The 127,379-nt window shown below is 43.5% G+C and overlaps 2 protein-coding genes across 3 annotated transcripts; both read right to left on the reverse strand.

The window, feature by feature from the left end:
• Positions 1-1,260: 1,260 nt before the first annotated feature.
• LOC126426898 (protein roadkill-like) lies at positions 1,261-55,008 on the reverse strand. 2 transcript variants are annotated; one of them, XM_050088984.1, is made up of 3 exons: positions 54,929-55,008; positions 15,824-16,400; positions 1,261-1,843 (listed from the first exon to the last, which is right to left on the reverse strand). In XM_050088984.1, exon 2 carries the CDS (start codon positions 16,387-16,389, stop codon positions 15,844-15,846), a length of 546 nt encoding a protein of 181 aa, XP_049944941.1. In that variant the 5' UTR covers positions 16,390-16,400; positions 54,929-55,008; the 3' UTR covers positions 1,261-1,843; positions 15,824-15,843. The 2 variants fall into 2 exon arrangements, with proteins under 2 accessions (XP_049944941.1, XP_049944942.1); XM_050088985.1 differs by lacking the exon at positions 54,929-55,008 and adding an exon at positions 32,386-32,779.
• Positions 1,357-5,187, reverse strand: LOC126426426 (ankyrin repeat domain-containing protein 65-like). The gene is made up of 2 exons (XM_050088344.1): positions 5,099-5,187; positions 1,357-1,843 (listed from the first exon to the last, which is right to left on the reverse strand). Exons 1-2 carry the CDS (start codon positions 5,185-5,187, stop codon positions 1,357-1,359), a joined length of 576 nt encoding a protein of 191 aa, XP_049944301.1.
• Positions 55,009-127,379: the final 72,371 nt, after the last annotated feature.

Genomic DNA, 127,379 nt, shown 5'->3' on the forward strand with positions numbered 1-127,379 from the left:
CCATCCATACATATTACAGCTAAGTTCCCCAAGTTTATAGCAGGTTTATATTAAATTGCCGCTATATGAGAGAGTGAGGTACAATGTAGGTGCTGTTTGGTTCTGAGCTGTAATTCAATGTTTAACTATTGGCACTGCTGATGATACTGTTTTCTAATTTATTTTCGAAAACTGCAAAGTTCTCTCTGTGTGCACAGTTGTTTCACAGAATATTAGTAGCATCATTGGTTTTGGTGCTTTGGTAGTGGAACAGGTGTGACATTCCTGTGCCAGTTGCAGAGCTGGTGAGAGCTGTAATTCCGCAGACCGCCACCTGGGGGCAGTGAGGCAGCTGCCGGCAGCGGCGTCTGGCTGAGGGAAGTGTAGTGTAGACTGATGGGTTGGTTGGTTGTTTTGGGGAAGGAGACCAGACAGCGAGGTCATCGGTCTCATCGGATTAGGGAAGGATGGGGAAGGAAGTCGGCCGTGCCCTTTCAGAGGAACCATCCTGGCATTTACCTGGAGTGATTTAGGGAAATCACGGAAAACCTAAATCAGGATGGCCGGACGCGGGATGGAACCGTCGTCCTCCCGAAGAGTCCAGTGTCTAACCACTGCGCCACCTCGCTCGGTAGACTGATGGGAGGGGAATGTGAAAGAGAGCGGGGAAGTTTATTGTTTTATCCTGTAATTTGGGAATAAAGGTGCACGTCGTCCGGTAGGTTGTGGCGCGTTTTGCAAGAGCAGCTGTGTGGGAACTGTGAGGTGGGAGGTTGTACTCTGATCGTGTTTAGTTAAATGTGGACTGACCATATAGTTCCAGATGATAGGAGCATAATATAGTGTGAATATTACTACTAATGTCTCATTGTAATTAGACATGGGGAGTACAGTACTTTACAATGTTTGTTGAATATGCAGAAGTAAATTGAGTGTGATATCAGAAGTGAAAATTCTGGTGATAGAACTCATATAGCAGTGATTTCGATATGTTGCAAATTGCAATAGTCTGATATAGCACCTTGCTGACCGCTGTGAAATAGTATTCAGCGATCAGATATTATAGAGTAACAGTGTTTATTCACATTGAACTGTTGACTTTTGCAAAGTTTAGTGTAGAACTGTACTCGAGGAATTTTCCTTGAGAGAAAGGTTGTCTGTTGTTACCTGAATTACTTTACTGTTACCTAGTGCTGTGTCAGTTTTGCCACAGAGTTGCTTAGACTATTTGTCTGCAGTATGCTACTCGAGGAGGAGTAAAATTAGTGAGAGACCGTAGGATTGAATTTTTGAATTTTTTATTGAAGAAGAATGCTAATTATTACTGGAGAAGTTGTTTCAGTTCTTTTTTGCAGAAAGTCCGTTGGAGTGGCTGCCTCATGACAGCAACTCCATCAGCCTCCTCTCGTTTTCATCACTGGCGAGGTCCAGTGCAGTCCGACCATCACTAGCTGTGGCCCCCTTGTCAGCTCCCGCCTCGAGCAGCACAGCCGCTACTTCTGCATGGCCATTGGCTGCCGCCCAGTGCAGCGGCGTCCACCCTCTGCCATCCCTGGCGTTGGGATCGGCAGTCGCCCTCAGAAGCAGCCTCGCCACAGCAGTGCCGCCCCACATTGCAGCCACGTGCAGAGGCGTCCTCTGCCACCAGCTGTCTCTGGCGTCCACCCCCGCCCCCGCCTCCACCAGCAGCCACGCCACCTCGACGTCTCCCCTGTGTGCTGCACAGTGCAGGGCAGTCCACCCCCACACACCGCCCCTCGCCTCCACGTCGGCCCCCTCGGCGAGCAGCGCCCTCAGCTCCCCCACTGCCCCCTGCTCGGCCACCTGGATCAGCCTGCTGCATCTCTCCTTTGCAGAGAGCCTCCTGCACAGAACACAGAAACTGCCACACTTTGCTACAAACACATACACACAACACAATGAAGAAAACTGCAAAAAAAAAAAGGTTCAAAATGGTTCAAATGGCTCAGAGCACTATGGGACTTAACATCTGTGGTCATCAGTCCCCTAGAACTTAGAACTACTTAAACCTAACTAACCTAACGACATCACACACATCCATGCCCGAGGCAGGATTCGAACCTGCGACCATAGCAGTCACGCAGTTCCAGACTGAAGTGCCTAGAACCGCACGTCCACACCGGCCGGCGAGGTAAACTGCCACACGAGGAAATAACTGTTGTGAATGCAAGTCTGTCCTGAAACAAACCTACAGATTCCCCCTCCCACAATACAAAACAGTGTTCAACTCTGCATATATTAAGCTACAGCAGATTTGTTCAATCCCCCTTATAAAAAATTTTCATTCATTGTCCATTAAAAGTTGAGTTATACAACCTATGAATGAATTAAGTTTTCATGTTTTGTCTCACTCATTCCTGGAAGTCAGTTCCTTTGATCTCACTACGCTGTAGCTAATGAGTGACTCACCTCAACTGCAAAACAGGCTTGTTACAGGTAATACTACTACTCTGTCTGCAGCTTAACTACCACGTATCACACTCCATCTCAAGATTTTCAACGAGCCACTTCCGTCATACAAAGCCAAAAAAATTCAATCCAATTATCGGTCCATTTCTTGACACAGACTCAGAGATACTGAAAGTTTCTGACACACAGACACACCGAATGGTTTAATACATCTCAGATATAAATAGCACCAAACTGGCAACTCTACACGCATAAAAATGTGTGTGTGTGTGTGTGTGTGTGTGTGTGTGTGTGTGTGTGTGTGTGTGTGTGTGTCTGTGTGTGTGTGTGTGTGTGAGAGAGAGAGAGAGAGAGAGAGAGAGAGAGAGAGATTTTGTGCGCCTGATAGCATATGCAAACGTATTTAACATGTACTATCATGCACAAAACTACCTGAATCATTTGTATGCAATCCACATAATACACGTCCTCTGCTCTCTTTTCAGTAAAGTCGTTTCACTATACAAAATGGTTACTCCAAGGGACCACAAGAGACAACTGCTCTGTGTGACTACCAGTTTAGATGCAAATTAGTACTACGATAATGCAAATATCAGAAAACATGGTATTAGAGATTACACAGCCATTACGATTGTACACGCGAATTCATTACATAACCAACGTTTCAAAAAGCAACTTTCACCTTAAAATTGTAGAACAAAAATTTTGTTTCTGAATTACACTCTCTGAATACAATCCAGCAGCTATTACTCCTGTTAACAGTAACATGAAATATGATAAATATGGTTTCAGTCACAAGTGAGGAAGACTGCCCATGTGTAAACTTGAAATGACATGACAAAGTTTTCTGTTGACCGGAGATTCCAACCCCGGACTTAATCTGACACTTAAGTAAGCACAATCAAACATTAGAAATCGTCACTTTTAACCAGTAGCGCGATGATAAACTGAAATGACGAGATGAAAATGTTTTACCTTATCAGGGTTCGAACACTGCACCCCACAACGTTCACTTCTAGTCAAGTGAAGACGTCACATATCGGTTTACTTACACAGCAGCGAAATGTGCATATGACGAAAATATATGTGCCGACTATGAATCTAACATTGCACACATCGTTGTTGGCTACATACAAAGAGACGTTGATTATCGAATTCCTTTTAACCGGGAGCTCCTACCTGAAACACATGATATGACGAAAAGTTCCATGTTTGACTTGCGAGTCGAAACCAGTACCCATAATTATTGTTGACAAAGTCCGGAGAATTGTTAAAAACCATAGTAATTTGTCACATGTTCTTTTGTGTGTGCGTATGAACTTGAAATGACAGGCCAGGATTCGAACCCAGACGCGTGTCTTTTGTGAAGGTCTTGAGGACTTTGCAGTCATGCAGAAACAATGAAAGGGCGGAAATGTATCATCTCAAAGGGATCAAACGTGACGAAAAGGGAGATTTGAGTGCAGCACCAATATTTTCCACATCTCAAGCTCAAATGCAATAAGAGTCAAGTACCGTGACATTGCACGTCGATTGGCTCATTGATTAAAGAAAAGAAAATATCGTTTAAGAAACGCAATTGGTGACAGAGTTTCGACCTGGCATGACTTCCGCCTCTGTACTGACTCTCCTCCAGGTTACCAGAGGTGAGAGATGCTGCTTCTGCTCATTAAAAATGATTGCCTGGTGTCAGAAACGAACCCAGATGTTGGGCCTAGGTAGCCCGAATCATTTCAGCTTCTTTAACTGATACCTTCATGGAAGTGATGGGATTCAAAGCCACTACGTGCATACTAGAAACTGGCCGCCTTAACAACTTTTTTCAATTTTATTTTTTAACCACTACAGCATCCTTTTCTCTACACGGTATCTTCCATTACAAAGCTTTACTTTTTTATTTTTTTAGGGTGTCAGTGCCAGGAAGGTGGCGACAAAGAGGGCAGGGGCCAAGAATCCACAGACTTGTCTGCCGTGCCGCCCTTGTACCTGTCTCAGCTGTCCGCTCTCTCTGTGATGTACCGACATTCTTTTTCCGAGAGTCACTGGTCAGCACCAGGCAGGCGGGGCCAAGGAGGCCAGCAGTTGAGGACTCCGAGGCCTGCCCACGATGCATCCCCCGTCCCTGTCACCGAGGCGATCCAATATTTTCGTGGATGATTTTTTATTTTTTTTTATTTTTAATACTTCATCCAGAACACCATGTCTGCAAAGAAACTATCTCAGCTGTGAGCGACGACTTGGAAGTTACGTGTTCACGGTTGTTTGTTTTCGATTTATTTCGCAGTATCTTGTAAGTCGCCCAGTGCGTCAGTTCCTGAGGTATGTTTGCCAAGTTGGTCTTCTGTTATCTTCCACTCGCTGGAAGCTCCATGCTGCGATTTCTGAATGTAATGCATAATAGTAGAAATCAGGACAGTCCCTTCTTCTGGTTAAAACAAGTTTTGGCGTACAGAATTAGGTAAATAACATTTATTAAAATGTACGAAATCTCTCTTGAGGACAAAATTGTCCTATGAGTTTCCTTCAACATAAAATAAGGTACTCCTGAGCTACGTATTTTAGAGTAGATTTCTGTTTCCTTAAATATAAATAAAAAAAATACCGTTTAAGAAAAAAAGAGCTTTAGGACGATTCGTTATGTAGTTCTCGTATTTACGTCTTTTCCTATTCACTTTTCAGACTGTTTCACGTAACTATATTAACTAAAAAGAACTGCGAAGTTTCTCTTGTAGTTTTTCGCCTCGGCGAAGCACACGCGGGGGAGACGCGCCACGCCATGGTCCCGCGCCACGTCCGCTTGCGGCCGGCGTGCGTGCGGCGCCTCACCCAACGTCTGCTCGATTTGTTTCCTTCTGTTACCAGGTAACACGTTGTTCGTCCTTGTGGCCAGTTTACACCATTTCTTCATTGTAGATGGACATGGCACGTCTATATGATTAAAAAAATTGGCAGGCGTGGTATTGGGGGTAGTGTTCGTGTTATCGTGGCCAACATTTGTCTGATAACTCACTGGATATCCTTCACCTGAGTGCACACAAACCTGTGTTCTTCAATGTCTATCAGGTCGCAATTCTCACGTGTTGGCGAATCACCCAGATGGATTGCCTGAAGTTTCGCTTTGGTTGCTACTTTCCTGTTTACTGCCCTGTAGCTAATAGTTTTCACATTTGTTGGTAGGTGAGGAGTGCTGTTGTTTATCCAAATGATCTTCCAGCTGAAGTGCGACTACTTTTGTGCAGTCACATTTCTGCTTTCGTTTTCCGTTAATTCCACGTATATGTTCCTAACTTTTACCATATTTGACGGGCAAACTCTGGTTTGGGTATAACTGAGTTCGAATTAAAGTTGTTCAAAATTATAAAAACGATTGGGGACGTGCCCTACTTCTATCGGTGGGCGCAAGACAGTGGAAGTAATTTCGTCTGGTAAGTGGGACGTGAGGTTCATGGGTGTCTTCTTCCATAGCTCACATGTTGAACGCATGAAGAGAGTTTGTGACTTTCTCCATACGTATGTGAGATTTAGTCCCCCCCCTCCACATTTTCAGCTGTGGAGTTAACGTGTCAAACTTTACCTTCAAAATGTTACCACGAGTTACAAAATGACTCGAAGCTGAGAGAAATCTTGCTGCTGTTTCACGTGGAATGGGTACAACCTACGCCACGCTGTTGACTTTAGAAACCACATACATACTTGCAAAGCTGGCCTTTTGGATATCGTCAAGTCTTCTCGCGCTATGTTCTTTGACGCTAGCTGGCACACGCTGGCAAGGATTTTCCTAGTTCGCAGATGTAGTACGATTTATATTATGTCTGTAGCCGATACTCAAGATTTGCATTTGGATGACCACACTGAGGTCTCCCGTGTTTTGCAAAGATATTCCACGAGTGATTTAGTGTTGCTCAGCTTCGCACTGATGCAAGTTCGTGTTTGCTGACTACCTGCAATGCCTTCTCCCAGTCACTTTCACCGGTGATCACGGGACCCACAAACGATACTCTGGCCGTGTATGTGCAGCCCTCGTCGCGGTTTCTGCAGAGTGGCTAGCAGGGGTCCAGTGGCAATGGCAAACAAGGCCGTCGACATAGGACAACCTTGTCGCACCCAGCTTGTGAACCCAAGTTGTCTGGTTAGCTGACCATTAATCGTGATTTTTGAGGTGCTGTTTTTCGAGGTGCTGTTCTTCAAAATTCTACCAGCGATGTCGGCAAAACACTTGGGAAAATCCAGTACGGTCATTGTTTCAAGAAGGCACTGATGGCTCACCTATCGAAAGCATTCTCAAAGTCGAGCGATGTACAGCGCACTGAAAAAATGGCTCTGAGCACTATGGGACTTAACTTCTGAGATCATCAGTGCCTTAGAACTTAGAACTACTTAAACCTAACTAACCTAAGGATATCACACACATCCATGTCCGAGGCAGGGTCGAACCTGCGACCGTAGCGGTCACGCGGTTCCTCTAGAGTGTAGCGCCTAGAACCGGGTACAGCGCAATGATGCCTGGGAACATGTGTCGTAGCTAGAACGTGTCTATATTCACAGACAGTTTGAATAACTGATCTGTGTCTACCTGCACTAGATTGATATGGGCCAGTTACCTCATGCATTGACATTTTTACTCTGCAGTCAAGAACGTGCACCACAATTTTGTAATCACTATTCAGGAGACTAACTGGTCTTACGTTTTTTACTGTGCACTGTGTGGGTGTTTCGGAACTAGCACCACGATTCCTTCAAAAAATTCCTTTGAAACTTTTCCGTCAGAATTCATTATTTCATTACACCCTACGAGCAGTTTTTGGCTTCCACAACCTGCTATAAGTCTGCCGGGAGGCCCTCGGGCCCCAGCAGTTTCCTTTTGGGACTCTGCACAGCTGTGGTTCAATAGAAGTCTTGTGAGGATGGACATGGTCTGTTTCGAGAATCTGCTGTCTACAACAGAAGATGGAACTAGCAAGTGCAATACAGTCATGAGGGAGCCTATCTCACCTTCTCGAAAGTAGGAATTAAATCATATATTTGTATGTTTTGTGATCATACCAACCTAGATCACTTATAAAATAGCAGTACATGCCCTGTTATGTTCCAGCCTGGTTGTAACATTACGTTTCCTGGCGACTGGGGAATGATTTAAGTGTCTGGCTTTTAGTCACATAATAGCACAGACCACCATTTTATACGTTGTTGTGGGTGTATGCATTGCAGTTTGCAACACTTTGAAGGATTAACTATTTCTCGCATAATTTCTAGTTCAGATACGAGCATATCTTGCTAGTGGTGAAATAAACCGACATTGTGCTTCTATATATGGCTAGAAAACAGCGTGATATGTGCTGAGTTCGGAACGCAGCAGGTGAATACTTTGTTGTAAAATCATTTAAGTTTCATCATCCCTCTACTGGTGAAAAATTTCGATACATCAAATTTTATTTTGCTTCATTCACAATCTCTGCCCAAAACAAAACTTTATGCCCCATCATATCAAGTTTTCAAGCTGTTACATGTGGTTAAAATGATAGTTAAGATCTCTGGTGCTTTGTTAGCCGAGACAGTAGTGAGTGGATTGGAGTCCTGGGTCCCAGTCCAATACAAAACCATGTAGTCTGAAGTTGAATTTTGACTTTGGAAATGTCATTTATTTTAATGAACTTGAGCTTACAAGCAAGCACTGACGACTGTCACCTCTGGTAACAGATTTTCTGATATTTACGTTATTGTGGAATTGGTTTTCATATGGACTATAACCGTATAGGGCAGTTTTCTCTAGTGGTCTGTTGTAGTAATAATATTGTGTAGTGAAACGACTGTATCAGAAAGAGAGCAGACAAACTGCAAGACCGTTAGGTTATGTGGCTGCATAGAAACCAGGTGGAACACAGTTCAGGTCATTTAGCTTCTTCTGAGCATGATAACACATGCATATAAATTGTACAGGCACGACACTCATCTGGTTGTGAAAAAAATTTTAATGTTATTAATGTGATACTTCGATCATCAGACAGCATTCACAGCGTGTTTTAAAACCTGGCCTTTGAAAGGTACAGATAACGAAATGGTTGACAGTGTGTTTCAAAGGAGGAGAAATTCAGTACAGCAGGCAGTGCAGCAAGGTGGAACTAGTGACTTGACAACAGAAAGAGGCTGTGGCAGTGCAACAGTTACTCGTTATGAAAGTATTACAACATAAATCTAAATAATATGGTTGACAGAAATTTAAGTATTTTTCGAACGAGGGTCCTCCCTTTGTAGGCACACATGAAACCATGAGGCAGTTAAAGTAAGCTATGTCATAGCCCAGTCACGGAAAAACAAACACTGATGTACTGATGTGTGTGTGTATAGAGGGGAGGGGTTATGAGCAATGTTTGTGACTGATGATATATTAAGTTGTGCTGTGGACTTGATACTGAAATAAAATTAAGTTTGTCCTCCATATGCAGTAGATGTGAATGGTAAATTCCATGAGAACTGATGTCTAGAAGGCCTGGCATGGATACAAGGGGAGGAGGATGAACATGGGATCATGAGACATACTCCCTGAAAAATAGGAAAGCACTGTATCACTTCACTGTATGAAGTAAAAAATAATTCTGCTTGCATGCCGTTGTATCCATCTTATTTTAATTATTATTAAAATTCTAAGAATTTTAGTGTGAAACTAAGTATAATTTTTGAGGGGGAGGGGGAGTGAAATCAGTGAAAGACCGCGGCAGCTCCAGAACCAAACATTGTATATGTGTCTGCAACTGACACCCATTAGTGTGAGAAGTATGAGGCAGTGGATTGGGTTAAGATCACTAATTACAGCATGGATCTAATACACATCAACAAGAGAACTTGTAAAATATGCACAAATAGTTCTACTGGTGTAACTGAACTTTGGTAATGTAGATGTATAGTTTTTTTCAGTAACTGTATAATTTTACCATGAGTGAAAGGTCTGTCGTAGGTTTGTGAGTAGTGGATTACGGTGTGGGATTTGTTCAAAGTATTTTCATTGGGGGGAATGCAGTGGGGAAGCCAGTGGTGATTTTAGCGTGATTTTCTCCTGGGAATGTAGAATCTGTAGTAGAAACAAGTTAATAGAGGAGCAGGACCGTAAGATCTGTGCCCTTCAGGTCCAGTTACAATGCGCAAAGGAGGAACTAGATAGGTTGAGGAGGGTGAAGGGGGGTGGGGAATGGGAACTGGCAGTTGGCAAGAAGGTAGCTAGGAAGAGGAGGTATTCAGACAGTTTCACTTTGCATACATGCAATAGATACAACCAACTGTCAGAGTTGAGTGGAGAGGAGCCTCATGTAGCCGTAGATGTAGGTAACTTGCAGCAGTCCTCAGCAATTAGGAGGCCTAGGTTAGTTGCAAAGTCTAGCAGAAAGAAGGTTCTGCTGCTAGGTAGTTCCCACGGTAGAGGTGTGGGCCAGCAGTTGCAGGAAGTGTTGGGGAGTGAGTACCAGGTCACCAGCATTGTGAAGCCTAGTGCAGTAGTGCAGGGTTGGCTCAGGTGACTGAAAGCATAGGGGAGTTATGTAAGAATTTTACGAAAGAGGATCAGGTAGTGATAGTGGGTGGAGCAGGGAACAGTCTCGATAGGGACGGGGAATATGATGTCAGTGGTGACTCGGTTAAGACAGCTACTCAATCTGGTGGCACTAATGTGCATTTCGTGCAACTGTTTCAGCGTCATGCTCGGCCTCACCTTAATGCAGCTGTTAGGTGCGTTAATGTGGGGCTGGGGAGGGCACTGATGGTGGAGGGCATGGATCACATCTCAGTGGTGCCAGTTGGGTCTATCAGTAGATGGGGTTTCACTAGGCATGGCCTGCACCTCAACAGGTGTGGGAAGGGGAGGCTGGCTAAGCTTATAGGTGACAGTGTAGTGGGTGGTGGTGGTGGTAGTGGTATCACTCATGGAAAAATTCCTGTAGTAGTTGGTGTTAGAGCTGCACCTTTTTTAGACTGAAGTCAGCTGATAGGTATACCTGCTTAAAGGAAGTGCCTGTAAATAAGGGCTCACCTCCAGAGGATGTAATGTTTCCAAGTAGAGAAGGAATTAGCATATTTCATCAAAATATAAGAGGTATTAGAGATAAAGTTTGTGAACTGCTAATAGATGTTAACTCTGTAATTATTGGTATATCAGAGCACCACTTAAATAATTTGATAATTCAGAGGCTTCCTTTACCAGGCTACAGATTAGCTGGCTGTTTCTCAAGGAGTTCCTTGCAGGGTGGAGGAGTGGCTCTGTACGTAAAAAACAGTATTTCATTTGAGTCCATAGACGTATCACGAGACTGCACTGAACAGATATTTGAAAGTTGTGCAGCATTAGTTGAATTTAGTGAAACTAAACTTCTAATTGCTGTTGTTTATAGGTCCCCTAACTCCAACTTCAAAGCATTTTTGCTTAAGCTAGAGAGGGTTTTTGATTCACTTTGTCGGAAGTACCAGAAAGTAGTTAAATGTGGTGGCTTCAGTATTAATTTTGTACATGATTGTGCAAGAAAAAGGATGTTGGTAGATCTCCTAAATTCATATGATCTGATGCAGACTGTGTTTTTTCCAACTAGGGTGCAGGGGAACAGTAGCACAGTCATAGACAATATTTTTATTCATTCTTCATTACTAGGTGAGCATTCGTTTAGTAAAAGGGTGAATGGCCTTTCAGACTGTGGTGTCACCGCCAGACACCACACTTGCTAGGTGGTAGCCTTTAAATCGGCCGCGGTCCGTTAGTATACGTCGGACCCGCGTGTCGCCACTATCAGTGATTGCAGACCGAGCGCCGCCACACGGCAGGTCTAGAGAAACTTCCTAGCACTCGCCCCAGTTGTACAACCGACTTTTCTAGCGATGGTTCACTGACAAAATATGCTCTCATTTGCCGAGGCGATAGTTTAGCATAGCCTTCAGCTACATCATTTGCTAAGACCTAGCAAGGCGCCATTATCAGTTACTATTGATATTGAATCATGTACCGTCAAGACCGACGTTCACCATTAACGGATTAAAGTTAAGTATTCCACCAACTACATCCTTTTTTCTAAATTGTAATTTCCTTGTCCTGTTCCAGACCTCACGCCAGCCTGCGTGAGCTAAAACGCGTGCCTTTCAGCCTCCTTCTAGTAACACGGTGTTCGCTCTCCTGCCAACCGAAACACAGACCATGATGCACAAATTTTAACACTAAAAGGTTTTTGTACTCAAACCAATGTCGTATTTAATTACAAACTACGTAGGAAAATTAATCCAACAGCAGTAGAGAGTTTTGCAAAACTTGTCAAGGAACAAGAGTGGTAAGATGTTTATAGTGCCGATAATATAGATGATAAATAGAATGCTTTCCATAACACATTTCTCATGCTCTTTGAGAGTTGCTTTCCATTACAACATTCTAAATGGGGTACTAGCAGTAATGGACAGTCCGGTTGGCTGACTAGAGGGATAAGGATATCGTGTAGAACAAAGCGGGAATTATATCAAAATGTTAGAAGTAGTCACAATCTAGCTACAGTAGCCCACTTCAAACAGTATTGTAAGGTGCTTAAAAATGTTATTAGCAAGGCAAAAAGTATGTGGTATGCAAATAGAATATCTAATTCACAGGATAAAATTAAAGCCATATGGTCAGTTGTGAAGGAAGTGTCTGGTCAGAAGCACAAGGTTGATGATATAAAGTCAGTTCGCAGTAATAATATTTCTGTTACTGGTAAATCAGATATATGTACAGTATTTAACAATCATTTTTGGAGCATTCGCGGTGAATTAAGTAAAAATTTAGTTTGTACAGGAAATCATATAAATTCCTTAGCAAATGCCTTTCCGAGATTGACGTCTGAAATACTCCTCTGTGATACAGACAAGAGGCAGATTGAGTCAATAATTAAATCACTGAAGACTAAGGACTCTCATGGTTATGATGGAGTGTCTAGCAGACTATTAAAGTACTGTGCTGCACATGTTAGCCCTGCATTTAGCCATATTTGTAAGTTTTCCTTTAGGAATGGTTAGTTTCCTGAGTGATTAAAGTACTCAGTAATAAAGCCGCGCCGGCCGAAGTGGCCGTGCGGTTAAAGGCGCTGCAGTCTGGAACCGCAAGACCGCTACGGTCGCAGGTTCGAATCCTGCCTCGGGCATGGATGTTTGTGATGTCCTTAGGTTAGTTAGGTTTAACTAGTTCTAAGTTCTAGGGGACTAATGACCTCAGCAGTTGAGTCCCATAGTGCTCAGAGCCATTTGAACCAATAAAGCCGCTTTATAAAATGGGAGAAAGGGATAATGTAGATAATTTTAGACCTATTTCTATGCCATCAGTGTTTGCAAAAGTTATTGAAAAGGCTGTGTATGTAAGGTTAATTGATCATTTTATATCACACGATTTGCTATTAAATGTACAGTTCGGCTTTAGAAGTCGTTTGACAACTGAAAATGCTATATTCTCTTTTCTCCGTGGGGTGCTGGATGGGCTAAACAAAAAGTTTCGAACACTTGGCGTATTTTTTGATTTAACAAAGGCATTTGACTGCGTTGATCTCACAATATTGCTCCAGAAGTTGGACCATTACGGAATAATGGGAGTAGCTCACAATTGGTTCACCTCTTACTCTAGCAACAGGCAGCAAAAGGTCATTTTTCACGATGTTTATAATGGCCATGATGTGGGATCTGAGTGGGGTACTGTCAAGTGGGGGGTGCCACAGGGATCAGTGTTGGGGCCGCTCCTGTTCCTTATTTAAATAAATGATATGCCCTCTACCATTATGGGTAACTCTAAAATATTTCTGTTTGCTGATGACACTAGCTTGGTAGTAAAGGATGTTGTGTGCAACATTGACTCAGTTTCAAGTAGTGCAGTACATGACCTCAGTTCATGGCTCGTAGAAAATAAACTAACGTTGAATCACAGTAAGACTCAGTTTTTACAGTTTCTAACACACAATTCAACAAAACCTGACGTTTTAATCTCACAGAACGGGCATATGATTAGTGAAACTGAACAGTTCAAATTCCTAGGTGTTCAGATAGATAGTAAGCTGTCGTGGAAAGCCCACGTTCAGGTTCTCGTTCAAAGATTTAATACTGCTATTTTCACTATTCGAACGGTATCGAAAGTGAGTGATACTTCGACACGTAAATTAGTCTACTTTGCTTATTTTCATTCACTTATGTTGTATGGTATCATGTTTTGGAGTAACTCTTCCCATTCTAGATGGATATTTTTGGCTCAGAAACGGGCGGTTCGGGCAATATGTGGTGTGATTTCACGAACCTGTTGTCGACCTCTGTTCACGAGTCTGGGTATTTTGACACTGGCCTCTCAATATGTATATATCTTATTGTCGTGTCTTGTTACCAATATTAGTTTATTTCCAACAATAAGCAGCTTTCAATCGGTTGATACTCGGCAGAAATCAAACCTCCATTTGGATCGGACTTCCTTAACTCTTGTGCAAAAAGGTGTGCAGTATACTAATGCATCCATTTTCAATAAGCTGCCACTCGAATTCAAAAATCTTAGCAGTAATCCACGCGCTTTCAAATATAAACTGAAGAGTTTCCTCATGGGTCACTCCTATTCTGTCGCGGAGTTCCTTGAAAAATTATGATTCTCATTGTATTGCTGATAGCGTTTGCTTAAACTTATGGACTGATTTTCTTTCAGGTTCATGAACATTTATTTTTATCCATTATTACTTTTATGTTGTATGTTCATGTACTGACATGTTCCATGACCTTGGAGATTTGCTCCTCAATTTGGTCCTATGGAACTTGACATGTAAATAAATAAATAAATAAAAATTACTGTTAGTAAAAATATTACCGTTTATAAAAACTTTCTCAAACTTAAGAGCCTGTGTCATTTCCCACAGGGTGCAGAACGAGTTTGGAGTGATGTTTTAAGTTTTTTCAAGAACATAAATAACAATTCTAATATGTTCATTGTTTCAAACATGAATTTTCATGTTAGTCTTTATTGAATAAAAGAAACACACTGAATTATTTACAGTACTGGCTACAAGTTCATTAAAACTGGTTCACGGAATGCACGTAGTGTCATGTCAAACACAAGATTTCCAATATGCAAATTGCACATAAAATACTACATAAGTATTAAAATCTAGCTGAAAAATAAATGATAATTTATCAGTGTTAATAGCTATTAGACTTGTACGGACATATGTTATTGTAAGATAGTGCAAAAAGAAAGGAAACTGGTTGCAGAGCCTCATTAATGCTCACCAACTATCAGAGGTGGAAAGCAACAACAATAGATGGGATATATGTATATAATGTCATAGTGAGTGTCACAGTAGAATGAAAGTCTGTAGTGTTCACTGGGTGGCTATAGTAAAGCCATAGAGCAATCAACAGGCAGACAGGGGAGGGATACTTGTTCATGGAAGACACAGTAAAACATGGTATTCTGTGTGTCACAGAAGGGAATGTATCCTAGTACCGCATGAACTTTATGTAAGGGCTGAATAGAGAGGAGAACAAAATGAGATGGGAAGACTCAATTTTATGAGACCAGCCAGAACCGCCATGAGGATTGGCTCTAGTCTCATGAGGTGGCCTCACGCTGCAAGAGGTGTGAGCAGCCATACACTGGAGCACCGATGCCTACTTCACCTGGTCTTCTGAACATCTTCCATACAAGCTCTGACAGCAGACCATTATTATTTTTATGTAACGTGCCTTTAGATCAATTAGAATCTTCCATGCAGAGTTTGGATTAGGAGAGAAGAAGAATTATGTTGGGTTGGTTACTGATATATGGCTTGAACGTAGAAAAAAGTGACAGACAACTATGCAACAGACAAAGCTGTAGTACTGAGGTGTGAATAGTGATTACTCTGATAGTCTGCTTTACTACATGAAGAAAATTCCACAGGTCAACACCAGCAATCAAATTATAAATATGTTGCCGCCTTCCTATAATCATTCTGCAGTACACTACCTTGCTCTAGGTGTTGGTTGTAAGTGACTTACTCGGTCTCATCTTTATGCAGTGTAGCACTATTCAAATGTGTCTCATTGTCATCTGCCACAGAGGCACTGAAGATGTTTAAACGCTACTTTATGTGAACAGGCTTACAGCAACCTGTACAGGCTGCCGGCTGCAAACTACACACATCACAATGTCTGAGCCCTTGCTGGGCAATACAGCTTTGTGCCCACAGCAGAATGGGCCATGCTCTATTCGCACAGTGAGTGTACCATTTCTACTGGCAGTTGATGCCAAAACCTGAACAAGCCCTTTTTATAAGCTATCATGAAACGACTGTCTACGATGGCGTATTTTATGGCATAGACACATCTAAAGAAACTCAGTGGCAAAAATTATAGAGTTGGAAATACGCACACACACATCCAGAACTGAGAGACACAAGTGAGTGGGCTGTCTCACACTAACCTGATTTTTGGTGGTGGATCCTACAGCAGCGGGCTCACTTCGATCAAGTCTTGCGGCTGCTTCCACATGGCATCCGCCCACCCCTGAGTGGCCATCACCTCACGGGTTCGTGTCTTCATAAATTCGATGGTGGCCCGCCTGAGGTCGCTGCAGGAGTGGCGGACTGCGAGGGCGGCTGCAGCCGCCGCGGTCTCCACAGTCAATTGAGCGGCCACCTGCCGCTCACACTCCGCCTTCAGCCCCGACACGCCGTACTTGTCCGCTGCGGCCAGCAGCTGGGCGGCCATCGCGGGCAGCTGGGGGGCCCGCAGGGTGTACAGGTAGGAGACCAGCTGCCTCAGCACGGGGCCCCCCACGTCGGCGATGCTCACCACGCCAGTGCTCGCCTCGAGGGTGTCGTGGGCGAACATGGCGGCGAACACGGGGCTCCTGTCCACCAGGACGGCCCTGTGCGCCACCAGCCGCGTCTCGCCTGCCACGAGCGTCACCATGGCGTCGTCCCCGGCGTCTAGGAGGGCACCCAGGTCCACGGCCACCGTCTCCGTGACGTCCTTATCTGCTGCCATTGCTGACGATTCTGAAACACGACATCATCGAGCAGCCCTTTCAGCTTACAGGTGACTGTCGATACTTCTACCGGAAACAGACACACCTGTCTCCAGCGACACTTTCTGTCAGACTGATGCCATTGGTGAATAACTGCAATTCTTTAATAATACCGTTTTCAAGAGTTTTTTTCAGCTCATTTTATTAGGAGAACAAGCTCCATAAGCGGCAGGGGAGCGCCACTCGCGGGCGCGGACCGAGAAGGGAACACCAGGAGGCCACCACCGCAGTTCGAGGCGGCCAGAGCGGGCGCGGACGGAATAGGGAACGTCCAGAGTGGCAGGGGAGCGCCACTCACGGGCGCGGACCGAGAAGGGAACACCAGGAGGGCACCACCGCAGTTGGAGGCGGCCGGAGTGGGCGCGGACGGAATAGGGAACACCTAGAGCGGCAGGATAGCGCGACTCGCGGGCGCGGACCGACTAGGGAATGGCAAACAGAACACCAGGCACCGGGCAGACATAAATGTGCGACCCGGTCCAGCAAGCAGCCAGTCTCGGGGAACACCTGATGAAGACGTCAAGTGATGACGTCGAAATATCGCGTTTGCAAGACGCTGATATCCGGCAGAAAACCCGATTTCCACGAGATCTCTTATAGATCATTGTTATACTGACAAACGCCATACGAACTAGCGTGACAAATTTTTAATACACTGTGAATGCAGACGACGGAAAATTTTCTATTGTAACACCCCACCCGTTGCTGGCAGGATTTTGCATGTGTGTTCGACCCTGACAAACAACTTACAGAGAAATTTGGCGTGGAACTGTACGCAAAAATGGATAACGCTAGATTGAAATGTGGCCCTGTCACCCCTAATTAATCTGCGGTGGTAGTATTGGCGACAAATCACACCTATTTTTACTTCCAAATATGAATGATCACGGACACTTAGGGTGTTCAATGACACCAGACACATACACAAAAATAAAATAAAGCGAAAGAGTGAATTCAGGATCAACTACTGAAAGTAAAGGCTATACTGAATCACAATAATTTTATTCTAACCTTCAGATCAATGGTGAATAAAACACAAAGAACAATTTACAAATTACCCTCCTAACTAGCATTGGCAGTGAACTGTGTTAATCGGTCCAAATGCGATCTCTCATAACTTGGCTCACCGACTGACATCGACACAAAACGCAAAATACGAAGAACCTCTACACCCCAAAGTATCGTGAAGCCTCTGTGGGAACAGCAACTGCACGTGATCCAACTATTTAACGTTACTCCTAACACAGGCCGAAGCGGGAGCGATCTCACCGTAATATTCCTGTTGCAGCGGCGGTCTCCGACGCCGACGTCGCGGCCGTCCGATCGGCGTGTGGCGTCTCGGAAAGAACACTCCTACAATACTCGGACAACAGACCGCTGTCCGTAAACTTCTCTAATTACGACAGTCTTCCCCGCATCAAAGAGCTGGCGCGGCTAACGTCGTCTCAGAACGAGAGACCAAAACGGGAGACGACTTGGCTAACGTCCTCTCAGTACGAAAGCCCGGAACGGGAGACCTCGACAGAGGGTCGAGCAATATCGCTCTTCACCTCTATTGTCCAACCTCAACTTTTACCGAGCCAAACACACCGCGAGACAGGCTCAAAATACCCATTTTGCATGTGTCGCCCAATGTATGGCCTGGGAATCTTAAGTTTTTTTCCAATGCTAGAGCCACACGTGCAGGCAAGAATAGTTTTACTGGAATTTTTCTCCTAAGAAACCACTCGAGATTTTCCCGGCAAAATTCCCTGTCGTAGCGAACGCAGACTCCTGTATTGAAAGTTGTTATTCGGAACTCCTGGCCTGCACCATTTGAGTTACTCAGAGGCGTAAAATTAGTGGGACATAGGCGAGGGCACGCGCAGGAAAGCCTGTCCAGCTACCCACTGCTCTGTTTTGGTAAACACCTGAGCATCTGCAGCCTCAGAGGCTGGCGGCAGCTGTGGCCTCTCTAAACTGATTACAGAACTTCCCCAGTTAACCATTTCTGCCGTCAGGCTGCGGCCTTCTGCGGCTAGGCGGGGAGGTAGCCGAGCTCTGTCTCGCATACTGCATTTCTGCAAAGTTTTACGATTAGAAAAACGCGTAGTTCTCACTGTATTACCTATCCTGCGTGCCGATGTGTTTCCACGTACATTTCCTACATCGTATTTCAGATTATTTACCAACTACTCATCTCCAAAGCGACAGCGCCGCCGCTCTCAGTCGTTTTTATTGACGTCAAGTGCTCGCAAGGTGATTATAGTCACGTTAAATGGACTCCTGTAAGGTGCAGGACCGATGCCACCTTACAGTATCAAATAATGTTAAGTAAGTTTATGCTAAAAGGGAAGTTAATTCGAGTGCAAATCAAAACAGTTAATCACGTAAAGTATAAATAAAGTATCATAAAGTTAAATATTTATATCCGAAAAAAGTACAATTCGAAAGTATGTAATTTGGTGATTGGTCAGTCATGAAAAGCCCGGGCTAACGCGGGAGGATAATATATTTCTATTGGCCTTAAAGAAAACTGATCAATCAGAAAGGAGTATTCTTCGTGCGTCTTTTGTCTTGGATACAGAATGCTTACGCCAGTCTAGAGGAGTCGGAGTCCAGCCTTTCAATGGTACGGTTGAGTGTACTATGAGCTCCAAAGGAAGTTATAATTTGCCAGTTTTAGCTGCGGTACATGACTCAAAAGTGCTTTAAAGTGATGGCAAATTTATTCTGTTTTTTTTTTTTTTAGAAAGTACGGATTTTGTAAGTAATTTTGTGCATGAGAAAAGACAAATTCCGCTTGGCATATAGAGCAGATCGGTGACCGAAACCTTGATTGTATTAGATACCGATGAACTTAATAGTGTGGCGAGCATTATCGTATAAGAGCAATTCTTACTTAGTAGCTGTTCAGATTTCGGGACATACGTTGCCATAGACTTGCTAACGTGAATGAAAGGGTTAGTGCATGGCTGTGTTAGGATTAGCACAGGCTTCGCAGCGAACTTGTGATTCTAACTTCAGATTATACCGAAGTTTTGAGTACTTCTACCTTTTACTCAAAATTAAGACCTTTTCCGAATTCTTAGAATAGTTACGTTGTATGCAGCAGCCTAGGGCGGGTCGCAGTACGGTAGGTTTCTGCTCGGCTTTCCTACCGGCGATCTGCTGCAACGAGTTCACAGGCAGGTGCAGGACAGAAGGAACCGCGCTGCCCCACATGGTGCACAGGCCGGGAAAACAGTTAAAAAGCCGTAGTACATTGAATCCGTGGTTAAGAGAAACTTTGTGAGAGACCTAATATTGAATGATAATGAAAAATTTAGTAAATTGTTACATGCAGAAGTTTGAATGGAAACCGTTTCAAGTTGCCAGACATACTTAGAAGAAAGATGTTGAACAGTCACAATAACAACGAGGGCACATCGAAGCAGCAGACGGCGTCACAGCGGTATCAACGACCAGCGGTATGGCAGGGCCGCGATGCCAACTTACACGACGAGCGGGGACCCTGAAACTGGTACGGCAGACGGAGGAGGTCGGACTCTCAGTTTTAGCACGCCGAGGCTGCATCATTCAACGAAAGGTAAGTTTGTTACATTTGTTGTGTGTGTGTGTGTGTGTGTGTGTGTGTGTGTGTGTGTGTGTGTGTGTGTGCGCGTATTGAGAGACTGAATAACATGGAAAGTGAAAGGTTTTGTAAATACGAAAAAAGAGGAAGCACTTTCATTCAGTGTAAGTGCTTCGCAGACTAGCAAGCTTGAACAGACAATAGCGACCGATAAGCTACACACATATTATATGAAACACTAATAATCCTCCTAAAATCAACTGAAATCTACCCAGAGTTAATTTGCTAAGGTTATGACACGATTCATACGACATTGCTGCCATTTCGCTCTACTAGCAGTTATAATGATAACTAAAGTACAAGAGAAGGTTTTTGACGATGTTTGTTATTTACGGACAGTGGAGTAGAATCTACTTTAACTATATCAGTTAATGTAACTAGTGGAGGTAATGTAGATCCTGAAAGTGACATTAAGTATGAATTCGGTAATGTCTCCTACATCTGACATCATTCTCACTGCAAAGACCGACTTCTTTGGGCGCTTCATCAATTCTGTGGTATGCCCTTCCTAATTGAAATCGAGCAGTTTTCCAAATCTCACATTAACCTTGGATTAGCGTACTCACACTTTCCCCAATACACCTATCTTGTACAAGTCAGGAGTAAACGAATCTGTCACATTACGTATATGTTTTTTGTACTATTACAAGGCTTTACACTTATTCTATTAAGTGAGCAGCACAGGAAATTAAGCTTCGAATTTAACCTACAGTATTCAGTTTACATGTTACTTCGTACTTATAAACGCACGTTGTTAACATTTTACTTCAACAGTGCAGGCCGGCTGTTGTGGCCGAGCGGTTCCAGGCTCTTCAGTCTGGAACCGCACGCCCGCTACGGTCGCGGGTTCGAATCCTGCCTCGGGCGCAGATGTGTGTGATGTCCTTAGGTTGGTTAGGTCTAAGTATTTCTAAGTTCTATGGGACTGATGACCTCAGATGTTAAGTCCCATAGTGGTCAGAGCCATTTGAACCATTTTTAAACAGAGCTGTGGCGAAGTTCCGCCTACTTTCTGTTGCAGCTGCGAGGATAATATTTCCAATAGCGACCGATAAGCTACACACATATTATATGAAACACTAATAATCCTTCTAAAATCAACTGAAATCTACCCAGAGTTAATTTGCTAAGGTTATGACACGATTCATACGACATTGCTGCCATTTCGCACTACTAGCAGTTATAGTCATAACTAAAATGATGGATTACAACCATGTCGTTATTTAACTTAACCCCGTCGCAGTATTTGGTAGTGAAAAATAACTTGACAGTTATTGATAACCGTTAAAAATAATGGTTATCAAGAATAACTGGAACCGTGATAACGGTTACTCCAGAATAACCGTTTGGCCCACCACTAGCAAGAAGTGTGTCCGTGGGCGCGTAGGAGGGGGCAGAAGTAGGGGGAGGGGTAGGGAGGGGAGAGCTGCCGGCGGCCGACAGGTGGTGGGGGGCAGGCGCGGTGCGCGGCGAGGTCTGCGGTACACGGCCAGGACAGTAGAGGTGGGCCAAACGGTTATTCTGGAGTAACCGTTATCACAGTTCCAGTTATTCTTTGATAACCGTTATCGTTAACGGTTATTAATAACTGCCAAGTTATTTTTCGCTAGCGAATACCGATAACTCCTACAGTTAAATAACGACATAGTTGGAATCCATCAGTTTAGTTATCAGTATAACTGCGAGTAGTGTGGAATGGCAGGAATGTCGTATGAATCGTGTCATAACCTCAGCTTATTAACTCCGGGTACATTTTAGTTGATGTTAGAACGATTATTAGTGTTTCAGATTATATGTTTGTAGGTTATCGGTCGCTATTAGAAATATTATCTTCGCAGCTGCGACAGAAAGTACGCGGAACTTCGCCAAAGCACTGTTTAAGTAAAATGTTAACAACGTGCGTTTTTAAGTATGAAGTAATATGTAAACTGAGTACTGTAGGTTAAATTCGAAGCTTAATTTCTTGTGCTGCTCACATAATAGAATAAAGTGTACAGCCTTGTAATACAACAAAAAATATACGTAATGTGACAGATTCGTTTACTCCTGTGCTGTAAAAGCTAGTCCTATTGGGGAAAGTGAGTACGCTAATCCAAGTTTTATGTCAGATTTGCAAACTGCTCGATTTCTCCAGCGACAGCATGTTTATAACATATGAAGACATGCAGATCGAAAAGGTTGACAGTGTTACATTTCTGGGATTACAACTCGATAATAAATTCAGTTGGGAAGGGCATACCACATTTTTTCATTCTATTATTTCATAAGGGAACATATACTGTGGTAACTCATCAAACGTAGCAAAAGTTTTTCGCATGTAAAAGCGTGTAATAAAAATCGTTTGTGGTATCAATTCAAGAACATCATGTAGGAACCTGTTCAAGGAACTTTGTATTCTAACCACTGCTTCCTAGTATATTTATTCCTTAATGAAATTTGTTACAAGTATTTCCAACCAATAGCTTAATACATAATATCAGTACTAGAAATGGGAACAGCAATCTACACAAAGACCTAAAATTACTTACCTTGGTCCAAAAGGGGTCCAATATTCAGGAACATGCACTTTCAATAAGCTGCCAGCAAGTCAGCAACCATTAAAAACTTGGTTTCAGATAAGGCAGGTTTACAGTGTGTTTGAATGACTATTTGATACATAAGTGTCTGATTCCACCCATCATCAATATGCCGGAAATGTCTATTTTAAGTGTGTCTATGACGTCACTACATACACATGGCAACAAACACGAAGATACATATAAATAATACAATAACATTTCCCACCAAAAATACAATCAAACCAATGGGACAACTGCGGGAAGTTGGGGGTTTTAGGGTGAGGACAAGCTAGTAAAAAAAACACACCATGATCCCAAAACACAAAATGAAGAACAAAAAGAAAAAAAATACAGCATTCTGCTACACCAACAAAAATCTGCAGGAATCGGACACTTCCCTTGAACAATATAGGTCAACTATAGGTGACCATACCAAAACACCAATACCCACAACTAAAAGTACGAAAATTGGAATCAGACATTTCCCTTGACCTACATAGGTCAACCTCAGATGACGATACTAAAACATCAACACACACAATTATGAAAATGGGAATCGGTCATTATCCGGTGACCTATATAGGTCCACCACAGCTACTGATGCCAAAAAACCAACACCTACAACTGCGAAAAATAAAACCACAATCCCAGAAGTCCACAAATCAATCATCCCTACATAAATTAAATCACATTCAATACTTCATAAATACACAAAACATCACAGCTAGAAAAAAAAAATTAATTACCACCAGCAAATTCCGGCACTGCAACCTAGATCGACAGCCCCCCCCCCCCCCCCCCACACACACACACACAAAAACCAACTCATAAACACCGTGCCGTAATGACATTCACACACCACAACACCTTTACGTCGAAGCAGACGGGTGGAATCAGACGCTTCCAGTGACCCCTCCTTCTACTCTGTAGATGAATATCGTAACAGAGACTGATAGACCAGCTTAGGTAAAAATTCTGCTATATTTCAGTTTTGACAGCACTTGGTTGCAACAGTCAAGATCGGGTATTCTGTGTACGATAAATTTATTAAAAGTACGTAACTGTGTTTTATTCTGTCAGTGTACCAATTCTGTAAATATTAGCAGTTGCTGTGATATATTCACGTATTTTGACAATCTCCTGACAAATGATGAGGATAATTATTATATTCCACTGTATTATGTTATACTTTCTGACATGTTATTTGTCATTCGCGATGGCCAGCGGCTATTTCCGTAGCAGTACGAAAATATTTGTTCGCTCCAGTTACTATCCTCTCTGGAAATATCACCTGGAACTACGACCTTTAACTGGAGTCACCGAGTCAGGAACGTCTAGACACACAGTTATTCCGTTACCAGCTTCCAGGTTATCTGTGGTGGTAGCCCGATAACTACCAGAGAACTAGAACTACGAGCCAATAACGATAACTGCCAGAGGAGAATACCGGCTCTGACAGTTATTTCCATAGTCGCTCGAATTCCTTAGTAACTTTCCTTGTACTACCCGTCCAAGCTAAATTAACACGTAAGGCGGTGGCTTAAGGGAACGACCGTACTTGTTAATGCCTGTACTGCAGCTCCTATCAGCCACGGCTCGGACATTAACTTTATTTAATTGTTTATGCTAAAAGTAACGAAGGCCCACGAAATAGTACACAGTTCTTATCAACAGATGGCGCGCAGTCTCACAGTTATTCCCATGGTCTATAGAACGCCTTCCAAATGCGCAGTACGATCTTCGGTCAACAGATGGCGCGAGGCACTGTTGACACTAAACAGTTATTGAAATAACTGCCAGAATCAGAGGAACGGTTATCGCAGTAACCGTTACTTCTCAGTAACCGGTTATTTCTATCAGTTACGTTATTTTTTGCCACCTCTACAGGACAGTACTGTGTGGTCGTGAGTGGCTACAGTGCGGTGACATCTGGCGGACACGGATATCCCACGACAGTCCTGTGGGCCCAAACTTGTTATGTGGAGCGACATTAGGAACAGACAGCTGCCACAGGCTGCCGACGAGCAATGCCTTTAAGCCGTCGGCACAGGGACCGTGCATCCGAACGTTGAGCATACCCAGTTTCTGACGTCATAGCGTGGAATAGCACGTTCGGGAGTCTTTCCGAACGTGCAGAGCAATATCTGGCATGTCAGATATTCTGAGCGTGCGACTGAGCGTTGACCAATGAGATGGCACAACGCCACTTACGTCACACGCACGTCGTCTCCCTTCAGTACAGAGATGTGAGGCGCCATATTGGCATTCATTTCAAGCCTATATGTATAAATGCGGTTTCTGAGCACCATCAAATTGAGAATCACTGGAAAACCCGTTGTTAGTTGTGTGATTCGTTCCAATAAAATAATGACAAACATCGTATTCATGGCAACAGAATTATTGTAACGAGCGTCTTATGAGAGTAGGCTATTTGAAGGCAGCGACACACTGAAGATCCACCCAAAACGCATTGTTCTTTGTACAATTTGTTATAATTAAATTTCAATTAATAACAATTATATACGACTAAGGTTTTTAGCAAGGCGTAACACAATATTTTTTAAGAAGAGGAAGCGGTTTTTGGTTTTGCGTAATGAGTAGCGTCACTGTCCAGTGATGAGGCTTTGTTTGGGGCGATGGTTCGCGTCTTAACACTCCCAAAAAAAAATTTTCCTAACATTCGCGTTTTTATTTAGTTCTGATACTATATTATTAGTGTAATATAAGTATATGCTATAATATTTGATGTTAGGTAAATATAAGTTCACCTTTTTTTGAGGGGCAACTTTGTTCGATTGGCTTAATTACAGGACAGCTTGCGCTACTTGTATGAAGATATTTTGCTCCTTTTTCTTTTACGCTTCGTAATTCACATGTTGCAAAGATTCTGCTACTGGGTAAGAACAGTGATCAAGTAAGACTGGCCTTGGGGTTTTACTAAAATGAGGGAATGATGAAATAATGTTTATCTTATGCGGAGAAGTATTCCAAATTTGTACCGCACTGTTTGTAATGAAACTTTCATAAGCCTGTGTCCTTATTGGTTGGACATGGTACTTTCCTTTTCGTGGACGATGGAGGAAATGTGTGTTTTAATAGAGCTAACGTGCGAATTTTACGCGCGCCCGTTGAGTAAACAGTGTGATTTACGAAGTAAAAACATCCCTGAAACTGCCGCTGGAGTGCGTTGCTATCGCGTATACCACGTTGGGGCCCACGTACCGTGTGCACAAGTCGCATCCTTCCTGAGCGTTCAGCAGCACGTTGAACTTGGCACGCTCAACGTTCACGTTCGACAGCACGGTCCGTGTCCCGTCGGCTTTACGTCCCACCAGCAGCAACTCACAGAAGTAAGATCCGACCAGTTTCATCTTTAGGCTGTACGAGGGTGGCCAGCGTAGGAGTTTTTCTTAACTGAATGAAGAGGGTTCAGTGCAGCAACTGTTATAGACTAATTAACTTTACCTCAATCATTTACCTAACAGTCCTATCCATTCACCATTACTGACCCCGAGAACAACACCAGTGAAACTATACTAAAATATTGAAAGTGATTCCTTATTTAATTTCGGTAACCAAGATAAACACGTGCAATTTAGAAAACAGACTGCTATTCAAAACCGCCATTTAACTGCAGCGAACTTTGTTGCTTTTCAAAGCAACTAGTTAAAGAGTAATGACAAAGTTTAAAAGGATAAATTAAATGCCTCTTCACAAATTATTACCACAGAATGATATGTTTTTGTGTGCGGTGCAAACTCTACTCACATTTCCAAATTACGTCAACAGAGTGTTTACACGTCTAGTTCTGCAGGACCAAACTGAGAAGCTAATCTCCAACGTCATGCAAGGTGTCTGTACATAAAAGTACAACACAGAAGTAATAAGAGTGAAATAAAATGTTTATGAACGCAAAAGAGACAAGCCATAAATTTATGTAAACACAGTCAATAACACAACACAGGAACCAGTTTAATATTTCAAGGAACTCCTCGACAGAGCAGGAAGACTGAGCCATGAGGAATCTCATCAATTTCGATTTAAAAGCGCGTGCATTACTGCTAAGATTTTTTAATTCTTGTGCTAGCTTATTGAAAACAGGCGTACCATATACTGCACACCTTATTGTACAAGAGTGAAGGAAGTCCGATCCGGTAAAATTACTGATTCTTCGCTGCATTAAACATTACGAGCTTCCCACGAATAAAAAAATGGCTCTGAGCACTATAGGACTTAACTTCTGAGGTCATCAGTCCCCTAGAACTTGTAAGAGGTGTATTACCCATGCGGTGCCTGCGATATGCAAGGTATAAGAAAATCTCTGATCAGAGAGCAGTGTTGACTGCAGTAGGAACTGTTTAACTGTAGCAGTAAGTTGTTGCTAGTCTGGAGTAGAGATGGGCAAACTGAAACACGTAACTGTTTCGAAACAAATGAAACAGTACAATGTCATGTTTCGATACGCTGTTTCGAAACAGTGAAACAGTTTGTGTTTTGTAATCTAATAAACCTAGACATTTTATCATCTTGAATGTCTACTGTACAGGTATGTCCATATAAACACAAATGAGGTGCGAGAGCGCTAATCATGTCGCAGAAAGTATGAAACTATCACTTAGGCGTCTTGGCAGTTTCGTATTTCATGCAGCAAATGCGCTGCTTTCGTGTCGTGTGACTTTCATACTTTTCAATTGGCTGAGGACAGCCATAGCTGAAGACAGAAGAACCACCACGAACGGAACTGGAGGTGGGAGCAAACTGACGAAACAACGGGTATGCTGCTGGGATACCCACATTCCGTTAGTATGGGTAATATACCCATCCTGCTAATTCCCATGCACACAAAGGGAATCATTGTGGATAATAGGCACAGTGACTATAGACTCTCAAATAATGCCAAATAATTCGAATAAATAACAAAATATAACAGAAAAAATTTTGTCTTTCAAGGTGTGTCGAACCGTTACTATAAATTCACCATGCTTCCCAGCCCTTCCTGTTCACCATTACACTATCAGTGATATGTCAAACAGATTGCTTGCAATTATACCTACATTAAATTTTTGTATATGTATAATAACTGTCACTCTACGCCTTTTTTTATTCAAAATGTTCTAGGTTTACTTGCGTTTCTTAACATGATTACTGTACTTGAACAGAGAAACGTATATTATAAAAAAAAGTGTAATTTAACTGAATGATTTTCACATATTTATTATTTTGAATGTGAATAGTATGCGTTGTTTTATTGTTTGGTTAATGTTTATAAAGCAAATGTTACGCCATTTCGGAATAGGACAGTCATCTAGAAAGGGAGCTTTATTTTCGGATATCTTAAGCTTCATGCTATTGCTTGTCAAAACGATTTCGACACTCTTGAAAGTGTTTCACGAAGTGATATGTTGTGTTTCAGTACCTGAGCCGAGCCCGAATCTCGTCCGACACAGAGCTGAATGAAACATCACTGTTTCGATACAATCAGTCCGTTCCAAGCACATGTGGACTGAAACAGCCTTATTTTGAAACAACGATATAGTTTCTGTGTCTGGCTCGAGATCGAATCTGGTCCGGATATCCGAGACAGGGGCGGAATGAAACACCACTGTTTCGAAACAGTGAACCACAGCCGTTCCGAAACACTGAAACAGTTCCACGTATCGATACACTGTATCGAAACATAGAAACAGTGGCCAAGTCTAGTCTGGAGTCTGCTCTGGTCTGGTATGGTGTATCGTGTTGGCTGGCCCGGTCGCGGTGCAGCGATGTCGCAGCCTGAGTATTATTGTGTAAGGTAAAAAGCAGCCTCGCCCATATGTAGTAATGTTATCTCAAGTCGCATGTAAATGTTTTTAAAACTCTCGTAATAATAATCTTCCTCAGAAAAAGTAACTTTTAACAACCATTCATTTCAATTTAAAGAATTTACTAATTCCTCCGATCCATGATTATCCCGATTATTGCAATATAAAAATCAGTTGATTCCTTTCATAAATGACAGGTAGGTCGGCCAGCATTGCACAGAGCTGTGCCGGAAAAATTTATTGTAAGAGCAGATATATCCCGCGACTTCATTGAGGTAAGAATTTTTCCTTTTTTATTCAGAATGATCTTTCAGGGCTATGACGCAGCACTGCTGTCGTCCAAAATTTACCATGTTAAATTCACAGTGAATTATTGAAAAGTCTTAAGTGAGCGACAATTTACTTGAGAGGTTAGTTACATTGTTTTATTACCAGGTTACTGAATTTTTTTTTTTTTTGGGACGTTACACTGAATGTGAACGACATAATTATAATTTTTACTGTTGAGAGGTTTAGGAATTTTTCTGTTTTCAGCTTACACTAAACGTGAATAATATTTATGTTAATATTTTCTGTTTTGAGGTTACGCTACATGTGAATGAATTTTGAGCTTAGATTAAATCAGAAAGAATTTTGTGGGGAGGTTAAATGAGAATATTATTCATACTATTTATTAAATTTTCTGTTGGGAGGTTACAAACTACTTAAACCTAACTAACCTGAGGACATCAAACACATCCATGCCCGAGGCAGGATTCGAACCTGCGACCGTAGCGGTCGCGCGGCTCCAGACTGTAGCGCCTAGAACCGCTTGGCCACCCCGGCCGGTCCCACGAATAACTTACTATAATAGAGAACTAATATTTCTGAACATTTGCATTTCTAAAGTCGGTACCACTTATCACAGTGAGTAACGCAAAGTTGTTCATTGCGCGAACTGTTTTGCAAACTGCCGGCTTTTACATGCCACTGCCGGCTTTTACATGCCATATGTTCAGTACAAAGTGTTCTCCTGGTTTTCTGGCCGACTTCGTCTCTCACGACATTAGCCGTGTTTCGACGTCTGAGCTAGAATAATTGCTTCTGGTTCCGTTCTCTCCTCACTGCAGTCCGATGATTGTTAACTGCAGTCCAGAAACAACTGGCCGAGCGATCGCCGCTTCGATCGCGCCTACTGTATGGCCTGCGCAGACTTTTTTCTGTTCTTATTTAATCGAAGTTTTATGTTGTTCACACACTGGAACACCATCTACGCTTTTCACTCTAGTTAAGGCCGTGTAAGCAAGGACTTTTCCGAATGTAAATCTGACCAAACAGCGATCCTGATACCTGAAGTCCGGAGTTTTTCTTAATCACGCCTTTTGCGTTCTTATGCAGATATTTACACAGCAGTTTTCATCCCTCAACAAATATTTGTTTATATCTAACCGAGAAGTGAAATACAAATTTTCATAAATTTAGCTTTAAAACTTTAATGCAACAAAATATTTTCTTAATAATTTTCATCCTGTAATGGACACCTTTAGGGACTGAATTTCCAGAAACACTTAAACATGTATTTTCTTATTTTCTGACAGAAGCCAAATTACAGTTTTCGCAGTTCTAGCTTCAGAACTGCCTTAATAGTGACTTTTTAAAGAATCCGTCATCCCCGTTTCACCCCCTTCATATTCCGGACAATCCCTTCTTAAACAACTGCTACAGTATAAGATCCAATCCACACCTTTTCCAAATTTCAATTTTGTATCCTTGTATCCTTCGCAGTTTGGGCTGGGTGATGAGCCGTCGGCCGTTCTTAAGTAATTTGCAATCGAAAATACCACCTTCATTTATTCCAAATTTCACTAACTGTTTTTTAATGTTAACTTTCGTTCGATCGTTTCCGTGCAAACGTTGTCGCGCAATAGCAACTGTCTCTGTACATACCCGGATTTTCATTCTTCTTCGGAACAGACGCATTTCCCAAAGAAGGAACATTAGGCGTACATGACATTTAAAAAATCCTATGTAACGTGAAGAGTAGGTCCGTTATAACTTGCACAGTCGGGAAATATGTTGAACTGTTCGCTAAATTTTATCAAAAGCTGCACCACAATATATATTTAGTCGTTCTGCGTATATTTTTGGTGACATGCGACAGTTCTACGACCAGTTAAAGAACCGTCCACGAAACATGTATGACATCTGGAGCAGATAAGATATCTTTCAAGCATTTTTTGCCAAGAACAGTCAGGAAGTGACAGATTAATGACCTCGAAAACGTCGCTGCAGTGCTGTGTTGTGGTGTTCCAGTAGTCTCTGACGGCGTGAATCGCGTCAGCCCAGAAGGAGCGGCAGAGCAGCCGGCTGTGCCGCAGCGCCGGTCAGCTGGGCCGTCGTGGGGGGCAGAGCGTGCGCTGCACAACCCAACCCCCCCCCCCCCCCCAACTCGCACCGCTTGCGAACTGCATTTATTTCAGTCAGAGACGACATGAACAGAATTTTTTATGGACATGGAAGCACTTTTAGTAATCTTCAATTTGCGAAGAAAATTCGACGTTGGCTACAAAGCTTTTATTTTTATTTCATTATTAGTTACTATGCAGGAAAGGTTCCAGACCAGAAACGCATGTCGAGTGGGACGCTGCACCGGTAATAGCATCAGAATAATGTGTTTTGTTGTTACGTATCAACGTTAGTTGATGCACTGTTTTCTGCAACATCCGCCCCTCCTCCAAACACACACACACACACACACACACACACACACACACAAAGTGCGACATCGTTAAAGCGGTAATGGACGGAAGAGTTTCGAAAGCATGACTACGTCTAGCAGAGAAGAGGCGAGGTGCACCACACGCATCACGCGACAGGGCGTCTCATACAGCGACTCGCATTCACGATCTGTGCAGCAGTGTCCGCAGTCTGTGGTTAGCGTCCCAGGTTCGATTCCCGGCCGAATAGGTAGTTTCCTTCTCTCGGTTTCTGGCTGTTTGTGCCGCCCCCATCACTTCAGCTCGTCTTCACCGCCCACGTTGCGTGAAACAGGACAGCTTTCTCCTACGGGCCGAGGGACGCCTAACGCTATATCCTGGCTAATAATGCCACGCCATCACTTCAGTTCATTTTTAGGATTCCGCAGCTCTGTCTGTGAAAACAGGCCTTGTAGGGCCACTCCGTCTGGAGTGTGTGTGTGTGTGTGTGTGTGTGTGTGTGTGTGCCCGACTGTTAAGGCTAGGCGCAAATCGAGACGCGTACACCGTACGTCGCAGGCGCCGACTGGCGGCGCTCTGTGCTGACAGCACTGAAGCACGCACACTCTGAATCCTTCTCAATCGATTTTACCGAAACTATTCCATAAAAATATTTGGTTTTCGCCCTACATGTAGCGTTACATGTCAGCTTCGTGGCGAGGTGCTCATAATCCTGCTAATGGTCGTAGTTATTGTGATGTACACATTTTATTAAGACACTACAGAAAATTCGAAAAGTTTGCAATGAAAAATGGAGGTCACTATGATTTTGCGTTTTGTGCATATTGCACCATATGTTGCTGCGTATGAAATTTAGCTAACATATTGAATTTTTCTTTAGACTTGGGAGGAGTTCTCTATCTGACTTCCATCTCGATAAAATGGATTCTATGTAGCGGGTTTACTCATGACCTCACGCCCACGAGAATGAAATATTCGCAACATCCCTCACATCTGAAACTGCACGAGACATCGAAACGAGATTTTGGCGAATGATGGCACACGAGGAGGCGGGTACTTTGCCAGTTCGTAAACACACTCAACTGTCTTTTCTACGGCGATATATCAGAAGATTTACTTTCTGTTTTATTTTTTTCGCTCCAGTGACCAATTTTTTATGAGTTATCGAGAGCTAGTGAAACAATACTTTCCAATTACGAAAATAAATATGAAATTTCTTCTCTTATGTTACCACAAACCGAACAATGAGGATTTTCGTAAACTATTGAGATCTCTGGTCGCCAATTACCTGTTTAATCAGCCACTCCGTTTCAGAATTCTGTCACAATAGCTGCTGCAAAAATGAGTTTGTGCAAATTATGTTGTGTTATGCCAAAAGAAGTACAGTTGAACCTGTCAAGAAGAGAAATGTGGCCGTTACTCACAAATGGTGATGCTTCTTTGAATGAGAAAAGGTTAGCAATTCACACAAAAACAAATCACCAATTCTGTTGGAATTTTGGTTGAATCCCATAAGCCATCGTATTTTTAACACTAAATGACTGGAATGGAGACTTACCACAGGGTTTAATTCCTTTTCTTCCTCTGAGCAGTATTGATGTACTGACTAGCGTTTCGTTCAGGCGGAATGACACGCAAATGCCAGATGCTGGTTACTCATCTACAGCTTGCCAAACTGGCAATGTGTAATCGGCGAATAAAATAGATGTCATAGTATGAAATATACTAAAAATAGTATAAAAATAGTATAAAAATAGTATAAAATTAATACTTAGCACAACGTAATGGTCAGTGTATTGTCAGCAGCTCAGAATAATGTGCGCGACAGGAATGGGGAAGTTGGCCAAGTGTGGTTTGTGAAAGGAAGGGTTCACGTCGTTCGAAGAACAGTGTAATGAAAGAAGATCTGCCTTTGTCAGCAATACATTTCAGCACATTAAATACATAAAATCACCATACTGTTTTGAGATACTCATACATTCGGAATAACACCGATCAGTACTTCATTTGTGCAGCCTGCTGGATAATGCTGATGGTGTGTCTGCAACCACTGAAATACTTTTTCTCGTCACGACGAGACGATTAAAACATCGTTATTCGTGAAAGCTTCTAGACTGCTTCTAGCTTGCGTTGGAAATGTGACGACCACATGTATGTAGTATAATGTGTCTTATGCTCCATATCCAAGTAACGAAAGTGAAACTGTACTTCGTATTTTGGACGCTTTTTGCCAGGAGCAGAAAGGGGTCATACCTGTGGAAATTAAGCCCTTTCGACTTTTTGTAACAGATCGTAGGGACACAGTCTTAAAAGGCAGCAAGTAGATAACATTATTTTAGTTTCACGCCTTGCTTCTAGATCAGTATTCCTTACTTCCTTATTCAGTACCCTCACGACGAATCATCTGTCCCTTCTCACGTCCTCAAAACATTGTGGAGGCAGAAGATATAGTCCCAGTGGCGAATGGCTCATCAGTTACTGAAATGTTTATTGTTCTTGAAAAAAGGATAAAGAAAACAAAAGAACTGCACAGATATATGTAACTGGAAACTATTGTGTACTAACGAAAAGAGATGGAGCGCTTAGATGGCAAAAAAAAAAACGAAACCCTAGTCAGTGACAAATTTCCGTATACAGTAGGGCCGTATTTTTCGTATGGGCAATACTTCCGCTGCCCATATGCGCCATGCCGGAGTGCGCGTACGGCAGGACCGCCTTCCCACTCCCCGCCTCACCCCTCCCTCAGTGCTCACGTGACGCGCGGCGCGAGAAACTGTGCCGCAACCACAACGCCGCGCGACCTGGCGCAGGCGCGCGTCGCGTCCCAGTCGCGTCGCGTCGCAATTTGCTCGGTGGTCCCATTTGAACCTGTGACGTTACAAGAAAGTGCGCTGCATGGCGTCGCACGCGCTAAACGCGTCTCAATTTGCGCCTAGCGTTCAGACGGCCTCTCCTCAGGAATGGGAAGGCAGCAGAGACTTATGGGAGTGCCGTGAACTCAGTTTCTCTCAAACGCACTTACAGAAGCGTGGAACAGGAAAGTGGAGGCTACACGCCAATCGACAAACCACTTTTACTTTATCTATACCGCAACGAAAAATCGTACAATTTGTGTTTTCAAACTATACCAACATATAAACAATTATATCATTTACAAAAGCTGAAGGTAACGTTCGTCCAGTCGAAACATTTTGTAGTCCCAGTGTTTTCCATCAGTCTGAAGCCACGTTTTCAAATGATATGATGTATACGAAATGCCCCGTTATGAATGTAACTGTATGCTCTTATCTCCATAATTGCAGTTCGTTATATTGCTCTTTTCCAATACATGTCTCATGTAACAATCCAATCTAAAGATGAACTACTACAAAATTAATATTTTGATGGAGCACGTAGGAAAAATGACGTACCACCTACATCTCCACACCTCACACCACTTCACGGTATGTGGAAGAGGATACTTTGTGCACTGAGGCCATTCTACGCTGCGCCGTCACCTCAGCGTCGCTGCTGCCAACTTACTTCCCACCCTCCCTCCCAATACCGCTACGAACTGTCGGCTCCGACCAGCGTGGCCGCGTGACGTCACCGGCTGACCCTGAGCTGGCGACACGCAGTTGCCCGCACTGCGCGGACGCCCGCTTCCCGCCCACAAACCACTCTCTCGCAATGACAACGCGTCTGCTCGCAGCTTTAAGGCTTGCAGCGAGATGATCACCGACGGCAAAAATCGAGAAACTGCAGCCAATAAAGAGGCCTTACCGACGATCTGTCTACCCACGCGCCATTCCCGAGCGCAGCAGGAGTAAACGGATAATATGAAGAGAAATCTGGTTGATAACAGTATTAGTTGCTACTAATGCCCTCTGCGGTACTATCCGAAACGGACAGATCCCAAATCCGTCGGCAATTATAGTACCATAGACTCACGTTTATCCGAAATCCGCTTTATCCGAACAATTTTTTTCCGAGTTTCGCAGCTCTCATTGGCGCTGTCTGACGCATCGCGCAGCTACGCTTTTGGCTACCTAGACTCACACTTGACAGGTTTCAACTTGAAACTTCCTGGCAGATTAAAACTGTGTGCCGGACCGAGACTCAAACTCGAGACCTTTGCCTTTCGCGGGCAATTGCTCTACCAACTGAGCTACCCAAGCACGACTCACGCCCCGTCCTCACAGCTTTACTTCTGCCAGTACCTCGTCTCCTACCTTCCAAAAGCTGTGAGGACGGGGCGTGAGTCGTGCTTGGGTAGCTCAGTTGGTAGAGCACTTACCCGCGAAAGGCAAAGGTCCCGAGTTCGAGTCTCGGTCCGGCACACAGTTTTAATCTGCCAGACAGTTTCGTATCAGCGCACACTCCACTGCAGAGTGAAAATCACATTCCAGGTTTCAACTTGTCTGCGCCTGGAGCCACGCATTCGCTGGTGTTTTTCGGCAGTCTACTGGTAGTCAGTGCACTGGCGCGCGTCAAAATCCCGAGTGTCGCCTATCCGTGTGTGTGTGTGCTGTGTGGTGTCACCGCCAGACACCACACATGCTAGGTGGTAGCTTTAAATCGGCCGCGGTCCGGTAGTATACGTCGGACCCGCGTGTCGCCACTGTCAGTGATAGCAGACCGAGCGCCACCACACGGCAGGTCTAGAGAGACGTCCTGGCACTCGCCCCAGTTGTACAGACGACTTTGCCAGAAGGGGATCACTGACAAATACGCTCTCATTTGCCGAGACGAAAGTTAGCATAGCCTTCAGCTACGTCATTTGCTACGACCTAGCAAGGCGCCATTAACATTGGTTATTTATCTTGTCATGCCTGTACCGACAGACCGATGTTCTACAATTGTGGATTAAAGTTAAGTATTCCAGAAGGTCCGTACTTTTCTTTATAGCATTCATTACGTATCCTGTTTCAGACCTCACGCCAGCCTGCGTGAGTTTAAGCGCGTGCCTTTCCGCTACCTCACCTCGTGTCTAGGCTGTCTTGTCTAGACACAACATGCTGGTTGAAGTTTTAGCGTGTTTCTTGTTCGTATTGCGTGGCTTCGTGCCACTGCCATCTATTGGAACTCCTTGGAAGTGCTGTACGTACAGTACTGCCCTGTTAGGCGCGGAGTAGCCCTGTCGAAACCGACAGTGACCGTGCGGCGCCAAACACTTTCCGCCTGTTGGTAGATACATCAGACTAAGCCGAGCGTCTAACAATGTAACGGTGAACTTACAACGCACTGATGTGTTGCCGCGTGGGCCTCGGTAGGAGACGGGATAGGTGTATCGAACGTTTTCATGCGATGGCTGCCACAGCAACGTTTTAAAAGTCAAAAGCTTCGTCTAGTGGGTCTCCAGTGTCTAGTCGTACGTCGGTTGCTTCCGATTTAACGGTTCGTGCTCGCACTGCATGGTTTAAAATGTCCGGAGATCAAAGGGGCCAAAAAACAAAATCATCAGTGGAGTGTAGGTAAAAAAAAAGGAAAGAAAAAGAAAAAAAACGCTGTACGTGAGTGCGGTTGCGAAACGAGAACAGGATGTGATCTCATTGGAACAAAAGCTTCGCGCTTTGCACAGAAGTGATGCTGGTGAGCCACCCGCGAAAGTTGCTGCGGATCTGAACGTCGGTTACTGACTGGAAGACAAATCGACCTGAAAATGAAAATTTTTGTACATCCAAGCGTCAGGCAGCGCAGTGAAATCCCGAGAAACAATGAGAAAAGGCGCACATCCTCAGAAGAGGCCTTATGTTTGTGGCACGAGCAGATAAGAGCCAAAGGTGTGACCGTGTTTCAGGTCCTCTACTTCGCCAAGAAGCGATGACATTTTAGGAGCTGATTGAAGGAAAGGAACAAGAATTCCTCGGAAGTGATGGCTGGCTGGATCGGTTCGAGAAGCGGCATGCTATTCGTGAAATTGCCATCCGGTGATAAAGCAGCTATTGCTGATTTTAAGAATAAATTGCACACAATCATCGACGAAGGAGGTTATAGTAGCGATCAACTTTACAACTCTGATGAAACTCTGGCAACAAAAATCCTTCCCACTAAACACAGAAAAACGGAATCCGGATATAAAAAAACAAAGAGTTACTGCCTTTGCCTGCAGTAATGCCACTGGCAACCATAAACTGAGCCTTACATTAATAGGCAAATCCAAAATACCAAGAGTATTTAGACGGCAACCAGCTGATAAGCTTTAGCCGTTGTGGTACACGAATCAATCAAAGGCATGGATGAACGGTGCCACCTTCAAAGAGTCGTTCCACGCAGAGTTTGTTCGACCTGAAGAAAAATACATGGAGGAAAATGGACTTCTTCGAAAAGCGCTACATCTTGTGGACCACGCTCCTTCTCACCCTGATGATCTACCAGGTGGGGATATCAGAGTTGTGTTTCTCCCATCAAACGTCACGTCTCTATGTCAACCGATGGACCAAGGTGTTTATGAGGCGACGAAACAACATTGCAGACGCAAGCTGCTGGAATACTTAATCGGTGCGATTGATGTTGAAGAATGTTTTGTGCAAGCTCCATGAAAAATCGATGTTTAATTCGTTGGATTGCTGAAGCTTGGATCTAATTCCTCCAATTTCTCTCGTTAGGTTTTGGGAAACACTCTTAGATCATAAGGCAACTCATCAGTGGTGGGAAGGAGGAGGCAACACCAAAACTCAAGCTGACGTGCCAGAAAGAGATGAAAATGACGTAATTTTTGTGAATTTACTGGAGAAGCTACAGGGTTGTGAAGACGCGAACTTCGAAGATGTTGAAGAGTGGATGGAAAACGACTTTTTTAGTTTGACTGAAGAAGAAATAGCCCAAATTGTGACCAATCAGAAAGCGTCAGAAGAATATGTCTCTGATAACGAAGCAGAGATAAAGTTTCTTCACACAGTCGCTTACGAAGTGACCCAAACCGCCCTGGAGCACATCAGCCAACAGGAGGCGACTTATCCCGAAATCGTCTGTTTCCAACGTTGGAGATGTATTGGCGCAACAAAAGTTTCTCAAGCCGAAGAACAAAAAACCATTAGACTTTTATACCAAAAAATAAATTCTAATCGAGCATCGTAGAACTTCAACGTCCATAAGATCCTCTAGACAAATTTTTCGTTTCTCTGAGTAAATCTCTAGATTTGTATCATAATTTTGTAAAGTACATACTTTATTCAAAAAAGTAGGTTATAAAATTAAAACTCCTGTTTTTTTCGTGCTGCCAAACAAGGCTGGATTTTCCTGTAAGAATGCAAAATAAACGAGCTTTGTTATTGAGCATTAAAAAACAGTTTTCAGTCATACTTTGGCGGCTTTTTACCATGTCAACACAATTTTTTCAGTCAAAAATATACAGGCTTATTCACACACATCAATAACATTCTACATACCGTACACACGTTTTAGGATCATATTCCTTGGTATTGACGCAATTCGGGGTGTTTCAAGCGTGAAAACAGGGGAACTTCGGTTTTTCCGAAATTTTCCGTTATCCGAACAGGTCGCCGTCCGGATCATTTGGTATAAACGGGAGTTTACTGTATTACATCGGTTGCATTCCAAGGCACGGATGCACCAGAAATACGAGGGAATTGTATTCAGACAAGATGTATTCCGAAGCATGCTACCTAATTCTTTGGGAACACTTTCTGTCATAGTTTCACTTCTTACCATAAAATAACATCTGCTTCGTAAGAAAGTATTTATGAGGGAACCCGTAATTTTCATTAATCTATTCCGCCACTTAATAGCAAACTGAATCAATTATACCTACAAGACCTGAAGAAAAGCGTAAGCTGCATGTTGCTGCCTTTTGGGATCACTAGAACAATGAGAAAACTCGTTTGTTTTGAGATTAAACTGAGCACATACTGACAGTTGAGTAGTCGCCGAGAACAAGCTTGTAACCCTCATTTTTACAAAAGCTGGCTTTTACACAGAGGAAAGTTAACAGTACTTGGCACAAGGTAGCGATGCTGGAACTGCTCTACACAATGTGTTGTAGGCGACAGACTGACAAGTTTGCGTTGTGTAAGAAAGATGGCGGTCACATCAAGTACACCTCTTACAGTCAGTGCTCAAAAACCAGAGATCACTGACAGAAACACACGAGCAGGGCCGAAAAGCGCAAACAACCTGTGAGTGACCGGCGTGATGTGAAACGTAAGGCACTCAGGGATGCTGGAAAACTATACGTATCAAAGAGGGGGAAGGTCATAGTGGCAAAATCTCCTCCAGATGAGGTACGTAGTACAAGCAAGGTTGCAACCCATTTTTTCATTGTAATTTTATGATACCATAACCTTAAATAACTAGCCTAGTTTGTGACTAGCGAAGCTAATTTCTCTCCAGCCTTTATTGTGAATCACCAAGTAGTGCAAATCATATTGCAATGAAAAGGTTATGTAGCAATGCGTAATACAGTAACCGAACAGATTACATGACTTACACCTTTAGGCATTATTCTTTAATCGTTGTCTTCGACTGGATAAATAACGTGTTAGCCTGAGTTAATGTAACTACAGTATGTATTTATTTAAACACTGTTTCAAAACGTGATTATCGTTTTTTTGCGCACCTAGCAATGTAAACAAATTACATTGGATATAAAACACACACTGGTTAAAGGCTTCTGTACTTTGAATTACAATCAGTCGCCATTGTTAGGCCGAAACTGTGTTGAACTTGAGCACATTAAAAGAGAGGTTGAACATCTTTGTCGTAGACCCTACAATTTTCCTTATTTGTTAACAGTACCGTCAGGTGACACCTGGTTTGTCGAAGGACGCTGTCTCATGTTTATAACACAACTCCTCGTAGAATACAGAAACTGCAAGAGAAAATAAAAACTTGGGTTCTGTGCCAAGAAGGGCAAGCATAAAAATCTACATTACACTATACTTGATCATGGGAAGCTATCCGAAATCATACGATCATTGTCAAAACAGGTAAGTCATTATAGTCGCCACAAATCCGGAAAGAGTTGCTTGCCGCTGCTGTAAATTTAAAAAAAGATACTGATATTTTTAGAAAACAACATTCTGAATGTAAGTACAATTAATGCACAAATAAAGCGATTTTGCACTCGTGTTTCGCCAGCCGTGGTGGCCGAGCGGTTCTAGGCGCTTCAGTCCGGAATCGCGCGACTGGTAGGGTCGCAGGTTCGAATCCTGCCTCGGGCATGGATGTGTGTGATGTCGTTAGGTTAGTTAGGTTTAAGTAGTTCTAAGTTCTAGGGGACTGATGACTTCAGATGTTAAGTCCCATGGCGCTCACAGCCATTTTAACTTTTGAACACTCGTGTTTCAATCTGCGATTTCGTCTGCCTAGAGCACATTCTTGCTCATACTGTGACAGGTTTTATTTGGGTATTATGTCAGCAGAGACAGATGAAAGACAAGCTATTGAAATTCAAGGAAGATTACATCATTCCAACGCTGAAGGGTCTTATAAAGCAATGAAGGAAGACGAAAACAATCCTATCTACATTGTACTTTACGTTGATATACAGCAAGTATTTTTCTGTCCTGTATTGTCCCGCTCCTCCGTATTCTATCAACGGCAGTATTCCTGTTGTAATGAAGCCACACACAATGCTGGAACTAGTGACGGAACAATGTGCTTTTGGCGTGAAAGTGTGGCCAGGCGCGGATCAGCCGAAATTTCTCCGTGTGTATTGAAGAACATCACCTCAAACTATCAGCTCCTTGCTCGGGGAGAGGAAAAGACTTTAATCATTTTGTCTGACAGATACATGGGGCGAAACAATAACAGGCATATGTTGTCACTTTGGCAATACTTAATAACTCTGGGATATTTTACGACAGTCAATCAAAAGTTCTTGGTATTAGGTGAGAGTTTTCTACATTCCCTGATAGAGCGTCAAAAGACACATACTGTGCATGTTCCTGAACACTGGGTAGAGGTTATCACTTCAGCAAGGCGATGAAACCTTTCCTCGTATGTGATATGCAGCCTGAGGGCTTTTAAGATTTTGAGTGACCTGGAACATTCGCTGAGAAGGTACTCGAAATAACTTCATCACATTGTATGCTGATATCTGCAGATGATCCAGGAAGAGTTCGCATGAGAATCAGCCACAATGTATTACAACCGTTGCATGCATATTCCACCTTAAAGAAATCACGAGGGGTTCGCAATACATACTGTGTAAGCCCAATAGTGTGCCACTAACTGAAATTCCTTTTCTCTAGTCCCAGCGGTTGCCAATATAAGCAGGAAAGTTGAATGACGTAATGGATATGTATAACTATATTCCAGTGGAACTGGAACAATTTTATGAAGAAGTGAAGGTTGAGTAACATTTTAGTGTACAGATTTCTTTGTAAATCAACTGAGGATTATGCATACTAGAAGAAATAACTTCCATGACAATTTGCTCTGCGCTGCACATAAAATATTGGTAGATCTATAGTAATTTAGTATTAACAATATTTCATATGAAGATTTTGTAGAATACTGTGGTTAAATACAATCCTTTTACAACCTCTTTCTTATGTGTAAGGTTAAAAACTTGTTCTTTGTGAAGATGTTATTTTTTTCAGTGATTTCTTTTTTAATTCACGTGTGGCCTAAGTGCTTGTCAGTCAAATGACGAAGTCAGTACAACTGTTTCATTACAATTTTGGATTTAGAAGTATAAAGATTTATGCAATATGTTTTTCTTGTTCCTGGAAAAAAATTACTTTTGTCTGTTACAACCTTGTTTTGGGAGGCTATTCAGTTACAATAGCGGTCTGTATTCTGCCGCTCTTTATACTGAACTCAAGATATTACTACCGGCCATAGTTGCAACATTTTTTGTATGCAAAGGTTCCACACTTGAGAGAGCAGGACGTGATACGTGTCATACACGTAAGTAAGTACGTCACTGGAAGTGCGGTGTTCCGTGTCTGCAGCCACGTGCGCGTTCAGACGAGACTGGAAGTACAACACGACGCTGTCTTCAGCTTTAGAAAGGATATCGACAGGTCAGCCACACATTACGCAGCATTTTACGGCCTCGGGTCGGAAACCAGACAGTGTCTACATTCTTCGACGAAATGCTACGAATTAGATTGCATGTATTACGTAAATTCCAAGGATAACAACTAAGAAAAATAAGTGGAAGATAACTTTCACTGTTAAATAGCAAAGCGGGACTGTGACACACTGCATAACATTTTTTATCACTTAAGAGATTGTGCCTCTGCACACACACACACACACACACACACAGGAGTGGCGGGGCAGCGGCTCTGACCTCACGTGATCCCAGATGCCCCCCCCCCCTCCCCTCTCCCAGCCGCCAGCAACAACGCTGCAAGCCGTGACCTTCGCGCTTCAGCCTGCTCTCTCTCTCTCTCTCTCTCTCTCTCTCTCTCCAAGAAGCGAGCACACTAGCACTGTGAACGCCTCCTGTGACATCCCGAGTAAGCCGTTCCGTCCTCTACTTGCCTCTATCTAGTAAGTCCGCTCAGTCTCTTTCACCAGCGACAGGGGAGACCCTAGTCCAGCGTTTTGACACGAATCCCTGCTTTGCAGTGCAACGCTAACGATGTCTGGCACAGCAGACCTCCACTTTTGACGAATACGGAAATTACCTACACTATGCCGTATGTGCAAATCTGATACGATTGTCCAGTCTCAAGTATTGTCCCGTTTTTTGAGGCTCAAAGATTTGTCCCGACTTTTTTTTTTAAACAAGCAATTTGTCCCGATTTTCAAGGATTATTTTCAGACATTTACAAAGTGATTAAAATATTTTCTGAGTGTCGATTTTAAAAAATATCAATTGAAACTGACATTCCGTACGTTGGTACCCCCTGATAATGTACAGCTTAAGCACTATAGTTGTTGCGTACTCTTGTTTTCTTTGCTTTTGCTTGCCATTGTTGTCAGCACCCAGTATCAGTTTCGTGAAGTGCTAGCACGTCGTGGCGATGCCGAAACGAAAATCAAAGTTTTCGGAAGAGCTTCAGAGGAAATTTCCTTGCTTCACTGCTACAGACAACGACTGTTCAGCAAAATGTAACGTATGTAACTGCTGTATCCGTGTCTCATGGTGGTGCTGCAGATCTCAAGCATCATATGGAATCCGAGAAACACAGGAAGAAACTTAGATCGGCAGGTTCCTCGCAAAAAATGACGAGATATTTTGTAACTTAAAATACACAGGAACAGAAAAACGTAGCTGCAGCAGAAGGAACCCTGTCATTCCATGTTGTTAAACACCACCAAAGCTATCGTTCTAATGACTCCACAGTGTTCAACTAAACAAAAAAAATTTTCCTGGTTCTAAGATTGCAGAAAATGTTTCGTGTGGAAGAACAATGTGTGAAGCAATTATCAACAATGTTATAGCTCCGCATTCCCAGGAACAGGTAATAGCTGCTGTAAACAGTGCGAAATACTTTTAAGTATCTACTGATACCATGGGCATCAGAAAATTTATCCTATGATAGTTCAGTATTTTTCTGTAAGTGAGGGTGGACTGCAGACGAAATTGCTTGATCTTGATGAAGTGCAGAACGAACAGTCCGAAACAATTTCCAATTATCTTTCTCATGTTATACAATCATTCAGTATCATCTCAAAGTGTGTTGCATTTGGTGCAGACAACACTAACTGTAATTTTGGGGCGTCAATGAAGAAAGAGGGTAATAATGTTTTCACACATCTGAAAGAAAAATTAAAAACTCTGACATTGTTGGCATAGGTTGTCCAGCACATGTTCATAACACTTCAAAGTGCTTGTGATGTTTTACCTGTTGACATTGACTGCATTGTCATGAAGTTGTACAGCTATTTTCATATTTTTTCTATTCGTGTTCCAGAACTCACTGAATTCTGTGAATTTGTTGGTGTCACTTACAAAAATTTACTTTCCTTTCATTGTTGCCAGCCATAGAAAGGATCTTGAAAATGTATGAACCTTTGAAATCTTACTTTTTGTCACAGTCTATCTCAAAGTGCTCTGCAATCTTAAAGCGTTTTTTCAGTGATCCAATAAATGAATGTTATGTACTTTTTGTACATTCACAAGTGAGTGTTTTCCAACAATCCATTCTGAGCATTGAGAAACAGAATAATTCCATATGCGAAGTATTAGCAGTCTTAAATAATGCTTTGACAAGTCTAAATTCAAGGAAACATGAACATTTTGTACCACTAAGTGTAAAAAAAACTGCTGAATGATTGTGATGACCAGTCTGTTAAGAAATTTGACATAGCAGTGTCAACGTTTTATGATGCTTCAGCAGACTATTTATCCTCATGGTTACAGGGAATAGCTGAGTTTTCTGTATTCTCATGGATGATGCTCACAGAACCACCAGAATGATCAGTAGTTGAAAATACTTTAATGTGGCAAAACGAAAAGGGCATTCTAGTAAATGACAGCCTCTTATTTGATGAAGTAGTTCATATACGGTCATTTGTAAAACAATAGGAAACAGACAGTGAACAATGGAATCAGTTGATGGAACATGAAAAATGGTATAGGTTTTTCAGATCTTGCCAGTGTAATGAACAGTTCAGAGAATCGCTTAATATAGCGCAGTACTTCTTTTCACTCCCTGCCCACAATGCAAATGTTGGAAGAGTTTTCAGCTATCATCACAGTGGACAGATCAGAGGAATAGTTTTACGTTGAGAAGCGTTAAGTGTATTTTACTGACCTGTTTAAACTTCAGTAAATACAGTTGCACTGACTTCTATTCATACCTATTAGGCAAACCTGAGTTGCTGAATGAAATTTCATCTTCGAAAAAACATGATTGCAGTGTGGAATCCACAAAACCATAAATTCCTTGTGTTCACTAAGAACCCTTTGTTTTGTAGTGATTGTTACTGTATGTCTTTCTACACTCTGTGTTATAAATGTTACATTTCTTAGTAAGTAAATTTCTGAAAACTACACACACACACACACACACACACACACACACACACACACACATTTCAGTGAAGGCTATATTTGCAGAGGAAGAAGAAATGGTAGCATTAAAAGTGATATTTAACGAGAAATAAAAATTGTCCCACTTTTTAGCCAATAAAATGTATGAAAGTCCCACTGTTGCCCGAAGAAAATACGGTCACCCTAGTCTCAAGCAAATCTTACGTTCAGAACGTATCCCTAACGACTATTTTCGCTTATAGTACCTTTAACTCGAAATGGTCGCCGCTTGAAGTTTCCATATTTTTTTTTATTTCAGTACTACAGAGAAGCTGATAGGTTGTAAGTACACAACATAATTAATTCGTATCAGCTGGCCATTCAGAACATTTTACCGATTCAGTTTCTGTTGGCTGAATTGTATCCATCCCGGAACTTACGTTTTACCGTCTGTTCCCTTGTGTTGCACCGAGTACGACGGCCGGAATTGTTATTTTGTGGCCGCAGTATCTGCAGTAAACGTCGTTTCTGCGCCAGTCATTTTTAACAGTTCCCAGTAAGCGGCTGTTATCTGTGCTGTGATCCGTTGACGCAGAAGAGGCTGACCAGTCCCGTATTAAGTTTTATACTACCGGAGCACTGGTGCCACATTTAGTGGCTTTGTGCTGAACATAAGTGCAAGGGAAAAAAATCCCTCGAAAACTCTTAGTTATAGGTACGAAATCTTAAAATATAACAGCGCAAAATATCGCTGTATGACAACGTCATGCCCGCAAACTGCACTTACTTTAAGGTCAAATACTTAGTTTAATTTCTGCTGCTTCAAACCAACTACAGGAAAAAGCCAACCGAACTACAGTAAGAAGCAAACCGAACTACGGTAAAAAACTAACTACAGTAAGAAACTAACTACAGTAAGGTCAGCACTGTGGATCACCACACAAAACTGTCAAGAGTTGACGCCCTAGTAGTTTTCTTCAGTCCTGTCGAAAATATTTCGTTGGAGAAAAGCCACGTTAGTAAAGTTTCGCATGGACGCAGTAAAACTGCGCCATTCATCATGTGAAGGCTGGGTATTACATTTCGTACTGTGAGAATGGACACTGCTACACCTGTTATTACACTTTTTTCAAGACCTCCTGGGTGGTGTCTCCACATGTTGGGACAGTATCTGACCGCAGTGTCGGCTCCTCTATCCTGACTGTCCTGGACCGACGTAAGGGGTCGTGGGTTCTCTCCCAGCAGTTCCCCTCCTAAACAGAAATCCGCGCCTCACCGCGGTGTGTGAGAACGTGGAGATGTATCTGTCACAGCCACGGCCACACAGAACGCGCCTGGATTTCTCTTCGCATTTTTAATTATTATTCACTATCGTTGTTTTAGCTTTGCCGCCACTCGTTCACAGCAGACGATAAACTGCTGAAAAGATAATAAACACAAAGACTTCACCAACAAAAAGATGAAAATCGACTCCCTCATTATCGTTTCAAATAAGAATTTCTCCTAATTAATTTTGGGTCTCAAAGAAAAATATTTCGAAAGATCCATACGCGAAAGATATTACAAAGATTAAAGTAATTCTCTTGCAGCAGCATTAGAGTAACCGACCACAGATACAATTTGCATGTTTTACGTCTATCTACGTGCTAATGATCATCTGCATATTTTCTGATGTGAACAAGTAAAAACAGGAAATAATTTGTACAGGCGATAGGTATAAAGAAATATTCAATACTAATTTACATACTAGGAAAAGATACAGAAATAGCTGTTTGAAACTGATAAATTAGGAGACTAAAAGTATATCTCTGACTCGGTAGTTAACTTTAATGCTAGGAGTTGGAAAAATTTACTCGACGAAAGAAAATGGTTCAAATGGCTCTAAGTAGTATGGGAGTTAACATCTGAGGCCATGAGTCCCCTAGACTTTAGAACTACCTAAATCTAACTAACCTAAGGACATCACACACATCCTTTCCCGAGGCAGTCGCGTGGTTCCCGACTGAAGCGCCTAGAACCGCTCGGTCACAGCGGTCGAGGGCGTGAAGGTCCAGGGCGTATTCTGATTGAAGTGTGAGTAGTGCAGTATTTGCTATCACTAGATTTGCCTATGTATTCTGCTTGACGATTTTATGTAAGGTCAAAAGTTCTTTTAATTACTAGCCAGACAGGTTGACAGTACTGTATTTACAAATTCTTCAAATTATATAGATAATATCTACGCACACAACATGCCTCCAAGGATACTCCTGACAATGTTAACAATCAAAGTACTCCTGTGCTTCTCCAGTTAATCACTGGAGCGCTTAATATTTCATTCACAGAATGTACTAGCACTTCTGCACTAACTGATCACACAGTGCCGAAACTATGTCTTAACTTCAGTGCTAGTACCTACATTGCCTACATTACCATCTACAATCTTGCTGAAAGCAATCAACCATTACGTACGTAAATGGTGAGTATCGGACCTATGTTACTCCTTTCCAGTACACTATTCATTAAGTACGTACGTGCAACCCAACGCAATTTCGCACCTGGCTGACGTTCTCAACGACAAAGACCCACGTATCGTTAACAGGTAGCGTGTGTTCGAATTCTACAACTAAATCTACAACTTCATTTTGTGCAGAATCAAGTACGAAAAATAAATACACCAATGGCTTTATTCTTCCTGCAAAATAATGCTGAGTAGTTTATATATCATAGTGTTTTGTAACACGTATGGTGTTGCTATTCATTAAGTTGTTCTCAGTGTTGCCATTCACTAACTTGTAATTCACGTCTTACAGACAGTTTACTCATAGTATCCCTTATCTGCAATTCCGATTACAACATACGAAGTGCCACAGTAACTGATATACACTTCTTTAAAGGGCAAATAGACCTCGACCATATCGCTGATTGTACACATAATGTACATAATTTTCGTTACCGTTCACGAATGATTCTGCTTCTCGTTTATTTATTTTTCATTGAAGGCTTACTGAATCTCTAGTTGCTTTCACTGTTGCCTTTCATTTAGTAGTGTGGTGTCCGAACACAAAGCTCCGATGTAGTAATTTGCATCGGAAAATTTACTCGATAATTTCACATGTCCAGAGAAAAACCGATCGTGAAGATTTGATATTTTGTACAGAAACGAATATTCTTTTACATGGCGGTTAACGCAAGTACTGATGAGCTTTTGAAAGCCATCTGACAACGGATTTTTGAAAATCGGAAACCGGTAATGGTTTTGTGTAAATAAACTCTGCATATAATTCTCGTGGATGACTGCTGTACTTAAGTTATAATGTTTATAATTCTACTACAGCCTAGTTTCTCATGATGTTTGTTTTCTAGAATGTAGCAAGAGATAGCGGGCTTCACTGCACTATTATTTCCACTATAGTGTGCGTCGAATCAACATCAATATTATTCAGATAGCCATTAGTAATCGATGTGTGTTGCCACTGCATTGAAAAGCACGTTTCGTTGTAACATTAGCAGTAAAAAGTTCAACTTGATTATTCATGATATTCAGAAGCCATACTGGATGTTACCAATAGCTACTAGCGTCGTAAGTATACACGACAATATTGTTCAGATCTATTTGTTACTTTTTAGCCCACACGGGCAATGGGTTAACGAAAATTTGAAAGCACACGAAAAACGGGAACTTAATAGTAAGACGCAGTAAAACAGCAAACGAAATAAAACCGTGGACGGAGCAGCCCGGCCTGTATTTGTGTGGGACGTGTGGAGACTCCCGCGGTGGCCCGTGCTCACGGGTCAGAGGCGTGCGAGGCTGGCTGCACTGATGCCTCTCCGTGCAAAGGCTGCGTGCGTCTCACTCACACCGAGAGTTATACAGGTGTAAACGTACCTCTGCACTAGGGACGAACGGTGCCCAATACTGAACATGCCGATTGCTACTATATTTCAATCCATGACATCAAAACGGACATAAAACACTCTTCGAAATCCAACACGCGTAAAATATGTTCCACAGCAAGGATTACTGTTACTATAACATTCCATTTCTTTGGCTCCGCTAACTGAAAACCTTACTGTAACCTGTCAACCTAGCCTAGACCTCGGAATATGCAACAGATCACTTTTCCACTACAACCTACATCACAAAAAAATAATATAGCAGCCATGTAAACGTCATTGTCTTCTCCTGTATCCGTGTGTTCATATATGACGTCACACAGCACATCATTACGCCACGGGGCAACGTCGAAGCCCGGTATAGGTACCTTCGATCTGCTCCAGTTTGGACAGTCGCCTGTACTCGAAATACAGGTATTTGCAGAATCTAACGAATGTTGATACTTTAAGAAAAATGAAACATACGACGGAAGTCTGAGTCAACTGCAGATTTGTAACCGACTAACTACTAATTTTAATTCTGTCAGAGACAGCAAAGGGCTTGGAAGAGCAGTTGAACGGAATGGATGGTGTTTTGAAGGGAGGAAATAAGATGAACATCAACAAAAGCAAAACGAGGGTAATGGAATGTAGTCGAATTAAGTCGGGTGATGCTGAGGGAATTAGATTAGGAAATGAGACACTTAAAGTAGTAAAGGAGTTTTGCTATTCGGAGAGCAAAGTAACCGATGATGGTCGAAGTAGAGAGGATGTCAAATGTAGACTGGCAATGGCAAGGAAAGCGTTTCTGAACAAGAGAAATTTGTTAACATCGAGTATAGATTTAAGTATCAGGAAGTCGTTTCTGAAAGTATTTGTATGGAGTGTAGTCATGTATGGAAGTGAAACATGGACGATAAATACACTCCTGGAAATGGAAAAAAGAACACATTGACACCGGTGTGTCAGACCCACCATACTTGCTCCGGACACTGCGAGAGGGCTGTACAAGCAATGGTCACACGCACGGCACAGCGGACACACCAGGAACCGCGGTGTTGGCCGTCGAATGGCGCTAGCTGCGCAACATTTGTGCACCGCCGCCGTCAGTGTCAGCCAGTTTGCCGTGGCATACGGAGCTCCATCGCAGTCTTTAACACTGGTAACATGCCGCGACAGCGTGGACGTGAACCGTATGTGCAGTTGACGGACTTTGAGCGAGGGCGTATAGTGGGCATGCGGGAGGCCGGGTGGACGTACCGCCGAATTGCTCAACACGTGGGGCGTGAGGTCTCCACAGTACATCGATGTTGTCGCCAGTGGTCGGCGGAAGGTGCACGTGCCCGTCGACCTGGGACCGGACCGCAGCGACGCACGGATGCACGCCAAGACCGTAGGATCCTACGCAGTGCCGTAGGGGACCGCACCGCCACTTCCCAGCAAATTAGGGACACTGTTGCTCCTGGGGTATCGGCGAGGACCATTCGCAACCGTCTCCATGAAGCTGGGCTACGGTCCCGCACACCGTTAGGCCGTCTTCCGCTCACGCCCCAACATCGTGCAGCCCGCCTCCAGTGGTGTCGCTACAGGCGTGAATGGAGGGACGAATGGAGACGTGTCGTCTTCAGCGATGAGAATCGCTTCTGCCTTGGTGCCAATGATGGTCGTATGCGTGTTTGGCGCCGTGCAGGTGAGCGCCACAATCAGGACTGCATACGACCGAGGCACACAGGGCCAACACCCGGCATCATGGTGTGGGGAGCGATCTCATACACTGGCCGTACACCACTGGTGATCGTCGAGGGGACACTGAATAGTGCACGGTACATCCAAACCGTCATCGAACCCATCGTTCTACCATTCCTAGACCGGCAAGGGAAGTTGCTGTTCCAACAGGACAATGCACGTCCGCATGTATCCCGTGCCACCCAACGTGCTCTAGAAGATGTAAGTCAACTACCCTGGCCAGCAAGATCTCCGGATCTGTCCCCCATTGAGCATGTTTGGGACTGGATGAAGCGTCGTCTCACGCGGTCTGCACGTCCAGCACGAACGCTGGTCCAACTGAGGCGCCAGGTGGAAATGGCATGGCAAGCCGTTCCACAGGACTACATCCAGCATCTCTACGATCGTCTCCATGGGAGAATAGCAGCCTGCATTGCTGCGAAAGGTGGATATACACTGTACTAGTGCCGACATTGTGCATGCTCTGTTGCCTGTGTCTATGTGCCTGTGGTTCTGTCAGTGTGATCATGTGATGTATCTGACCCCAGGAAAGTGTCAATAAAGTTTCCCCTTCCTGGGACAATGAATTCACGGTGTTCTTATTTCAATTTCCAGGAGTGTAGTTTGGACAAGAAGAGAATAGAAGCTTTCGAAATGTGGTGCTACAGAAGAATGCTGAAGATTAGATAGGTAGATCACATAACTAATGAGGAGGTATTGAATAGAATTGGGGAGAAGAGGAGTTTGTGGCACAACTTGACAAGAAGAAGGGACCAGTTGGTAGGGCATGTTCTGAGGCATCAGGGGATCACAAATTTAGCATTGGAGGGCAGCGTGGAGGGTAAAAATCGTAGAGGGAGACCAAGAGATGAATACACTAAGCAGATTTAGAAGGATGTAGGTTGCAGTAGGTACTGGGAGATGAAGAAGCTTGCACAGGATAGAGTAGCACGGAGAGCTGCATCAAACCAGTCTCAGGACTGAAGACAACAACAACTACTACTACTACTAAATGGTTTGTGACAAAATGGACCACAAAGGTGACAGTGAAATTTTCACGAATCGCTTTTTTCTTCAACGGAGACATGGCAGTATCGTGTGGTCGTAAGTAAAATGCAGCCACTCACCGAGGTCCAGTGTGGTCTGTAGTTTTCGCATGGCAACGAAACTTGGCAGATACGCTAATGCGGTAATGTGAAACTAGTTTGCACCGAAAATAAAAATTAGTTCCAATTTTGGGTACCAGGTGCGAATCTGTCGTTGTGCAACATCTCGCCGAAGTCTCTGGTTCTCAAACTGTACAAATTGAGCAAGTGGCGGTTAATAACAAGCTCAACATTCTGCTTCTCACTTATTTGACCCTTCCTGCCCACGTTTCGTTCCCAATCCATTACATATGGAAAAATTTCTGTATGTTTCTTCCATTCATAGCACTATTTGGTCGCAACACTGGAAACAGTTTCTTTCCAGTGTAAATCGGTTTTCGCATAGGCGCACTAGTACACCGTGTTTCGCTGCCATACATAAGGTGCAGTCCACACTGGACCTCTGCGAGTATCTGAACTTCACACTGTCATCACCCCGTGGTACAGTAGCGTTACTTTCCACACGGGGTGGCGTCAGCAACGCGTCATGGCGATACACCGCCACCGCCTCCACGTGAGTCACGTTTACAGCCACCCAAGTGCCATGTGAGCCACCACACTATGGAATATTTTGGTGATGGACAAAACACCGCAAGAATGAAAAGCACCCAGAAACAATGTACACATTTCTAAGCCACACTAGTGATCTTACTCCATTATCATGGGCATTCGATGTGTGTCTCAAAGCGCGGATTCCACACACTCGCGATTAAATATCTTTATGAAACTTTTGACTGCAGCTACTGTTCATCCAACAATTCTGCACAACTAATCTGGCCACACACGAGACGTTTTGGACAGGGTTTTAATACGGTACATCAATTGCATTGCATATGTCGCGACAGGCGAGTATGAATACTGAAACCAACGCACACAGTTCAATGCCACAGAAGTGAAAAACATTTAGAGCACCGATTTCGGGTTGTTTATTATTAGTAAAATTCGTGCAACTTATCAAATCATCCTGTCCCTCACGTGTGAGGGCAGTCAGTTTTCCGTGACGTCGAGCGTCCTGTGTTGCGACTGGATGAGGGGAGCGAAATGGGCAGTAGCTGTGTTGATGTACCCATGTGCGAAATTGAAATTGAAAATTTTATAGTTTTGAACTCAAGTTAGCGTTTTATGATGATGGGCAATGTAACTGATACACATTTTCAGTACTTTGTCATACTAAAGTGTCGGTAAATGTAACGTCAGTGACTTACCATAAATTACGGGTAAGGCTTCTGTAACAGTACGTGGCTAAACGAAGTTTCAGTTAAATATAATTTGCAAATCCCTCCACAAATGTAATTCTAGCGTGATTCAGTCCTCTGTCGGGAACCAATAACAAATCTACCTCGATTCTCCCAATTATTGACGTCAAATAAAGAAGTTGGTAAATGACGGTGTCATAAACACCAACATTCATTCTTTGGTCACATAAGATACGACTACTGTGCAAGCACGATTCCGACAACTTTTCTGCACAAGCCGCACAGAACACGACGCGTCTCAAAGATCTCTGATGCGTTGCTTTGTCCACACACCAGGCTCTCTTATCAGACGAATATTAGCACGAGAACAGCCAAACAAAGCGCTGAAGTGTTGTATAGTGCAAAAAAAGTATTGTGTGTGCTCGCTTCCCTTTCACCAGCAAATCTCAAAAGACGGGACGTGACGTCACAGAACATGAAATAAAACCTTTCGTATTCGCTTTATTAACGAAGGGCAATCATTACGATAACTTCTCAAGAATTCGCCAACTACTAACCAAATCTTCGCCTCGGTCTAACCAGGATATTGGGGAAAGCGCCCGTGCATCACAACGGTAATTCCATAAAATTGTAAAATACTGAAATGAACGCGAGAGTTGCGTTTCATCCCCAGAAGCATGTCGGCATGGTGCCACGAGTTCTGATTCGCGAGTGGACTACTGGATTCGGAACGCCCACGCACAAAACAGCTTCCGACGACTGGTTACTTCGCAGATGAGTTAACGTGTGTAATATCCGACGTTGAGCATGTAAGGGATAAGTTAGGGAGGGGCTTGGAATTATCCTTAGCGTGTGTTCTAAGTCGCCAAGTGCTCTCATTCTGAAACACGGGTTTCAATAGTCTGACCAGTTTGCACTCATTTTTAAACAAAAGCAAGTTTTTCTCGCGGCTAAATGTTGGAGACGTAATATCTCCTGGCGTGTGTGTGTCGTACGATCATATAATTTTGCAAATACTTTCTATAAGGTGTGCGGATACCGTCTGAAAACGGTGTTGCGAATACAGTTTGTACTAATACATTAAAACGTTATGTATGATGCCTAAGCTGACTGCATGAAAATTTGCTAGTTCACGTGTGTGTGTGTGTGTGTGTGTTTGTGTGACGGGGGGAGATTAGGGAAAATTATCTCACGTATTTGAAATGTCGTCTGGAGTTTGTTGCGAGTCGCTAACTGCCCTTGTTCTGAAATACTGGCTGAATGACGTCCGCGTATTTCAGCGCAGTGCTTACGTTACCTCGCGACAAGCCGAGTTTCCAACTGTGATACTTTTCTTACTGTGCGAAGCCCTTCAAGTCAGATTACACCTCTGTATGAGTACATTATGACAACATTTTAGAAGTTTAAAGTCGGCCAAAGTAGGCGAAATATTGAAAAGTAAATTTCTGTCAGCCATGCAAGCCGCTAGATGGGCAAAATGCAATCGCCCTCGGCTTGCGGGCTGGCGGTCCAGCATTACAGACAACCACGGCTGCTGGAATCAGTGCTGGAAGACGCCGCGTCGCACTAAACCTCACTCAGCCCCAAGTGCTGACTCTGATGGTTTTCCCATACTTGCGTTATTTCGTTGCAGTGACGTAATTAGGAACGCTTGGCTTTCGTTTTCAACAGCTGTGCTACGAGAATTCTCTTGGAATCGACACTGGCACATCGAAACACTACCCGACTGAATGTGGCGCTATCTTCCGTTCGTTCCACGTTAATCTCGCTCAAGTTATCAGCGGTTAAACGACTGTAACAATGCGATAAATAACGATTAGTAAATTATTAAAAATTCGACACGCTAATTCATCACACTATTCTCCATCCCTTTGTTCGTACTGATTTCAATTTTTTGAAGTAAGACAATGTATTAGACAGGAATAGCTCGTTGGCGTTGCTCTGTCGCGAGTTACGCGACAAACCACAGTAAAGCGTGCAGAACAGGATCCGCAGCTCACGAGTAATCCAGCAGAGGCCAGCTGCCCGCCTTACCTCTCTCTGGTATCCTCGCCGAGGTGCGGGACTGCTTCGCACGCTGTCACCCGACTGGCTGCTCCGTCAGAACTGCGCCGGTGCCCTGCTGTCATACGGGGGAAGCAAATGAGCGCCGCCTAGCCAGCCACTGTTCCACGAGGGGTGGGGCAGCGGCTCTGACATCACGTGACCCCTCCCCTCTCCCCCGGCTCTGACGTCATGCGACCCCACCCCTCCCCCCACCACTCCCCCACGCAACGAACGCTGCAAGCCCTGCCTTTTCGCTTCGTGTAGTTTTTTTATTTTTTTCCAAGAAGCAAACACACGCAACGCTTCCTGGGACAGACCGCTGCAATCCGAATACATAATTTCAGTCCTCCGCTTGCCTCTACGTCCGCTCAACATTCTTCAGTAACAACACGACGGATCGTAAGCGCCTGTGGCCCTGCTTTGCACTTTAACGCAAACGATGCTTTGCACAGTCCACCTCTCTTTTTGGTCAATACAGAAATTATCTACACAGAGCCACGTGTGTACACGTTCAGATTTATCCTTAAACATTTTAGCTGCACTTCCAGCATTACAAGTCCTTTTAACTCGAAATGGTCGCCCCTTCTATTTTCCATAATTGTTTTCATTTCAGTCTTGCAGAGAATCTGATAGGTCACAAGTAAACAAAGTAATTAATTAGTAGAGGTTAAATTTTTCTGTCTGCTCCTTTATGCTGCGCCAAGTAAGATTGCCAGAACGGTTATTTTGTGGCAGCAGTATCTGCAGTAAGCGTCATTTTGACACTGGTTACTTATAAAACTTTGTAATAAGAGGGCGTTATCTGTGCTGTGTTTGGCTGAGGCAGAACACACTGAGCAGTCGCCGTATTCGGTTTTACATTACCGGCGCTTTGGTGCCACATTTGCTGACTTTGTATTGAAACTTAGGTCCAAGGGAAAACTCCACTAAACAGGTTACCTGCGTGATTACTTACAACGCAACAATATCGGTATACCATAACGTCATCCGTGCAAGCTGCAGTTACTTTAGGGTCGAATATCAAGTTTAACGAGCGAGGTGGTGCAGTGGCTAGCACACTGGACTCGCATTCGGGAGGACGACGGTTCAATCCCGCGTCTGGCCATCCTGATTTAGGTTTCCGTAATTTCCCTAAATCGCTCCAGGCAAATGCTGGGATGGCTCCTTTGAAAGGGCACGGCCGGCTTCCTTCCCTAATCCGATGAGACCGATGACCTCGCTGTTTGGTCTCTTCCCCCAAAACAATCCAATTCAAAATCAAGTTTAATTTCTGCCGCGTCAAACTAACTACAGTAATATTAACGCTGTTGATCACCACACGAAACTGTTGACGTCGAATCCTTTTGTTCAGTCCTGTCTGAAAAGTTTCGTTCGATAAATACTTTGTTGATAAAGTTTTGCATCAACTTATGAAAACTGCGCCATTCGTCATCTAAAGACTGGCTGTTGCATCTCGTACTGTGGGAACAGACACTGCCACACCTGTTTCAAGACCTCCTGGGCGGTGTCTGCACATGTTGGGGCAGTGTTTGGCCGACGAGTCGGCTGCTGAGTCCTGACTACTGGACCGACTTAAGGGGTCCTGGGTTCTCTCCCAGCAGTTCCTCTTCAACTCAGAAATCCGGGCCTCGCCGCGGTGTGTGAGGATGTGGCGGTATCTGTTAGGCCGTGGCCAAACAGGACGCGCCTAGGATATTTCTTTGCATTTCTCATTGTTATTCACTATCGTTGTTGGTTTGAGTATTTAGCTTTGTTGGTACTCAGCCGACGATAAACTGCTATAAAGATAATAAACCTCAAATGAAGATTTGATCAATAAAAAATTAAAAATCACGTCTCTTATTCTCATTTCAAGTAAACAAACTTTTCATAATTAATCTCGAGTCCAATAGAAAAAAATTTAAATTTTTTTTTAAAGACACCTACGAAAATAGAGATTACAAAGGTGATACTAATTCTCTTTTAGCCGCATAAGAGAGTAACCGTCCACGGATACAGTTGGCATGTTTTACGTTTATCTAGTTGGTAATGATCATTTGCATATTTTAATGATGTAACAAAGTAAAAAGAGGAAATAATTAATTTGCGCAGGCGATATGTATAAAAATATATAGTACTAATTTTCATAATAGGAAAAGAGAAAGAAAAACCGCCATTAGAAACTGATAAATAAGGAGACTAAAATTACGTCTCTGACTTGGCAGTTTACTTGTTTGCCTGGAGTTAGCAAAATTTACACGACAAAAGAAAGAAGGCATGAAGGTCGAGGGCATATTTTGATAAACTGTAAGTAGAACAGTACTTGCTGTAACTAGATTTGCCTAAGTATTCAGCATTTTAACCGAAAATAAACGAGAGACGGATTCATTCGTGAGAGGTAACGAAAATTAATTATGTTATCTGTGCAAGTCAGAGATAAGTAGAGGGCCAACTGTGCTTTAAAGAACATTAGATCGCTTGCTGTGGCATTTCGAAGTTGTAATAAGAATTTTACATAAGGAAAGGAACCACGCTTCATTGATGCTATAAGTGGACTAAGGGTTGATTAGACGTGAATCACAAGTTAATTAATAAAAACACTGATAGCTGACCATACGCTAGGTATTGACGTGTTACAGAACACTGATATATAAATTTCTTAGCATTATTTTGCAAGAAGAATGAAGCATTAGTGCAGTGGTTTTTCGTACTTGAGTCTGCACAGAATGTACTTCGAGATCTAATTTTAGAATTCGAACACTTACACGCAATCTGTTAACGTTACGTGGGTCATTGTCAATGTATACATCAGTCACACGCGAAATTGCGTTGGTTGCATGTACGTACATAATTAAATTGTGTACCACGAAGGAGCAATATGGGTCCTATAAATGCGAGCATATACTTACTCTGTACGTACGTATTTGTTGATTGCCTACGGAAAGATTCCCAACAGTAAGGTACACATTATATGTACTGACATTACAGTCAGTACATTAAGTGTAAGCACAGTGTGATCAGAAAGTAGCAAAGTGCTAGTACATTCTGTGAATTAAATATCAGGCGCTGCAGTGGTTAATTGTAAGGGCGCAGAAGTACCTGGATGGCAAACAGCGTCAGGGGGTATTCTTGGAGGAAGATTACGAGTGAAAATATTATGTGCGTTATTCAAAGAATTCGTAAATACAATATTGCAAATCGATCTTACTAAGAATTTGAAGAATTTTAGGCATTATATAAAATCGCAAGCGGATCGGGATCACAAGTTGAGTCGCTGAGTGACCACATTGCCACAGAAATGGAAGACGACAAACAGAAGGCGAAATACAGGGCTAGCATAAATGATTCACTCGCTTTCTGAATTATAAATTGTCCTGAATACCACATGCACAGTATCACAGGAACATGAATATAACCGCAAACTCAGCGAGTTTAAGCTGTGCCAACCACCTCACATTACGAATTCGAACTCGTTACGTAAATGCCAGCAAAGCAAGAGCAATAGGAGTCTTGGTGATGGAATATGCCAGACATTTGACCAAATGTGGCAGTTCAGCCGTGGTGGGCGGGGGAGGGGGGAGGGCGAAATTTTTGTACGCAGTACAACAAAGTCAACAGCATGCACGAGCTGCGAACTGTCAACACTGCAGCAAAGTGTGTGGAAGACCATGCGCGGGCATTCACTCTTCAAAGCACACCGTATGCGGGCCGTACAACAATTAAAGGGGGAAAGTTAGTGACGGCGCCTTCCGCTTTACGCCACAGCTCAGCAGGGACCAGTGTAGGACGAACATTTCGCCTCCATGCTGATATGCAGCGACGAAGCCGCTAACACTTATCTGAAAAAGTTTATCTCCCCAATGTGAGTGTGGTGTACTGAAAATCCTCATGAAATTGCCTCTCATGAACGACATCCGCGGAGGGTTAATGTTTTCTGTGCAGTGTCACAGACGAAGCTGAATGGGCCGTTTTTATTCTGTGAAGGAAATATGGCGGGTACCTCTTACCTCGCTGTGTTTCAGTTGTGCTTGTTTTCCACAACTGATACCCGATTCCCCGAATTTCATGTTCCAACAAGACACTCCCCCCCCCCCCCCTCCTCTCCTCTTCTGGGAGCATCGATGTCTGTCGGTACCTAAATGACGGCCGGCCGGTGTGGACTGATGACCTCAGGAGTTAAGTCCCATAGTGCTCAGAGCCATTTGAAGCATTTGAACCTAAATGACGAACTTCCGCATCGCTTTATTGGCCATGGGTCTGGAAGATAATGTGGCTCTGTTCCTTTGGACATCCTGGTCTCCTGATCTAACGCGTTGTGACCTTCCCCTTAGGGGGGTCATTAGGGGCCGTGTTCACGTGTCCCCACTGCCAAGAACACTGGAACACCTCAGAGAACCCGTCAATGTCTCTGTGCTGACCACTGACAGGATATTGATACATAAGATACCAAACGATCTTGACTACCGCTTGGCTGTGTTTCGCGTCGCCAGAGACACTGATAAAACATTTGTGCAGTGCAAAATGTAAACTAGGTGAGTTTACAGTTCTATTCACGCATCGATCAAATTTGTACACAGAATTCTTCGCAAAACGTGGGTCTGTGAAAACGAAATAGTCGTTAACAGTAGCCCTGCAATTTCTTCCATCTTCCGAAATTATTTCGCAGTTGGAGATAGTAATGCGGTTCGTCATTTCAGTCAGCCATTCCGTTCGAATAGAGTATATGTTCCAAAATTCTACCGCAAATAGACTGCAGTGATATGCAGCTGTAATTCATCACATTATTCCTATTTCCTTCCCTGACTGTTGTGTGGTACAGATTTTATGAACTTTTCACCTAAAAACTTACCTGCATATTACACAATGAAATGAATGTTTTTGGTGCAAAATACCCGTATTTATGCCGCAGCATATTGTGGGATCCACGGCGCCTTCCTTGATACTACACCCTGAATGGCCAAAAGACGAGAAGCGTATGTAAATGATAGGTGTGCCTTTGATGTTTATCGTCTTTGGAACTACTCGATAAACTTACACTTTAAATTTCCTACACGTTTCGTTCGTGGCAGAAACGTCACCAGAAAGACGTCCACAAGGACTAAAAACAATCGAACAGCAGTTTTCTTTAAATCGCAGTGGACGATGTGTCATACGATCTACTTGCATGATGAAATTTATTTAATAGTTACAGCTGCCGAAGTATGACATAGACTAACTTTTCACTGGAACTTCATAGCTTTCCTGTACCATTGTAAAGAGCTTTCCTCCAGAGGACTAACGACATACGGCGACCAAACAGTGACAGGGTAGCCGCTCCGCAGAGCAACACCCACACACGCCTGCCCTGCTGTACTGTGTGTCGGCAGACACGAGACGCGGGTGCGGCCCGTGTGTTTGCCGCTTCGGCTGTCACGTAGTGTTCAGAATGTCGACATGGACCGCCGGTAAAGGGCATAAAGCGGCTGCGGACAGACGCCAGTGAACGTCGAATTTCGTCTGGACTTCAGCACTGAGGGCCGTGTCATGTCACGTGTCACGTCGTCGGCGGCGTTTCCTCTCAGGCTTGTCGTTTTAATTTGTCCGTTGACGTCTCTTGAAAACGCCAGTGATCAGAATTTTTCAGTCGCTTGGTACCACCCGTTGTTCCAGCGGCCTGCGGTGAAATGCTACTGGGGACAATCCCTGTAGAACATTGCAGGCACATCATCCGGTCCCGACGCCTTCTAACCGTTGTGGATTTTTAGATGAACCTATATTCCGCAACCACTTTACATCTGCCATTTCGGCGTTAGTGCGAAGACTGAAACGAGGAGCCGTATTATGATCTTCCACTGTAAGATAACTTCTGAAAATACTGTAAAATATTAATTTGTTTTCAGATAGCCACATTTTGCGAAGTATCGCGTGTACAAATACGATCGATGCGTGAACACAGTGGTGAACTAACCAAGATGGCATTTTTCACTCCACGAACGTTCTATGAGTGCCCCTGTGGTGACACGAAACACGCCCAAGCGGTGGTCAAGATCGTTCCGTAACTGATGCAGCGACATCCTTCCAGTGGTCAGCACAGAAACATTGACGGGTTCTCTGAGCTGTTCCAGTGTTCTTGGCAGTGGGGACACGTTAACACGATTCACTAATGAACCCTCTAAGGACAAAAGTCACAAGGCGACCTGGAGGTCCAAAGGAACAGAGCGACATCATCTTCCACCTCTAAAGCCAATCCAGTGATGCAAAAGTTTGTCATTTGGGTAGCGACAGACATCGATGATCCCATAAGGGACGGGTGTCTTGTTGGGAGATGAAATTCCTGGAATCCGGAATCAGTTGCGCAAACAACCGCAACTGCTACATATCGACGTAAGACGTACCCGCCATAGTTCCCTCACAGAGCGCGACTTATTCGACGACGTAAGTTACGTCACAAATCACGTGGACCACGGTGTTCTGGAGAGGGAGGCCGAGACGTAGACGACCACAGAGCACCAGTGGTCAGAGGCGTTCCGAAAACTTGACGCGCGGCAGGCACCGGAGACAGAGAGGCAGCCGGCCCGACAACACGTCCAGCGCCCTCCCTGTCTGCCAGCGACGGACGCGCCTCGTGGCGAGTGGTTCCGTCGATTAGTGAATGAGCAACTTGAAGCCGAAACGCAATGCCTAATGGAAAATAGAATGTGGGGAGCTGTGAGAAATGCAATGAAACTCTAAACCAAAACCCAGAGTTAATAAAATGTCACTCATGTCGGAAATGTGTATTTAAAACAAATTACTACCTTCGAACGTACATTCCCTTCGTACTTTCAGGGGATCCGACACCTTCAATCGCTTATCCTCAATCTCCAAAGACATCCACAAGATTGTCCCGCATTTACGTTCCATAAAGTTTGCTGTCCTAGCAGAAGAGAAGTTGCGGCAGAGAAGACGGGCAGAGCTGAAGTGTATTCCGTCCAAGGAAAGGTGAGTAACGAACTGGTACCGGACGCAGCAATAGTTTCATCAATAACAACACTGAGGTGTGAGGAACCAGAAGTTGTGCGACTACAAAGCAGACCGAGAAGAGCCAGTTCCGGAAGTAATCCACTGCAGGTTAACAAATGGAACCCGTAAGAAAGCCCCATCACATCTCAGTGAATACTGTGGAAGCGGTAAGAAACGAAAATTTTGGTAGACAGTGAAATACAGAGATGCGCTTCAATAACTAATTTCTCCTGGACGGCGTACGTTTATCAAAGTAACTAGCCCAAAAGGATGTGGACTTCGAAGCACGAATTCTAGCCACGGCATTTTGACAACACACCTTCGAAATCTAGTAAAGGGTCTCAAACGCCAATACAAGTTACTATACATGCAGTGGAAGCTATCAGTAACAATTTTTAGGTACAAGATAAAAAAACGAATGGGTGTTCACAATTTCGTGAGACTGAAGAAAAATTACAGTGCAGCAACACTTGTCTGAGGATCAATGGTTTCGTTGATTTATAAAAATATATTCGAGATTACTAAGAATAAAGCTGAAAGTCTTTTTCTACTATTCACATTTGTTCCTCTGCTGCATTAAAAACGTCTCATAACGTATGCGAGTGGCACAGATTGTCGACTGACCAGCCTATCCAGTTAGAGGGAGCCGCAACAAGAATTACTGCAGTCATTCCAGACGGCAGTCAGGCGCATGAAATAATTTGCAAGAAATGGTAGCAGTTGCAAGATGTGTAGGGACGGACTAAGACAAAGGTGCGAATTTTACTGTAGCACACAGGTTCGAGAAAGGTGACTCGTTCAGAGATATGAGAGTGCGAGAAATGTGAATGACTAGTGGTTGTAATCATTAAACAGCTTATCAATAGGATCGAACTCAGATATTGAACGGAGGGACTTGATTCCAAATCATAGACATCCTCTCTAGCGCATAGCGTTGCGTTAGATATCTGAAAAGCTAGTATACATTTCTTACGACCTCAATCTGCATACCATCTATTACTTCTCAATCAGTCACAGCCTATAACTCAGTGGATATATTGTAGAACATCTGAAATGGTATCGAGATAGAATACGTTACACATGGTCGAGAAATATCTAGCTGGTGTGGCGTGAGGGAGTCATAAATACCTGCGTCACACCACATTCCTTAGCTGAATCACTTTCTAAATTCAGCCATTTATTACAAGGTTGCATCGTGGGCAACGTTTAAATGCACTGCTGGTCTGATAATATACATTCGAGCGATCGCCGTCTCGGTATTTGTATGGACAAAAAACCACCTGATTCAGAGGTAATGTTGTACCTCGATTTATAAAGCAAGTATATAACTTTTAACATGCATAATTGTGTGCACCTGTAGAACCAAGACCGCTTGTGACAGTAACATACCTGTAGAGTAGTTGTAGCGATCTGTCTTTTTTTTTTTTTAATTTTATGAGACGATTGCGAGTATCTTTCTAGGACACAGTGGTATCACTCACAAGAAAAACTTATGACACGTATCCACCCATCGTTAAATTTGTCTCAGTATTATTTCGTATCGTAGGCAATCATTTATTGGTGAAGTATTATACTTAGTAGTAGTAGAAGATGCATGATAGGTTCGCATTGAGCACCAGGGTCATAAAGTATGTGTTTGTGGTCAGACATGTGGAAAGGAAATGATTATTTCCAGTCATAGGAGAGTATGGATTTGATTTGGAGTGCTGTGATAGCAAAGGAAGAGTATGTCACCTTATAAGAATGGTAGTGATATTTCTATTTCCAGAACAACACCTGTCGGCAGAGTGTATTTCCGATACATAGCTCATTGTCGAATGTCGTTCAACTGAGATCTCAGTCATAACATTTAGTTGTAAGTATAGCGATCAAATATATATGAGGCCGATTTCGTAGTATGATTCTGTCTATGTGAGCTTGGCCTGCAATGCCAGTGACGTGTGCAGGAATGATTCACATTTCCAGTTAACGACAGGAGCTGTCTGAATGCAAAGGCCTGTTGGAATGCAGGAATGTAGCTGAGTTAAGTTTCTCGTCCTCTAGACGGCTGAATAGCGAACTAGTATGCGTTGGGCATCTTTCGTGATCGTGTGGAAATTGGAGGAGATTGAATAGGGACGTGTAATTGCGCTGGTCCGTTATTCCCTCCCATGTAAATTGTCTGGTTGACTGCTTCTTCACATCTCACATCTTTATTTAGTTGAGAGAGAACACTGATTGTCATGTGTGCATCTAGCAGATGGAGGACATGTTTGCTGGTTCTCTAGACATGAGAAACACCTTAGTTGACTTCGTAAATTATAGGGATGATTTCGAATCACATCACTCACATCAGTATTCGTGAGTGGAAATATCATTTTCGTCTATTTGTTTCGAGTTCTCATATAAAGGTCTTCGCAGGCGGAATCAGTGCTAAAGTTTTGGGTTTGTAGAGAAATAATTTCCAGTGTATATCTTCGGAATTATGTTGCACGAGCGATACTGCTTTGCAAGCTACACTGATATGTGCTTGATATCGAGAAGTACAATGAAAGTTGTGTAATATTACGGCAAACTATGCGAAAATACATGTGTTCTTGTAATCCCAGAGTCTGGACATGGGTGTAGAAACGCAAGCGAGCAGGCAGGTCCAAGCCAGAAACAGTAACGCATTTGTATTGTGGGGGGCGGGGGAGGGGGGGGGGGGGGAACAAGTCAGTCTTTGCACAACAGTTCTGAGAGTGACTTAGGTCCACTGAGGGCTTTCTGATGTAAAAGGGATGATTTTGTATGCCAGAGGATACAGATTCCATATTAAATACATCGACATAGTACACAGTGATATATTGCTGGGTTGGAGGTCGGTTTCATGCTCTAATATTCGAGCTCCTATCTTCAGTGGGAGAGCAGTGCAATTGAATAAGAGTCTTTCCGTATTTGACAATATGTATGAGGGTAATCCCAAAAGTAAGGTATCCTATTTTTTTACAAGTACATAGACCTGTTTATTTCTACATTGGTTTACATCAGTTCACAGCTTGAACATTCAGCTATTTTTCGACATAATCACCATTCTCGTCGATGCATTTTTGTGGACGCTGTGGCAGTTTTTGTATGCCCATGTCATATCACTTCCCTGCCATGCTGTTAAGAAAATTATGAACTGCCGCGATTGTTGCTTGGTCTCAGGTGTAAAGTGGTATGCCCAGCTTTCGTCACCTGTCACAATTGATTGGAGGATGTTGTCCTGTTCGGCTGCAAGGTGGTGAAGAAACACGCAGAAAGCATCAACACGTTGGTTGGTTTTGGGGAAGGAGACCAAACAGCGAGGTCATCGGTCTCATCGGATTAGGGAAGGACGGGGAAGGAAGTCGGCCATACCCTTTGAAAGGAACCATCCCGGCATTTGCCCGGAGCGATTTAGGGAAATCACGGAAAACCTAAATCAGGATGGCCGGACGCGCGATTGAACCGTCGTCCTCCCGAATGCGAGTCCAGTGTCTAACCACTGCGCCACCTCGCTCGGTATCAACACGTTGCTACATGTGGTCCTCAGTCAGCATGTGTGGCACCCATCTCGCGCACACCTCAGAAATTGATGGTCTCTCGCTCCTTTGTTCGTCGTGAATTTCGGTCCGACCACCTGCAAATTCTCTACACCACTTACGAACGTTTTTGACATCCACTCACGACTCACCATACACTTCCGTCAGTTGGCGATGGATTTCAATCGGCACAATGCTCTTTGCTTTCAACATCCAACGGGAGCTCCATTCTCAACGGCTGCCAAGACTAGAGTGAGCGCCGCAGCGCGGCTTGTGCCTGATTACACACAGCGTGTGAAGCACTCTTCATAACAGTGTGACCAACTGCCACACAGAGTTCTGTACTTATAAAAAAATAGCAGACCTTACTTTTGGAATTACCTTCGTATGGCACTTTGCGAGGTTTAGTTGTCGGTGCAATATGGCGATCAGTGTAAAATATTTGTTTGCCGTTGAAAGTCACGTCTGCAGAAAGAGAGAAATGGTGGATGGTGCTTCCACACCAGCTGCTTCAGTAATTCAGAGGGAAAATTTGATAAGAGTCAATCATAATGCTCGATTCATGCTTTGTGGTGGGATATAGTAGACGGTTGCGAGGACGTTTGCATATCTTGAAAGCATGAAGGGCAATGCAAGATGGACTGACTGCCAAGTTCGAACCTCGAGGAAGAACGAATTTGCATTTTCCTTGTTGTTCTGTCGATAGTGATGATGATTACAGTACAGCAACCCACGTCGGTGGTGTCTTTCCAAGCACTGAGTCGGCGGATGCGGTATTCATTACCACACATAGTGCCTGACGCCTGTCCTTCATAACACTTGTTAGAGAGAATCTTGGCACGATGTAGCATCTTCCAGAAGCGCTGATTGTAAGACTTTGTCAGAGAATTTCCTGGGATTGAGGAGAACTGAGACATATAGCTGGGGTGAGTGTAGGCATACCATAATTTTTCGGCTGCTGCACAGATACAAAAGGTAACTGCACTGTCTGTGTATAATATTTATATGTTGCATTGTAAAGTTACTGTGGCTTATACTGTGGCATGACTAGAGAAGATGAGTGTGTGTCCGATCATGCGTGACGTATAGATTCAGCACATTGATAACAGCGAGCGTATGAGAGAGACTTTTTACATGGAAAATTATGTGCACTATAGCTACTGATATTCGTTCCCTAACCACAACCGTTGAAAGGAGACATTACCTGTACGTCGACTGGTGTCAGACTGTAGTCTCAATCTCATAATAGTTAAATGTAGTTACACTTGTAAATATATACCTGGCTTCCAATGTTCTTGTGAGTCTCGTATGTATTTAATGACCTGTAGACAACTTTTGCAGGTTTAACTGTCAGTGCAATTTAGCGACCTGTGCAAAATAGTTTTACCACTGAAAGTATCGTCTGCGTGAAGCAGTGGCGGACGGTGCTCCCACTGGCCACTGGCCCCCTGCCGCAGCTCTGCGCCATTGCGCCAGCAACGTTAAACACACGTGCGCGTGGTCCGGAGGCGTCTCGCATATGGGGCCAGTGCGAGCGCGCTCTGCAAATACGTCTTCACTCTCGTCCAGTCGCGTCAGCAATGGTGTCCAGATAAACACGTCTTTTGGGAGGGATTTCTCAGGGACCAATTATGAACGGGACGTCGCTGCCGCATGCTTGAGTGCAGCTGTGCATGACTTGGCAGCTGAAAGCCACGTCACATCGCGAGGGGGCGGGGGTGCAGGCGGCCTCCTGTGCGGTCCAGTGGACATGACGGTGGGCGGTGCTTGCGCGCGTTGTTTGAGTGTGTTTTGCATTATTTTGCTAGCAGGTCTGTAGTCTGTGCTATGCGTTATTTAGACAGTTTACGAGTTCATTTCGAGTCTGCGCATCAGTGTACTGCATTATTTAGCAGTTTCTACGTCTGTACTGCAATTATTTCGGTAGTTTAGGAGTTGCTTGTAGTGCGTTATTTAGGAGTAGTTTACAGATCTGTCGGTGGGTGACGTGACCGCCAGCGTGTCAGAGCGTGTGTTTTGTATCAGTGTGATAAACATAGTACCTCTCAAAATCCCTCCCTACATAAATTGTTCCAGAATAAATAAAGTACACTCCTTCCTTACTCTCTCCTGCAACCCAGCGCAGGCTGAGTCGTTCTCTCCTCCAAACAGCCATGTTAGGATACATCACGGAATGGAGGACAGCAGCCTCTGGGGACAGCACCGTGTACTAGATGAGTTGAACTCCAGACCACATGGTGAACACACTGTATGCCGCCATATTGGATAATGGTACTTGCGTGGTCAGCTGATGTCAAGGCAGCCATCTCGGACGACAGTGCCTTCTGGTGACAGTAGTGTGTACTAGACCAGTTCTACGCCAGACCACGTTGTGAACACACTGTATGCCACCATCTTCGTACTCGTGTGATCAGCTGACATCAGCACAGCCATCTTAGATGACAGTGCCCTCTGCTTGTGTTAATGTGCACTAGGTCGCTAGGAGTCCAGACCTCGTGGTGAACAAACTGGATGGCTGTACTGCATAAAATTGTCTAAATAAAAACTCAGTTGCAGCACAGGCTGAGTCCCCTTCCCGCCTATCCCTAGGAGGAGGATGTAAGTTAGGTTAGTGGAGGTGGCCAAATTGAGCTATTTTCCCGCCATTTTCTTAGGTTAGTAGAGATACCCCAACTGATCCATCTTCCCTCCAAAATTAAAACTTCCTGCCAATCCCTAGGATGAGGTGGCGTTCGGATGACTTAGGTTAATGGACGTAGACCAATTGAACTATTTTCCTGCCAGTTTCTTAGGTTAGCAGAGATAACCGTGGTGTGTTGGATTATCCTGATGGAATTTGAACTTCCCGTCATTTTTTTGGGGGAGGGGGGGGGGGGGTTTAGGTTAGTGGAGGTAGCCCAATGGACCTATCTTCCCACCAAAATTCAAGTCTACATCCCGCCATCTTAGATGACGTCATCACCGCCATCTTGGATACATCTGGCAACAACTGAGAGTGGGGTAGAAACCGCTTTGTCCAACTAATTCTATGATTTTCATTTTGAATGGTGATTTGTTTTGCGGGATGATCAACGTGTGAATATGTATTCGTATTTGCAAGTTTCATGCTTAATTTGTAAATTATTGACAGTAACAACTCACACCTGAGAGAGAGAGAGAGAGAGAGAAAGAGAGAGAGAGAGAGAGAATTACTATACGTACACAAAATAAAATATTACAAAACATCTTCTACTGGCTTAATAAAGAAGTCCCACAAACCTGAAGGTGACAAAAAATTTTTTTGGATATGGCAGGGTACGAATCACTTCCCTGGCTACCCTCTCATCAGTAACTCAACGCTTATAACCGTTACCTGACAATGAACTGATGGAAGTTCAGCCTTCGTAGCGAAATTTTCATTTAATGAAGGCTTTAGAAGCCGATAAGTCTTTATATAACGTTCAGTTATAACAAACCGTACCAAATATGAAGTGTTTTTACAAATCTTCCATGTGCCGTTGCCCTGAAGTGGCATACTTTCATAATACGCAATTTTGGATAAGTAGTACAGTACGGTCGCTGAGAAGTCTAGGTTCCTGCGGTCTTCTCTAGTTCCCTGTGACGTCAAAACGACGTCACGCTTGCACAGTGACGTGTGAACTGTAGGTTAGCCCTGTCGTAGCGGCGCACTGCCACCTGCTGAGATTCTCTCCCGCTCAGTGCTGGCTGCACACGTGCATGCGGTGACCAGACAGCAGGGGGACGTTTGCGGACGTGTGGCGATCTTCAGAGCGAGAGAGAGGCTGTAAGGAGGCGCAGGACGGGAAAGCAACGCACCTCACCAGGCAAGGAACTACTTTTAATGAAAGTGTACCCGAACAACAATTCACAGAATTCGTAATGTCAAACTATCCCAAAATGTAAGCCAATATTTGTCAAAGATAAAGAAAAAAATTCTCAATCTGACGAGTTTGGGTAGCGTACACCCTTGTTATTTATGCCTCAATATTTTTCTTATTATTGTGAAACATTATTCTCAAACGATACGAAACATATGAAATCCACTGTAATGCGTATACTTTCAAATTATGACCCAAAAAATCATAATTCTGTTGCATGAATCGAAGTCTCGCTGATCATGTACCTTGAGTACAAAATAATGAAACCTAAAAATGAATACTGCGCTGCATCGCGTCGGAAAAAGCAGCGAAAAATATTTTCGCCCCTCATTTCGACACAAGTTACGTTCAGATGTATGTTAGTTGGTGCTGAATTTAATACTACAACTGCTGCTGCTGCTGCTATTAATAATATCAATAATAATTATAAATACATACTTCCTGAACTACTCACATTCAAGTCAGGCAAAGTTGTTTATGGAGTCGCTTCTTCATAGCAAATTCGTCTATCACATCTTCACACAGTGAGGTTGCTGTGTTATGGCGGGGCTCATTGAGAGGATGGCAACACTGTTGACTCAACCCTGCGACCTGAACGACTGCAAGTAACTCTCGAGTCTTTCGAGGTGTGAGAAAGAGTGCTCCGGGTCTTCACGCAACACTCTGTATAGAGGACTTAGGGAGGAGGTTTTAATTTCGTTGCTCTTCACGTACGCTTTAAAATGAATAACCTCATCACCGAATTCTAACGAGTCGGCTTTGCAATGCGTTTCTACCACATTTCAATAATTCAGTGTTGTTTCGTCCAGAAAAATTATTTAGCAACTCAAAATTGCTTAGCACATCTATTTTTGCACTGTTTCGCACACTTTCCTCTTTCTTTATTGCCTTGTCTTTCGACAGTTTCGGGTACGGAGAACCACTTCCCTGACTGTCAATTTAATTGATACTAATATACACTGAAGCCGAAGAAACTGGTACACCTGCCTAATATCGTGTAGGGCCCTGGCGAGCACGCAGAAGTGTCGCAACACGACGTGGCATGGACTCGACTTATGTCTGAAGTACTGCTGGAGGGAACTGACACCATCAATCCTGCACAGCTGTTCGTAAACCCGTAACAGTTCAAAGGGGTGGTGATCTCTAAGGAACAGCGCGTTGCAAGACATCCCAGATACGCTTAACAATTTTTCATGTCTGGAGAGTTTGGCGGCCAGCGGAAGTATGTAAACTCAGAAGAGTGCTCCTGGAGCCGCTCTGTAGCAATCATAGACGTGTGGGTGTCGCATTGTCCTGCTGGAATTGCCCAAGTCCGTCGGAACGCACAATGGACATGAGTGGATGCAGGTGATGAGACAGGCTGCTTACGAACGCGATGTAAGGGTACAGTAGCCTTACATAGCTGTACCCTTACACAGTATCGGTCATACGCTCCGTGCAGCGACCATAAACTAAAGCAGTGTGCGATTCGGTGAGCGGTAGTGGAGTGTCAAGAGTCCGTGAGTAGAAGTCGGGTGTGCGAGAGGCTGGAGACGGTTGCTCGGCAACGGGGCCGGAGATCAGTGGCAGAGTGTAGGTGTAATGGCACACAGTATTTGATTTCTGTTGAGTGTTTATAGATGTTGGTTTACTAAAGGGTGTTTTAAGTAAAAACAACTCACAAACGTCATCATCATTTTGTATGTAAGAACGAGGTGTCAGTGTCAAAATAAATTTATATTTTTGGCAGTAAAGAGCAAATGATGAGTGCACCAAGGAACAAGTTTTCTGGGGCTCATAAGAGAAAAAGAAATAAGGATAAAATTGAAGAAATAAATAAATCAGCTTCCAAGATGAGAAGATCGCTTTGCGAAGCACGCGTATCATTAAGCTGAAGTGGTACTTCTGATACTATGATTTCTGGTATTTCGAACAATTCTTGTAATTTGGACAGGAAGATAATTCGACTGAACAGTCGAAGGTTCAGGTCTCAGATGACGGTAAACAGACTTCATCGTCGGTATTATCTCAGCAGGAGCATGACGCTGAGCTAGCACCTCCTGACTAACTGCAGATGCGTGGCAGAGACAACATTATAGATCTATGGGACCCAGGCACATGGCCGGACTGTGGAAACATTGCACATCAACAGAGGTCATTCTTCAGCAAACGAGCTGTATTACTAAATGATAAACAACAAGAAAACCAAGTTTAGGTCCACTGAATGCAACGTAGGCATTTGACATATCACACGTGGTTCTGAAAATGGGTAATCAGGAAAATATCGAAATATCCTGGTTTGTTTGTTCGAAAGCAAAAAATGCAGCTTACGTGTGCTGCTCGCAAGCTATACGACAGCTCCTCTACATCAGCCGTGTGCAGGGAGGGTCTGCTTAATTGGAAAAAAATCTTCAGAAAGATTATCTGAGCACGAAGCAACACAACAAATAAAGAATATTTTATAAAATGGAAAACCCGTCTGTAGTAAATGAAATCGTGTCAGGGCACCGATCGCGAGATTGCGAGATTAATTCACTCTGAGAAAGAAAAATGGAGAAATATTTTGGGCATAGCAATGGACGCTGTCGTGTATCTCGCTACAAACTCTCTTGGCTTTAGAGGTTCTAAAGAAACACCGAGTGATCTCGCTGAAAATTTTCCTCAACCTGGTCAAGGAACTTGTCTTAATTAGATAATTATGATCTCCAAATACAATCCTACTACCAGTTAATTCACGTTAAAAGAGGACAAGTATCCTATTTGTCGAAGACAATTCAAAATGAAATCATCCATATAATGGCAAACATCTCAAGCAGAACAAATGAGTAAAGTGACTGGTTATATAAAAACCACAGAAGCTGGGTGTGAAATAAAGGAAGTTGACGGTGAGACTGGATAACATATCAGACAGCGAATACTAGAACACTAGAAGCCGACCGTTTGGATGTGTAAAAATGTCGTGAGCAGTCTTACGATCTACATCTACATCCATACTCCGCAAGCCACCTGACGGTGTGTGGCGGAGGGTACCTTGAGTACCTCTATCGGTTCTCTCTTCTATTCCAGTCTCGTATTGTTCGTGGAAAGAAGGATTGTCGGTATGCATCTGTGTGGGCTCTAATCTCTCTGATTTTATCCTCATGGTCTCTTCGCGAGATATACGTAGGAGGGAGCAATATACTGCTTGACTCTTCAGTGAAGGTATGTTCTCGAAACTTTAACAAAAGCCCGTACCGAGCTACTGAGCGTCTCCCCTGCAGAGTCTTCAACTGGAGTTTATCTGTCATCTCCGTAACGCTTTTGCGGTTACTAAATGATCCTGTAAAGAAGCGCGCTGCTCTCCGTTGGATCTTCTCTGTCTCTTCTATCAACCCTATCTGGTACGGATCCCACACTGCTGAGCAGTGCTCAGGCAGTGGGCGAACAAGCGTACTGTAACCTACTTCCTTTGTTTTCGGATTGCATTTCCTTAGGATTCTTCCAATGAATCTCAGTCTGGCATCTGCTTTACCAACGATCAACTTTATATAAAGCACTCCGTCTTGAGGCCACAAGTGGCCCATCGGGACTATGCGACCGCCGTGTCATCCTAACTTTATATGATCATTCCATTTTAAATCACTCCTAATGTGTACTCCCAGACAATTTACGGTATTAACTGCTTCCAGTTGCTGACCTGCTATTTTGTAGCTAAATGATAAGGGATCTATCTTTCTATGTATTCGCAGCACATTACACTTGTCTACATTGAGATTCAATTGCCATTCCCTGCACCATGCGTCAATTCGTTGCAGATCCTCCTGCATTTCAGTACAATTTTCCATTGTTACAACCTATCGATACACCACAGCATCATCTGCAAAAAGCCTCAGTGAACTTCCGATGTCATCCACAAGGTCATTTATGTATATTGTGGATAGTAACGGTCCTATGACACTCCCCTGCGGCACACCTGAAATCACTCTTACTTCGGAAGTCTTCTCTCCATTGAGAATGACATGCTCCGTTCTGTTATCTAGGAACTCCTCAATCCAATCACACAATTGGTATGATAGTCCATATGCTCTTACTTTGTTCATTAAACGACTGTGGGGAACTGTATCGAACGCCTTGCGGAAGTCAAGAAACACGGCATCTACCTGTGAACCCGTGTCTATGGCCCTCTGAGTTTCGTGGACGAATAGCGCGAGCTGGGTTTCACACGACCGTCTTTTTCGAAACCCATGCTGATTCCTACATAGTAGATTTCTAGTTTCCAGAAAAGTCATTATACTCGAACATAATACGTGTTCCAAAATTCTACAACTGATCGACGTTAGAGATATAGGTCTATAGTTTTGCACATCTGTTCGACGTCCCTTCTTAAAAACGGGGATGACCTGTGCCCTTTTCCAATCCTTTGGAACGCTACGCCCTTCTAGAGACCTACGGTACACCGCTGCAAGAAGGGGGGCAAGTTCCTTCGCGTACTCTGTGTAAAATCGAACTGGTATCCCATCAGGTCCAGCGGCCTTTCCTCTTTTGAGCGATTTTAATTGTTTCTCTATCCCTCTGTCGTCTATTTCGATATCTACCATTTTGTCATTTGTACGACAATCTAGAGAAGGAACTACAGTGCAGTCTTCCTCTGTGAAACAGCTTTGGAAAAAGACATTTAGTATTTCGGCCTTTAGTCTTTCATCCTCTGTTTCAGTACCATTTTGGTCACAGAGTGTCTGGACATTTTGTTTTGATCCACCTACCACTTTGACATAAGACCAAAATTTCTTAGGATTTTCTGCCAAGTCAGTACATAGAACTTTACTTTCGAATTCATTGAACGCCTCTCATATGGCCGGCATATGTAAAGGAGTCCAATCCAGAATTGTGGAAAGGAACGAGCTAGCAGAGTTTGTACCACCCACGTCTAGCACACTCCTTAGATCTTCTGGGCGTGCATTCTGCGCCATCATGACCACAAGTAGTTGGCCTATTTGGGGAAGTACAGAAGCTTTATTGGTTTTTTGTGGGATCCGCCATGCAGTGGAAAATAATGCAGAAGTGTAAAAAAAACAACAGGAAGTAGTCAAACAGGATGGTCGGCGGATGCCTATCTGTTACAGCTCTATTAAGTAATTTCCCTCTTGTCAGAGCTCTGGAGAAACTGAACAATAGTCTCTTGCCGCAGAATGTAGGCATGAAGCTGGTCACCTACTGCATGGATTTTAAACTTATCCACAACTTCACAATTTGGACTGACATTCTTCGAGAGAGAAGGGAAATTTGAGCTCGCACGGAAAGATATAGGTGTTCGTTTTTCTCCGCGCGCTTTTAGAGATTGGAATAATAGAGAATTATTGTGAAGGTGGTTCGATGAGCCCTCAGTCAGGCACTTAAATCTGATTTGCTGAGTATCCAAGTAGATGTAGAAAGCAAACGAGCTTCCAGAAAGAGGAGAAAACACGACGAAATCTAAGAAGACAAATCACGGACACTAGACCCCACTAACCTGTTTCCCAAAGATATGAAAGTAATATTTAACAAAATTTTAACGTAAACTGAAGGAAGGGCAGAGAGCGCAAAGAGTCAACATGAAAATTTCGGGCCGGCTGTAGTAACCGATCGGTTCTAGGCGCTACAGTCTGGAACCGCGTGACCACTACGGTCTCAGGTTCGAATCCTGCCACGGGCGTGGATGTGTGTGATGTGCGTAGGTTAGTTAGGTTTAAGTAGTTCTAAGTTTTAGGGGACTGATGACCTCAGCAGTTAAGTCCCATAGTGCTCAGAGCCATTTGAACCATTTTTGAAAATTTCGCCTTCCTCAATGACCACGTATTTTTAAATATAACTGAGGATCTGCAGAAAAATGAAACCCATCTAGCACGAAAATATCCGAAAGGCTTCAATGCAGTTGATTTTTGCCTGGAACTCGCCGTATTCAAAAAGTTAGAGAGCGAAATTAATGAATAATCAAGTGCGTTTGACCTGTTACAACATCTGTGCAAGCATGACTTGCAGGAAGTTTTTCCTTACATCAGTGCAGCTGTAAGGGTGTACTGTACTGCATATCACCGACATCAGCAAACTGAAAACAGTTAAAAGCCATCAGCGTTCAACAATGAGTGAGGAACGTCTATCTGGCTTCGCGATCCTAGTCACTGAAAATAAAATTGCCTATGAGACGAACATTGATGAGATAATACTCTTTCACAGAGAGGAAAGCACGCCGTGTAAACCTGTAGTAGGATTTGAGAGAAAAAAATGCTGGAACCTAGGGACTGAAGATACGTGTACCGTCTTGCTTGTCTTTTGTCTTTACTGCTTTTATGTTACCTGTATTTAATTTTATGTCACACAAAACAGGAAGTTACTAGCTAATAGGCAATAAAGAGTGCATATTTTCTGAAGAGTTGTTATTCTGCTGGCCGCGAATAATCACGGCCAGTATTAATTGTGATTTGAGGCACCACAGGACATTTTGATTTCAACTGCACTGAATATACAGTGGATGGCTTCCACTACAAAATATACGCGACTGAATTCCACCTAACGAGATAGAGAGACATGCGATAGAAGAATGCTGTGTGAAGAAGCGTGGCACTGCACTTTGGCACACTTAAATCCAGATAACATGTCTTACATTTCCTCCAACGTATATGCTGTATATATGAAAAACTCTTCAGAAAGATGTGAGCTACACCAATCGAAAGGGGGGCGGTGGTGGTGCCACTATCAAGTTTTTTTCCCAGTTCGGGAATATCATAGATCCGGGACTGGATGCATCATAAACATTGGGCTTTGTGAAAATGAAAATGCAAGACGAAATTCGCTGCAGATACGAGCGAAATATGTTATATATATGTGAAATATATTCGACATGTGCATGTAAGGTCAAAGCCACGGGTAAAAAGTTCATAAAGCGGTTATTGCATCGATGATTTCAGCCGTAAATAGAAATATTAAAAAAAAGGTAGGAAGATTTTTCTGTTTAGCAAAAGTGACAAAAAGCAGATTTCAGAGTACTTGACAGCTCAACACAAAACTTTTATCTCAAGTACAGGTAGTGTTGAGGATCAGTGGACAAAGTCCAAAACCATCGTACAATATTCATTAGATGAGTGTGTGCCAAGATGGATCGTAAGAGATGGAAAAGAGCCACCGTGGTACTACAACCGAGTTAGGAAACTGCTACGGAAGTAAAGGGAACTTCACAGCAAACATAAACATAACCAAAGCCTTACAGACAAACAAAAATTACACGAAGAGAAATGTAGTGTGTGGAGGGCTATGTGAGAGGCGTTCAATGAATTCGAAAGTAAAGTTCTGTGTACTGATTTGGCAGAAAATTCTAAGAAATTTTGGTCTTATGTCAAAGCGGTAGGTGGATCAAAGCAACATGTCCAGGCACTCTATGACCAAGATGGTACTGAAACAGAGGATGACAGACTAAAGGCCGAACTACTAAATGTCTTTTTCCAAAGCTGCAGAGGAAGACTTCACTGTAGTTCCTTCTCTAGATTGTCGCACAGACGACAAAATGGTAGATATCGAAATAGACGACAGAGGGATAGAAAAACAACTAAAATCGCTCAAAAGCGGAAAGGCCGCTGAACCTGATGGGATACCAGTTCGATTTTACACAGAGTACGCGAAGGAACTTGCCCCCCCCCCCCCCCCTTCTTTCAGCGGTGTACCGTAGGTCTCTAGAAGAGCGTAGCGTTCCAGAATATTGGAAAAGGGCGCAGGTCATCCCCGTTTTCAAGAAGGGTGTAAGTAGGCTGTTTATGTTTTCTCTATGTAAGTAGGCTGTTTATGTTTTCTTATTGGCAACGTTACGTAGCGCTCAATATGAAAATCACTGGCTGTGATGTGTGCAGTCTGTGGCTGCTTTGCATTGTTGTAATACTCGCCATTGTAGTGTTAGGCAGCTGGATGTGAACAGCGCGTAGCGTTGCGCAGTTGGAGGTGAGCCGCCAGCAGTGGTGGATGTGGGGAGAAAGATGGCTGAGATTTGTAATTTGTCATGAACTGCTATATTTATATATGATGATATCAAGGTAAATACATTGTTTGTTCTCTATTAATATCTTTCATTTGCTAACTATCCCTATCAGTAGTTAGTGCCTTCCATAGTTTGAATCTTTTATTTAGCTGGCAGTAGTGGCGCTCGCTGTATTGCAGTAGCTTGAGCAGCGAAGATTTTTGTGAGGTAAGTGATTTGTGAAAGGTATAGTTTAATGTTAGTCAGGGCCATTCTTTTGTAGGGAATTTTGAAAGTCAGATTGCGTTGCGCTAAAAACATTGTGTGTCAGTATAAGCACAGTCATGTATAATTGTTCAAAGGGGACGTTTCAAGGGACGTCGAATAGACGTGGAGAACTATAGACCTATATCTCTAACGTTGTTCAGTTGTAGAATTTTGGAACACGTATTGTGTTCGAGTATAATAACCTTTCTGGAGACTAGAAATCTACTCTGTAGGAATCAGCATGGGTTTCGAAAAAGACGATCGTGGAGGATAAAATCAGAGAATAGAGCCCACACAGAGACATACCGACAATCTTTCTTTCCAGGAACAATACGAGACTGAAGGGAGAAGCGATACTCAAGGTACCCTCCGCCACACACCGTCAGGTAGCTTGCGGAGTATGGATGTAGACCCCAAACCGCTTGGCCGATTTCAACCAAATTTTGCACAAACAGTTACAATCCGGAAAGAAATATGTGTGTGGGGTTAAGAACCACAGCCTCTTACTGGGCTGAGCGTGATAATGTGGAGAGAGGAGGGCGGAGCAGGAGATGGACAGAGAGCGAGGGGGAAGCAAGAGATGGGCAAAGACAGAGAGGAGGAGGACAAGCAGAGGACAGGAGAAAACGCACAGTCAGAGGGCGGAGGGGAGGTGGACTAGTAGAAGACTGGATTAAATACATACGCGGGCAACACTGGGTATTCGGCTTGTTATAAAATTCAAGAACCAGTAAGTGTGTAGAATAAAACACGCTAACAAAGAAACTAAAGTGACAGTTTAGTAGTGGCAACACACAAACCCACACTTCCCTAAAAGGCTGGCTGAACGTGAGCCAAGCATCAGCTCAAGGAGTGTTGTGCGACCACCACTTTCCAGCGAACTTTGCTCCATCAACGGCTTCATGGCAATAACTTTCAGAATCGGTTACACTTCGAATGCTGCATAGGAGCGGTGCTAGGTTTCTACACAGGATTCTGTTTGAAGGAGAAACATCGTTTGCAAACCGTGGGGTAAACACTCTTCGCAATATGCACGACTCATCAGACGAAAATACTTGCAGAAACAAAAGTCGGTAGACGACCGCTTTCAAGTGTCAACGCACTGTGCAGACTCAACAAAAACTGCATCACTGGTATGTGTTTCACTGATGGTACTCAACACAGGCAGACGTATCTACAGACTAGTGCACAGAAGCGGTTTCGGACCACGTACCCATCTTCAGGTGCACAAGCAGTAACAGCAGAATATATGAAGTTGTTGTTGTTGTTGTTGTTGTTGTTGTGGTCTTCAGTCCTGAGACTGGTTTGATGCAGCTCTCCATGCTACTCTATCCTGTCAAGCATCTTCATCTCCCAGTACTTACTGCAACCTACATCATTCTGAATCTGCTTAGTGTATTCATCTCTTGGTCTCCCTCTACGATTTTTACCCTCCTCGCTGCCCTCCAATGCTAAATTTGTGATTCCTTGATGCCTCAGAACATGTTCTACTAACCGGCCCCTTCTTTTTGTCAAACTGTGCCACATACTCTTCTTCTCTCCAAATCAATTCAATACTTCATCATTAGTTATGTGATCTACCCATCTAATCTTCAGCATTCTTCTGTAGCACCACATTTCGAAAGCTTCTATTCTCTTCTTGTCCAAACTATTTATCGTCCATGTTTCACTTCCATACATGGCTACACTCCATACAAATACTTTCAGAAACGACTTCCTGACACTTAAATCTATACTCAATGTTAACAAATTTCTCTTTTTCAGAAACGCTTTCCTTGCCGTTGCCAGTCTACATTTTATATCTTCTCTACTTCCACCGTCGTCAGTTATTTTGCTCCCCAAATAGCAAAACTGCTTTACTACTTTAAGTGTCTCATTTCCTAATCTAATTCGTTCAGCATCACCCGACTTAATTCGACCACATTCCATTATCCTCGTTTTGCTTTTGTTGATGTTCATCTTATATCGTCCTTTCAAGACACTGTCCATTCCGTTCAACTGCTCTTCCAAGTCCTTTGCTCTCTCTGATAGAATTGCAATGTCATCGGCGAACAAAAGTTTTTATTTCTTCTTCATGGATTTTAATACCTACTCCGAATTTTTGTTTTGTTTCCTTTACTGCTTGCTCAATATACAGATTGAATAACATCGGGGAGAGGCTACAACCCTGTCTCACTCCCTTCCCAACCACTGCCTCCCTTTCATGCCCTCGACTCTTATAACTGCCATCTGGTTTCTGTATAAATTGTAAATAGCCTTTCGCTCCCTGTATTTTACCCCTGCCACCTTTAGAATTTGAAAGAGAGTATTCCATTCAATATTGTCAAAAGCTTTCTCTAAGTCTACAAATGCTAGAAACGTAGGTTTGCCTTTCCTTAATCTTTCTTCTAAGATAAGTCGGAAGGTCAGTATTGCCTCCTGTGTTCCAAACTGATCTTCCGCGAGTTCGGCTTCCACCAGTTTTTCCATTCGTCTGTAAAGAATTCGTGTTAGTATTTTGCAGCTGTGACTTATTAAACTGATAGTTCGGTAATTTCACATCTGTCAACACCTGCTTTCTTTGTGATTGGAATTATTATCTTCTTCTTGAAGTCTGAGGGAATTTCGCCTGTCTCATACATCTTGCTCACCAGATGGTAGAGTTTTGTCAGGACTGGCTCTCCCAAGACCGTCAGTAGTTCTAATGGAATGTTGTCTACTCCCGGGGCCTTGTTTCGACTTAGGTCTTTCAGCGCTTTGTCAAACTCTTCCCACAGTATCATATCTCCCATTTCATCTTCATATACATCCTCTTCCATTTCCATAATATTGTCCTCAAGTACATCGCCCCTGTATAGACCCTCTATATACTCCTTCCACCTTTCTGCTTTCCCTTCTTTGCTTCGAACTGGGTTTCCATCGGAGCTCTTGATATTCATGCAAGTGGTTCTCTTTTCTTCAAAGGTCTCTTTAATTTTCCTGTAGGCAGTATCTATCCTACCCCAAGTGAGATAAGCCTCTACATCCTTACATTTGTCCTGTAGCCATCCCTGCTTAGCCATTTTGCATTTCCTGTCGATCTTATTTTTGAGACGTCTGTACTCCTTTTTGTCTGCTAGTTACGAGCGTCATTATGTTGCACAATATTGTGGTAGTAAATAGTTACTTGGTTTGGAGTCGCATGTTTATATGCTCAGTGACTACTGCATGTTTTCCTTTATTAGCCAGTCTCTCGCCTAACATGACACATGTACAGGGTGCGAAGGACAGCCTCAGATTGGCACACAAGAGCCGCCTGAGCTACAGCGCATGCGCGCTCTCACTCCCTTGCGCCACCGGCGTAGTCGGCTGATTCGTTAACATCATCAGTTTAATCTTTGTCGTGTGAAGAATATAAATGAAAGAATACTTTTGTGAATACTACGCAAAAACTAATTACATTTACAACTCTATGTAGACTTAACCATTACAAGGACAGTAGTCTCTTAGTAAAAAAAGGCCGGACAAACAAAGATACGTAACTGCTTAATTTATGATGTTACAATTCACAAATACTTGTCAGGTAAAAATTTCACCTAGGTCAGTTTTATATTTTGTAAGTGCATGAACCAGGGGTTTTAATTTTCGTGCACTATTTTAGCCAAAATTTCGCGTGTCGTGCATGCACCGTAAAGCTCACTCCACAGCGGCGTAGCGTATCTCGAGCGACGTACCTCGCAGTGTAGTCAGACGGGGCACCGCAGTCTGGCGCCGCGTCCGACCGTGACACGTGACACGCGAGTCTCCAGCCACGCCTGCGTCGGTGCGCGTGTCGGCTCGCGCATGCGCACTACACTGCACCCCACAAGCCGCGTGCTCTGTGTTTCGACAGCTCTGCTACTGCGTGCTTCACTGTGCGTTATGTCTGCCTCAACTGATCAAGATCAAAAGTGTCTAGTGCTCTGCGACTACGCAAAGCTGGAATACAGAGATGTTAATTTGCGCGACTTAGCTTGGGAATAAGTTTCCCAAATTATTGGGAATCCAAGTAAGTATTTCTGAATTTCAGTGACTAAAAATGCTATTCTCCAAATAATCAGATAGACCTGGATAATGTGACCGCTACCTGTTCTTCTCTACGAAAATAAATCTCTAGATATCGATATACTTCCTAATATATGTTGAAAGACTTGCACTTCATTCACCATTCAGTGCTCGCATCTCATATTTCTAATCCACGCATTCTGTTATTCGGTAAAATAATAATTCAGGTAATATTAATAACTTCTATGGGTTGCCTGATTTATCTGACGATTTTTACAGCTTGTCTCACACTGATCTGTGAGAGGAGCTTGGCGCCAGGAATTTTCTTTATTTATGGGCGAGGGCAGCAGTCTTCCTAGCAGCCATGATGGTTTCCCGTTTCCTATCCTTTTTCCGATCGCCAAGGTAGCACGTGGTGGCATTGGAAAGTTCTGTAGTGGCCAAAGTTTCTCCTGTTCTCAGTTCCCCAACCTGCCTTACCAACCTTGTAACTGATATATTTTCTGAATTTTAACGTCGCGAGGTCGCCTCCCTGTGAAATTCCGGCCCTAAGATTGGCCAGTTCAGGTGCGCGCCCGTTTTCCGCGGGCGGGCGCCAACCGCCCTGCGCGGATGGATGGTGGACAAAGGGGCAGTAGAGGCAGCTCTAGTGTGGCCGTGCCGGAGACCGGGTGTGCCGCTTCCAGGAGATCAAGTTCGGTAAGCACGAGCGCCGACGTGCACTGTAGATTCGCGCCCTGCGGCCCAGAGGGGACCTGACAGGTCATTGTGAATAGTTTCGCGTCTTGCGTGTTTTATTGCTTTAATACGGGAGGCTACCGAGCGATTCACGCACAGTAGCATCTTCTTAGTCTTGGCCAATTCCTGGTGGCGGTCGTTGCACGCCTGCAACCCGTTCCTTTACTAAATGGGATTCTGTTTGATAATACGGCGATCGTTCCTAAAATTCCTTTCCTCCTGCTATCATGGCGTGTTATCAACGAACGTTAGGGCAGGCTGCTGAACTCGAATCTTTCTTCCCCCCACCCCCATTTGGTTGTATTATCGTTCGATTCTCAACTGTTTAATAGATGTGTCCCTTAATCTTACATTCTCTCTCTTTCCTTACGTGAACTGATCCCTAGTGTAACAGAATAATGCGGAACTATAACAGTTGCTATAAGGTCGTGCAAGTCTCGCGCCACTAACAATAGTATAAAGATTCCATATCGCGCGCCTGGCACGACCATTGCACGCATGGCACCGATAACAGTGGTAACCATGTTCAACTATTCCCCATTGATAAACTGGGAAGTGTTCACGGCTCGCTGTGAGTACGTGAGCACTAAATCCACTTGATGTGACGGAAGTAGTGGCCTCTGTTTTGCCTTGCTGGTTTAGACAAAAAATATCAAAAATCACAGCCCCTACAGCAAGGAATAGCAACCTGTAAAAATAATAAAAACGAGCCACCGCTTTTAACGTCATGTGCCAGCGTGTGTAGTGCCAACACTAAAATTCGGAAGCGTTGGTATTACGGTGTGGTCGTGTTTTTCATGGAGGGGGCTTGCACCCCTTGTTGTTTTGCGTGGCACTATCACAGCACAGGCCGACATTGATGTTCTAAAGACCTTCTTGCTTGCCACTGTTGATGAGCAATTCGGGGATGGCGATTAGTATTTCAATACGATCGTGCACATGTTCATAAAGCACGGCCTGTGGCGGAGTGGTTACACGACAATAACATCCCTGTAATAGACTGGCCTGCACAGAGTCATGACCTGAATCCTATAGAAAACATTTGGGATTTTCTGGAACGCCAACTTTGTGCCAGACCTCACCGGCCGACATCGATACCTCTACTCAGTGCATCACTCCGTGATGAATGGGCTGCCATTCCTCAAGAAATCTTCCATCACCTGATTGAACGTATGCCTGCGAGAGTGGAAGCTGTCATCAAGGCTAAGAGTGGGCCAACATCATATTGAACTCTAGCATTACCGATGAAGGGCACCAAGAACTTTTAAGTTATTTTAAGTCAGGCGTCCGGATACCTTTGATCAGACAGTGTAGTTTCGCAGTGAACTTCCATAACTCTCAAAAGGACGGCTCGAGCACTATCATAAAGATCACGAAGGACAGCATAATAAAATTCGCAAGTCCTCATTTCAGCCTCTTTACCAGCGGCATAAAGGTATGAGTGCATTGGGGAGCCGAGGTTGGCAATGGAAGCCCACCACTCCATAACTGTGGGACTGCACACTTGGGAAGAATGGGTTGATATCATCCAGAGAGGGAGAGACGTGTCCATGTGGGCCGTTCCATTGAATTTGCAAAGCGAACTTCGGTTTTAAAAAATCTCTTTGCATCTCTGATGTTCAGTGCGTCTGTGCTTCAAAACAGAGAATAATGGTAAAGTGCGTGATTTAATAGCCACAGTCGGGTTTCAGAACCAGAGGAGGGTGATTTCTTAATTAATACGAAGGTTGCCCAGAAAGTGATGTACCACATTATTTTCCTTCACCAATTCTTCACTGAACGTAATGAGAATCGCACAGACGAAAGAATGGTGTTTTATCTACACACCCTATTTTTCCACGTAACCTCCATTCCGTTCTATGGCCTGCCTTCCAGAGCGAAAGAAGGGCGTGTATGCCCTGTCGGTAGCCGTCCTTGTCCTGGTGGCGGAGCCAGTGCTTCACTGTGTGAATCACCTCCTCATCGTCCTCAAAATCTTCCACAAATGGCTTCCTTTAATTGCCAAACAACTGGAAGTCGGCGAATGACAACATCACCTCGCTGCAACATGTCAGCTATGGATGGTCTCCCCGACCGCTGCAAATCGTGGAGCTATGCCGAACCGCCTTCTGATGTAAATGCCCTGTGGCTAGGGCCTCGCGTAGGGTAGACCGTTCGCCTGGTGCAGGTCTTTCGAGTTGACGCCACGTCGTCGACTTGCGTGTCGATGGAGATGAAATGATGATCACAAGGACAACACAACACGCAGTCCCTGAGCGGAGAAAATCTCCGACCCACCCAGGAATCGAACCTGCGCTGTTAGGTATGACATTCCGACGCGCTGGCCACTCAGCTACCAGGGCCAGACTTCAAATAATACATACCTAACGTTTCACATTCGTAGCACTGTTTTCGACTGAGGAAAAAAAAAAAACTCGGCGCATTACTTTTTGGGCAACCCTTGTAATTTATGTTTCATATTCTGTATGTGTCCATATAACCCAGCCTCACATCAGCAGACGAAGGCTGCCTAGAGGCCGCCTGAGCCACAGCGAATGCGCACTGTGCACGAGTTTCAGAGTCCAATCACTGTCTCGCGCCACTGGCTTAGTTGGCTGTTTCATTGACATCATCAAGTAAAAATTTCTCGTGAGAGTAATAACAGAAACAAAACTTTTACAAACAGTGTGAAAGAACTAATTACGTTTACAATTGTATCTGAACTTAACCCTTAAGCCTAGTTTACACGACGACAGTAGGTTGCATGCAACTGCGCTACCCAATCACTGCGCATGCATGGCGCGCTTTCGCGCAACTGGCTGGTGAAACTAACCAGTTTCGGTTCATTCCAGTTTTGGCGACGCTATTTCCACGAGATTTGAGGTTAGGTGCGTCAGTATAGTGTTTTTTTTATCATTATTTCGTTTGGCAAAAATAGTATAGTGTAAAGACACTGAAGTATGAAGTGGGAAACGGAAGAAATTCTTCGCGTTCTGGACATTTATGCTAAGCATAGGTGTTGGGGAATTTCTATGACGCTGACTACAAAAACAGGCCGCGACGCATTGCTGTCCTGCGCGATCTTAACTTTGGAGTGTTATGTCCTAGCCAGTAATGCCACCCGAGCCCGCTGCCAAAAGGTTGGCAGCATCAAAGTCCGGACGCCGTCCGCATAAGCAGCGCCAGCGAGACAGCAAATCGCCGCAAGTCTGCGCGCGCCACCGCTGGCTTCTGGCTTCTTAAGCGCTGGAGTCCCGAGCGCTAGGACAGTTCTGTATTCGCCGCTCAGTTGTATACTCGCCACCGATTTGTGTACTTGCTAGTCAGTTGTGTGTTCATCGCAGCAGAGTTGTTGTTTGTCGTCAGCCGACGCTGACCTAGCCGCTCCGACTCGAACTAGACAGATTTCTGTAGACACCGAGTTGACTACTGTGTTTCTGTATCTTCATGAATAAAGATAAGTACCGACTTATTTAATCAGAGTGTTTGGGGTTTCATCTTTCTGTTTACTGTTCCAGCGGACCGGTCGGCCCGCTATTAAAAGTGTGGCGGTGACTTCGTAAGCCATTTCTACAGCCAAGTGTTTGTCGCTACGAACACCGCCACAAAATGGAGGACTGTCGAACTCTGAGCTACAGGACACAACACAATCGGTGAGGAGTGTTACACAAACGAAACTCAGAAGAATGCTGGGGAGTGGAACATCTGGCGGCGGAACAGCCGACGTCTGTGGTACGAGTTGGCTGGTTCGTTTTTATAAGGAAATTGTGTACAGCATAAAAGTATATAAACATCTGCTAAGATCAATTCTTTACTCAGCATTCATCTGTTGAAGTACTTCACATTCACAATTTGTGGTACTGGTACATACATTCAAGCGCCAAAGAAACTGGTATAGGCATGCGTATTCAAATACGGAGATATGTAAACAGGGAGAATACGGATCTGCGGTCGACACGGCTCATACCAGATAACAAGCGTCTGGCGCAGATGTTATATCGTTTACTGCTGCCACAGTGGCAGGTCATCAAGACTGAAGAGTGTTTGAACGTTGTGTCACAGACGGCGAACGAGCGATGGGACACAGCGTCTACGAGGTAGCCATGAAGTGGGGATTTTCCCGTACGACAAAACACGGGTGTACCGTGAGTATCAGGAACCCGGTAAAACATCAAATCTCCTATATCACTGCGGCCAGAAAAAGATCCTGCAAGACGACGACTGAAGAGAATCGTTCAACGTGACAGAAGTGCAGATTGCTGCACATATCAGTGCTGGGGATCAAAAAGTTTCAGTGTGCGACCCATTCAACGCAACATCATCAATGTGGGCTTCGGAGCCGAATCCCCACTCGTGTACCCTTCATGACTGCACGGCACGAAGCTCTGCGCCTCTCCTGCGCCCATCAACACCGATATTGGACTGTTGATGACTGGAAAGACGTTGCCCGGTCGGACGAGTCTCGTTTCAAATTGCATCGAGTGGACGGACGTGTACGGGTATGGAGACATCCTCATGAATCCATGGACCCTGCATGTCAGCAGGTAACTGATCAAGCTGGTGGAGGCTCTGTAATGGTGTGGGGCGTGTGCTATTGGAGTGATACGGGACCCCTGGTACATCTAGATACGACTCTGGCTGTCTGATCACCAGCATCCGTTCATGAGTTCATTGTGCATTCTGACGGACTTGGGGAATTCTAGCAAGACAATGCGACACCCCACACGTCCAGAATTGCTACAAAGTGGCTCGAAGAACTCTCTTCCTCTGGCCACCAAACCCCCCAGACATGAACATTACTGAGCATATCTGGGATGCCTTGCAACATGCTGTTCAAAAGAGATGTCCACGGCCTCGTATTCTTATGGATTTATGGACATCCCTGCAGGACTCTCGGTGTCAGTTCCCTCCAGCATTACTTCAGACATTAATGGAGTCCACGCCACATAGTGTTGCTGCACTTCTGCGTGCTCGCCGGGGCCCTACACGATATTGCGCAGGTGTACGAGTTTCTCTGGCTCTTCAGTGTATTTTTAAACTATTAAATTTTGCCAAAGTACAGCTCCATCCGTAGGAAAGAAGTTGGAAAAACCATTCTCATCTTGTTGCGGCCCGTTTCGAATAATTATGGCTGCCGGCTTGCCTCCCCCCCACCAAGGATTTATGCTTCTACATGTCCTTGGCTGATACACTCCACTATCCACATTCTCTTCACGGATTACAGTGTCTTTTCTCCTCTGGTCAACTGCATTGAAAAGGAAGTGAACTGGTCTGGTGACATTCTAAGATGATTAAAAAAACTTTTACGTCGATGAGCAACTGAGCTGACGCCTCTTCTTGAGTCAGGTACGAACCCATATACGTTTCTCAACTTTTTTATCTTTTGTTTTGCGCAGAGGTTTCACGCACAGGAGCATTAACTCCGCCACAACCTGTACACTTGCTAGAATTTTCATTCTACACGTTTTACGTGGCACTCACAAAGGGCGAAGCTCGAGCATACACTGACGTCCCCTCCTGTGCAGACGCATACGAAACTTTTCGCGTGCAGCTCCGTTCACACATGTGGCGCGACCCATTGTCGTCATCCGAACTAGGCGTAACAAGCAAACTAGTTTTGTATTAAAGAGGTCAGACAAACAAAACTATGTTAATGTTGATTGTACGCTGTTAAAATTCACGATCTTCTTCCAGGTAAAATTTACACCAAACTCAGTTTCACATTTTGTAAGTGTAAGAACAAGGGGCTTCTAATATTCGTGGACTATTTTAGCCATGCACAGTCACTCAGTCGCCTTTTTAAGCCATCATGAGGCTGTTTCCCGGCTTCACAGACAACAAGTATCGGATAGTAACTTCACCTACACCACTTTGGTGCGTTGTGAATTGTTAGCGTTCACACTATGTATGTACCAGGTGCAGAAGTATGAAACCGGAATTTGCTTGCAATAATTACACATCTATCGTTTGAAACTGATAAACAATATTTTATTCAGAATAATCTCCGTTGCTACACTCCTGGAAATGGAAAAAAGAACACATTGACACCGGTGTGTCAGACCCACCATATTTGCTCCGGACACTGCGAGAGCAATGATCACACGCACGGCACAGCGGACATACCAGGAACCGCGGTGTTGGCCGTCGAATGGCGCTAGCTGCACAGCATTTGTGAACCGCCGCCGTCAGTGTCAGCCAGTTTGCCGTGGCATACGGAGCTCCATCGCAGTCTTTAACACTGGTAGCATGCCGCGACAGCGTGGACGTGAACCGTATGTGCAGTTGACGGTCTTTGAGTGAGGGCGTATAGTGGGCATGCGGGAGGCCGGGTGGACGTACCGCCGAATCGCTCAACACGTGGGGCGTGAGGTCTCCACAGTACATCGATGTTGTCGCCAATGGTCGGCGGAAGGTGCACGTGCCCGTCGACCTGGGACCGGACCTCAGCGACCCACGGATGCACACCAAGACTGTAGGATCTTACGCAGTGCCGTAGGGGACCGCACCGCCACTTCCCAGCAAATTAGGGGCACTGTTGTTCCTGGGGTATCGGCGAGGACCATTCGCAACCGTCTCCATGAAGCTGGGCTACGGTTCCGCACACCGTTAGGCCGTCTTCCGCTCACGCCCCAACATCGTGCAGCCCGCCTCCAGTGGTGTCGCGACAGGCGTGAATGGAGGGACGAATGGAGACGTGTCGTCTTCAGCGATGAGAGTCGCTGCTGCCTTGGTGCCAATGATGGTCGTATGCGTGTTTGGCGCCGTGCAGGTGAGTGCCACAATCAGGACTGCATACGACCGAGGCACACAGGGCCAACACCCGGCATCATGGTGTGGGGAGCGATCTCCTACACTGGCCGTACACCACTGGTGATCGTCGAGGGGACACTGAATAGTGCACGGTACATCCAAACCGTCATCGAACCCATCGTTCTACCATTCCTAGACCGGCAAGGGAACTTGCTGTTCCAACAGGACAATGCACGTCCGCATGTATCCCGTGCCACCCAACGTGCTCAACAAGGTGTAAGTCAACTACCCTGGCCAGCAAGATCTCCGGATCTGTCCCCCATTGAGCATGTTTGAGACTGGATGAAGCGTCGTCTCACGCGGTCTGCACGTCCAGCACGAACGCAGGTCCAACTGAGGCGCCAGGTGGAAATGGCATGGCAAGCCGTTCCACAGGACTGCATCCAGCATCTGTACGATCGTCTCCATGGGAGAGTAGCAGCCTGCATTGCTGCGAAAGGTGGATATACACTGTACTAGTGCCGACATTGTGCATGCTCTGTTGCCTGTGTCTATGTGCCTGTGGTTCTGTCAGTGTGATCATGTGATGTATCTGACCCCAGGAATGTGTCAATAAAGTTTCCCCTTCCTGGGACAATGAATTCACGGTGTTCTTATTTCAATTTCCAGGAGTGTATTTAGACATTTCTCCCACCTCTCCGACAAACTATGAATGCCTCGCCAAAAAGAATTCTTCTTCTGAAGCGAACCAGTTATCGTGCCATTGTCGTACATTTTCGTAAGAATTGAAGCGTTGTTAAGCGAGAGCGTGTCCCAGTGATGCAAATAGATGATAATCGGACGGAGCCAAGTCTGGATATAAACCGCATGTGCTAGTATTTCCCAACTGAACGCCTCCATCGCTTCTCTGACCCGTTTTGCTGTGTGTGATGGGGCGTTTTCCGAATTCCGATCGTTTTTCACGTAATATTCGTTTGAAATCGTGCATTTGCTGTTGCTAGCGATTAGTGTTAACATCTCTCCAGGTTTTAGCAGCTCACAACAGACGATACCCTTCTGATCCCACCAAACACAGAGCATTGTTTTCTTACCAAAGTGCCGGCCGAAGTGGCCGTGCGGTTAAAGGCGCTGCAGTCTAGAACCGCAAGACCGCTACGGTCGCAGGTTCGAATCCTGCCTCGGGCATGGATGTTTGTGATGTCCTTAGGTTAGTTAGGTTTAACTAGTTCTGAGTTCTAGGGGACTAATGACCTCAGCAGTTGAGTCCCATAGTGCTCAGAGCCATTTGAACCATATTACCAAAGCGATTCAGTCTTGCAGTGTATGTCGATGGTTTTCCCCCATTCACCTATTTACGACGCATAGAATTCTCAAAATATATCCATTTTTCATCACCTGTCACTATTCGATAGAGAAACGTCTTCCTTTTGTATCTGGCTGGCATTTCACAAGTGGTCTTTCGATTTGCTTGCTGTCTTTCATTCATTTCATGCAGAAACCATTTTCCCACTTTCTACAACTTTCCCGCAGCTTTCAACCGAAGAGAATCGGCTTTCTACGTCACATTCAATTGTTCCACGAGTTCCTGTTGAATTTCAGTATCACATTCATGCAATTCGTTCTCTTCGAACTTTTTCGGTGGTTTCCCACGCTAGTCGTTTCTCACGTCAAAATCACCACCTTTGAATTTTGTAAACCAAGTATGTTCGCCGAAATCAGCGGTTTTCTTTAAATGATAACATAAAACCAGTGCTGTCCGCGGATCGTAGTCCGCAGGACACAAACTGGACATGTTTACGGGTTCGAAACAGATACCGATGTACGGGACTTGGGTTACTGTGTGTTGACATTCGTCAGGAAACACATAGCGCTGCAGACGCGGTCTCACGGGCCCTACACTGACGGCTAGCACCGTCTACACTCTACACTCTACACGGAAACTCCGATTTCATGCTTCTGCACCTGGTAGAGTGGTTAAGAGGCTGCAGTTCAACAGAACGGTAACGTGTAGCGAAAGTGAGACGTACCAGGCAGTACGCAACACGGCCAACCTGTACAGCGTCTCGTATTTGTAATTCTGTATGCACCAGTGTTACAATATTTTCGCATGAAAATGAGCCCAACGGCTGAATGATTCCATTAGAAGTTCCCCATAGCCAAGAGAATGAGTCACGTCCACATCAAAGACACAATAATTGTGTGAGTCTGAGGTAAATAATGTAAAGTAGAGACGAACGTTCGTACCAGTCAAAAATGGATCGTGACGACTGCCAGTGTATGCATGGCACGAACGTACTACAGCACTTATGGAACGTGAAAAATCCAGACGCATGGAAAAGTGTGTGTGTCGTGACTGCGTCCAGATACTCCGCGCCTTCCTTTATTATGCTCTACTGTCACTAGCTCAGGAGAGTGTTGGTAACATTACATGTGCTAGGTGAGCTGCGGAGATTCGACACTTCGTTGTACACAGTTCATTATAGAGGCATTTGAACCGTTCAGTGGTATTCGCCTTCTGTGTGTAGTATAATAGATGTTTCATTAGAACACGTACAGTTTATGGTTACCTGCTTCTAAGTTCACCACACGCACTGTGCAGGGCGTATGCGTCTTTTCTAGTCATGACAAGTATACCATTTATTTATTGCAAGCAATCTGTTGAAAAAGGTGAATTATCTCGCCAGGTTAAGTTCGCAACATTCTGCCAACTGATTGATAATGTTTCTGGCGTCACGAGGAAGAACCGGATAACAGGTGTGTCAGAGCCAACCTCAATGGCCAGCAGTAGCTTCTTAGTGACGTTTAGTTCATGGAACAAACCCCCTGCATGCAACCAACGCCGCACCGCGCAACAGTTATAAATGTAAAAGCGCGGGAGTGTTGACGTTGGCAACACTGATTAAAAAAAAAAAGGCAGTTGACAAAAGTCCCGAGAGGCACAGACATCTAACAATCGGTGCGTGGAGGCCAATCGTCAACTTTTTTTACAAAGTAGAAGATTGTTTAAGTGGGTGACACCGATTTCATATACTGATATATATATATATATATATATATATATATATATATATATATATATACCCCGAAGTTTAAACAGTAAAGAAGTATGTTGTGTCTCGGTATGTAACTGTGCAAGAACATCAGTTTCCGTTCTCATCTGGATGATTTCGAATACAGCAGACATTTATTTAGTGCTCAGAATTTGTTCACCCTTAGTTCTGGTATACACTTGAGAGTTTTTAATACCACAATGGAACGTCTTTGACCTGAACTCATATTTTAAAGAGGAAAACAGAACACTGGTGAAATAACAACCTTGCAATCGACTTTGCGTCAAAATTTGAGCAATAATTTTGATAGTGAGGAACTTTGACCATCTGTGATGCACATTTTAAGCATTAGCACGTTACAGTACCTCACCCCACTGTATCCTATTAATGGTAAAGAGTGAAGCACGAACACAGATAATTGGTTACACAATCACTTTAATAACAGGTTAATAATATTCAATTTACAAATCCGTGACGTTAAAGAGAGGTGTAGCTCTTGAATCTGTACCTCACGTTAATATTGTCAGCTTTATAGTTCAAAGGAAGTGTTCCCTTAACGATACTTTTAACAATTTTTCAAAGGATGGTGATCTGGAATGACGTCCGCCCAGCTACTCAATACGTTGGCAGCGAAAATCATTCAATATTGGACATAGCTTTGCTTCATACAAGTCGGTACTCTTTGATGATACGCTCAGTGGTTTCCACTGCATTGTGAATTTACACATATAATAAAATATCAACTTGACGATATCTGTACGTAGGAGCTTCTCAAGAAAACTAAATAGGAGGGTGTTTTTTATAACAGCTATCGAAGCGAAAAAAATTATTTTTAGACTTTTTGTGTGTATGTCTACGCGCGCCACGCAAAAACTGATTCCCGCAATTGGATGCGATTTTGAGCTGTATTTTTGCAGGTCTAACTTAAAATTTGATACAGATTTCATTTAGACACGCCAGGTAGTGTCAAAGTTATGGCAGGTTTGCCATAAAAGTAAGCGCTGTTACACAACACAGGACACAGGAGACTGTCGCTTGCTGCAAACAATGAAATATGCCGGCAGGACGGCAAAGCTTTGTAAGCCGCCGCCCGCGCCGGAGTCTTCAATACGCGGACGAAGTCGCGGATAAAAGCTGGTCGCAGTGTAAAAATGCACAAAGAAAACATGTCTCTGGCACCAGGTTTTTCTTTTTTTTTTTTTTTGGTCATCAGTCTACTGACTGGTTTGATGCGGCCCGCCACGAATTCCTTTCCAGTGCTAACCTCTTCATCTTAGAGTAGCACTTGCAACCTACGTCCTCAATTATTTGCTTGACATATTCCAATCTCTGTCTTCCTCTACAGTTTTTGCCCTCTACAGCTCCCTCTAGTACCATGGACGTCATTTCCTCATGTCTTAGCAGATGTCCTATCATCCTGTACCTTCTCCTTATCAGTGTTTTCCACATGTTCCTTTCCCCTCCGATTCTGTGTAGAACCTCCTCATTCCTTACCTTATCAGTCCACCTAATTTTCAACATTCGTCTATAGCACCACATCTCAAATGCTTCGATTCTCTTCTGTTCCGGTTTTCCCAAAGTCCATGTTTCACTACCATACTCCAGACGTACATCCTCAGAAATTTCTTCCTCAAATTAAGGCCGGTATTTGATATTAGTAGACTTCTCTTGGCCAGAAATGCCTTTTTTGCCATAGCGAGTCTGGTTTTGGTGTCCTCCTTGCTCAATCCGTCATTGGTTATTTTACTGCCTAGGTAGCAGAATTCCTTAACTTCATTGACTTCGTGACCATCAATCCTGATCTTAAGTTTCTTGCTGTTCTCATTTCTACTACTACTCATTACCTTCGTCTTTCTCCGATTTACTCTCAAACCATAGTGTGTACTCATTAGACTGTTCATTCCGTTCAGCAGATCATTTAATTCTTCTTCACTTTCACTCAGGATAGCAATGTCATCAGCGAATCGTATCATTGATATCCTTTCACCTTGTATTTTAATTCCACTCCTGAACCTTTCTTTTATTTCCATCATTGCTTCCTCGATGTACAGATTGAAGAGTAGGGGCGAAAGGCTACAGCCTTGTCTTACACCCTTCTTAATACGAGCACTTCGTTCTTGATCGTCCACTCTTATTATTCCCTCTTGGTTGTTGTACATATTGTATATGACCCGTCTCTCCCTATAGCTTACCCCTACTTTTTTCAGAATCTCCAAAAGCTTGCACCATTTTATATTGTCGAACACTTTTTCCAGGTCGACAAATCCTATGAAAGTGTCTTGATTTTTCTGTAGCCTTTCTTCCATTATTAGCCGTAACGTCAGAATTGCCTCTCTCGTCCCTTTGCTTTTCCTAAAGCCAAACTGATCGTCACCTAGCGTATTCTCAATTTTCTTTTCCATTCTTCTGTATATTATTCTTGTAAGCAGCTTCGATGCATGAGCTGTTAAGCTCATTGTGCGATAATTCTCGCACTTGTCAGCTCTTGCCGTCTTCGGAATTGTGTGGATGATGCTTTCCCGAAAGTCAGATGGTATGTCGCCAAACTCATATATTCTACACACCAACGTGAATAGTCGTTTTGTTGCCACTTCCCCCAATGATTTTAGAAATTCTGATGGAATGTTATCTATCCCTTCTGCCTTATTTGACCGTAAGTCCTCCAAAGCTCTTTTAAATTCCGATCCTAATACTGGATCCCTATCTCTTCTAAATCGACTCCTGTTTCTTCTTCTATCACAGACAAATCTTCACCCTCATAGAGGCTTCCTATGTATTCTTTCCACCTATCTGCTCTCTCCTCTGCATTTAACAGTGGAATTCCCGTTGCACTCTTAATGTTACCACCGTTGCTTTTAATGTCACCAAAGGTTGTTTTGACTTTCCTGTATGCTGAGTCCGTCCTTCCAACAATCATGTCTTTTTCGATGTCTTCACATTTTTCCTGCAGCCATTTCGTCTTAGCTTCCCTGCACTTCCTATTTATTTCATTCCTCAGCGACTTGTATTTCTGTATTCCTGATTTTCCCGGAACATGTTTGTACTTCAAATGGGTTCAAATGGCTCTGAGCACTATGGGACTCAACTGCTGAGCTCATTAGTTCCCTAGAACTTAGAACTAGTTAAATCTAACTAACCTAAGGACATCACACACATCCATGCCCGAGGCAGGATTCGAACCTGCGACCGTAGCGGTCTCGTGGTTCCAGACTGCAGCACCAGAACCGCGCGGCCACTTCGGCCGGTGTTTGTACTTCCTCCTTCCATCAATCAACTGAAGTATTTCTTCTGTTACCCATGGTTTCTTCGCAGCTACCTTCTTTGTACCTATGTTTTCCTTCCCAACTTCCGTGATGGCCCTTTTTAGAGATGTCCATTCCTCTTCAACTGTACTGCCTACTGCGCTATTCCTTATTGCTGTATCTACAGCGTTAGAGAACTTCAAACATATCTCGTCATTCCTTAGTACTTCCATCCCACTTCTTTGCGTATTGATTCTTCCTGACTAATGTCTTGAACTTCAGCCTACTCTTCATCACTACTATATTGTGATCTGAGTCTATATCTGCTCCTGGGTACGCCTTACAATCCAGTATCTGATTTCGGAATCTCTGTCTGACCATGATGTAATATAACTGAAATCTTCCCGTATCTCCCGGCCTTTTCCAAGTATACCTCCTCCTCTTGTGATTCTTGAACAGGGTGTTCGCTATTACTAGCTGAAACTTGTTACAGAACTCAATTAGTCTTTCTCCTCTTTCATTCCTCGTTCCAAGCCCATATTCTCCTGTAATCTTTTCTTCTACTCCTTCCCCTACAACTGCATTCCAGTCGCCCATGACTATTAGATTTTCGTCCCCCTGTACACACTGCATTACCCTTTCAATATCCTCATACACTTTGTCTATCTGTTCATCTTCAGCTTGCGACGTCGGCATGTATACCTGAACTATCGTTGTCGGTGTTGGTCTGCTGTCGATTCTGATCAGAACAACCCGGCCACTGAACAGTTCACAGTAACACATCCTCTGCCCTACCTTCCTATTCATAACGAATCCTACACCTGTTATACCATTTTCTGCTGCTGTTGATATTACCCGATACTCATCTGACCAGAAATCCTTGTCTTCCTTCCACTTCACTTCACTGACCCCTACTATATCTAGATTGAGCCTTTGCATTTCCCTTTTCAGATTTTCTAGTTTCCCTACCACGTTCAAGCTTCTGACATTCCACGCTCCGACTCGTAGAACGTTATCCTTTCGTAGATTATTAAATCTTTTTCTCATGGTAACCTCCCCCTTGCCAGTCCCCTCCCGGAGATCCGAATGGGGGACTATTCTGGAATCTTTTGCCAATGGAGAGATCATCATGACACTTCTTCAATTACAGGCCACATGTCCTGTGGATACACGGTACGTGTCTTTAATGCAGTGGTTTCCATTGCCTTCTGCATCCTGATGTCATTGATCATTGCTGATTCTTCCCCCTTTAGGTGCAATTTTCCACCCCTAGGACAAGAGAGTGCCCTGAACCTCTATCCGCTCCTCCGCCCTCTTTGACAAGGCCGTTGGCAGAATGAGGCTGACTTCTTATGCCGGAAGTCTTCGGCCGCCAATGCTGATTATTTATCAAAATTTAGGCAGTGGCGGGGATCGAACCTGGGACCGAAGACGTTTTGATTATGAATGAAAGACGGTACCCCTTTTTTTAGACGCTACCCCCGTTTTTTTAATTTTTTAGACGCTACCTCTTTTTTTTTCATTTTTTTATTTTTTCGCCTACCCCTTTTTTATTTTTTTAAAAACCTAAGTGCCACCGCCACTTTTCATCCTATAACAAAAAATCTGATCCACTTCAGGCGTTGGCTCCTGAGTAAACCCACCCCAGAGAGCTGGATATATACCAGGGGAAATATGGGAAATCAAGGTTAGGGCTATCCTTTGGCACTTTTTTTTTTTTTACATGATTACATTTAGGTAACGTGTATAAATGAGAATTCTAGTAACTAAGTGTTACAAGTAAGTGTTACAACAACAAAGGTGACATAAAAGAGTAATCAAAAAATAAAAATATAAATCACTGATGTAATTCCAACTTAAAGGTTCTTCAATAATGTTACTGGTTCCATTTGGAGCCTCGCCATCGTTATCTGATATCTCCAATAGCGCCTTTGAAGGGCATCTACAACGGAGGCATTCTGCTTCGCTAGTGCCTCAAGGAAAACAGCATCCTTGCAGCAGCTTGTCTCTTCCTTCGCTCATGGCTGACAAGGCAGAACGTTCAGCCGTTAGTGTGATGTGACACAGAACATTAACTGCAGCTTGGCACTCCCCAGCTGAGTGGGGGGTTAACGAAAACGCTGCGTAAATAATTTGCGAACAGCGTACGGTATTTCGGTGTGCGTTCGAGGGCATTGTGAGCATTTTGTAGGAACCACCAGTAATCAAGCTGCTCTTTCTCTCCGTCGCTAAAGATGTAGGCGACGGTAAGTCTGAAACGTCCCCTTAGAACTATTTATACATATGAAACGTCCACTTAGAACAATTGTACAAGACTGTGCTTAAACTGATACACAATATTTTGTTAGCGCAACGCAATCTGACTTTCAAAATTCCCTACAAAAGAATGGCCCTGGCAAACATTAAACTATACCTTTCACAAATCACTTACCTCACAAAAATCTTCGCTGCTCAAACTACTGCGATACAGCGAGCGCCACTACTGCCAGCTAAATGAAAGATTCAAACTACTGAAGGCACTAACTACTGATAGGGATAGTTAGCAAATGAAAGATATTAATAGAGAACGAACAATGTATTTACCTTGATATCATCATATATAAATATAGCAGTTCATGACAAATTACAAACCTCCGCCATCTCTCTGCCCACATCCACCACTGCTGGCGGCTCACCTCCAACTGCGCAATGCTACGCGCTGTTCACAGCCAGCTGCCTAACACTACAATGGCGAGTATTACAACAATGCAAAGCAGCCACAGACTGCACACAGCACAGCCAGTGATTTTCATACAGAGGTGGCGTTACCAATAAAAAACCTAAACAGCCTACTTACATAAAGAAAACATAAACAGCCTACTTACATAGCCCCCATGCTCCCCACAAAAAATTTTTACAAATGGTGTTGGGCACTGGCCAATACAGATTTGACAAAAATTTTTCATAATTACAATAACAAAGAAATCAAATGCACACACTTATTGATACAATGTTGGTCAAAAGCTCAAATTTTCTCACAGTCCATAAAGACAGTCTTGATCGTTCATTACGGTAAAATAGTAGTGTTTTTCTCAAAGTCTGAGCAGTAGAAGAAAATGCACACGGAAGTAGTGGATTTCCATGCAGTCTTGAAGAAGTAGTGTTGTCCTTCCAACGGAAAGACAGTGCTGACTCTTGACATGCTGACAGGTAATGGGCCACAACAGAGCAAACCCACAGCAGAGTCATTCGAAGTTCTGACGAATATTGGTAGGTAGGTCATCACAGAGCAGACCAACTGCAGTCCTGGTAGAGGTTACGGTATTGGTGGGCCACCAGAGGTGCAAACCCACTGTAGTCCTTGTAGAGACGATGGTATTGGTGGGTCATCAAAGATGCAAACCCACTGTAATCCTTGTAGAGACGATGGTATTGGTGGGTCATCAAAGATGCAAACCCACTGTAGTCCTTGTAGAGACGATGGTATTGGTGGGTCATCAAAGATGCAAACCCACTGTAGTCCTTGTAGGGACGGCCAACAGCCATCTGTTGCGACTGTGCAGGTGCACAATCACCATTGAAGAGTCTTGCGGAAAATAGAGCAAGTCCATAACCACCACTTGTCCACTCACAAAGTTTTGTTTTTTCTAATTGTCCTTAGAACCAGCAATGCTGTTATCCAGTCCCTTGCTGAATTATTAATACACGTGCAAACACTATCAGTCCCTACTTCTCACAGACCCTACTTCTCACATAGTGTCCATATACTATGACCAACAGAAAAGTGTGCAGTGAAATGAATGCTTTCAAGTTACTTAATTTGATTAACTGGCGTCAATTACAATATTATAACATGAGAATACAATTACAAAGGTACAAAATACATAATTAAAAACATAACAATACAGATAACACTTGTAGTACAGGCCTTACAAAAGAATAGAAATAAACATATACATCAGTGTTACAGGAATGATGACATGAGTACAAAAATAAAAGATCAGAATCACTTTTGAAACGTCAACTTCACACATGAGCATGAAAACAACACAGAATAAATAATGTCTAAGCATCTTTACAAAGAAAATAACAGAGTATTAGAAAAATTCTACAACATAGCTCTCATCAGCTAAACACATAAAGACAGGAAAAACACAAATACACAAGGGCACACAAACATATAGCGGAATAACACAAAAGGAAAGGACAGGGTTTGTTTTCAGTGTAACATTTGGTACTGCAGTCCACCCCAAAACTTCATTTCATATATCTTTCCTTGTATTTCATCCTTTGTTTCCACCAAAAAAATTCTATCTAAGCATGCTTTCTGTATTTATATGTTCACACATTGCTTACCTCATCATTTATTTCCAAGAAAATCCTACCTATACCTCGTTCCTGTATTCTATTCATATTTCTTTCAAAATAATTATTTCTGATTGTACAATACTCATTGGGGCCCAAATCTTTCTTCACAATGCATTCTTTACCTATTCTCCATATTCAGTTTCTTATATAGTCTACCCCCTCTTAAGCTAACTTAAATCTACTGAGCTCAGATATATATACCAAGGGACGAGGCAATGCAGCATCACAACAAATCAACACAAACAGAAATGACAAAAAATGCAAATTGGCAAAGCTAGCAGCATAAATTAGCAAAGCAAGTGCAATATTACAACTAATATAAGGCAATGCGCCGCAACAATAAAAATAAACCAATAGTAAAACTAGCTTAACAGAGTAATACAAAGTGAAATTTAGTAGCACTATGCCTGGCAGACAGCAGCGGAAATAACTTATATCTAAACATGACAAAGCTTAAGCAGAAAAAATATTACAGTAAAAACAACAATGCAGACAAGGGAAATGCATATTCACATCTTAATGTCTATGTAATTAAAGTGGTGCACCATAACAACTTATTGTAAAAAAAATATTACCATGTACTTGAAAAGAAAATTTTGTTTTACTGTTACTAGTTCCTTCTTATTGTTCTTTCCTTTCCAAGTGCTCCTTTTTTGAAGAATGTGGATCACAAAATTATTATTTAATAGATCTGTTGACAGAAAGTGTTCACATTAGCAAATGCATCTAAGTTTATTTTATAAAACTAATGTTGCAACACAGCTGGAAACCAGATATTTAATGAAATAAGCAACTATGAAAAGCAAAGCATAAAAATATCATTCAATAGTCATGTGGCATTTCGTAAGTCAGTAGCACTCAACTCTCGGAGAAAGACACTTGGCATAATCAGGTGCGCAGATGTACGAAGATTCCCCATCAATTCATAAGCATTTCAATAATTAGCACAAAGTGTGAGTAATCATATGTTTTCAAGTAACCAGGGTGTCGCATTAGCGATGAAAGGCACACCCTAATGGCTTGTTCTCCAGGTGTCTGACACAGCTGTGTGCCCACAACGCATTACAAAAATCATATGTTTTCAAGTAACGACGTGTCGCATTAGCGATGAAAGGCACACCCTAATGGCTTGTTCTCCAGGTGTCTGACACAGCTGTGTGCCGACGACGCACGTGCAGGTGGTCACTTAACTTTCTTATGGAAATATTTACGACATTTTTCCGCTACAGAGACAGTCTCATATAAACATTTCACAGGTCGAGAATTTACGTTGCAAATGTGTAGAAACAAACTCCTATGAATATAACAGTGTCCAAAAAATTTTCGCCGGCATTGTGATACATTCACGCATTTACACACACATTTCATAACTCTTAAAGTACGATTCTTGGTTTCCAACATCCTTTTTCACAAGTCAAGAGTCCCTAAACACTACTCATTATTCCTTACCTTATTCGTCAACACTTGTTCAATATTTCATCATAACATACGTGGCATAATCAAATAACTCATATAGCATTAGCTTATTGATCATAAACGTACCTCAACAGCATAATACACATCGTCGTCGTAAAAATAACATCATAACACCTCAGTCAAATCTCAAAATCGTAGTAGCTTCCTCCAATAATTAAAAAATTCTCTGCTCATTTCAGTAGTGTCATCTACCTCAAACGTACTTTAAAAATCATGATCTCATACCAAATACATCATTCAAAGCTCTCATAGTATCACAATGGTTCCAAAAAAATATGAACAGTGCACAAAGTACAGACAAAATACAATTTCTTAAGTGTGAAGTTACCCAACTGTGTAATTGCGTAAACATCTGTCACTGACGTAGTAAAAAGGTTTGTCTCTCTCAGTTAAATGATCAGATAGCTGTGTAATTTATGTGTTAGAAAAATATGGTACCGATGTGTAAAGGTGTATAAGCAAATACCATATTAGCTAGGGCTCCTTGTGCTTGCCAAACAGATGATACACAAAGTAGGCGTGTACCCCCCTGAGGTTTATTGTAATTACACCCTCAGGTGTTACAGATTACAGCTATGGAATGAAATGTATAACAGAAAACTTTCTTTGTATTTCAAAAATCTTGGAAAATAAATGGTTTAAGTACAAAATTAAGCACTCAAATACGTGTCCTGTAGCGCTAAATGTGCAACTTGTTGTAAGATAATCTCTGGGAAGTGTCGTAGTTATTGTCCTCCGAAAGCCAAGTTCTGCAGAAGTCAATGTACTTACCTCATGATACACAAAAGTGAAATGCTTTGCGTATAGATAACTTAGTTATTACGCTTATTGCCGTAATGAGGAAAGTACTGTGCTGTAACGTATTGTTGTCCTACATAAAAGGCTGTCTCCTTGTAGCAATAGCACAAAAGTTACTACTAAAACATGTCTTACTTTATAGAAGAATTCAGAAAAAACTGTGCAGATATAAAACAGATACACCGCAAAAGCAACATTGTAAATTGTCACTCATTAGAAGCGTCTTGATAAAACCGTGTAGTTGTCACTTAAACTAACTACTGTGTCGTCTGGTATCTCACAGAAAGCACCTCAAATCCTGAATCCACTCTCAAGCAAACCAAAATGTTGCATGAAAATTTCATTAGCAGTGCTGGTATATGTTCTAAGTATGTAAGCCGTATATTCATTACATAATCGTGCAACTAACAAGGAGGAATGTATAAATAACAACACTGTGTCGTCTGTTCGCAATAACAATGCATTAGCAATTACTTGTCTAAGTTACCTATGTTCTTGACTGGATGGTTAGTTAGCTTTTAAACATAGTTGCATGTTAACAGTCTCTCAGTGTGACAAATTGTACAAGTAGCGTGAAGTGAAAATTGCAAAGACTAAGTTAAAAAGCAGATTATCTGTCAATAAATGGTTTTACATGAGAAATGTGGTGTAAACCTTTACTCTTTCTAGTGTGCAGCGTTTCAACTTCAACGCAATTATCATGCGGTATACGTCGTTAAAGAATACTGGAATTTTTCACAAGGTTAGCGTCTATGTTATTTTTCTCTGAGCCACCTGGCGCACGCGGCTGCCTGCTGTGCGAGTCACTGTCTGTCTCTTTGTTGGCGCGCGTTGTTATTGGGATTAGGAGACCTAGCTTCTACAAATTCGCCTTGCCGAGAGGGCCCAGCTCTGTTAGAATCCCGCCAGTTCTGATGAAATTCAGGTCTGTCGTTTTGTCGGTAGTTTACATAGTTTCTTGTTTGTCGGTCATGTGGTGGAGAATTTCTCCCTGAGTCGTAACTGCGCGCTGGACCGTTGCGTCTAAAGTTATTCTGTCTCCCTTGATAGTATTTATTTTGGTTCCCATGTTGTCTGTTTCTCTTATTGTCTCTGTGATAGTCATTACTGCGGAGAGGTGATCTTTCCCTGTAATTATGACTACTCTGCCAACGGTTGTCATACGGGTGGTGTCTATTTTGGTCACGATTTGTGTGGTGAGAATAGCCTTGTCGCGTCCAGTTATCGTTTCTGTCGTCACGGAATTGTGACGGATGTGACCTGTAGTGATTGTTTTCCTGTTTTCGCATCCCGCGACTGTCTGTGTCAATTTCTAATTCTTGTAACAGTCCCTGAAAAGCTTCAATGTCGTCTTTGCAACGTCCTGCTAAAATAATATGTCGTAAATGTTCAGGCAGTTTGATTAAGCAAATGCGGATAAGTTCTGACGGGCTGTATGGGTTTGACAGGTATTCATTCTTGTGCAACATGTCTTCAAAATATTTCACAAGACTGGAAAATTCAGATTGTTCGAAATGTTTCATCATTATGACGCTATGTTTTACGCGGTCTTGTGTGGCTTGAGACCAATATGCTGAGAGGAAGGCATGGTAAAATTCTCCTTCACTGTGGCAATCGTGAATGACCGATCGCATTCTTACAGCTGGTTCATTCTCTAAGTAGCCACACATAAATTCTAATCTGTGTTCTAACGACCAGTTGGGAGGAAAACAATTCGAGAATTGATGAAGCCATGCTTGTGGATGAATGTCGTTGCCAGAATTCTTAAATGTTTTGAATTTACGTGTAGTAATGAACAGCTTATAGTCAAAATCATCGTGTCGGCGAGTAGCATGTCGGTCATTGTCACGTCGTTTCGGCGGTTCCATCTCAAAATTCGGTGTACCTTGCCAATTGCTTTCATAATTACCGAAATGCCCTGTGTTATTATTTTGTGGCTGTTCCGTATTTCTAAGTCCCTCTTCCCTTATTGGGGCGCGAGTGTCCTCTGAAATACGTAATTCTTGTATTACCTGTGTCAGCTGATCTTGTACTTCGCGGATTTCTCTTTGGTGTTGCGTATTAATTTGATTCTGATTTTGTTTGAATTTTCTTATTTGTTCATACTCTTCTGTGTCAGTGAAGGCTACGGGTCTTGTGTCATTCAGATCATCATCTACCTTTGTAGATAAGTTAGTGACCTGATCCGAAAGTTCGGCTACTTTCTCTGATAATGAACTAATTTCCCCCATGTGTCTTTCTACTGTGTCCTTTAAGTTTTTCTGAGTTTTTGCAAGTTGCGTAACCGAATCGGTAGATGCAACTGAGTCCATTTTAGCTTGCAAGGTCTCATGATTTTCATGAACAATAGTTTGCAGTTCTTTTATGGCTGCTTCGTGATTCTGTAATGCATTTTCATGCCGCGAAAAAATAGGCTGAAAATGCTCACAAATTTGTGTTTTTACGTCATTACAGACTTTTTGACATTTCGATTCAATGTTATGTAACTCAGCAGTTAAATCTTCACGTGTTTGTTCGAGTGTGGTGTCTAACTTTTGAAGCTTTTGCTGTGTTTGTCTCTGATTTTGTTCCATTGTGTCTAATTTTTTAAGATTTTGTTCCATTGTGTCTAACTTCTGAAGATTTTGTCCCATCTGTCTCTGATTTTGTTCCATTTGTTGCATTAATTGCAATAGTAATGTATTAGTGTCTGGAATCTGTTTCTCTATGCTTTTTGGCAGTGCATTTTCACCGGCAACATTCACATTTTGACAAGCAGAAAATGTGTCTTGACTCATTTGAGAAAAAGGTGGGGACCCAAAACCGAAGTCTACAGTATTTGCAGTATTGTGTTCTGTCATTTCGGATTCCTGAGGCGAGCTGTTGCCGACCGATCGATCGATAATGCTTCCCTGTTCACTATCTGTTTGACTGTCTACGCCATTGTTTGACGCCCGCTCCATTTCCCTATGCACAGTTACCAAATTACTACTTTGAACATTAGTTAACTCATTACACAGTGGCGCTAACACATTGCTTTCGTCTTCACTGTCGTTTCTCAGTTTACTTTGGAGCCGAGTGTTACGTTTTTCACACGCCATTATTGTCACAATATTTCACACGATAACACAGAAAAGCACAATTTGAATAGCAAAAATAAGACAACACATTAACATAGCACTGAAAATAATATCTAGTTAATTGCAGCTGCGAAATACTTGGTGCAAATCTACATGCATGCCACAACTGTTTTACAGTACAACAATGAAAGACAGCAACTACAAAGGAGATTCTCTCTATAATTACGCGCTAGCAATAAACAAAAGCTACACTAAATACACAAACTACAAGAAAAAATCAGAAGATTCCAGTGAGGTATCCTAGGCTAAGGGTCGACATATGAAACGTCCCCTTAGAACTATTTATACATATGAAACGTCCACTTAGAACAATTGTACAAGACTGTGCTTAAACTGATACACAATATTTTGTTAGCGCAACGCAATCTGACTTTCAAAATTCCCTACAAAAGAATGGCCCTGGCAAACATTAAACTATACCTTTCACAAATCACTTACCTCACAAAAATCTTCGCTGCTCAAACTACTGCGATACAGCGAGCGCCACTACTGCCAGCTAAATGAAAGATTCAAACTACTGAAGGCACTAACTACTGATAGGGATAGTTAGCAAATGAAAGATATTAATAGAGAACGAACAATGTATTTACCTTGATATCATCATATATAAATATAGCAGTTCATGACAAATTACAAACCTCCGCCATCTCTCTGCCCACATCCACCACTGCTGGCGGCTCACCTCCAACTGCGCAACGCTACGCGCTAATCACAGCCAGCTGCCTAACACTACAATGGCGAGTATTACAACAATGCAAAGCAGCCACAGACTGCACACAGCACAGCCAGTGATTTTCATACAGAGGTGGCGTTACCAATAAAAAACCTAAACAGCCTACTTACATAAAGAAAACATAAACAGCCTACTTACAAGTCCTTTGAAACATGTAAGCGCATGATATTTTGCAGCCGGAAAGTAAGTTTCATCGGGACAGAGTAGGGTCTGAGGGTCAATCATTTCAGGTGTGACCCGGAGGTAACAAGCCAATATCTTCTGTGTTAGTCGCCAAACTCCGGACGATGATGCGCAAGTAAAACGGTGTTCATCGGTATCCAAAAGGTGACAATCTGGGCAATAAGGGGAGTCTGCCAGTCCAATAGTGTGAAGTCGCTGTCGTGTGGCATATTTTTTGTTGGCGATCTGATACCACTTCGAACGCACCGTGGATGACAGAAAGTTGTGGTGTATCGTTTTCCACACTCTTGGCCAGTGAACCGTAGGGTACTTGTTTTCCACCTCGTTATGGGGAACAGCCCGCATAAGGTTGGTATAAAAATCTTTCGCCTTTGGTGGACGTGTGGCGGAGAAGTTCCTGCTGACATAGCTGTAATCAAGAATGAAGGTCGGCACATGGGAGAGCTGTGGTGCGACGTGCGCAACCGACACCGGCGGGACGTTAGAGGCTGGCATCAGAACCTGTAGTAAACGACCCGTGAGAGAGGTATATTGACTTTTCCATCGTTTCCTCATGTTGCTCATGTAAAGGGCAGCTGCTCTCGCCCTGACGTTGACCAATCCCAGCCCTCCTTTGTACACTGGGAGGGTAAGAGTCTCGTATCGTACTTTAAAGATATGACCTGCGGAAACGTAGTAACTGAAGGCCGCCTGAAGCCGGCGACCTATCTGCAGCGGTAGTGGGAGGACCTGTGCCACGTGGTTGAGTTTTGATGCCACGTAGAGGTTCAGGTATTCAACACGTTGTAGCTGATTCAAGTCCCGGAGCAGGTTCTATCGCACCATTGCGCGTATGATCTGTAATAACCGTCGGTAGTTTGCTGCAACTGTTTTACGTACATCTTTCTTGAACGTGATTCCCAAATATCGCAGATCAGAAACTGGTGGGAGGGGATCGAGGGCCTCCGGTCCGAGACCACGCCCAATTTCCAACGCCGCCGACTTGATGATGTTCAGAAGACTGCCTGCGGCCTGTCCGTATCGCTCAATCCAGGTTAGTACGCTTCGAACTTCGTCATTGGAACGAACCAGCAGTAGCAGGTCGTCAACGTATGTCCTATAGCGAAAGGTGACGTCCCGCAGCATGATGCCAGATAGGCGGTGGTTAAGGCCCCCTAGGAGTGGCTCGAGTGCGATTGCATAAAGGTAGGTAGAAAGGGGACAACCCTGTCGTAGAGACCTCTTAATGGGTACGGGTCCTACCGTCTTTCCATTGACCTGGACGTGTGAGCTGGCTGCGGTCCAAAGACGCCGTAAGGTGTCGATGAGGCCTGGGGAGAATCCCATACAGTCCATCACTCGTAGGAGGAAGTTGTGGTGCACTCTATCAAAGGCACGGTTGAATTCGACGGAGACGATCGCCGCTCTCAGACGGCACGCAGAAGCGATCGCTATTAAGTCCCTGCAGTCACCGGTGGCTATGTGTATGTTGGCTTCTCCCCCCTGCGACGTCTGTTCTGGAGCGAGGATCATCGGCAAAGTCGTCTTAATACGGCTCGCCATAATCCTGGTGAAAATCTTGTAATCGGCGTTCAGCATTGTAAGCGGCCGATAGTCGTTAATCGATAGCCCTCCGCCTGGCTTGTGTACCGGTATGAGGAGACCTTCTACAAACGCTGGCGGCACAACACAGTCTGGAGACGTAAGTTCGCGGAACATTATAACCCAGCGAGGCATCATGATGTCACGGAAAGTCCGGTAGAATTCGATGGGCAATCCATCAGGCCCAGGAGACTTATTGGCCGCACCTTTGTCCACGGCGTCTTCGACTTCTTCGAGTGAGATTTCCTCTGTTAGTGCATTCACGGTAGCCTCGTCGATAGTACGTGTTACCTGCTGTAACACTTCAGTAGTGGCCTCGTCGTCGACGGTTCTTTCCTTGTAAAGATGACGAAAATGATCCTCCACCGCCTTTGCTATGGTTGCCTGGGTCGTACATAAGCGACCGTCGTGTGTTCTGAGTTGGGTAATTAAATGTTGGCGTTGTCGGCACTTATCCGCCACAACGTGGTGCATAGTGGGTTCCTCTGCAGCCGTTCGGTCGTGCCGTCGCGAGCGGACTACTGCACCTTCTAGTCGGCGCTTCGTCAATGATAGTATGTGAGCCTTGATTCTGCTTTGGTCATGTTGTCTCTCCGGGGAAGGGGGTAAGGTGTCAAGGTCCCTGAGTGCCGCGTAGTAAAAATCGAGGGTCTGTCGATGCCACGCAGTCACGTCCTTGCCATATCGCATAAGTGTCCTACGGATTGCTGGTTTGGCACAGAGGAGCCACCACTCCAGGGTCGAGGTGTACCGTGGGTGGCGGCGTTCACAGTCAGTCCACGTTGCTGCAACTTGCCGACGGCAATTCAGGTCCTGGAGATGAGTTATGTTGAGCTTCCAAAAGCCATTGCTGCGCCAGACTTGTTGGGGGCGTATGTGTATAGTGCAGATATAGGCACTGTGATCGGAATAGGCTTGAGGCCATAGTTCAGCGTCCACCACACCTTGTGTGAGATCTTGTGACACATATATGCCGTCAAGTCGGCTGGCCGAATGGCTGGTAAGATGAGTGTGGCCAGAGCGGTTACCATGGACTTTTTCCCACGTGTCGCACAAGTGAAGTTCTTGGATCATCGCACCCAGTTCCGGACAAGGCATGTAATGTGGGATTTGGTCCTTGGGGTGAAGTACGCAATTAAAATCGCCAGCGAAGACGCTGTGGTCGTATCGTCCAAGGAAAAGGGGAGCGACATCTGTGGAGTAGAATCTGGCGCGGTCGTGACGTCTTGTGGTACCCGACGGCGCGTAAACATTAATGAATCGGGTGTTGAGTGCCGTAAATGCTATTCCTCGCGCGGAGGGAAGAAAAGTGACGTTGGTAACTTCAATACCTTCACGCACTAATATTGCCACTCCGGTGTCGGCAGGGCTACCGGGTGTCACATTTGTGGCGTAACCGTAAAAGTGTGGGAGTGCAGTCGTTTTCACTTCTTGTAGGAAAGCGAAGTCAACTCCCATGGCTCGTATGGTTTCTTTCAAAAGTTGGATCTTGACAGGAGAATTGATCATGTTGATATTCATTGTCGCCAGGCGGTAAGCCTGGCAACGCGTTGTTTGGGCGTGGTTATCCATGTTGAAGTTGGAGAGAAGCGAACATCGGAAGTGATGTCACTCCCCGCCGAACGCGGTCCTCCTCGTGCTGCTTATGCTGCATGATCCGGCGGCGCCTCAGCTGGCCGCGAATCGGGATCTTGTGTCTCGACGTCCTCGGCCCACGAAGCGGGCGCGGATGTCTGTTCATGTTCCATAGCCTCGGAATGTTTGATAGGAAGGGACCGGGCGACTTCACTACCTGCACTGGTACCTTCCCGCTGCTCACTGTTTCTGTCAATGGGCTGATGGTCGAAAGCTGCGTGTTTTTCTGTCTGTTCTGCAAGGTTGGAGTCAGTGGAAACAGCCTCAGCTTCGCGGCTGGCTTCTTGAGTGGTCAGTTGTTCTTCCCCGGCCGAATGCGAACCGCTGTGTTCCGACACGGTCCGACGACGGCGCTTTCGGCGTTTCGGTGATCGCTGTTTCCGTACATGGCCTTCATTGTCAGAAGACGGCACTGACTCACGCTCCACCGGAACAAACGCTTCGGTCGGTACAATAAGGGAATCAATTGCCATCTTGCTGTCGTCAATGTCTATCGCGTTCGGTAGCTCCAGAGTCGTAGTACTATTTTCCACCACTGGCCAGGTCGGTGGATCATCTAGGTTTTTGTCCGTGGGAAGTGATTCCTGTACCGCTGAAACGGTCGGCTGTGTCTGTTGTGTGGAGAACGTCGTGAGCGCCGCCGCGTAAGTCACGGGTAGAATAGTCTTCGTCGCTGGTGGTGCAACTTCCTTCGGTGGGAGTTGTGTGATCCGACGCTGGAGGCACTCGGAACGAAGGTGACCTTCCTTGCCGCATCCGGAACACGTCTTCGGCTGGCCGACATAAATAACTATGGCCCGGCACCCTCCTATCTGTAGATAGGATGGCACGTGTCGTTGGAGATCTATGCGGACTTGGCGTACTCCATTGAGTACTGGATACGTCTTAAACTGGGTCCATTTTTCAGCCACGTGTTCGTGTACCGTGCCGTAGGGTCCGAGCGCCGCTACAACTTCTGCCGCCGGGAGTTCAAATGGAAGTTCGATCCCATTGCGGCGTGGCCGACCTCGACGTTGCCAACATTGCCATCTGAGTGGCAGAAGCGGAGTTCTTGTTTCATCTCACGAAGCACCTTGTCGCATGTAGTTTCGTTTATGAGCTTTACATAGACCGTGCTACTGACGATCGAAAAGTGAATGCCGACAATGTCGGCAGCCGGGATCTTGGCTTCCTCTTTTAAAAAGCGTTCGACTTCGAGCGCCTTTGGTCGGGTAAAGTCGTTCCGAAATGTGAATTTCAAGGTTGATCTTCTGTATTGGTTTGCCATGGTCTTGTAGCGCTACGGCGTCACGTTAGTGTCGGCCGAAGAAAGTAAACAAGGCGCGCGGGCTCTCTCTGACAGCGGAGAGCACACACAGCACGTCTGCTTCGCTCGGCTGCGAGAGCCGCACTTACTTAGACCACGGGTGCAGACTAACAAAGCAAGTGAACAGTCTCGAAACTATGTTTCGCGGAAGTAGCGAAAAAAAATACGTGTACAAGAGAGCAGTAAGTGTGCGTGGCACTGGCTTCTTTTAATGGCCGTTGAATGTAGCTACGCACAGAAATGTCGCCATTTAGTAAATATTTAGCAAAGAGTGTTTATTAATGTGTTGTTTTCAATCATTCTAATTTCTCCGACAGCAGAAACAAATCCGGGCGTGTCTCAGACAATCCCTCCCCGCAACGGACAGCTCTGGATGCGACCAGTGCCAAAACAAATCCGGAGAAAGCCAGACTTGTGACAACTCTAAACCAGTAGGCAATCTTCTTCCACCTGGTTTCACCGTCATTCCGGAAACGGCAGACCTTTTAGTTCCATGTTCTTCATTCATTGAACTGGTACAGCTCGCTGAGCTGCAGAAAACCGATATCGCTGCTGCCATTGACAGAAAAAAGAACGAAGCTTTGGAACTACACATTTACAAATTTTTAATGGAAAATTCGTTACGATCGTGTTTTCCATATGTACAAGTAGCCTTACGCACTTACTGATCTTTAATTATCACCAACTGCAGTGAAGAACGTTCGTTTTCAACGTTACAGCGGATTAAAAATGAATTTAGAAATACGATGGGACAGGAACGTCTAAATGACCTCAGTATAATGAATATTGAATACGATTTGCTCAGATACATTGATCTAACTTGTATTATTTCTAAATTTGCCGAAATTAAATCGAGAAAAGTTTATTTGTAACAATCTTGTTTTATTTGATATCCTAAGGGATACGACCTAAACAAACCAAGAGCCCCTTGTCAGAATTTGCTACAGGCTCCGCGCTTCCTTAACCAGGCACTGAATTCGAGTATGCCTGTAACGGAAATGACATACTCTTGCCTGGTGCCACTGCGCGGAAATAACAGCAGAAGTACGGCGCGCGAGACGAATAGCCGGCTGCTCTGGTCCACTGTTCGCCAATGCGATTCTAAAATAACTCGCTAGACTGAAGTAGCGGCCAAAAATCGTGTGTTCCTGGGTACACTATCGCACAGGCACAACACTCTCACCTACAGAACGTCTAAGATTAAGCATTCATAGACACAACTGTAGTAAAAGTAGTAAAATTGACCTTTTTTTTTGTAGGAGTATGAGTTCCAGTTCGAAATTCCCACTATACACCGGTATACCATTTTCCTCCATTTTACATTATGAACACCTACATGGCACACTAACATCGGAACGATGAAGACACAGTCTGCTTTCCACCAACAGAGATGGCTGATAGTTAGCAATGGCCGCTAAAAACAAGTGACTCTCTCTCTCTCTCTGGCGGCAGTCACTGCTGTTGAGCGTCTGACTACTGAACGAGACTAGCGCCTCTAGCGGCGAGAAAGCCAGCTGCAAGATTAACGTTTGTTTCTGATTAATTTTCTACTTAATTAACGAAATTGTTACTATATTCTTGCGTCCCAAGCATTAGTAAATTATCCAGGGACATGACTGATAGTGTAATAAATGTAAACACAGTGGAACCCCATTGATTCTGTGACGTAAGCTGCAATTTATTCACGGAGCAGTACTTCTCAGTGTGTCTGTAACTGCATCTCACTCCTCTGAAAGCAAGAGAACGTAATAAACACATGTATCGAGCATGAGAAGCACATAATTATGTCTGTTTCTGTGTGTACTTGTTATGGTAGACACACTGTAAGTAGGCTGTTTATGTTTTCTCTATGTAAGTAGGCTGTTTATGTTTTCTTATTGGCAACGTTACGTAGCGCTCAATATGAAAATCACTGGCTGTGCTGTGTGCAGTCTGTGGCTGCTTTGCATTGTTGTAATACTCGCCATTGTAGTGTTAGGCAGCTGGATGTGAACAGCGCGTAGCGTTGCGCAGTTGGAGGTGAGCCGCCAGCAGTGGTGGATGTGGGGAGAGAGATGGCGGAGTTTTGTAATTTGTCATGAACTGCTATTTATATTATGACTTTTGATGATATTAAGGTAAATACATTGTTTGTTCTCTATTAATATCTTTCATTTGTTAACTATCCCTATCAGTAGTTAGTGCCTTCCGTAGTTTGAATCTTTTATTTAGCTGGCAGTAGTGGCACTCGCTGTATTGCAGTAGCTTGAGCAGCGAAGATTTTTGTGAGGTAAGTGATTTGTGAAAGGTATAGTTTAATGTTAGTCAGGGCTATTCTTTTGTAGGGAATTTTGAAAGTCAGATTGCGTTGCGCTAAAAAATATTGTGTGTCAGGTTAAGCACAGTCATGTATAAATGATCAAAAAGGGGACGTTTCAACACTCTTTGACAATCAACATGTTTTTAGGAGTCTAATGATTCCCAGGTTTTTACATTTTACTCAATTTTCTAATAAACGAGTACTATTGTAGATATAATCAATCTGCTGGATGATTCTTGCCGTTTGTGGCACTGGTTTCTTGAGTGTTGACAAAAAGTGTTATTGATTTTGATGTCTTATTACCATTTTTTGTGGTTTTCACCTCATCTACAGTTGTGATGGCTTATTTGGTACCTTAAACAATCTAGATCTTGCATTCCATACACGCTTTCCAAGTTACACGTTCACTGATCTGGCTGGAAGTGTAGTTAGCAAAATCTAAAGTTATTGAGTAAATAAGCAAAATGAGATGTAATCTTTTAGGTAATGCAGATTTTTATGGCATTACAGACGTTCCCTATCGTAAAAACTATGTTACAGATCAATATAAATCATGCTACTAGCATTGCTTGTTTACCGTATTCAGAAGTATATATCTTATTGTCGGTTTGGAGCGCTGCTGTCAGGAGTGTATACAAAATGAGAAGCAATGTCGGGAGCCTATGTTTCACACTGTGGGAACATTCACGATGACGAGGGACATAGTAGAACAAATGCGTGGGGTGTTCCCTACACGCGGATGAAGTAGTTCTCTCTCTCCCTGTCTTCCTCTTTCCCCCGCTTTCCCCTCCCCCCCACTTTCTCCCACTGTCTCCCTCTACTATCTATTGGAGGGAGACTTATCAACAGATGTCGAAGTAGCTTCAGACACGCCTCAGGGATACGTGTTGGATGGACTGATGTTCATGCGGTTGGCTGGTGGCTTTGGAAGCAATGTTAACAGCAAGCTCACAGTTGGTAGAGATGATAGCATTACCTATATATAATTAGGTACTGTCCGAAAGAAGCTGTGCCGGCCACTGTGGCCGAGCTGTTCTAGCCGCTTCACTCCGGAGCCACGCTGCTGCTACGGTCGCAAAATGGTTCAAATGGCTCTGAGCACTATGGGACCTAACATCTATGGTCATCAGTCCCCTAGAACTTAGAACTACTTAAACCTCACTAACCTAAGGACATCACACACAACACCCAGCCATCACGAGGCAGAGAAAATCCCTGACCCCGCCGGGAATCGAACCCGGGAACCCGGGCGTGGGAAGCGAGAACGCTACCGCACGACCACGAGATTCGGACGCTACGGTCGCAACTTCGAGTCCTGCCTCGGGGATGGATGTGTGTGGTGTCCTTAGGTTAGTTGCGTTTACGTAGTTCTATAGGGGACTGATGACCTCAGATGTTAAGTCCCATAGTGCTCAGAGCCATTTCAACCATTTTCAAGGAAGCTGCACAAATATTTACTCAGACTTTTATACGATTTCAAATAAAAGCAGAGTTTAACAAATTGCTTTAAATCTGCAGATTTCTAAAACAAATCGTCTATTTTACCAGAGGACCAGGAATTTAACTGACTATACAGGGTGTTACAAAAAGGTACGGCCAAACTTTCAGGAAACATTCCTCACACACAAAGTAAGAAAATATGTTATGTGGACATGTGGAAACGTTTACTTTCCATGTTAGACCTCATTTTATTACTTCTCTTCAAATCACATTAATCATGGAATGGAAACACACAGCAACAGAACGTACCAGAGTGACTTCCAACACTTTGTTACAGGAAATGTTCAAAATGTCCTCTGTTAGCGAGGATACATGCATCCACCCTCCATCGCATGGAATCCCTGATGCGCTGATACAGCCCTGGAGAATGTCCTATTGTATCACAGCCGTCCACAATAGAGCACGAAGAGTCTCTGCATTTGGTACCGGGGTTGTGTAGAGAGGAGCTTTCAAATGCCCCCATAAATGAAAGTCAAGAGGGTTGACGTCAGGAGAGAGTGGAGGCCATGGAATTGGTCCACCTCTACCAATCCATCAGTCACCGAACCTGTTGTTGAGAAGCGTACGAACACTTCGACTGAAATGTGCAGGAGCTCCATGGTGCATGAACCACATGTTGTGTCGTACTTGTAAAGACACATGTTCTAGCAGCACAGGTAGAGTATCCCGTATGAAATCATGATAACGTGCTCCATTGAGCGTCGGTGGAAGAACAAACTAAAATGAGCTCTAACATAGAAATTAAGCGTTTCTGGTCACATGTCCACATAACATCTTTTCTTTATTTGTGTGTGAGGAATGTTTCCTGAAAGTTTGGCCGTACCTTTTTGCAACACCCTGTATAATCCATTCGGATTTCAATGAATGACAACATATGTAGAGAAGCAGTTATTACTGACAACAGTCACACACATAGAAAATATACACATTCGCCTTTCAGCATACGAGGCGCGCGGGCTCTGATGTGCGACAGCCGCCCGACCCAGTGTCCATTCACAACTGCAAATCTCTCCATCGCCGTGACGAGTGTCCCTCTGCCACGCACTTGAGTCTTATTTGCACAATATTTACATAGAAAACTGTGCACCTAAGAAGATGTAGAAACGTTATGTTCTAGGCTTATGGTATTAGTGAGTCACTTTTTGGAAACAGAGAACTCAGATAAAGATCTGGGTGTGGCAATATGTGGGGATATGAAATGGAAATATCACATAGACTCAGTTGTAGGTAAAGTAAGAGGCAGACTTTTGTCTGCAGGCAAGACATTGGAGCAATGTGGTCGGTCTTCAAGGGAGACAGTTTACAAATCACTCGTGTGACCCATCCACATACATAGCTCGATTGGGTGAGGCCCATTGCAAACAGATTAACAAGGGATATTGAACGTGTACACAGAAGGGCAGCGCAGACAGACAGAGGAGTGTTCGCAAGAAAGCCTGCTCACAGAAGTTCCAGCGCCAGTACTGAGTCAGCAGGCCACACACGGCCCCCTGTGTGAGGCCCCTGTAGCGGCTGCCGAGGCCGACTGCGGTTGGTACCTGCCGCCTTCTCAGCCGTTGGCAGCACTGGCGCCGCGGCCACGTCCTGCGACTTCAGTTGTGTGTCGCATTTATAGTGAGCTGTTTCCAGTGTGAGGGTCTGCGACGGGATTTCGTGCTGAAGCTCCCGCTCCGATAAATTCTTGTGCGACACGGATATCGTTAATAAGGTAAGGATGACCATTTTCATTTTTTCCTGCTTTGTTGAGTTTTTTTTTGTCGTAGTGATAGTAATTCTGTGGTCTCATTTATTTTTTGTCGGTTATTTCACTCGCAAATTGCTTATTGAGATCTTGGTATATTATAGTCATACCAAAATTCCCATTAAGTCTGCTCTTCTAAGGATTTTTGACCTGATTTCAAAGCATTTCACGGGCTCGGGCCGCTCAGAACGAGTTTCTTCTCTTGTTCACGCTCGAATCCTTTTAATGGAATTATAGTGTTGTTTCGTATACATCTGATTTGTAAAAGGACTAAGCTACTGTTACTGAGGAATGGTGAAAAATATCTGCTGCATTGGAACAAAACGTTTTCCTTCTATTCTAAGGAGACAAGATGTTAAGACAAAAATTAAATTACTGAGGAATGAAATAAGTTTGCATTGGCACATCGATTAGAGCTTGCTCAGTCTGTTCCCGTTATTTATCGCTCGAGGTCAAAGCAAGTGGGACGAGTTTTAGCAATTCCTTAGTGGAGCATTGAATCACATGTTTCGGAATCTCTGAGCTCTACGAAAACTGCAGAGTACGAAACTTCGGCTAAACAAAGATTTATTCCAACTAATGTCTTCAGCTTGTTTCCCCCACTACTGTATTAGCAGTCCACGGCACATGACGTCACGCAAACATGTTGTAGTACAGAACGCTTTTCCACGTAATTTCGGTATATCTTTTCTACAGTAACGTTTGTGGTGACAGACCAGTCTGTTGGATAGGCAGTAAGTTAGATGAGGTTGTGCTGCATTTCGTCTTCATTCTACCTCTGTAAATTCAGACATGAATAAACTGCTAGGTTGACCTAAAACTGATAATTTTACTGCGTACTTTTGCAGATGTCAAAAAGTTCGCCGTTATACGTTTCTTCTTTGTTCACTTCTGTTAATACGAACTCTATATATCCAGACAGTGACTGTGGCTTACACTGATCAAAAAACACTCGTTTTTTTCTAATAAGAAGGGTGTATGAATGAGGGAAACAGTACCGCACATAAAGGACCAGTACTGTAGCACTTGACAGTAAAACCAGTCGTCCTCAGTGTATTTTCTGATACGTCTTCATCAATGCTCTGACTGATATCAAAATACACCGAATGACAATCACAGATCTTAGTGCAGAACACAACTATTACGCATGTTCTTGATCGAACAGTCCACTATGAACCGGCATTCCACACTTGGACTGTTCGATCAACAGATACGTTGGCAGAAACTGAAGATTGACATGCATATTTTTGTCAAACGAAACCACATAAGATTTTGAGTAACACTTTATCAGGATAAAGAAAGGATTAATCAACTGCTGGTGCAGTTTTGCTTAACAAGAATGCACTCTTACAGTTGTACTTTCCCACAGCATAAAGAGTGTTGCTATTATATACAGCAAAAGCATACATAGTTTATATCACAGCAAGCGGATCTCTTGATATTAATACGCAAAAAGTAAATTCAACGTTTTTTGTTGAAGTAAACGAAAAAATAGGAATGCAAATGGTTGTAGACGAACTTTCCAGAAGGGTTGATACGATAGCGTCCTCCCCACCTCCCTGAAATCCTGGTTATGCAGACACTTATCTGTAGCACAGCACGAGTTCTAGGTTAGGTTGAAGTAAGGTGGTATCGTTGTGAGATGGGTAAGCCAATGAATGTGAATGTGAAAGGAAGCGTGGGGCAGCGGATTCGTATGTAGCATAGTCTGATGTCCACATTTTCACTGTGTTTAACGCATTCTGGCGTATATATGCATTACACCTTCAAAAGTACGACAAAACAAGTCTCCCACGAGTGTTTTCCCGATGCCAGACATTGGCTTTCACCTGTGTCGTAATTTGACGGGACATCCTGAGTGCATGGACGGAACACAACACTGACAATTATTTTTCTTCTACGTTGTTTGCTTGGACGGCACAGCGTGGTGATACTTTTATGTAGCTTAGATTGAAAGGTGAGTTTGTGATTTGGCGATGCGTACGAATATATTGTAATGGGAATAAATTAGTTCTTACTGCTAAAGGTATTTTACGTATATTACATTTTGATGAGTGATTTATCCGGCATTTTCGTCAGCGGTCAAAGGAGATATGTAGTAGTACCAACAGGTGCCGCATTTTCGAACTGCTAGTGTGGGGACATCATGAAGAGCGCTGGTTTATATTTTCATTCACAAAATAGGTACAGCAAGAATCGTCATGTGTGCCTATATGTGCTTTTGCGTCTCGGTCGGGAAACAAGATCTTTACTGGACACTCCTCAGATCTTTCTGATCATATGATCTTCTGATGCAGATCTGTCAAGTGTTGTCTGGAGCCCAGAATTCAAATGACAGCCTTCAGTCACCAGTATGCAAATGAACAGGCAGTAACAATTCTTGGAGATATGTTCCACCTATGCAACCAATTGAAGACAAAGTGCAAGTGATATATGCAATGTGTTGAATCAAATGTGCGTGAAAGAACACCGGAAATCGGCCAGCTGGAGCATAGAAATTAACGAATACATCTCCAGAACATGAGTAAACACCGCTGGAAATCGCCACTGAAGATGCTTCACAAATAAAAGAAGCGAAACGCGTATGGTAATACACAAAACTGCATTCAGTTAGTTGCATAGACGGAACATACGTCCCCGAATTTTAAGGCAACTAAAAAAAGACGGAAAACATAAAAGTGAAGACAGTAGCAAATTTGCTGTCAGGGCGGGAAATTCATTTTAACTACATAATGCACACGAAAGTGCACTCAGAATTTTCCCATAATTAACAAATGGCGTGACGTCAGTGACTTTTCTCATGGCAACAGTTGCCTTCTGCTGTGATTGGCTGAAAACAACACTCGGAGCAGAGGCTCAGTTTTCGCGAAAGTGGCACATTTTGGAGTCATTGTTTATTAAATTGCACACTACGAAACTTTTAAGTTCGTGGTAAATTTTATTGTACGTAGATACAGCTTCGTATCCATGCAGTCCAGGCACACAGTACGAGCAGTCGGAAACGTTTCCAGTACCTGGAGCTGGAAAGACGATTCAGGACGCTTGGTCGGCTGTCTTGCTGTGAAGACAAAAATTAAAAAAAAAGGCAGTGGGAGAAGACATTATATGGGCCGTGAAGACTGGTTAATAGAAGGCAAAAGTTAACTCTCACATTGTTGCTCTGTGAGTTCATGACGTATCTACGTGACTAGTATATTTATGCATCACTAGTGAAATGTAGTTAAGTTTGTCCCGATTACTACTTTTACTAAAACTTTTTTGTACAAATAAGCACACCAGTTCTCTTTAGATATTTTTTTATTTCTTCTACGTAACCTTTACGCATATTTGGCCATGAAAACATCTTTACACTATGGCGTCTACCCTTATTCCATGGGTGATATGCTGGATGCTAAAAACCGCCAAACCACGCTGTTCTTAAGTCAAAATCTGTATATACACGTTCATGAACACATTTTTGGCTATAAATGTGTTGTGGGGTGAAGGAAAAACTATGAAGTGTTAACAATAGTTTTTTAATACATCATTTACGTATCTGAATAGTTTACCAGTCTACGTAACTAATCTACTTGCTGATAGTTGAAAACATTAAAATTAAGACACATAACACATTTAACTTTAGTTAATACACTCTATAACACATGGTGAAATATAAAATAAAAAACGAAAGAAAGTTTTACAAACTTAGTTAATCTGATTTCTTTCCATTTTCTCGTCCACAGTCGACACAAAAGAATAAAAAATTGTGTAATCTTCATATAATCAAAAGTTACAATTTGCGCAACATAACCAATTATTTTGCAGATATAATTCTCCAGACTTCTTACACGTACGTAGGAGTACTTTTCTTAATTTTTTTGTCATCATCCCTGTCGTAGGGATCTGGTATGTTGTGCATGGTAAGCTATTTGAAGGAAAATACAAACAAAACAGAAATGTTTGCAGTTATTAAAAACTGTTATTTTAACTGTGTGGGAAGTATCCCTAGCAAAAAAAAAAAGTGGAGCATGTGTACCGGATTTTGTTGTAGTATGTATCCTTGTCTATAGGGTAGAGACGCCATTCCGTACAAATTCAGGACCTTGATGGCCACACTAGAATCAAAACATGTCTAATAGAACGTACTGCTATACAATTACTGAAACATTTGCAAATATTTGACCATATTGTGTAACCAAGAACTAATCGTGACACTGAAAAATGTTTGGAAGTAATATTTATAGAGTTATCTCAGCCATTCCCGAGAGAGTTTGTGTAAAACTACCTCTGTCGAAACGTAAACACTTCTATTATAGCCTGGGCTGCACTGAGCAGCTGAAATGCCGGTGTTTGCCGAAACTGCGAGGAGTGCGCCGTCCGTAGCGCATGCGGCGCCTCTGCCGGATTTACGCTGTCCGACTGTGAAGGCACTCAGCAACGCCCAGTAAACTTTACACACACGTTCCTCCGTCAGACCTTCACGAAACTTTTTCTCGCTGCCCCCCCCCCCCCCCATCCACCCACCCACACATACACAGAGCCTGTGAAGGAAGAAAACTTTTTTACTGTTCGACCAGCAAAAGTTCAGCCGAAGGCATTATATTCTTAATTTATTACTTGTTTACTGCTGACGCTGTTCGCAACGCAGTTTGCAGGCAGCATCCAGATACACTACTGGACGTAGCTGCGAAATTACATCACTGTACCCCATGTTGATGAGGAGATGCGACGTCAGAAACATTGACATGCGTGAAAAACCCGCTTGCCCTTAAAGTGGAGCTCAAATTCCCTTGGATGTATCACCCAGTGTTTCATAATGACAGAACTCAATGACCTCTGACAAACTTCGAGCTTAATTTCATATCTTTTCTAAACTTTTTGTTGCTTACATCTTTAACTCTGAATATTTAACGTATGAATTCACTTGTAACGTAATCAGGACTTCGAAACTGTTGTACACATGGGAGCATAATTTCGTATCTTGTCTAAACATTTTGTCACTTACATTCTTAACGCAGAATATTTAACGTATTAATTCACTTGTAATCAGGAGTTTGAAACCGTTTTGCACATGGGAATTGCGTTCCTTAAAACAGTGTTTTTCAACCGTTTTAAATGCGCAACACCTTTCCAAGTAAAAATATTCTGACGACCCCCAGAACCACAATAAAAGTATGTCAGCGATTTCAAAGGCAACGTATTCAGTTTTCTTTCTGTTGATGCTATACTGATCGATAAATCTCTGCCTGCAGAGATATAATAAAATTCTTTTCCCGGTAGAGGCGTGGGTGTGAGAAGGCATAGTCGCGTGCGTTTTCGGTCACTAGAATGAGTTGTCCGGGTATGCCAGCAAGTACGGACATGATTACTGTCTTCGCACTTCGCTCTGAGCAGGCACAAAATGGACAAGTTTCTTTTCTCCTGCGACCGCGGCCCCCTGAGGAAGAAGGCTTTGCGACCCCAGGGGGTCGCAACCCACCGGTTGAATAACAATGCCTTAGAGAATCGGCGGTTTGTTGGTTACACAAGAAACACTAAAAAAAACTGGGATGAATTGCCTGATAACATACTTCTCTAACACGATCTCTCGGCTTTTCTCGGAGCGACTGATCACTGGTGTGCTCCCGGTTGTTCTGTCGAGTTGTTTGTATTTTCAGCAACTGCTCGATGCTCGCTCTTCTGTGTGTAAATTGTAAACAACTGGCCAGAACAACCGGAAGCAACAAGGACAGCAGAACGGGAACTCCAAACCCATTCCCTAAACATATTGTAGCATTACTACGTTTACGACGTTTCTCATCGGACCATATACGTTATCTCGCATTTCTAGCTGCTTCTCTCACACAAATAATGATAAAAATTCAGGAATTCAGGGTCGCCACCAGCCCAAGCCGTTCCTAACCATTTAGAAAAAAAGGAGCTGGAAAATTATTAGTTTAATTACTTTAATAATTTAATTACAAGTATGCATATTTCTTTAAGCAGCCAGATAAATAGCACTCCATGTCGTGCATGAAACAACTTGATTAATTCAGGAATGGAAATCAGAGTAAGGGGGTAAGATCGACACCAAAGAATTTATCTTTCACGTAATTTATTTTTGGAACTAAATATTTGGTTGCATATCTGAACTACACATAACTGGTGCCTGACTCAAAATATTTAAGTAAGAATTACGTGAGAATGAAACAGAGCACAATTTAACTACAGCAAGAAGAAACACAGAAGACGGGGGTGGGAGACAATTATACTATTATCTCTTTTTGCATTAATACCTTAAAATATCTCAGTGAGATTCGTATTACGATTCTACGCATGCTGTATTCTGGACAGAGGTTTAACCAATGCACGAGGCTGTGCGATAATTATTTAACATACTAACTGCGTCTGCTGCTTGCAAACGGCCGAACTAGAGCACGTGGTGTATTATCATACAAACTGTTGTGCTGCCTTGTTGAAAGCGCACGAAAGAACAGATATCCTTGCAGAAATTGTAGCTCATTAAACAAGCAAACTGTTAAAATAAACCGAGCGAGGTGGCGCAGTGGTTAGACACTGGACTCGCATTCGGGAGGACGACGGTTCAATCCCGCGTCCGGCCATCCTGATTTAGGTTTTCCGTGATTTCCCTAAATCGCTCCAGGCAAATGCCGGGATGGTTCCTTTGAAAGGGCGCGGCCGCCTTCCATCCCCGTCCTTCCCTAATCCGATGAGACCGATGACCTCGCTGTCTGGTCTCCTTCCCCAAAACAACCATCTGTTAAAATAAAGCCTATCGCGGTGCCGTGGTGAACCAGAAGCGTCATTAATTACGAAACACGTGGCACAAAATCGACACACAAAGACAAAAGCAATTTCCACAGAATATAAGATTAAAAATCATTAAAAAAAATAACTCGCTTCACACGCTTCAGATAAGCTAAAGTTCTTAAGTATTTCACCAGTTAAACATTACGAAGTCGTAACTCAACCTGATTCCTATCACTTGAAACCCCTCTTAAGAACTACGACCTGTACTCACCAAGCGTTCACCGAAGAGTGCCCCTTTCTCATTGAGATTGCCTAGCTCCCGGTGCAGCTGAAGCTACCAGAGGTGCCTAGCTCCCGGTGCAGCTGAAGCTACCAGAGGGGTAGCCGTCTGTCACCAACCTCACACGCAAAAATAACCTTCGACACAGCCTTCGACTAAGATGGGTAAACCTATGTTCAGGTATTGGAAACCTAAGCTGGTCATCCTGTGCTCTCCTTCAAACGGGAAGCAACATCGTCTGCTCCCAGCAGACGATGAAAAACTCAGCGTTTCCCACAAAACAAAACCGAAACCCCACATTGAAACACACATATAGTATCAATATTCAATAGGCCTTATTTGAGTGCTCTGTCTTTCTGGAAGAGTTAATGAACTGAGCTAAAATCGTGTAGTAAAGTGAATAAGTTGTACCGAATTCGACAAGCGTCTTATGAAACGACTTCACAGAGACGTTTCAGCATATTTCATCAGTTCATCCAGTGTAATCAACACAATGGTAAGCAATATGATGACGGACGAAAGTTTTAACAACTAGCGCAAGGATCGCCTTCGGAGACCAGAGCAGGCCACATTTAAATTTTTTGAGACGTTTTGGACGTTGCTGTGGCAATCAGTCAGTCGGTGATGCTACATTTTGTCCAAATTTTCTGGGCAGGTTCTCTGAGCAATCAAAGCAAGATGTACTAATTTGTAGCCCACACAGGGAGACCAGTAAATGAAGCGTGACAAAAAGTAGCGGCGGCACCTCAGAAATTTTGGTCACGTTTGGATCGCTGTATTTGAGTGAATGTTTCTGGTATAGCCTATCTGTAAAACCTGGCATGATGGTTGGACTGTTCACACTGTGCACAACCTGTAACTTTTACGTAATTCGATTCACTGCTTTTGTTCGAAACGTACTTGAAGATAAATTGTCGCGACCATATTTCCCCCTTGTAACTAGAATACTTAGTTCTCCTTTTCTGACCTTCGTATCTGCTGGCTTGGTTATAAAACGGGTTCACCGATCTGGCCGACTGGAAAACGTGTTCCCACCCTTCCAGCAGGGGGTGTGCGACACCTGACTTCCTTAAGCGTGCTCACCATGTTCTGGAATGGTCTCCTGGAAGTGGAGACTGGAGCTGCTGTCCAGACGCCGGAGAGACCGACTGTCGGCCGTTCTCTCCTTGGCTGACGTCTGGGGTAGAGGGCCTGTGTGTCTGCAGAAGGCAGAACATCACACCTTCTGTTATTTGTTTAATCTGGTATTACATATATCTGGAAAAGTGTCATGATGATCTCTGGATTGGCGAAAGATTCTGGACTAGTTACCATTCGGATCCCTGGGAGGTGGCTGCCAATGGCGAGGTAACGTGAGAAAAAGCTTCAATAACCAACGAATAACGTGTCGGGAAGTGGAATGTCAGAAGCTTGAACCTGACACGGAAGCTACAAAATATGTTAAAATGTTAAATTTCTCTGAGCACTATGGGACTTAACATCTATGGTCCCCTAGAACTTAGAACTACTTAAACCTAACTAACCTAAGGACATCACACAACACCCTGTCATCACCAGGCAGAGAAATACAAAATATGAAAAGGGAACTAACAGACTCAATCTGGATAAAAGGAGGACAAGGATTTCTAGTCAGTTGAGTACAGGATAGTATCAACAGCAGAAAGTGGTATAATGGGAAAATTCGAAATTTTTGGTAAGGTTTTATGGGACCAAACTACTGAGGTCATCGGTACCTAAGCCTACGCACTACTTAAACTAAGTTTAACTTACTCTATAGACAACACACACACCCGTGCCCCCGAGGGATGATTCGAACCTCCGACGGGGGGAGGGTATAATGGGAGTAGGATTTGTTATAAGTAGGAAGGTAGGGCAGATGGTGAGGTAATGTGAAGAGTTCCATGATAGGATTCTTGCCAGAATTTGCAGCACACGAAATCGACAACAATAGTTCAGATATACATGCCGATGTCCCAAGTTGAAGACCAAGAGACAGAGGATATTGAACAAGGAATTCAGTACGTAAAGGAAGATGAACATCTAATAGTCGTGGGGGATTCGAATGCAGTTGTATGGAAAGGAGTAGTAAAAAGGGGTACAGGACAATATGGCCTTGCTTCTAGGAGTGAGAGAAGGGAAAGACTCATCGAGTTCACCAAAAAACCATTCTTGAGAAACGTGGCTCAACTTCGTGTTAGATGAAGTTGCCCAAAAAACGTGGTAAGCGTACAGTTTGTGTCTTGATGATTTCTCTGCGCAGTATATATATATATATATATATATATATATATATATATATATATATATATATATATATATATATATATATATATATGATTTGAACACTATTAAGGTAAATACATTGTTTGTTCTCTATCAAAATCTTTCATTTGCTAACTATGCCTATCAGTAGTTAGTGCCTTCAGTAGTAAAAATCTTTTATTTAGCTGGCAGTATAGGCGCTCGCTACATTGTACTGGTTCGAGTAACGAAGATTTTTGTGAGGTAACTGATTCATGAAAGGTATAGGTTATTCTTAGTCAGAGCCATTCTTTTGTAGGGATTATTGAAAGTCAGATTGCGTTGTGCCAAAAAATATTGTGTATCAGTTTAGTAATGATCAGAATAAGTTAAGAGAAAACTGTTTGAGTACGTTGAGGTTTGCTCAGCTGTTTAAAAATCAAATGACGTAGAAGTTTACTAGTACCGTCATTCATAATTTTTCAAAGGGGATGTTTCAGAGTCTCATTTCAAATTATGTCAAGCGGATGGACATGTACGGGTATGGTGACAGCCTCATGAATCCATTGACCCTGCGTGTCAGCAGAGGACTGTACAAGCTGGTGGAGGCTATGTAATGGTGTGGAACGTGTGCAGTTGGAGTGATATGGGACCCATGATACGTCTAGATACGACTCTGACAGGTGACACGTACGTAAGCATCCTGTCTGATCACCTGCATCCATTCGTCTCCACTGTGCATTCCGACGCACGTGGGCAATTCCAGCAGGGCAATGCGACAACCCACACGTCTAGAATTGCTACAGAGTGAATCTGGGAACATTCTTCTGAGTTTAAACACTTCCGCTGGCCACCAAACTCCCCAGACATGAACATTATTGAGCATATCTGGGATGCCTTGCAACGTGCTGTTCAGAGGAGATCTGCACCCCCTTCGTACTCACCCATGGTGTCAATTCCCTCCAGAAATATTTCAGACATTACTCCAGTCCATGCCACGTCGTGTTGCGGCACTTCTGCATGCCCGTGGGGGCCCTACACGATATTAGGCAGGTGTACCAGTTTCTTTGTCTCTTCAGTATATGTTTTCAATTCTAGCACATATTTCTAACATTGAGAGAAATTTTTCATTAATGGAGCTCAATGGACGACCGGAATAGTCTGGGTGTATCAACTGAGAGCACCTGGCAGTGTACTTACAACTAAAGGCTGTCAGAATATCCGAGAAGTACGAGTGGTCCATAAAATAACCCGTGTAAAAGTTGTCTACGTAAGTAACTCATGTTATGCTTTGTTCTTTTCAAATATATGCATCAGATATATGCATACAAGTATCATGGTCAGTGTTGACACGTACGTTCCTTTTTCTAGGCGTTTGAAATCTCTCCTCACTGTCATCTTATAACTGGATTTCTGTGGATTTTGTCGCGACTTTAGGACCAACATTTATGGGAAGCGAGGCTATGACGGCCTTATGACCACTGATGCTCACAAGTCGGTACTGTGACCATCTGCTCAGAATATTTTTCGAATAAGGCTTTCAGATCTCATACGTATACCTATCTCGGACAACAGCTTTAACAGCATGAGTCTCCATTCTGTATCTGGCTCACTGAAACCCTCCGCAGCTTAGTTTGGTCAGGAAACCTACGTGCGACGCTCTAATAGTTTTTTTCTAAAGTGCTCTACCGCAGTGGTTCCCACCCTGGGGTGCAACAAATTTAATATGTCTTTTCAAAGGTCATTTTATTATCTTTCCATGGTCGGTTTTTGAAACACAGAAACAAGTTTCCTGCAAAACCTAGATTTGTATGTAACTGATAATGACGTCAAATTTTCTCGTATCACCGATGTGTTATCAGTTACAAGAATTTGTCGGCTGTAGGCATCCCTCGTTTACCCTAGTCATGTACAGGATGTCTCTGGAGGACTGGTTAGTGTTCAGGGAAATGACAGGAATGGTTATTCGAAGCAAAAATCCAAAATACATGGGCTCTAAAATGCATACCTCAGGCTGGTATTACACTATCAAATTTCCTTGTCAAAGTTGATATGTCAAATATTTATGTCAAAGAAGTGTGATGGTGTAATAGGGCACTTTGTCAAATCTCGTCTGTCGTCAAATAAATTTGATCAAATGTA

The sequence above is a fragment of the Schistocerca serialis genome, chromosome 11, assembly GCF_023864345.2.
Source record: "Schistocerca serialis cubense isolate TAMUIC-IGC-003099 chromosome 11, iqSchSeri2.2, whole genome shotgun sequence".
NCBI classification, from domain to species: domain Eukaryota; kingdom Metazoa; phylum Arthropoda; class Insecta; order Orthoptera; family Acrididae; genus Schistocerca; species Schistocerca serialis.

Excerpts from the sequence above, each read along its gene's own strand:
- LOC126426898 (XM_050088984.1), bottom strand. The coding sequence starts at position 16,389 with ATGGCAGCAGATAAGGACGTCACGGAGACGGTGGCCGTGGACCTGGGT.
- LOC126426426 (XM_050088344.1), bottom strand. The coding sequence starts at position 5,187 with ATGGCGTGGCGCGTCTCCCCCGCGTGTGCTTCGCCGAGGCGAAAAACT. Across the intron at positions 1,844-5,098 it reads TTTTTAGTTAATATAGTTAC|GAGGCTCTCTGCAAAGGAGA; the intron begins GTGAAACAGTCT and ends TGTTCTGTGCAG.